This window comes from Scyliorhinus torazame, chromosome 9 (assembly GCF_047496885.1).
Source record: "Scyliorhinus torazame isolate Kashiwa2021f chromosome 9, sScyTor2.1, whole genome shotgun sequence".
Taxonomy (NCBI): domain Eukaryota; kingdom Metazoa; phylum Chordata; class Chondrichthyes; order Carcharhiniformes; family Scyliorhinidae; genus Scyliorhinus; species Scyliorhinus torazame.
Genome location: NC_092715.1, coordinates 132210479 through 132351232, shown reverse-complemented (window position 1 = coordinate 132351232; position 140754 = coordinate 132210479). Strand labels below are relative to the sequence as shown.

Here is a 140754-nt window from a genome sequence, read left to right as displayed (position 1 = left end):
CCGGCGTCGGGCCCCCCGAAACGTCGCAAATTCTCCGGCAGGGAATGGGCGAGTAGCGGCGTGACGCTATTCGTGATGGCGTCACCAACCATGGATATGCGTGCAGGCATTGACGCCGCGCGGTGTCACTTCACAAAAGACAGCACAAAAGACAGCCTGGAGACTCGGTAAAATGGCCCCCCGCGCACAGCGCCAAGTGAGACCCCCCACTGCCTGTCCCCTTTTCCCATTCCCCATCCCCCTTCCCCCATAGCCCCCTTCCCCCACATCCCCCCTTCCCCCACATCCCCCCTTCCCCATAACCCCCCTTCCCCATATCCCCCCTTCCCCATATCCCCCTTCCCCCACATCCCCCCTTCCCCATAACCCCCCTTCCCCCATATCCCCCCATCCCCATATCCCCCCTTCACCCATATCCCCCTTCCCCATGTCCCCCTTTCCCCCATATCCCTCCTACCCCCATATCCTCCTTCCCCCATATCCCCTTTCCCCCTTCTCCTCCTCCCCCATATACCCCAGATCCACGTTCCCCCATATCCCCTTCCCCATATCACCCCTTCCCCATATCACCCCTTCCCCCATATCTCCCCTTCACCCATATCCCCCCTTCCCCATATCCCCCTTCACCCATATCTCCCTTCCCCCATGTCCCCCTCCCCCATATCCCCATCCCCCATATCCCCCATCCCCCATACCCCCCTTCCCCCACATCCCCCCTTCCCCATAACCCCCCTTCCCCCATATCCCCCCATCCCCATATCCCCCTTCACCCATATCCCCCTTCCCCATGTCCCCCTTTCCCCCATATCCCTCCTACCCCCATATCCTCCTTCCCCCATATCCCCTTTTCCCCTTCTCCTCCTCCCCCATATACCCCAGATCCACGTTCCCCCATATCCCCTTCCCCATATCACCCCTTCCCCCATATCTCCCCTTCACCCATATCCCCCCTTCCCCATATCCCCCTTCACCCATATCTCCCTTCCCCCATGTCCCCCTCCCCCATATCCCCATCCCCCATATCCCCCATCCCCCATATCCCCCTTCCCCATATCCCCCTTCCCCATATCCCCTTTTCCCCATATCCCCCCTTCCTCCATATCCCCCATATCCCTGTTCCCCCATATCTCCCATCCCCATATCATCCCTTCACCCATATCCCCCTTCACCCATATCCCCCCTTCCCCATATCCCCCTTCCCCATATCCACCTTCCCACATATCCCCCTTTCCCCATATCCCCCTTCCTCCATATCCCTCTTCCCCCATATCCACCTTCCCCCATATCCCCCTTCCCCATATCCCCTCTTCACCCATATCTCCCTCCCCATGTCCCCCTTCCCCCATATCCCCATCCCCCATATCCCCCATATCCCCCCTTCCCCATATCCCCCCTTCCCCCATATCCCCCCTTCCCCATATCCCCCCTTCCTCATATCCCCCTTCCCCCATATCCCCCGTCCACCATACCCCCTTCCCCCATATCCCGCTTCCCCATATCCCCCCTTCCCCATATCCCCCTTCCCCATTTCTCCCCTTCCTCCATATCCCTGTTCCCCCATACCCCCCATCCCCATATCCCTCTTCCCCCATATGCCCCCATCCCCCATATCCCCCCTTCCCCATATCTCCCCTTCCCCCATATCCCCACTTCAACCATATCCCCCTTCCCCATATCCCCTTCCCCATATCCCTTCATCCCCCATATCCCACTTTCCCCATATCCCCCTTCCCCCATATCCCCCTTCCCCCATATCCCCCTTTCCCCATATCCCCACTTCCCCCATAGCCCCCTTCCCCCATATCCCCCTTCCGCCATATATCCCTTCCCCCATATGGGGGAGGGGGATATGGGGAACGGGGGATAATGAGGAAGGGTGCATATGTGGGAATGGGGATATGGGGGGAGGGGGGTATGGGGGAGGGGAGATATGGGGGCGGGGGTGCCAGACCCGGCCCACCAGGCATATGGCGCCCCCAGGACGTTCCAGGGCGGCCACTGATGTGTTCGGCTGACTGGTTCGATGTGGACTGCACTTGATACAGGGAAGCTAGAAGCAGACATCTAACACTGGAGAAAATCCAACACTGTTTTATTCAACGAGAGAACTGATATACATATTCAGCTGTGGGTCGACACTATACTGAACTGACTGGAGACCTTGTACTAGCCTGACCAGACTTACTAGCTACCGCATGGTGTTTGCACTGTGCTAGCTCGTGGACTCTGACTGTCTCAGTGGCTGGGTCCAGAGACAGCGGGAAACCTAGTGCCCTCTGGCTTTATAGTGGTGGTGTCCTGTCTGGTGATTGGCTGCACTGTGCTGTGTGCTTACTGGTCATCCTGTGCGTCAATCACTGCCTGTCTGCACTTCATTATATACATGCGTGAAGTTTGACAGCCACTGCGCCATGGAAGTGAATGAGAGCTTTGAACGGTACGTTTTCGGCATCTGTGGAGAGAGAAACGGAGGTCTCTGTCATGTTCCTCACAGGGTTGAATATTAGGGTGGTTGGGGCCGGGTGGGGGGTTGGTGCTAGTCGTCTCAGGCTTAATGCACTAAGGTGGTTTCCTGGCTAACTTGTACAAACTGTACAAAGCTGCATTATGGTGTTGCTGCCATCAAACCATTGCTAGACATTGATGGATGACAACTGTTAATAACGTATGTTCTGCGGGGAGCTAAAAGAACATGTTTTCAGTCAATTAAGCTTTGGACAACAGGGAAGGTGATCACTTCTGCAAACACCTGAATTCTCTCCTGTGGAATGTTGAGGTCAGGGAATGTGATGCGCCACATAAACACAGAGAACATGGTTTAATGCAGCTGTGAACATGCAGATAGTGATTTGCCGATAATGCCGCCTGCAGCAAACTGACAGCAAGAAAGTTAAATATACTGATGACTTCTTGAAAAGTATTGACACCTCATGGGAAGCATATAGTGAGTCCTATTGCAGCAAGCTGCAGCAGCCTTCCTCACAATGCACAGCCTGCTTCTATGGTTGCATGTGGTTGTAGCTTCCATCCCTCCATAGAGGCCACAGGGTGTGTACCATTTGATCCCCATGACCTCCAATGGATATGAACTGCCACGGGAATGGGGAAGGGCTTCCCCATAACAAGAGGAGCCCTCACAGCATAATAAACCAGACCTTGGTGCAGGTTGGGGAGGGAGGCCTTTCGGGAGAGGAGATTTGTGTATTGTAATAAAAGAGTATCATTTGGCATCCTACTTGTCATTCATGGCTATTCTCTCAGCGTGCTTACTGTACATGTTCCCAGCGCATCGCTAGAAGCAACCCTGGGAGAACAATGAAGAGTCATTAATGGTTAACACAGCTCTAGGGTCCCAGGTTCGATTCCTGGCTTGGTCACTGACTGGAGACCTTGTACTAGCCTGACCAGGCTTATTAGCTACCGCATGGTGTTTGCACTGTGCTAGCTCGTGGACTCTGACTGTCTCAGTGGCTGGGTCCCGAGACAGCGGGAAACCTAGTGCCCTCTGGCTTTATAGTGGTGGTTTCCTGTCTGGTGATTGGCTGCACTGTGCTGTGTGCTTACTGGTCACCCTGTGCGTCAATCACTGCCTGTCTGCACTTCATTATATACATGCGTGGATATTATGACAGTAATATTTTTCCTTGGAAATGTCATTAACTTCAACACTATTCTGTGATTAATGATATATGAGGCACACACAGCACATGTTTACATCTGTTTCTGTAGCTAATTTTTCCTGGAAGAGGTTGCTAATCTGAAGCCAGGAACTATAGTTTGAGGGGTGCCAATGCACATCTAACATCGCTGACCAGGAGACTCTCCTGCTCTTACTAGTTGCTATCGGCATCGAGTAAAGGGTTAACTCTAATGAATGCTACTGAACACCTGCATCAGGAGCTATGCCACAGCGATTGCACTCACTGGAAGAAATAGGGCTAAGAAGCACCTTACAAAACAACTCTAGCTATATTGTGATCTTCTTCAACTTTTAATTAGTATGTAAATAAATGTTTTAAATCAATGAGACTATTGTCTCTTGTGGTGATATGCCAATGGGCTATATCATAGATGAAGGGTGAGCGACCTCCAACCAGCAGGTGGCAGTGCAGACACACCATGCGGTCTTAAGACCAAGGTCATATGACAAGTGACTCCCATATAAGGAGAGACACATCCGGCCATCTCGAGAAGAAGTTTGAGAGGCTAGTAAGACATATAAGTGAATGGTCTGTGATAGGTGCAGATTCCAAATGATTAATAAGCAGACTCCATGATAACGTGCTCTGTTACAGATTGCTACCTTACCACACGAGACTCAGTAAAATATCCTGGTTTGGACAAGTTGAAGTATTTGGTGGATTCCTTCATAAAGTATTAAGGACCAAACACAACATCTCTATCAAGATCTCTTCTCGAGTAAGAAGCTGATGAATCCCAAGATAAAACCACGATAACAGATGGTGGCAGCAGTGACTACACCCACATGGAAACAATAGAAAATAGCAGGTAAAGCCTCAAGTGAAGTCCATCAACAGTGCAGCTCAGCGGGTAAAGGTCTTTGAGCCTCACCCAGCAACCACACGAGAGACAACAAAATAACAAGGGCAACCCAGAAGCTAGCAAGGCAAGCAGAGTAGGAAAAGACAACCTTCAATCAGGGTGAGAAATGGCTATGACTTTGTCCCTACCAGAACCATTTAAAAATATTGAGGGGCCCACAAAGGCTCAGCAATGGCAAAATTGGAGATGTTTTACCCAGAACCACAATGCCTCAGGTCTTGCAAGTAAAGAGAACAAAGTTCTTCAGCTGTGTCACCTCTGCCATCTACAGGCAGGAGCAGAAAGAATCACTTCTGCCCTTCTCCTTCCAATGAGTTTGGATGCCTTGGCATGGGTTTGTTTGACCATAAAGGGATAATGTTTCTTATAGTGGTAGACTATTATTTCCATTGTACAGTGGTGCAAAGGTTATGGGGCCTCACGTCTGAAAACGTTACTACCTCCTTGAAGAAATGGTCTCTGCAAATGTCAATCTCCGATAATAAATCACAATTCGCCAAAAGATGCTTTCAATCCTTTGCAAAGTCCGATAGATTTATACATGTCACAAGCTCCCCAAAATACCCACAGAAGAATGGTACCCAATTCAATTTTTCCACTTAAGGGTGTTCAATTCACCTACCTTGCACATCTTTGGGTTGTGGGGCGAAACCCACACAAACACGGGGAGAATGTGCAAACTCCACACGGTCAGTGACCCAGGGCTGGGATCAAACCTGGGATCTCGGCGCCGTGAGACTGCAGTGCTGCCACTGCGCCACCGTGCTGCCCTCCACAGAAGAATGATGACTTTGAATTTGCTTTACTTAGCTATTGTTCAACGGCATTACATAATGAGTTTACCCCATGCAAGTTTCTGACAGGCTGCAAGCTAAACATCGAACATACTTTCCTGCCCCATACCTTACTATCAAATGTCACTGTGAAAGACTATCTTCATACTAGGAAGAAGGAAGAAGCTTACCGAGTGCTGAGGCTCATTCGTTCAACCAGAGGCTTAGATCTTCCAATTCTTAGAAGGGATAGAGGGTACTGATCAAAACACAGTCAGGCATCATTCAAAGGAGCAGACCTGCCCTAATCTCAATAGACTGAAAGCTATTAGCAGCATGGGCAGAGAGTATCATAGAATCATAGAATTTACAGTGCAGAAGGAGGCCATTTGGCCTATCAAGTCTGCACTGGCCCTTGAAAAGAGCACCCCACCTAAGCCCACACCTCCACCCTGTCCCTGTAACCCAGTAACCCCACCTAACCTTTTGGACACAAAGGGGCAATTTACTATGGCAAATCCACCTAACCTGCACATCTTTGGAGTGTGGGAGGAACGTGGAGCACCCGGAGGAAACCCACGCAGACACGGGGAGGAAGTGCAAACTCCACAGACAGTCACCCGAGCCTGGAATTGAACCCGGGTCCCTAGAGCTGTGAGACAGCAGTGCTAACCACTGTGCCACCATGCCGTCTACCTTGAACCTTAAGACTGTGTCACATCTACTGAGCGACAAATGAGATAAACCCGGAGTGATAACACCACCAAACTGACTTCAGAGCATTTACCTCAGAATGAGCTCTGCATCTGTTCAGGAAAAATTATGCAACCGCTAAACAAACGTTTCCTTTCAGAGAAAAGGCTTTGTGGGGAGGTGGAGGGGATTGTGTGTATAATAGTATGGGGATAAAGACTCGGAGGGGTGGAGGGGGAGAGGAAGAGGGGTGGTGGGGGGAAGATGAAGAGTAAAGGATTAACTCTAATAGTAGCTACTGAGCATGTACATAAGAAACTATGTCACAGTGATGTCATTCACTAAAGGAAGAGGACTGTCAGCGAGCCACCATCCACGGCAGGATAATAATGATTACTCAATGTGAGGAAAGCGCCTCAGTTTCTGCTGAAGTCTGACTCCGGTTGTTTGCTGAATGCGCACTCATACCTATTCTTTAGTACCCGGTCTAGGTGTGCCCCAGGATGCACATCAGAGGTGTAGGCAGCCGGCTGCTATCCATGCCCTGTGGCCTTTAATGCCCTTGACTGATGTCATCTGGAGGGCCTAGAGCCGGGGTCCCCAACCGACTTACTCGTGTTACTGGTGTTGCCGTGCCACCCTGTTCTGTCCGCTGCCCTTGAGATGCGCCAGTGTCAGGATGGGGGGTTTCAGAAAAGCTGGAGAACACCATTGTCTCCTTGCTGTCAGGCCCCAGGTTCGCCTCTAGCGCTTCCTCCTCCCAGACCATACCCGTATGTCCATGGGACAGAGGGACAGCTGGAGTGAGCTCCAGAAGCCTCTGAGGCATCTGGCTTTGCCAGTCCTGGAGGTTCCCCATTGTCTGCACCATGGTGCCCATGCCCTCAGCACAACTACGGATGGCCTGGCCTCATCAGATGGAGATCCTGTGAGAGAATGGCCATATGAGTGGGAAAGTTCATTGTGTTTGACATGAACAACTTACTGGAGATAGATCATCTAGGTGAAGGGGCAGTGGACCTTCACCTCTGTGGTGCAGCCCAACCTCAGTGACTGCTCTCTCCTCAGTCAACCCTGCGATCTCCAGGGTCTGTTTTTAGAGGGGGTGAGGACTCGAACCTCGCAGATTCCTCCCCACATCTTAGCTCTTTCCCATTTATTATAGGATATCTTCTCCTGCGGGAACAAAGAAAGGGTGTGTGAGCCACACACTTGATAAGTCAGAGAGGTTTATAGCAGGTGGCATGTGTGGGCATTGCACCTAGACATGAAGGGATTGCGCTGGTGGTTCTGAGGATCAAGCACGAAGATCGGATGTGAACAGAGTGTGAGGTATCAGGCAGTTGATTTGTGGGAGGATGGAGATTTGGGAATTTGAGGGGTGACAGGTGGAACTGATGTCGGGACAGAGGTGGTAACTTACCCTTGCAGCTCATTGGAGGTCATTGGTTTTCTTCTGACATTGGACGACATTGGTGGACATGCTGCCATCACTGACAGCTGCTGCCACTGCCTCTCAGGCGGCATTGCTTACCCTGCTGCTGATCCTCTGACCCCCTCAGGGGAACAAGGTGCCCCGTTTTTCATCCACAGTGTTGAGAAGCCTCGTTATTCCCACAACGAGGAGCAGATTTGTGCTGCCATGCGTCTTTCTTCATCTTTTATTGTCACAAGTCTGAAGTTACTGTGAAAAGCCCCTAATCGCCACATTCCGCCGCCTGTTCGGGGAGGCTGGTATGGGAATTGAACCCGCGCTGCTGGTCTTGTTCTGCATTACAAACCAGCTGTCTAGCCCACTGAACTAAACCAGCCCTTGTGTTTTGACTGCCAGTAAGTTATGAGGGAGCGCTTAAAAGCAGCTCCCCCTTGTTAGCGGCAAGATGCTGAGGATGAATCAGACGGCAAGGGAACCAGTAATGTCAAGAAACTTGTGGGTGCTCAATTTTGGGACTAAGTGCCATTGAATATGGGCTGTGATCTCAGCACCGCTGTGTCGTGAAACACCCTGCCAAATGCGTCCAAAACTGCCCCAGAGCCACTGGCTTAGAGACAGGGACACTACCCACTGCGCCACAAGTCCACCCCTATTAAAATTTACCTTACTGCTAATTTGTGACATCAGATGTAAATCATTGCGGGAAATATTCTGCTGCTTTGATATCCTCTTTTGCAACAATGTCCAAATCAACTTTTGTTCAGTGAAGGTGTTTTGAAGTTCTTTCTCTGGTTGTATTTTAACTTTGCATATTTTGTGTACATTGTTATCTGGATGGTGACAGACAGCTGGTGCTTGAAAATGTGCAATTATACAGGTTGGCTGATTACATATGCTTGTGGAATTGAAGCAGTGATTCCTCACCAAACCTTTGATATTTATGATCTCACTAATATTTTAATACTTGTAAATGTAATGAATTATGTGATTAAATGTAAACAATTCAAATATTTTGATTTATCCAGACATGAATAATAATTTCTCATTTTCATAAGACCTTCATTGCAGATAACTCGTCATACAGGGTACATTGTTTTTCTGAATGAGAGCCCTATTTAAATCATATTCATAGTTTTCAGTTGTAAAGTTGTCACAATTGAATGCTGCAAAACCATTGCACTTTATAAGTTCTATCGAGGATTTTACTTTGTAACATATAGCCAGGAATAAAACAAGCTCACTTTTTTCCATCAAAGAGATTCTGACTAAAGTTAATTTAAATATGGTGATCAATTTCTAAAAGAAGCAACCTCCAAGAAAACGAATCACAGAAATTTTCTTAAGTGGCTCATTATTTTCCTAAATTAAATCGAGTAATTCTACATGAGTTTTATCAGGGAACAATGTGATTTACTTTGGGCGCGATCATACGGCCTCGTTGTAGCCAACTCAGTGATGCAACAAGGCCGTTAAATCTCACAAGAGGTCTCTCGCACGATTACGATGCTTGGGATGCCTCGCGAGATCTAATGACATCTTGCGAGACATCCCGATCTGCATCTCGCCCTCACTTGGCGGGATCCAGATTTGCATATTTAAGTGAACAGTTACCTTCACTTAAATATGTCTGTGCTGGAGTATCCCAAGGCCCGGGATCGAATTCCCATGCCCGGGTGACCTGGCTCTGGTGCCATTTAGGACTGGTTACCACAAATGTGGATCAGGCGTAAAGGAGCTTGGGGGGCTCCCAGGAGATCAAGTGGTCTGGTTCTGTGCAGGGTGGTACGCTGGCACCCCTGATGTCATCTTGGCACTGTCAAGCTGGCACCTCTGGCATGGCCCAGTCACTGAGGACCATCGCTGAGGGCGTTGACACCATGGTGCAGGCAATGTGGAGCCTCCAGAAATGCAGTGCCAAATGACACAGAGGCCTCTTGAGTTCACTCCAGCTGCCTCCCTGTCCCATGAAGACCCGCAGGGCCCTAGGGCAGAACAGTGTGGTAAGGTGATGTCAGTGCCACTGGTAAGTTGGCTGGGGCCCCCCGGTTCCAGACATTCAAGAGGATTTCCACCAAGGTCATCAAAGACTTCAGGGCATGGAAAGCAGCAGGCTGCCTCCACTTCTGCTGTGCACCCTGGGGACATACCTAGACACAGCATTACACCATGGAAGATCAAGAGAGTGAGGAGCACTGAGTGGGTACTGGGGCGGGGAGGGGGTGCAGGGGGTGGTCATCATCTGTAGCTAGGGGAAATGGAAATCTGTCACAATGAAATGTTCATTATTAAAACATGTCACAATTCATACATGTGAAGCATCTGCCATGTTAAAATCTTCACAGCAAGCTTGCCTGCACCCACACCCCCTGTTCCCCCCATTCACCCTGTTACCACCCCCCACCCCCAGGCACAGTGATCCGAGATCAAAAGCCCCCACTGCAGGCTCCATTATGAGGATGGGTGTGAGCGTGCTGTCAGCAGAAACTGTCAGACTTAATCAGATCCTGAGGAGCACCAGAGCTTTCCTCATAATGAATGATCATCACTCTGCTGCCTTGTACAGTGACCTGCTGACAGTGCCAATGCAAGCCCTTTACCCGTGGAGGGAGAAACAGGGTGGTGGAAGAGGAGGCGGTGTGATGGGGGAGTGGGGGGGTATGTTGAGCTGACAAACGCAGCCTGATCTCAGGGGAATTTGAAGACAATGAGGGCCTCCCTTGTCCTCCAGGTATGTTGGACCCTTACCGCCGCTGCCTGTCTTCCATCCTCTAACTCCTCCTCAGGGTCGTTCTCCAGTCTATCCTGGTCCTCCTCCTCAGACGAGGCCACATGTCTCTCTTCCTCCCCATCCACGTCCACTGTGCTAGATTGTGGAGGCACAGCAGACCACAACAAAGTGGAGACCCTCTAAGGGGTGTACTGAAGATCCCCAGCAGAGCGCTCCAGGCACTGGAACTGCATTTACAGCAGCCCAATGCACCACTCAATGACAGCAGGGGTGGAAACATGGGCCTCATTGTATCGGGTCTCCACCTCAGTCTCAGGCGTCCGCTCTGGTGCCATCAGCCATGTCCTCAGCAGGTATCCCTCATCCCCCACAAGTCAACCTGTTATCCTGGGGTAGTCCTCGGAGATACCAGGGATCGCTAAGTGCTGCAGGATGTAGCTGTCATGCACACTCCCAAGGTAGCAGGCAGTGGTTGTACACAACCTGAACAATCAGAGAGGGGAATCCCTTCCTGTTAATACAGGGTACACCCGAGTGTCCCGGTGCTCACAAAGTAACATGCATGCCATCAATGCCTCCCTGGACCTGAGATATCCGGGCGATGGCGGCGAATCTTGCAGCTTGGGCATCTTGGTGGGCCTGACCCAGATCGAAGTTGATATAGTCGGTTGCCTGGGCATTTCTTTTTTGTTCATGGGACATGGGCATAGCTGGCTGGGCCAACATTTATTGCCTATCCCTAATTGCCCTTGAGGTTCTGGAGTCACATTTAGGCCAGATCAGGTAAGGATGGCAGATTTCCTTCCCTAAAGGACATTAGTGAACCAGATGCGTTTTTAAAACAATTGGCTATGGTTTCATGGTCATCATTAGACTTTTATTTCAGATTTTTGTTGAATTAAAATTTCACCCGGGTCATAGAATCATAGAATTTACAGTGCAGAAGGAGGCCATTCGGCCCATCGGGTCTTCACCGGCTCTTGGAAAGAGCACCCCACCCAAGGTCCACACCTCCACCCTATTCCCATAACCCAGTAACCCCACCCAACACTAAAGGCAATTTTGGACACTATGGACAATTTAGCATGGCCAATCCACCTAACCCGCACATCTTTGGACTGTGGGAGGAAACCGGAGAACCCGGAGGAAACCCACGCACACACGGGGAGAACGTGCAGACTCCACACAGACAGTGACCCAAGCCGGGAATCGAACCTGGGACTCTGGAGCTGTGAAGCAATTGTGCTATCCACAATGCTACCGTGCTGCCCGTCCCCAGAGCATTACCTTGGATTTCTGGTTTACAGTCCAGTGACAATACCACTACGCTGCTGCCTCCTCTTAAAGTACATCTATCACCTCCTGGATGCAGCTGAGGGCTGAAGATTACAAAATGCCACCTTCACGGTCACTGGGAGTGGGTGTCCTCCTCCACGGGGTGCCATATCTGCGAGTACAGGTGCCACACTATCTCTTTGTTGAGACACAGTCTTTTGCGGCATACACTGTCCATTCACTCATTGAAGGGTCAATGCCTCCTGTACGTGGTCGCACACAATCATGTCACTGGACTTCTCTTCGAGACCCTCCTCAGCCTGGTGTCAGTCCCAGTCCCAGGAGGAACTACTCTGCAGCTCAGCTCATACCTGGACCAGCTTTTAATGTCCAGCGTTAACTATCCCGCTAATGGGCCTCTGCACCTCAGCGTGGGAGCTCGTACTCCATGAGGCTCATGGAAGATTAATCAGGTCATCCCCGTGGGGCTCGTGGGGGTTATAACACTGCTAGTCGTAGTTTATGGCCCCTTAATAGGAACTACACAGCAGGGGAAAGTATGCATCAAGAAATGATGGGGGTTTGCAAGAAATGTATAGAAATAGATGTGTATGATTTTATTCTTCACATTGATTGGACATATCAAATTGACAAAAGCAACCTTGTTCTCATGTTTTGCTTTCAGACAGCATTGACCTTCTGCTATTAACACCTTCTCTGGATCGATGTTTTGTCTCTTTATTACTATTTATTACTATCAATACCACTGCCTTTGCCTTTGTTCCATGATATTTTTTGATGTCATTTCATCTCCCCACCCTCTAACATATATCTGGCCTTCTCTTTTACTCCATCTGTTCTGCTAAACTTTTCAACAGCGTAAAACCCATCTCATCCATACCTCTCTTCAGTTCCGAAGAAGCGTCATATTGGACTTGAAATGTTAACCCTGTTTTTCTCTCCACAGATGCTGCCAGACTGGCTGCATTTTTCCAGCACTTTGTTTTTAGTTCAGGTCAACTGCATCTGCAATATTTTGCTTTTAATTAGGAAGTCAAATGGCATATTGGCCTTTATTGAAAGGGGGGGGGGGGGAGGGTGGAGTGTAACAGTAGGGTTGCCTTGCAATAACTGTACAGGCCATTGGTGAAATCACACTAACGGGGAGAGGATTTTATGGAGCTGGTAAAATCAGGATACGTGTTGGATGGGTGTTCTAATTAGGTGGGAGCTGAACTACCGAATCATAGAATTTACAGTGCAGAAGGAGGCCATTCGGCCCATCATGTCTGCACTGGCTCTTGGAAAGAGCGCCCTACTCAAGCCCATGCCTCCACCCTATCCCCGCAACCCTGTAACCCCACCTAACCTTTTTGGACACTAAGGGCAATTTAGCATGGCCAATCCACCTAACCTCCACATCTTTGGACTGTGGGAGGAAACAGGAGCTCCCGGAGGGAACACACGCAGACATGGGGAGAATGTGTAGACTCCACACAGACAGTGACCCAAGCCAGGAATTGAACCTGGCACCTGGAGCTGTGAAGCAACTGTGCTAACCACTATGTTACCGTGCTGCCCACTGAAACTGTGCTTTCCAAACTGGATTTGACTTTGAAGATTAACTCAGCAGCGTGTTTGCAGTGGGGCCGGACCTCACATTATTTTGTGCCAGTTGCCATGAATACTCACTATATTGAAACCGTTTGTAATTACATCCTGCCTTCATGATTAAATCATCAGCGCTCAAGAATCCCATGACACCCAACTCATGTTCATTTAAAGGTGACATGCAACATCAGCTTAATGCAACTGTTCCTGAGGTCAGTGGTTTTCCTTGTTGAATTCTGCAACACAAGGGAGAGGAGCAGGAGAATGGCAGCTTGTATGGAGGCTCGGGATCGGCAAGGGTGAATGGGATGTTGAAGGTGGGATGTGTTGAGTCGCGTTGGGGGCATGGAATAGTGAAAGAGGGATTCAAAGGATGACAGAGGGTGGGGTTCAAGGAATGGGAAAGTGAAGAGACAATGGCTTTGCACCTTGTGTGTGGTGGGAACAATATAACAAAATGAAGGGCCTAAAGGCCCCAGTCCTGTTCACATGTGGGTCCATACCAGGGCTTTAAGCGCATCTACAATATTTCAATTATCCCCGCTGAGAATGATTTCGGACAATGTCCTTTAGAATGCACTGAAGGGAGGATCAGCTGAGCCTTCAAGTCCAGCCATGTCCCACAGGCTGACGAGTACAACGCCAAACACTAACATGAACATTCAATAAAAAGTGAACAAAACATAGAAATTAGGAGCAGGAATAGGCTATTCAGCCCTTTGAGCCTGTTCTCCCATTCAATATGATCATTTCTGATCCTTGATCTCAGTGTCATATTCCCACTTTCTCCCCATACCCCTTGATCAGTGGCACGGTAGCACAGTGGTTAGCACTGTGGCATCACAGCTGCAGGGTCCCAGGTTCAATTGCCTGCTTGGGTCACTGTCTGTGTGGCGTCTGCACATTCTCCCCATATCTGCATGGGTTTCCTCCAGATGCTCCGGTTTCCTCCCACAAAGCCCTGAAAGATGTGTTGTTAGGTGAATTGGACATTCTGAATACTTCCTCAGTGTACCCAAACAGGCGCTAGAATGTGGCGACTGAGGGCTTTTCACAGTAATTTCATTGCAGTGTTAATTCCAGCTTATTTATGACAATAAAGATTATGATATTATTACGCCATTAAAATATTTTTAAAAGTCCATCTCTTTCTTAAATGCATTCAGTGACTTGGCTTCAACAGCTTTCTGTGGTAGAGAATTCCATAGGTTCACTACCCTTTGAGCGAAGAGGTTTTCCCTAATCACAGTCCTAAATGGTCTACACCATATATTGAGACTGTGCCCGTGGTTCTAAATTCCCGAAGCAGGGAAAACATTCTTCCTGAATGTAGTCTATTCAGCCCTGTTAGAATTTTATATATTTCAATCAGATCTCCTCTCATCCTTCCAAACTCTAGTGAATACAGGTCCAGTCGAACAAATCTGATTTGAAAAAACAAAACATTATTGTTTCCACAAGAAAAGAAATGCCCCAACTCCCTGTGACCACCAGTTTGTGTCAACCATGAGACGTGCCAATACATTTAGCTCTCTGACTAAGCTAATCTCAACAAATAACAATGATACCGACATGAATAAAGCAAGATCAATGTAATGTGAAATATTTACAAGGGAGATTTTAGCTTGAAAAGCATCCATCCCACATTTGTGGTCTCAAAAGTCTGATGTTAATGGTAATTGAGTTGGGCAAGAAAATAGTGCCTGGGGAATAGGTTCTTATTCAGTCTGTACCTGCTGTCCTGTCACTTGCTGGCATGTTTCACCGCTGAGAGATTTCCTCTTGTGATTGTACATGTCTGTCATCCATGTCTCTGGCATTTTAAATTGTAATTGTAATTCCATGTGAGCAAAAAGAAAGAGAACAGAAGTGGCACCCACTTCATATTCCGCTGTGAGGAACGGTTCGCCGTTCCACCCCTAGCGTATGGTGTACTGTTTGGCCAGCTTACTTAGGAAGGGGCATCATTCCATTAGATGCCGTTCAGGGAACGTTCATTAGGCTGATTTCTGGGGTAAGGGGTTTTCCTTCTGAGGCAAGCACGAGCATGTTGTGCCTATAGTCATTGGAGTTTAGAAGAATGAGAGGTGATCTTATTGGAACACATAAGATTTGGAAGGTGATTGAGGAATTTAGAGGAAATTTCCCCTCATAGAGAAATCTGGAATGCGGGTGCATAGTTTAAAAATAAGGAGTCTCCCAATTAAGAAGGCGATGAGGAGGAACTTGCTCTCTCAGAGAATCATTGGTACTTGGGAGTTCTCTTCAACTGAGAGCAGCAGAGGTTGGGTCATTGATTACATTCAAGGAATTAGAAAGATTTGTATTTGATAAGGGAGTCAAAGATTATGGATGCTGGCAGGAAAATATAGTTAAGGCCACTATCATAAGAGCCATGATGTTACTGAAAGGAAAAGCAGCTATTTCTTGTGTAGCATTAGTAAACGCAGGATGGGGAAATCACAATGTATAAACCCACATTCTATTACTTGGCGACGAAGCAGGTCATTACTGGAATGGACTGTGTGCTTTGTCAGAAAATTAGACCAGTTTTGCAGAATTTTTTCAGAACGGTGTATTACGGAGTAATCATTTCATCAGCAATTATAATGGAGAGGAGACAGCTGTGCCCTCCATCGGTCCTCATTGTATTCGTAATCCCCTTTACTGACAGATTTTATTCACCTGCTGATCAAACATCAGTGAGCTTGTTTTCAATTATTTTCCTTCCATCTCCTGAGGAAAAATCTTACATTCTCTTCCCATACTTTAAATAAGATGAAGAACCATTCTTCAGAGAAACCATAGAGTCAAACCAACATATTATTGTGTGGCTCCAGCAGGTTCACCAACAGTGTTGTTTTAGTTGCACACATCAACAAGGCATAAGACTATGAACAAACAAATCCTGAATCTCCTAGGTAATATCTTATCAGAATATTCTCAAAGTGATTTTAACTGATGAGCGATTCTTTGAAACTAACAGTTTCCATGTTTGCAAAAATTGTGAAACTGAATATTTGATTATAAAACTGGTACACTGTACACCATGACCCTCTTGTGAAACACTTAAGCTCATTTTCAAGAGCTCTGCACCACAGACCTTATTCCTAAAAATTCTGCTTCATTACTTCATGTTGCCTTCACTGGCACAGGTCTGGATTTATGCCAAAATGGAAATACCCAAAATGTCTAAGTCCCACTCCCAAACACAGCAATTCAAGGAGAGTGTGGTTGTCCCTGAGGTCAGGCATGTGCAATTCAAAGAGGCAGCTTGACATTTAAACTATTGGCTGCCTCCATTAAGTGAGATTTTATAAGCCCAGGAATGTGAATTCAAGAGAGTGTGGATTAGTACAGGTAAGTCGAGGTCTGAACTTGGTAGATTCACTTGGATAGAGTGGAGAGGTAGGTACCCTTTTAGATAGGAACCTGGGACATATTTGGATAGTAGGAGAGATAGGTACCCTTTTAGATAGGGACCTGGGACATTTTTGGATAGGTCGGAGAGGTAAGGTACCCTTTGAGATAGGGACCTGGGACATATTTGGGAGAGGGCAGACTCCTTTTGGGATTGTTAAAAGTGAACATAATTATGCATTAACTCATTGGAATTATTAAGCTTTCTAATAACTGTCGAGCTGTCAAGAAACTGTTAAAGAGCTGTCCAGCTGTCAAGAAACTGTTAAAGAGCTGTCCAGCTGTCAAAGCTGTCCAGGAAGTATAAAACCTGTCAAAGCTGTCCAAGAAGTGTCAAAGATGCCAAGGAATTGTTCTTGCTGGTTCTGCATTACGTGATGTGTAGTGACGTCAGTAGACTGTTTACGCGAGCTTTGAGCAGATCACATTCTTGATTGTATGAGCAGCATCTTTAATAAACCTTTCATTGTGTTTTACACGATGCCAGTGGGCACCTCCATAATAATAATCATAATTATTGTCACAAGTCGGCTTACATTAACACTGCAATGAAGTTACTGAAACCCCCTACTTGCCACATTCCGGTACCTGTTCGGGTACACTGAGGGAGAATTCAGAATGTCCAAATTACCTAACAGCATGCCTTTCGGGACTTGTGGGAGGAAACCGGAGCACCTGGAGGAAACCCATGCAAACATGGGAAGAACATGCAGACTCCGCACAGACAGTGACTCAAGCCGGGAAACGAACCTGGGACCCTGATGCTGTGAAGCAACAGTGATAACCACTGTGCCACCGAGCCATCCCTAACGTTTCTCATCTGAGTCAGCATATGGGGGTGTGAGAGGCCATTGGGGGGGGGGGGGGGGGGCGGTGTCAGAGCATGGATTGGCATAAGCTGGCATGGATGGGACAAAGGGAATTTGTGAGAGGGCGAGGAATGGAAGGATTTTTTGCTTTATTATTATTTATTTATTGAAAAACCTCAACTTGTTTTTCAGCCCATTCACAATCCACACATTGACTGAAAATTCAATCTTTAAAGGTTGTGTTCGAGCTGGGAAATTCCCAACTCTGTGAACCCGACCCAGGGTTGGAAATCTGGGACAGAATGTATGGCCAAAGTTTTGTTACATGTCATGGACTGAATCTTCCAAACTCTCATAGGTTTCATGACAATCTAACCTTTTGTGCAATATTTGCTTCCATCTATCTCTTCAATATGAAACTACTTTTAGAAGTAGTGGACATGGTGGCGCAGTGGTTTAGCCCTGCTGCCTCATGGCGCTGAGGTCCCAGGTTCGATCCGGCTCTGGGTCACTGTCTGTGTGGAGTTTGCATATTCTCCCCGTGATTGCGTGGGTTTCGCCCCCACAACCCAAAGATGCGCAGGCTAAGTGGATTGGCCACACTAAATTGCCCCTTAATTGGAAACAATGTACTCTAAATTTATTTTTAAAAAGTAGTGGATACAGCTCCAGTGAAGTTAGCATTGTTTACTATGTTCTCAGGCACCCAGACAGATTAACACCAAAAGGCTCCCAAAATTATCTTCATTCTAATGTCAACTTACAATGCACAACATCTGTCCACAAGACAGCTACAGGCCCGTTACTTTTGTACAATCTTCTGGTGTATGGAGGTCGTCTACCGCACAGATGCATCGGAACTATGCAGGAGTCCCGATGCATGAACAGACATGCTGAAAGTACGGCAAGTTCGAAATTCTGCTCCTGTGTTTGTCAAGTCCGTTGCTGCTAGCACTGCGCCGAAGTAGCTGAATGTGAAATCTTGGGCCTGCTGTCCCCGATGTCAGGTAAGTTTGTCTGCTCCTAGATTTGCACTTTTCTTTTCCATCCAGAATCATAGAGCAGAGGCAGGATCCATGGGAAAGTATTTTTTCCATGGGTTAATTTTTTGTTACAGCATTTATAAATATGTTTGAAATGCACATAAAGTGAAACAAAAATATATAATTTTTAAACTTTGGTCGCTAACTCATATGATTGTCCACCTAAGAAACTCCATGTTACTGGTTATGAGTTCTGTGGGTCCTTGTGTGGCTAATGAACCCAATCATTGAGCCGCATCTTCGATCGCACACTTGGCAGGTGTTTCTGGAAGGTGTGATCAGTCCTTGGACTCTAGGTAGCAGGTATTCCTTTTCAGGCTCCTTTTCCAGACCTCCTCTTGCCATTGAGTGTCCTTGAAGAGTTGTGTCCCTTCAGTCAGGATGTTCCTCCAAATAGGATTAATCTGAACAAGGGTCTCCCAGGCATTGATGTCTACGTTGTATTTCTTGAGGTAGGTCTCCAGGGAGTTTCCGAAGCTTTCCTTTGCCCTCCTCTTGTTCCTTCCTCGAACTGGGCAAATAAGATTTGCTTTGGCAGTTGCGACTGACATTCTAAGCACATAGCCGGCCCAGCGGATTTGGTTTTAGGTAATCATGGCCTCAATGCTGGTGCTCTTAGCTCCTTCAAGGACGCTGATGTTAGGACACCTGTCCTCCCAGCTGATGTGGAGTTAAAGTACATTTGTATTTTGCAATGGATTTTAATCTGTGTTTTTTAAGTGTCTCCTTGATATAATGTTGATCCTTACAAGCCTCAGTGATTACTTCAAATGCTTTAACAAAGTTCAATGCCTTAGTTGAAGTGTGTAAGTTGCCTGTCAGGTAATGTGAACTATCTCTCTGACAGGGATTGCAGAATCCAGTTCAGATTAAAAATATGTAGTCAGGCTACATCTCTGCCTAGTGAGGAAACAAATCTATTACCTACTAAGTGCATTAAGTGCGTTACAATCACCCATGCATGTGATTTCACTGCACTTACCTCTCTTTGATGTAAATTTGCATGACATGGAACACACATTTGCATTGCGCTTTATGGCCACAAAGGGATCGTAAAACTGGTGCAATTCAGCTCCGGTGGGAGAACATCGGGCGGGATTCTCTGTCGGCTGACGACGAAATCGGGAAACGCGATTGGGCGGAGAATAGCCTCCGACGGCAAAATTGTGGTAGGTGCCAGTTTGACGCCACGCGATTCTCTGGCACCCCGAAAATGGTGTAAATGAGCCGTGTGCGGCATTTAAACACCATTGGCATATCATTAACGGGCCTAACCCTGTATTCTCCGGGGCCTCCGCGATTCACTGCCTCCAATCTAGCGCGGATCACTTGTGGTTTCAAAAATCGTGAACCTGGTAAGAGAGAGAGAGGAGGCAGGACACAGCGAGGAGTGACTTGAGCTGCTGGCCTGGACACTGACCATGCTGTCTGGGGTGGGGGGGCTTCTTCCAGGGCTGGGGGAGGAGGAGAACAGGACGATGGGCTGGGGTGAAGCCCCCACGGGACTGAGGCCGTGCCCAGCCACGACCGCCATACGGCCATCTTGCTGAGCACCCACTGACCACCCACCCTGGTCCCTGGTTCTAAACAGTGACACCGGCCATATGGGTGCGCCCACCACCGCACCCCACCACCCCTGCCACATCGCCCCCCTCCCATACCCAACCGGCCGCCACTCACAGGCGAAATACCCAGGGGCACACTCACGGCAGCCCCCAGTGAGGGCAGTGCCAGCCAACGGTACCCCAGGCATCAGGGACGGACCAGGGGCCCTCACGGTTCTGGCCACCGACGAGGAAGGGGTGAGGGGGTGGGGACATGTGGGACTGGAGACCGCAGTGCCAACCAGGGCCACCGTGTAGCCCATGGAACCTGGATGGGCACAGGAGTACGCACCATGCTATAATGTTGGCCTTTCACCCCTAGCAGACAATGGCGTTTGGAGTTCGACCAGCAATGGTGGCTGCCCTGGTGGTTTTTGAAGCTCTGCGGGAAGCCGTGCGGCTGTATGATTGGGAGCCGCTCGAAGACGAGGTGGAAGCTGCAGCAGTGGAGCAGGCAACAGCAGAGTGGGAAGCCGCTGAGAGTGCAGCAGCTGAGCGGGCAGCAGCTGAGCGGGCTGCAGAGGGGCAGGTGGCAGCTGCCCAACAGGCCGAGGAGGAAGAGGTACCAAGGAGGAGCCATAGGAGGCCTTGTGTGTACTTGCAGCGCCTCTCATTCGAGGACATGCCGGACCAGGCATGCCATTGGAGACTCTGGATGAGCAGAGAGACAGTGCGACACATCTGCCATACGATGGCACACCTGGCACCGTGGGGGTATGGGGGAGGACACCCGCTCCCGGTGACCATCAAGGTCACCCTGAACCTCTACGCCATGGGATCCATCCAGTCGGCGAGTGGGGACCTGTTCAGGATCTCACGGACCTCGGTGCACAGGAGCATCTGCACCATCACGGAGGTCCTATAGGCCCAGGTGGATCAATACATCCATTTCGATGTGCATTGAGCCCACCAGGATGCTCGGGCAGCAGGGTTCGTCACCATCGCAGGATGCCCCATGTCCAGGGGCGAACGACGGGATGTATTTTGCCCTACAGGCACCTCTGGATAGCAGGCCGCTCTACACCAACCGGAAGGGGTACCACTTACTGAACATCCAGCTGGTCTGTGAGCATCAGCTGCACATCGTATACCTCTGCACCCGATGCCCGGGCAGCATGCACGATCCTGGCACACTTGGCAATCCCTGACAAGTTCGAGGCACACCACCCCCCCCCGGCTGAGGGGTTGGCTCCTGGCTGTCAGGGGTTACCCACTGCGGCCGTGGCTGATGACAACTATCCGGAGGCCACAGACCGATGCGGAGACCCACTACAACGACGCCTGTACAGCGACCAGCAGTGTGATCGAGTGGTGCTTCGGCATCCAGAAGATGCGGTTCAGGTGCCTGGACCACTCTGGAGGGCCCTCCAGTATGAGGCTGAGATGGCTGCACGCATCATGGCGGCCTGCTGCATCCTCTACAACATTGCACAGCAGAAAATAATTCTCAAAATTTTTAACTACCAGTTCAAAGTTTTTATTTTCAGCATCATTCTCAAAATGGAATGTGTTATATATTTCTATGGTCTGTTGCCCAGCCATTAGTAATAATAAGGCAGTTTTTCGCTCATCTCTGGCAGTTTCTAGATTAGAGGACGAGAGATAGAGTTGAAGCTCAAGTTTTAACATGCGCCAGTTAACATTACGATTACCATTGATCCAGAGTCGTCGTGAAGCGTGAGCTTTCGCCATCCGTCCTGGATTCATCGATGTTCCACAGTCACAGGTTGGTGCTTTGAAATTCGAATTGCGTCTCTAATTATTCTTATGAGATCCTCACTAAACTAACTAGTTATCTACAGTAGATACACCTGGTACCATTTATATTTCAACACCTGGTAGCATGTTATATTACCTTTGGTGGTAATATGTTATTGTTCTTTGCCTTTTGATCCACAATGGTCTGTTGAGTTGATGACAAAGAAACCACCAATCTTTAGATTGAATCAAAACTAATTTATTGGACAATGATTAATTAAATAAAGTTCGCACACACTACTGAGCTATAACTAATAATAAAGTAAGGTTGAATCTGTCCAGCAGTCATCTATAATCTAGTAATTACAAATGATGTCCTTGTGTTAACTCTCTCTATAATCTAAACTACTCGTGCTATGATCAATTTGTCTCCTCTGCTAACTCTCCACTAACTACCCAGCATTCCCTGATTTATATGCAGATTTATATGGTGGTATCCTCTCCTGTTTTAATTGCATTGAGATGTAATAATTAACCCTTCACTAACTTATCTATCTACATATCATTACAGGGTGCTCTTGCTGTACCGGATGAGCTGTGTGGTGCCCACCATTAAGTGTCCCAGGAGCCTCTTCATGAATGTGCCCAACTGAGATGAGAGTCTCTGGGATGGTGGAGGATGTTGGAGACAGCTGTGACAGAAAGTCTGTGCCCTCCTCCCACCCAAGCTCCGGTGACCTCCCTTTCCTCTGGGCCACCAGCCACGTTCAGGGCCCTCTGCTTGGACACATTGAGGGGCCGCAGTCTGGTGGTCCCCCTCCGGTCTTCTCCCGCTCCCGCGATTGTGCGCGGCCTTCTCCTGAGGGTGGGGATGGGGGGTGGAAATAAATACAACAGAACCTTTAGACGATCCGATGCATGCAACCCAGAGGTTGGGTAGATGGTGGCCTCAGTGGCCCGGACACCCGGCCATGGTGGCTGGCATGGGTGCTAGTATGTGGGGCAGGGGATCGGCTGTCACCGGGGGGGGGGTTAGTGCCAGGCACATGGAACAGCCAACTCACCCTGGCCGCCCTGAGGAGGTCATGTAGTTTCTTCCCACACTAGATGCTAGTCCGGAAAACATTGCCCAGGGCGCTGACTGCCTCTGCCATTTCCGCCCAGGCACGGCGAATGGTGGCGCCTGGCGGCCTTACTCCCATGTCGGGGTATAGCATCATCTGCCTCTCCTCTACCGTGTCCAGGAGGGTCCCCAGCTCAGCGTACCTGAACCGTGGTGCTGCTCTCCTTCCAGCCATCCTTTTGGCGGGGACGGTGAGTGTGGGGGGGAAGGACCGTTTAAGTGCGACTGTGGCGTCTCAGCCTCATGAGTGCCAATCACAGACCCGACGAATCTGGCACCGTTTTTCGTGGAATGATTGTGTTCCAAGTGGTGCTGGTGCGAGCCCATTAAAAGTTGCTGAGTCGGTGCAGGTGTTGCACCGATTTTTCTGTCGTAAAACTCCACACGTGCTCCGCTGGCGTCAACACTTAGCCTGAGAAACGGAGAATCCAGCCCAACATCTCCCAAACGGAGAATCCTCCCCAGAGTCTTTCAGTGAATCCTATCAGTCTTGACTAGTTTGTGTAATGTGCCAGTTGTGAATCCTCAAGAAAAAAAAGGGGAAACAGAAAGATCGTCACAATTTTTTGAGCGCAGTTAGGTGGACACTTTTCTCCCTCAGTATCGGTTAATGTTAATGCTTCCCACCAATACACGTAATCGGCCATTTTTAAAATTAACCCACCAGGCACAAGGTACCAGACCCAGCTGAAATGCGCTTTGAATGAAATTCCCACATTTACCACCCATAGAACCCTGAGAAAATTGGTCTTTAAGCTTCTATGGAAGAATATCCAGCTCTTTGATTCTTCAATTTTTGTAGTTGGTGGACACACCGCCCTGTTCGGGGCATACCAGCAGGGGCTGGTTTAGCACAGTGGGCTAAGACAGCTGGCTTGTAATGCAGGACAAGACCAGCAGCACAGGTTCCATTCCCGTTCCAGCCTCCCCGAACAGGCGTCGGAATGTGGCGACAAGGGGCTTTTCACAGTCACTTCATTGAAGCCTACTTGTGACCAATAAGTAATTATTGAATATTATTATTACATAATCGTTGGTTGGGTCAGTATCCTAGAAGTAGCTATCTCCTATCATTGTAGGAGCATTATTACCACAAGAAATTCAGCCATGCAAGAAGGATTACCACCATCATATCAGGGCATCTTTGGATGGACAATAAATGTAGACTTGCTTGCATTGGAAGATCCTAAAAACAAAGCTACATTGCCATTTTGTTCAGAATGCAAGTTTACTTTTCTTTGTTTTTCACCTTCCACATGATTTGTTTCCTGTTCTTAAGTCTAAAAATAATCTGTGGTAAACACTTCTTATTCATTTTCTGTGTTGATATACCATGCTCCATTGATATTCATGTTAGGATTAGATATTGCACTCATCACACCCAAAACCTATAAATAGTGCCTCTTGTTTCCATTTAACAGCTCCAATGAACAATTATGTATATTAGCAGTGCAAGCCAGTGCAAGTGCCCATTCACATGTGAGTTATCCAGCTCGAGTGATTCTTCTCCCCTGTGTTTCTCTTTACCATTTAGTAAGTGGAACTAATGGTATAATCATAAATATGTTATGTGAATTCTTGCAAGCCCACTTAATTATAATCTTTATTTGTGTCACAAGTAGGCTTGCATTAACACTATAATGAAGTTACTGTGAAAATCTCCGAGTTACCGTACTTCAGCGCATGTTCGGGAGAGTCCAGAATGTCCAAATCACATCTTTCAGGACTTGTGGGAGGAAACCGGAGCACCCGGAGGAAACCCACGCAGGCACAGGGAAAATGTGCAGACTCCACACAGGCAGTGACCCAAGCCAGGATTGAACCTGGGACCCTGGCACTGCGAAGCAACAGTGCTAACCACTGTGCTACCGTGCCACCCTACTTGTCTGAGTGGATTTGTAGGAGGTTAAGTGTTCTCCAAATAGGTCTGCTCAGAGCCAGCTGTTTGCAGTGAAACAGCTCCCAAACTGGAGCACAGATGTGCTGCGGCTCTGGTGCGGCTTCAGGCCATCCACTCGTCTCTCTCTTGCTATCAACTTAAAGATTTCATTTTGCTAACTGTAAGGTTTGATTCTTCTAATTTGCTTCCCTTCTTTCTTGAAGCCAGTGACTCAATCTAGGGAGTTGTGCAGTGGGCAATGCCAACCCGGCCGACTGAATGTCCTCTACTCAACCAAGAGACTGCTTTCTATGAGTCATCAGATTAACTGACCTTGAAAGACAAAAAAAACCTCCGATTTATATAATGCCTTTCATGATCACAGCACATCCCAACGCTCTTTACTGCCGATGAAGGTCTTTTGAAGTGTAGTCACTCTTATAATAAAGGAAATGAGGGAACCGATCTGTCTACAGCAAACCCCCACATCAGTAATGTAATATTGCCCAGATAATCTATTTTAGTGACGTTGATTCAGGCATATAAATTGGCCAGGGTTAACTTCCCTGCTGTTCTTCCAAATAATGTCATGGGATTTTTGCATCCGCTTGAGTGGGTTGACAAGGTTTCATATTACTATCGCAAGCCTCATCCAAAAAAACAGCACCTCTGACAGTGCAACACTCCCTTAGTACTGCACTGGACTGTTAGCCAAAACATTTGTGCTTCAGTCTCTGGAGTGAGACTTAGTACAAATACCTCCAACTAAACCACAGTTATTACAGTTTACTGTTGATCACAACTGAATGTATTTATTGCCTCATCCAACATCATGGGTGACTGTCAGGCAGTCCAGGAGAAGCAGGCAATTAGGGCAGGAGTCCCCTGAGTCTATCTTGCTTGCTAATCTATTTTCCATTTTAAATACTTTTGAGGGCAATGGTTCCTCAGTGGAGTGCAGCTAGAACCAAATCTGTGGCATCAAGGGTGGTTCAGCTGCACAGGTTGGGATGAAGAAGAAGAAGAATGGAAGAGCAATGTTGATAGGTGATTCCATAGTTAGGGGATTAGACAGAAGTTTTTGTGGCTGTAAACATGACTCCAGGATGGTGTGTTACCTCCCTGGCGCCAGTGTGCTGCCAATCGCCACCAGAGTCACCAATAATGTTGCCAATTAATAATGATGCTCTTTAGAGTCGCCAGGTATCAAATGATACCGCCACAAAGCTTGACTGGCTATCGACCACACAACCAGTTAGTCAGTTCAAGTTCAAAGATGGTTTATTTACCCACAAGGATTACTTCGACATGCAACACAAAGCACTACAAGTTAAACTACACCTAACAACAACAATAACCTATACTTAACTTCAGGGCAACCGGCTCTATGCAGATGGACAAGGCCTTTGGCTGGATCTTGCATGACTGGGTGGAAGAAGTGCCTCTGTTTCTGCTGGGCTCATCCGTCTGGTAGCGATCGTTGGTCTTGAACTTGTCTGTCTGGTCGTTATGCTGCACTTGGGTTGGCATAGGCCAGATCCAAGAGAGCCCAAGCACATGGCTGTGACTCTTCTTATCCCTCTGGGATTTTGCACTCTTTGGGGCAGTCCTTAACTTGGACCCAATAATTCGACAGGCTTCGATCACTGCCTTTGATTTTGGCCAATAAAGAGGCGGATGCCTTGATGGCTGGGCATGTCCTTAGTGGTCATTGACCTTGGCTGTTTGGGCTCCCTGAGTAAAGGGAGTGGCGCTGATTAGTCTGTATCTGTATCGGTTACCTGAGTACAGTTCTTTTGTTCTGGGGAAATGGGCCATTAGAATGCAAACGAGCGGGGTTTCCGATTGCGTCTAGCTATCTGGGTTGCAAGTACACACACAAGCTCTGGGTCTGTCTGAGTCCTGGGTTGGCCATAATTCCCATGGTCCTTTGCAGGTGGTCATCTGAGATGGCTACATCCCGTCCTCTTGATCCTGAACGTGAAGCGTGGTGGATCACACTGTTGATCCCTTACCCATCTCTGGTGTGCCGGTTACCCTTGGTCAAGGACAGGTTCTACACTACTCTGTCCTATGTTTTTGGAGCATTTACCTAACATTTATATTAACCCATCATACATTCATAATTTCTAACAGGTCACTATAAAACATTTCACTGTTCCGCACAATTGAATATCTAACTAACACTATCTAAGCTACTCTCATGTTGCTGACAAATATCAAAAAGAACTTATGTACAATACAAGATTTCAAAACAGCAGCATCACATTCCTACCGAATCCATCAAAGTTAGAGAGGTATACGGTTTTTATTTTTATCAGCGATCACAGTGTTTGTTGAGTTGGCTGAATTCCAAAGAAGGGGGCTCGGAGTGTATGTATCGGGGAGTGGGAGGCTCCTTTTCACCATTTTGCGGAGTCTAAGTGTCTCGATGACATTTCAGATTATTGCAATTACCAGAAGGTCCTCTACTGTGTATGAAAGGGGGTACCATTTGGCAATGTTTTCGCACCAAGTGGGGGTTTCAGTGTCTATCTCTATGTGTGGTGTCCGGGCTAGGGGTGTCATGTTGTGTGGTGGTGTTCGGGGCTGGTATGGTGTGTGGTACAGAGGCTGGTAACGTGCGCAGTTGTAGGAGTCCAGCGATGATCACAATGTAGGTCATCAGTCCTCTCTTCATCTTGCCTTCTGTCTTCCGTTTTCCGTATGTTCCTTGGGGTGCAAGCATAATATCTGTTATTATCGTTGGTTAATATCTTGTTTATTTGTCTTTCTCTCCTTAACCTCAAGTACCCATTAGAATCGCCACCATGTGTGACTCCCTCATTTTGAGAAACAAGACATTGCCCCAAAAAAATTTCTTTGTAAGTGCAGAGATTCTCACAGCTGGTGGTCGATGCGGGGAGTGGGCAGACAATTTCTCCGTCCAGTCTTTCCTTTACTGCAACCAATGATGGCTGATGCTCATCTTACTAGCCGAATTTTAAGGCGGGTACTTTTATAGAGTTTTGTCATCCCACGGTCCAGAGGCAGTTCGCGTGTAGCAGCATATGTGGCAACCAAGTGTGTCAAACGTGTAAATAGCAGGTGGGGAATGACCAGAGGGTCACGGAAGGTAAAGGGATGAGTGTACAGACTATGACAAAGGGCATTATTTAAACCACAATAAAAGAGCAGCAAAGGGAAAACTAAGACCTGCCAAAGACAGTGAAAAGTGTAAAGAACCATTCCAGAGTACTCGAAGTGACGGGAACCTGAGGTGCATGTGGGCCGCGGCAGGGCAAGAATGGGTGGAATCCCCGGGTAGGGCAGTGATCAGTGCCCTTGCTCCACTACCCGAGCTTAACTGACCGGATGCATTTGGGGTCCTCAGGCAGGGCGGGGATTAGTGCCGTTATTCCGTACCTGGGTGCCCTAAATGAGCGGAAAGAATTTGTAACACATGTGAGATCCAACAATTGTTCCTTTAACGGCCATTGGTCAGTAAATGGCGTCGGAAGAGTAACTATGACTGTATCAAGAAATTGGGCGTGTGGCTGCCATTAATTAAAACCATGTAACAAGAAGAAAGAAAGAAGGAAAGTAAAAAGGCAGGCAGGCTCCATGAGAAAGTAGGACACCGTAATTCTTATGCGGCGTCTTTTTCTCATCATCTGGACACCTCAGGGTTCTGTATCAAAAAGCATTGTAAAAGGATTACCCATAACCAGAGTCAGAATCTGTATCATCACCATCTCCCTGTTGCCAGACTCGTGTCTGCCGTTGTTGTGCCATGGCCGCGTGGGCCGTCGTAGAATCCGAATCGTCATGTCTAACCAGTCTACAAGAGTTGTCGCGGTGCCAAAAAGGGGTTCGTTTGTCATGAGGCGTAGGGGCGGTGGCAGTGAAGGGCAAGTTACTGTTGTCGGGCGGTGGCGGTGGCTGTGGCTGTGGCTGTGGAAGGGGGTATAGGGGGCCAAACATGTCTTGGTCGTGGTACCGGGAGCTGGAGTGACTGGGGCCGGGTAGGTTGTACCAGTGGTCAGTGATCGTGGTCAATTCGGGGAGGCTGGCGCTGTCATTGGAGTCAAGCTCAGGGTGGAAGGTCGTACCTTTGGGCGGAGACAAGGTTGGGTCTGTGGGCGTGGACGTGCTGTCAGGGCTGGGGGAGGGTTGGACTAGGTTGTCGATGGGCGGGGTGGAATCGACTGCTATTGCCAGGGAGATGTGGTGGGAGTTTTATTGGGTTGGAAATCGGACAGACTAAGTAAGGTGCTTCTTTACGACATCAATCTTATTTGGTGAGCATCAGACAAATAGCAATTAGTCGTAGTCGGACTTCACAAAAAGTCTCAGTGGTTTCAAAGACGGAAAAAGAGGAACTGCGAAGTTTAATTGGGCAACTGAATTGGACAGGTAGACAGACTAGACCGGATGTTAGTTTTGATGTCCTAGAGTTGAGTACAAAAATGAATGATCCTAAACTGGAAGACATAATAAGAGCTAACAAAATGTTGGCCAAACTAAAAATGCAGAGTGTGTATTGAGGTTCCCGTTTTTAGGTGATCTTAGGCACTTGAAACTTGTTTATAGTGATGCAACCTATGCCAATTTATGTTGTGGGGTTTTGAGCGCAGGAGGTTCTATAATTTTTCTTTTGGGGGCAAAACCCCTTGTGTGGGAAATAAGGAAGGTGGTTAAAAGCACACTGGCCGCTGAGACATTAGGCCTTGGAGAGACAGTGGATATGGCCTTTTATGTATCCCAGATATTAACAGACATTTTTGGATTAAGGGATTTGGGTAAAATACCCATTGATTGTCACATTGACATTAAATCCCTGTGGGAAAATGTGCACTCCACAAAAAGTGTAAATGAGAAAAGAGTGAGGATTGACATCACCAGTTTAAAACGGATGCTGGACAAAGGGGAGATATCAAAAATTAAATGGGTCGACAGTAGCTATCAGTTATCCAATTGTTTTACTAGATGAGGGGCTAGTTCAAACACACTTTTGGACATGATTAAAATAGGGTGTTTCTGAATGTTTTTTGTTCTTCAAGAAATTAATTTTTTAAAAAGGGGAAATTGTGTGTTTTGTGTTTCTTGTATTTTCTGGGAAAACCAATATTCATCAATTTTTATTTTCCTCCAAGCAAGGGAGACTGTTAGGAATGGGTTAACAGACCTTCCAATTAAATGCTAATTTGATGTCAATTATCCAATAGAAGCCACTGATATATAAAGGGGTTGCAGGTGGCACTATTTGTTGATGGGGATTTGTGTTTTAAGTTGGATCAAAGAAATAAAGGTGCTTTGTGGAGAAGCAGAACGATTGCCTCCTTTGCTCGACAGCAACCCAGAAGCTTGAACATGTTGACCAGGGTCCCTGCCGTGGCTGGCGGTGTATGGGCAGGGCGCGGTGGATGGCAGGGGATAGGGTGTGGGGATAGGGTGGGGGGATGAGGGGTGCAATGGGGAATGGTGACAGCTCAAATTGTACAAGCATCGCTAGTCTTTCAAAAAGATGATGGACAGCGTGTGCCACAGGAGGCTGCTCCTCAACAAGGGCAGAGTGTGGCATCTGCGCCATGACCTTACGGACTTGGCACCACGTGGAGGAGGAGGATACCTGCTCCTGGTGGCCGTTATTGTCACCCTGAACTTTTACACCTCAGGGTCATTCCAGGGCTCGAGTGGGGACATGTGAGGCAACTCACAAGCTACAGCCCACAAGTGCACCCGAGATGCCCTTTTATCCGGGCAGCAAACTATACAAACCTTGATCTGGACCAAGCCCAACAAGATGCCCTGGCAGCAGGATTCTCTGCCATCGTAGGGATGCCCCAGGTCCGGGGCTAATAGATGGCAAACATGTCGCCTTGCACTCACCTGGTGTGTGACCACCACATGGAAGATCATGCACGTGTGTGCATCCTGCCCAGAGGTAGTTGGACACCCCGTGCATCTTTGAGGACCACCCCAGGATGATCGATTGGCTCTTGGGGGATAAGTGGTACCCGCTGTTGATCTGGCTATTGACTCCAGTGTGTGAGCCAGTGACCGATGCAGAGACCCAATTTAAGAAGGCCCATGTGGCCACTGGGGCTGTCATTGAGCAGTGTTTCGGACTGTTCAAAATGCAGTTCCGATGCCTCGTCCACTCTGGTGGTGCATGGCAATACACCCCCCAGAGGATCACCCTCTTTGTGGTGGTCTGCTGTGCCATCCAGAACCTGAGAAGCAGCAGGGCAACCTGCTGGAGGTGGATGGGGAGGAACATGTGGCCACCTCTGAGAAGGACGACAAGGAGGCATCAGACCAGGATAGGCTGGGAGACGAGCCCAAGGAGGACCTGCAGGATCAGCCAGAGGATAGAGGACAGGCGGCAGCACTGACCAATCTCGACCCCCGCGAGACTCCTTCCATGCCCCCCACCCCTTACGTGCCATGGGACTCGCCCCACTAACCCCCATCTTCCAATCCCTCAACTTGCTCCCCCACCCCTCCCAAATCCCCCAAGTACACCCCTGAACCCCTACAGGACTCCTGGCTCCCAGACTATTCCCATCCCAACCCGAGTACAATTCAACTCCATGGACATCCCTGGGATCTCTTGACACTTGATGAACCCACTGACAACTCCCCCGAAAGTCCACAAGCTTCTTGACCATCCACTGGATTCCCTGACGACATAAACAACATCCAAATTCCCTCCGCACCACTCGACTACACCCCTAGCTGGATCTGCACTCGCCCAACGCCAGAAAAGACTTTACTCACTGGCTAGCATGTTTTGAGGCCTACATCAACGCGGCGGACCCCGCGCCAATGGAGGCCCAGAAGATAAATGTCCTGTACTCCAGACTGAGCTCCAGCGTGTTCCCGTTGATCCAAGACGCCACGAATTACACAAAAGCAATGGAACTCCTTAAGGAACACTACGCGCAGAAGGAGAACATGCTCTTTGCCAGGCATGTACTCGCCACCCGCTCGCAACTACCTGGTGAGTCCATCGAAGACTTCTGGCGGGCCCTAATGCCACTCATCCGGGACTGTGACTGTCAGGCCATTACGGCCACCGAACACGCGAATCTCCTCATGCGTGATGCCTTTGTGACGGGGATTGCGTCGGACCGCATCCGAGAACGATTACTGGAAGGGGCCACACTCGAACTGGCGGAGACGAAAACCTTGGCGCTCTCCATGATGGTCGCATCCCGTAACGTGCAATCGTACCTCTCCAGCCGCGCTGCCCACCCTTCTACTCCGTCCTCCCCCTCCTGGACCCCGCTGACGATCTCCTCAGCCGGGGCCCTGCCTTCCCAATATGCCTGCGCCGCACACCGATCTGCGAAACCCCGGGGTTCCCCGCTGCTACTTCTGCGGTCAGCAGAAGCACCCCCGTTTGTAAAGCCTGCAGTAAAAAGGGCCACTTCACGGTTGTGTGCCAGGCCTGTGCAATCGCTGTGATCGTGCCCGCTATCGCCCCTGCTATTGCCCCCTCCCCCACGCCAGACGCTAAATGGGAGCCGCCATCTTCTCCTCCCAGGTCCACGTGCCACCAATGGGCGCCGTCATCTTGTCCCTCTTCGGTCACGTGCACCCCATGGGTGCCGCCACCTTGTCCCGACCCCGCAATGTGCGCACCGTGGGCGCCGCCATCTTGTCTCCCACAGGGTCTCCGGACATCACAACATCAGAACCGCACACGCTCGCCACCCGAAGCATCCGACGGCTACCCGCAGCTCGCTTCGATGACGCTGGACCAGTCTCGCCCGCACAACCTTGCAAGCCCGTTGCCACTAGGAGCAGACGGTACAGCACCCAGGACAAGACCTTCATCAGGTCCGAAGTCCAGCGGCTGCTTAAGGAGGGTATTATCGAGGCCAGCAACAGCCCCTGGAGAACCCAAGTGGTAGTGGTTAAAACTGGGGAGAAACACAGGTTGGTCGTGGACTACAGTCAGACCATCAATCGGTACACGCAGCTCGACGCGTACCCCCTCCCACACATATCTGATATGGTCAATCAGATTGCGCAGTACCGGGTCTTCTCAACAATGGACCTGAAATCCGCCTACCACCAGCTCCCCATCCGGAAGTCGGACCGGCCATACACGGCCTTCGAGGCGGACGGTCACCTCTACCACTTCCTTAGGGTCCCTTTCAGCGTCATAAATGGGGTCTCGGTCTTCCAAATAGAGATGGACCGAATGGTCGACCAGTACGGTTTGCGGGCCACCTTTCCGTACTTAGATAATGTCACCAACTGCGGCCATGACCAGCAGGACCACGATGCCAACCTCGATAAATTCCTCCGCAATGCTACTCTTCTCTACCTGCCCTATAACAAAGTGAAGTGTGTGTTCAGCACAACCCGGTTAGCCATTCTCGGCTATATAGTCCAAAACGGACTTCTCGGGCCTGTCCCTGACCCCTTGCACCCCCTCATGGAACTTCCACTCCCCCACTGCCCCAAGGCCCTCAAACGCTGCCTGGGGTTCTTTTCCTTCTATGCCCAGTGGGTCCCAAACTATGCGGACAAGGCCCGCCCACTCATTCAGTCCACCCAATTTCCCCTCGCGGCCGAGGCACAACATGCTTTTGCCCATATCAGAGCAGACATCGCCAAGGCCGGGATGCGCGCAGTGGACGAATCACTGCCTTTCCAAGTAGAAAGCGACTCTTCAGACGTTGCCCTTGCCGCCACTCTAAACGAGGCAGGCAGACCTGTGGCATTCTTTTCCCGCACCCTTCACGCCTCTGATATCCGACACTCATCCGTCGAGAAGGAGGTCCAAGCTATCGTTGAAGCTGTGCGGCATTGGAGGCATTACCTGGCCGGTAAGAGATTCACTCACCTTATGGACCAACGGTCGGTAGCCTTCATGTTCAAGAACACACCGGGGCAAGATCAAAAATGATAAAATCTTGCGGTGGAGAATCGAGCTCCCCACCTATAATTGCGAGATTTTGTATCGCCCCGGTAAACTCAAAGAGCCCCAGACGCCCTCTCCCGAGGTACATGTGCCAGCGCACAAGTGGACCAACTCCGGGCCCTACACGACAGCCTTTGTCACCCGGGGGTCACTCGATTGTACCATCTGGTCAAAGCTCGCAATCTGCCCTACTCCATCGAGGAAGTAAGGACAGTCACCAGAGACTGCCAGGTCTGTGCGGAGTGCAAGCCGCACTTCTACCAGCCAGACCGTGCGCGCCTAGTGAAGGCTTCCCGCCCCTTTGAACGCCTCAGCGTGGATTTCAAAGTGCCCCTCGCCTCCACCGACCATAACATGTACATTCTCAGTGTAGTCGACGTGTATTCCAGATTCCCCTTCGCCATCCCATGCCCCTATATGACGTCTGCCACCGTCATCAAGGCCCCCAGCACCATCTTCGCTCTCTTCGGTTTCCCCAGCTACATCCACAGTGACAGGGGATCCTCATTCATGAGCGATGAGCTGCGTCAGTTCCTGCTCAGCAGGGGTATAGCCTCCTGCAGGATGACCAGCTACAACCCCAGGGGAAACGGGCAAGTAGAATGGGAGAATTGGATGGTTTGGAGGGCCGTCCAGCTGGCCCTACGGTCCAGGAACCTCCCAGCCTCTCGCTGGCAGGAGGTCCTCCCTGACACTCTACACTCCATCCGGTCACTATTGTGCACTGCCACTAATAACACACCCCATGAACGTGTTTTTACCTTACCCAGGAAGTCCACATCCGGAGTGTCGCTCCCGACTTGGCTCACAGCTCCAGGACTAGTCCTTCTCCGTAGGCACGTCCCTACCCATGGGCCCCCCCCTTCCACCGCGCCGCCAATATTGACCCCACCAGACCACCCCCCTCTCCCCTTTTCCGCACAAGAGGACAAAGAGGACTTCGGCACTCTCCCGGAGTTTCCCGATGACTGGCCAGCATCAGCAGTGCCACCACCGCCATCGGTTCCACCTCCACCACCGCCAGCACGAAGCACCAAAGCACCGGACCGGCTGAACTTTTGACGGTCTCCGGACCGTCAACATGGACTTTTCTTTTCCTACACTGTACATAATTGCACTAATTGTATATAGTTTTACTTCACCCCCGCCGGACTCATTTTTAACAGGGGGTGAATGTGGTGAACCACTGTAATAGGAGATGTAAGGTAGGACCTGCACTACAGGTTCGCCGGTAGCTCCTGCCGGCTGGCTCTGCCCATGGAGAACTGTATAAATATGTATGACCTCCAGTGCCCTGCCATTTCGACAGCTGTAGCAGGAGGCCACGCATCTGACTGTAATAAAGCCACAGTTGTACCCAACTTTAGTCTTTGTGCAATTGATCGTGCATCAACCACCTCACTTGACAATGCATTCCAGGCCACCACCACCTTCTGTGTAAAAAAAATTTCCCCCGCTCATCTCCACCGAACCCTTCCTCCCTCACCTTGAACTTGTGCCCCCTTGTAATTGTCATTTCCGCCCTGGGAAAAAGCCTCCAACTGTTCATCCCCTATCTGTACCCCTAATAATTTTATAAACTTGTATCAGGTCATCCCTCCACCTCTGTCTCTCTCTCTCTGGAGAACAATCTCAGTTTGTTCAATCTCTCCTCCATAGCCAATACCCTCCGTACCAGGCAACATCCTGGTAAAACTTTTCTGTACACTCTCCAAAGCCTCCACGTCCTTCTAGTTACCTGACCCACAACTTTTAATAGATTATGGCATGGGAGCACACGGCCCACTCTTCAGATGTGGTACGGCAGACATGGAAAAGTATTTCTTTAAAGCAAAACAATCTTTATTCTATGAACTCAAGTTAACCTTTTTAAAACATACAGTGAACATCTTATCATAGAATCATAGAATTTACAGTGCAGAAGGAGGCCATTCGGCCCATCGAGTCTGCACCGGCTCTTGGAAAGAGCACCCTACCCAAGGTCCACACCTCCACCCTATCTCCATAACGCAGTAACCCCACCCTACACTAAGGGCAATTTTGGACACTAAGGGCAATTTAGCATGGCCAATCCACCTAACCCGCACATCTTTGGACTGTGGGAGGAAACCGGAGCACCCGGAAGAAACCCACGCACACACGGGGAGGATGTGCAGACTCCGCATAGACAGTGACCCAAGCCGGAATCGAACCTGGGACCCTGGAGCTGTGAAGCATTTGTGCTATCCACAATGCTACCGTGCTGCCCGTCTTAGCAACCATTAATTCAAATGCAACCCCCAAAGAATACAACATTAAGCAACCCTTAATACATTCCCAAACAACATTCAGAAGACAAAAGACCCTTTTAACACACAGATCACGTTTAAATTCACTATTGAGAGCAGTTACCATTTTGAAAATCCCAAATGAACATTCATAAGCTTGCAGAGATTCATACACATCCTGCTGTGATTTCAGCTTCTCCAAAATTAAAATGAAACCATACCCACCCTGCAGCAAAAAGCCTAAAGTGAAAGTAAAAAGCTGACAGACAGCCCAGCTCCACCCACTCTCTGACATCACTGCAGTAGTAAACACCCATTTCTTAAAGGTACTCTCACTACAGATATTTATATACATACCCATTTGAACATCCATTTCTTAAAGGTACTCTCACATGACACCACCTCAAAAAATTAAATTAAATTAGTGAGACATGACCTCCCTCGTACAAAACCATGCTGTCTCTCACTAATAAGACCATTCACTTCCAAATGTGCATAGATCCTATCTCTGAGAATCTTCTCCAACAATTTCACTATCACTGACGCCAAGCACATGATCTTTAATTACCCGGATTATCCTTGCAACCTTTCTTAAATAATGGTACAACATTGGCTATCCTCCAAGCCTCTGGGATCTCACCTGTGGCCAATGATGACACAAAGATTTCTGTCAGAGGCCCAGTGATTTCATCTCTTGACTCCCTCAGTAGGCTGGGATATATGCCATCTGGTCATGGGGATATATCTAGCTTAATGCTTTTTAACACACCTAACACTTCCTCCCTCGTAATAACGAGCTGTTCTAAAGTGTTTACACATCCCTCTGAGACACCACGGGCGGGATTCTCCCCTAACAGGCGGGGCGGGCCATACCAGCACCGAGGAGTGGCGTGAACCACTCCTACGGCGGGCCGCCCGGAAGTTGTGGAATCCTCCACACCTTCAGGGGCTAGGCCGGCGCTGAAGGGCTTGGCGGCGCGCCAACCGTCGCCGAAGGGCCTCCCCCGGCCAGCGCGGGTTGGCGCATGCACGGGAGCGCCAGCATGTGCGGGCGTCATCCCAGCGCATGTGCAGGGGGTTCTTCTCCGCGCCGGCCATGGCAGACCGTTACACCGGCCAGCGCGGAGGGAAAGAGTGCCCCCATGGCATAGGCCTGCCTGCGGATCAGTAGGCCCCAATCGCGGGACAGGCCACCGTGCCCCCCCCAACCCTCCCCCCCCCCCCCCACAGGCCAGATCCACCCATGCCGCCCAGAGGACTCTGCAGGCCGCCAACAGAGCCAGGGCCCGCCGGTACGGACCTGGTGTATTTTACGCCGGCGGGATCCGCCAAAAACGGGAGGGCACTCGGCCCATCGCGGGGTGGAGGATCGCCGGGGGGGCCGCTACCAATGGCCCCCGAACGACACGCCGCAATTCCTGCCCTCGCTGAAAAACCGGCAATGGAGAATCCGGCAGCTGGCGGCGGGGCGGGATTCACGCTGCCCCCCGGCGATTCACCGGCCTGGCGTGAGAGTCAGAGAACCCCCCCCACCAATCAACATGTCCCTCTCCTTTGTGAATACCGATGCAAAATACTCATTAAGAACCTCACCTACTTCCTCTGGTTCTACACATAATTTCCCTCCTTTGGCCTTGTGTGGGCCAACTCTTTCTCTAGCTACCCTCGTATTCCTAATATACGTATAAAATGCCTTGGGATTCTCCTTAATCATAGAATCATAGAATTTACAGTGCAGAAGGAGGCCATTCAGCCCATCGAGTCTGCACCGGCTCTTTGAAAGAGCACCCTACCCAAGACCACACCTCCACCCTATCCCCATAACCCAGTAACCCCACCCAACACTAAGGGCAATTCTGGACACTAAGGGCAATTTAACATGGCCAATCCACCTAACGTGCACATCTTTGGACTGTGGGAGGAAACCGGAGCACCCGGAGGAAACCCACGCACGCACGGGGAGGATGTGCAGACTCCGCACAGACAGAGACCCAAGCCGGGAATCGAACCTGGGACCCTGGAGCTGTGAAGCAATTGAGTTAACCACCATGCTACCGTGCTGCCCACAAATGAAAGTGGGGAATGTGGGCATCGATCCTGTCTGCCAATGACATTTTGTGACCCCCTTTTTGCCCCCCTAACTCCCTGCTTGAGTTCTTTTCTACTTCCCTTGTATTTCTCAAGTGCTGCATCTGTTTTTAGTTGCTTGTACCTCACGTATGCATCTTTTTTCTTTTTGACACTATTCTCAATTTTCCTGGTCATCCATGGTTCGCGAATCCTGTCTTTCCTGTCCTTCCTTTTTAACGGCACATGCCTGTCTTGCACTCCCATCAACTGTTCCTTAAAAGACTCCCACATGCCAAATGTGGATTTACACTCAAATAGCCTCTCCCAAACAACAGCCTCCAAATCCTGCCTAATCTGGTTGTAGTTCTCCCAATTGCCTTCCCCCAATTTAGCACCTTGACCCTTGGACAACATTCATCCTTTTCCATGAGTATCCGAAAGCTTACGGAATTGTGTTCACTGTTCGCCACATGTTCTCCCACTGCAACTTTGATAACCTGGCCCGACTCATTCCCTAGTACTAGGCCCCTCTCCAGTCAGACTCCAATATAGACCCCTCTCCAGTCGGACTATCCACATATTGTTCCAAAAAACCTTCTTGGACACACTTAACAAATTCCTTACCATCCAGACCCCTAACCCGAAGGGATTTCCAGACAATATGAGGAAAATTAAAGTCTCCCACTACAACAACCCTATTATTTCTACATCTATCCAGAATCTGCTTACATATCTGCTCTTCAACTTCCTGTGGGCTGTTGGGAGGTCTGTAGTACACCCCCATCGTAGTGACTGCCCCCTTCCTGTTTCTGTGTTTAACGACAGTGTCTCGTTACTTGATTTTTCCATGGTGTCCTCCCTCTGTATAGCTGTAATTTTTTCCCTAACCTGTATTGCAACTCCCCCACCTCTTTTACCTTCCTCGCTGTCTCGCCTAAAACACCTATATCCGAGAATATTTAGCTGCCTGTCCTGTCCCTTTTTTAACCAAGCCTCCGTTACAACCACATCCAAGTTCCGACCGTGAATCAATGCTTTAAGTTAATATGTCTTACCTGTTATACTCCGTGCATTGAAGCAGATACACTCCAGACCTCCAGGCCCACTGAGTTCGACCTCCCCCAACCGACCCTTCCTCTTAGCCAGCCTGACCCTGGTACCATGCTCATCCCCAGTCTCTACGCTTACTGTCCTGATTCCCACCTCCCTGCCAAATTAGTTTAAACCCACCCGAACCATACTAATAAACCTCCCAGCCAGGATATTAATGCCCCTCTAGTTCAGGTGTAACCTGTCCTTCTTGTACAGGCCCCACCTGCCCTGGGAGATATCCCAGTGATTAAAAAAACTGAAACCCTTCCTCCTGCACCAGTTCTTTAGCCATGTGTTCCACTGCGCTATATCCCTTTTGCTAGCCTTGTTAGCATATGGAACAGGGAGTAATCCTGAGATTACTACCCTCAAGGTCCTGCTTTTTAATCTTCTACCGAGCTCCCTAAATTGCTGTTGCAGGACCTCGCTACTCTTTCTACCTATGTCATTCGTTCCAATGTGGACAATGACCTCTGTCTAATTTTCCCTCCCGCTTTAGGATGCTTTTGTACCCACTCAGAGACATCCATGACCCTGGCATCAGGGAGGTAAATTACCATCCTGGAGTCCTTTATGTGCCTATCTGTGCCCCTGACTATTGAATCTCCTACTACTATTGCTTTTCTACACTTTTCTACACGTCTGTGCAGTCGGGCTGGTCGTGGTGCCTTCGCTCTGGCCACTGCTGCTGCTCTCCTCTGATGGACCTTCCCCCTCATGAGTATCCAAAATGGCATACTTGTTAGATAGGGTTACAGCCATAGGGGACCCCTGCACTGTCTGCCTACCCTGTCTGGTGGTCACCCATCTACCTTCCTGTACTTTGGGTGTGACCACATCTCTGAAGCTATTATCTATCACAATTTCAGCTAATTGTGTGCTCCTCAACAAACCCGTCAGACCTAAGACTGCCCTTCATTCTCCCAACTACACATCCACCCTCTAACTGTACGCTCCACATCTGGCTACACTCCCACCCCACTCGACTATTTCTCAACCTCTCCGATTATCCTTCCCATACCAATCCCTGACCACACTCCCACTCTATTCCCCCCCCCAAACTGCCTTCCCCAATCTCAAATATATTCCTGCAAAGTGCGTATCCCCCCCACTCCCTGACTGTTCTCCCCACCACTGACAATCGCTCAACCTCCCCGACTGCCCTCCTCACAAATCAAATCAACTACAATCTTTGCAGCCCCCCCCCCCCCCCCCCCGACTGCACTCATCATTCTCCCAACCACACCATCATTTAAGTGAAGACTGGTTGTGTTTCTGTTAACAGGAGCTCCTTCTATGAATTTCCATGGACAGAAAACCTTTACTTGAGGCAACCTCATCAGTAACAACAAAAAGCTGAGAGTAACACGGGACCAGTGGTGACATTTCCCACATCAACGCAGTTAAACAAAGGCAAAATTGTTGTTCAAGTTGCCTGACTTCAATCAGACTTCAGGTACTTTTCTGTTTTTGAGTATTATGTAGTGTTGGAAATCTGTACATTCTATGGAGACTATTTTCTTGTCAAAGAAATTGATTATTTAGAAATTCATTGATGAGATAAAAGATCCCAACTAATTAAACTGCAAAGCCAGATGGGGGATGGTGGTCAATCTGTGCCTTGATGTTTGCAGCAAAAAGGTGTGTCTGCTGGCACCACACATTGAAAATTGGGAATACATTGCACATGACTTTGGATCATTAAATTTAATGGTCAGTGAATCATCCGCAGTAAATGCATCGATTTCCAACAGGTCCTATGTCTGGCGAAACCCCCCTGAAGTAGCAATTAAATCATAAAATGAACCCTTATGATTTCAGAACATAATTGTTTTTTTGGGGTTAAAAGAAACCTATGAAAGGTACTTTTTGGAATTTGCTGGCATGGCGCCCCAGACACACATTGGGCACGTCAATGAACTCCCAACATGTATGTGAGCCTAAGTAATGGTAGCTTTAAAAGTCAACTTGATATAAACTGGTACACCCTGCAGTTAATCTTGTGGCTTTGATTATCCTTGCTCCAAAAACATGAATAATTGCATGGTCATAGTGATAGTTAATGATCATTATCACTTTAGAGATTGTCCAGCCAGCCTCATTATTGAAGAACATTTAACTGATTGTGCAGATGACAAATGCCTTCAACTAAAATAAAGATCAAACCCATGTTCAAATGTATTCAGTGACATGGCTGAACATTTTCTTCAAGGCTACAGTGATATAGGCAATGGTTGGTATTCTGATTATTTTGAGGTGATGCACATTCTACATTCTTAAAAATATATGGCTCGCTCCATAGCCCAGCGAACAGTATCAGTACAGTTGGTTATTTTCAATAGGTTAATGCTTTTGCTCAGATAGTGAAATAGGTGGAGCAATGTCAAGTGAGCACCTCAGGCACTTGTCCACCAATACTGCCATAGAAACATTTAGCCTATAATTTTATAGATGGTTTCAGCTGACTTAAGGGGTAAGAGAGAGCGAGAGTTTCCCAGCCGTACCCAAGGTTCCTTATGAGGGGTGGAAGCACGACCCACTCCAAACGAGGTCAGCAATGTAGGAGGGTAACTTGTTGGCGCAGGTTCTATCAGGAAGTAAGCGTGCTATCAGAATTGGGACACATCTACTCTTCTGAATCTAATCTGTGGCCAGCACTGATGAAAAAAGAAATTTTATAGGCATATTTTGGTTCTCTTTGTAATAGGGTATCATGAGGCAGATGGGTTCTGGAGGTATATCCCTATGTGGCTTTTCTATATAATAGGGTATAGAACATAGAACATAGAACAATACAGCGCAGTACAGGCCCTTCGGCCCACGATGTTGCACCGAAACAAAAGCCATCTAACCTACACTATGCCATTATCATCCATATGTTTATCCAATAAACTTTTAAATGCCCTCAATGTTGGCGAGTTCACTACTGTAGCAGGTAGGGCATTCCACGGCCTCACTACTCTTTGCGTAAAGAACCTACCTCTGACCTCTGTCCTATATCTATTACCCCTCAGTTTAAAGTTATGTCCCCTCGTGCCAGCCATATCCATCCGTGGGAGAAGGCTCTCACTGTCCACCCTATCCAACCCCCTGATCATTTTGTATGCCTCTATTAAGTCTCCTCTTAACCTTCTTCTCTCCAACGAAAACAACCTCAAGTCCATCAGCCTTTCCTCATAAGATTTTCCCTCCATACCAGGCAACATCCTGGTAAATCTCCTCTGCACCCGCTCCAAAGCCTCCACGTCCTTCCTATAATGCGGTGACCAGAACTGTACGCAATACTCCAAATGCGGCCGTACCAGAGTTCTGTACAGCTGCAACATGACCTCCCGACTCCGGAACTCAATCCCTCTACCAATAAAGGCCAACACTCCATAGGCCTTCTTCACAACCCTATCAACCTGGGTGGCAACTTTCAGGGATCTATGTACATGGACACCTAGATCCCTCTGCTCATCCACACTTTCAAGAACTTTACCATTAGCCAAATATTCCGCATTCCTGTTATTCCTTCCAAAGTGAATCACCTCACACTTCTCTACATTAAACTCCATTTTCCACCTCTCAGCCCAGCTCTGCAGCTTATCTATATCCCTCTGTAACCTGCTACATCCTTCCACACTATCGACAACACCACCGACTTTAGTATCGTCTGCAAATTTACTCACCCACCCTTCTGCGCCTTCCTCTAGGTCATTGATAAAAATGACAAACAGCAACGGCCCCAGAACAGATCCTTGTGGTACTCCACTTGTGACTGTACTCCATTCTGAACATTTCCCATCAACCACCACCCTCTGTCTTCTTTCAGCTAGCCAATTTCTGATCCACATCTCTAAATCACCCTCAATCCCCAGCCTCCGTATTTTTTGCAATAGCCTACCGTGGCGAACCTTATCAAACGCTTTGCTGAAATCCATATACACCACATCAACTGCCCTACCCTCGTCTACCTGTTCAGTCACCTTCTCAAAGAACTCAATAAGGTTTGTGAGGCATGACCTACCCTTCACAAAGCCATGCTGACTATCCCTGATCATATTATTCCTATCTAGATGATTATAAATCTTGTCTCTTATAATCCCCTCCAAGACTTTACCCACTACAGACGTGAGGCTCACCGGTCTATAGTTGCCGGGGTTGTCTCTGCTCCCCTTTTTGAACAAAGGGACCACATTTGCTGTCCTCCAGTCCTCTGGCACTATTCCTGTAGCCAATGATGACATAAAAATCAAAGCCAAAGGTCCAGCAATCTCTTCCCTGGCCTCCCAGAGAATCCTAGGATAAATCCCATCAGGTCCCGGGGACTTATCTATTTTCAGCCTGTCCAGAATTGCCAACACCTCTTCCCTACGTACCTCAATGCCATCTATTCTATTGGCCTGGGGCTCAGCATTCTCCTCCACAACATTATCTTTTTCCTGAGTGAATACTGACGAAAAATATTCATTTAGTATCTCGCCTATCTCTTCAGACTCCACACACAATTTCCCATCCCTGTCCTTGACTGGTCCTACTCTTTCCCTAGTCATTCGCTTATTCCTGACATACCTATAGAAAGCTTTTGGGTTTTCCTTGATCCTTCCTGCCAAATACTTCTCATGTCCCCTCCTTGCTCGTCTTAGCTCTCTCTTTAGATCCTTCCTCGCTACCTTGTAACTATCCATCGCCCCAACCGAAACTTCACACTTCATCTTCACATAGGCCTCCTTCTTCCTCTTAACAAGAGATTCCACTTCCTTGGTAAACCACGGTTCCCTCGCTCGACGCCTTCCTCCCTGTCTGACCGGTACATACTTATCAAGAACACGCAGTAGCTGATCCTTGAACAAGCCCCACTTATCCAGTGTGCCCAACACTTGCAGCCTACTTCTCCACCTTATCCCCCCCAAGTCACGTCTAATGGCATCATAATTGCCCTTCCCCCAGCTATAACTCTTGCCCTGCGGTGTATACTTATCCCTTTCCATCATTAACGTAAACGTCACCGAATTGTGGTCACTGTCCCCAAAGTGCTCTCCTACCTCCAAATCCAACACCTGGCCTGGTTCATTACCCAAAACCAAATCCAACGTGGCCTCGCCTCTTGTTGGCCTGTCAACATATTGTTTCAGGAAACCCTCCTGCACACACTGTACAAAAAACGACCCATCTATTGTACTCGAACTATATCTTTTCCAGTCAATATTTGGAAAGTTAAAGTCTCCTATAATAACTACCCTGTTACTTTCGCTCATATCCAGAATCATCTTCGCCATCCTTTCCTCTACATCCCTAGAACTATTAGGAGGCCTATAAAAAACTCCCAACAGGGTGACCTCTCCTTTCCTGTTTCTAACTTCAGCCCATACTACCTCGGAAGAAGAGTCCCCATCTAGCATCCTCTCCGCCACCGTAATACTGCTCTTGACTAGCAGTGCCACACCTCCCCCTCTTTTGCCTCCTTCTCTGAGCTTACTAAAACACCTAAACCCCGGAACCTGCAACACCCATTCCTGTCCCTGCTCTATCCATGTCTCCGAAATGGCCACAACATCGAAGTCCCAGGTACCAACCCATGATGCCAGTTCCCCTACCTTGTTTCGTATACTCCTGGCATTGAAGTAGACACACTTCAAACCACCTACCTGAACACTGGCCCCCTCCTGCGACGTCAAATCTGTGCTCCTGACCTCTATACTCTCATTCTCCCTTACCCTAAAACTACAATCCAGGTTCCCATGCCCCTGCTGCATTAGTTTAAACCCCCCCAAAGAGCACTAACAAATCTCCCCCCCAGGATATTTGTGCCCCTCAGGTTCAGATGTGGACCATCCTGTCTGTAGAGGTCCCACCTTCCCCAGAAAGAGCCCCAGTTATCCAGAAATCTGAATCCCTCCCGCCTGCACCATCCCTGTAGCCACGTGTTTAAATGCTCTCTCTAACTATTCCTCATCTCACTATCACGTGGCACGGGCAACAACCCAGAGATAACAACTCTGTTTGTTCTAGTTCTGAGCTTCCATCCTAGCTCCCTGAAAGCCTGCCTGACATCCTTGTCCCCTTTCCTACGTATGTCGTTAGTGCCAATGTGGACCACGACTTGGGGCTGCTCCCCCTCCCCCCTAAGGACCCGGAAAACACGATCCGAGACATCACGTACCCTTGCACCTGGGAGGCAACATACCAAACGTGAGTCTCTCACGCTCCCACAAAATCTCCTATCTGTGCCCCTGACTATAGAGTCCCCAATTACTAATGCTCTGCTCCTCTCCCCCCTTCCCTTCTGAGCAACAGGGACAGACTCCGTGCCAGAGGCCCGTACCCCATGGCTTACCCCTGGTAAGTTGTCCCCCCCACAAGTATCCAAAGCAGTATACTTGTTTCTCAGGGGAACGGCCGCAGGGGATCCCTGCACTGACTGCTTTTTCCCAGTCCCTCTTACAGTTACCCACCTATCTCCAATCTTTGGTGTAACTAATTCCCTGAAGCTGCTATCTATGACCCCTTCTGCCTCCCGAATGATCCGAAGTTCTTCCAACTCCAGCTCCAGTTCCCTAACTCGGTCTTGGAGGAGCTGGAGATGGCAGCACTTCCTGCAGGTAAAATCAGCAGGGACACTAACTGCATCCCTCACCTCAAACATCCTGCAGGAGGAACATTGCACTCCCTTCCCTGCCATTCCTCTAACTTTCTACCAAGATCTGGCTAACAACTAAATTAAATTTTTTATTAAAAATTAATAATAATATAATAAAATAAAATAAAATATGGTACTTACCTCAGACCAATGGGTTTTATTATTAGGTTAGAGGAGGAGGGCGGGTGGGAGACACTACACGTGTAGTGCCTCGGGTTTCCTCTCCACCAGAATTTATTGGTGAGGGTCTTCCCAGACGTCCGCGGGTCGACTTCCTGTTCCCGCCTAAAAAACTAATTTAAAAAAAGAAAAATTCTCAGCTCCTGCTGAAATTGACTAACCAGCCAGCTCCACTCCCGCCGAAATCGACTGGCCTGCCCCTGCAAAGACAAGTGCTTTTAAAGGACAGACTTACCTCCCAGCAACCACTTCCGCAATGCTCCCGCTGAAACTGACTCACCAGCTGTTCTCACGCCGAAATCGACTGGCCTGCCCCTGCAAAGACAAGTGCTTTTAAAGGTTGACTTACCTCCCAGCAGCCACTTCCGCAATGCTCCCGCTGAAACTGACTCACCAGCTGTTCTCACGCCGAAATCGACTGGCCTGCCCCTGCAAAGACAAGTGCTTTTAAAGGACAGACTTACCTCCCAGCAACCACTTCCGCAATGCTCCCGCTGAAACTGACTCACCAGCTGTTCTCACGCCGAAATCGACTGGCCTGCCCCTGCAAAGACAAGTGCTTTTAAAGGTTGACTTACCTCCCAGCAGCCACTTCCGCAATGCTCCCGCTGAAACTGACTCACCAGCTGTTCTCACGCCAAAATCGACTGGCCTGCCCCTGCAAAGACAAGTGCTTTTAAAGGACAGACTTACCTCCCAGCAACCACTTCCGCAATGCTCCCGCTGAAACTGACTCACCAGCTGTTCTCACGCCGAAATCGACTGGCCTGCCCCTGCAAAGACAAGTGCTTTTAAAGGTTGACTTAACTCCCAGCAGCCACTTCCGCAATGCTCCCGCTGAAACTGACTCACCAGCTGTTCTCACGCCAAAATCGACTGGCCTGCCCCTGCAAAGACAAGTGCTTTTAAAGGACAGACTTACCTCCCAGCAACCACTTCCGCAATGCTCCCGCTGAAACTGACTCACCAGCTGTTCTCACGCCGAAATCGACTGGCCTGCCCCTGCAAAGACAAGTGCTTTTAAAGGTTGACTTACCTCCCAGCCAGGTATCATGAGGCTATGTGGCTTGTGTTGACTCATTTTATTTTTACTCGCCTTTAAATGTATGCATGTGAGGTCAATGCCAGAAGTGTCCATTTTGGGGGCTTTGTCCTGCTCCCTGGAACCATGGGCGGTATTTTCCGCTTGCCGACACCGAAAACGCAAAATGCGATTTGGCGGAGAATAACCTCTGATGTCAAAATAGGGGTAGACGCTGGTTTGATTCCAAATTGGGATGTTCCAGCATCCAGCAAATGGCGTAAATGCATTGCTCGCTGCGCGGCGTTAAAGTACAGTAGGCCAGTAGGCATATCATTAGCGAGCCTGACACCCTGTTCTCCAGGGCCTCCGAGATTCACCGCCGCCGATGGGCCGAGTTCCCGATGGCATGTTTCCCTTGTGGTTTCAAAAGTCGTGAACCTGGCATCGTGGCTGCTGAGGGAGACAGAGAGGAGGTAGGAAATGGAGTGGAATGACTGTGGGCTGCCGACCCCGACACTGGCCGTGCTGGCTGGGGTGGGGTGACCCCTGCCATGGCTGGGGGAGAGGGGGAAGCAGGTCGAGCAGCCAGAGTGCCCCGCCATAGGACTGGGGCGATGCCCAGGCAGCGACCGACATTACGGTGGCCATCTTGCTGTGGACCCACTGACCACCCACCCCAGCCCCTGGTTCTACACAGTCACACCAGCCGTATGGGTGCATCCACCCCGCATGCCTACCCCCCGCCACAGCGCATCCCCTCTCCCCAGCCCCAGACACCCCGCCCAACTGGCTGCCCACCCACTGGGGGACCACCCAGGGCACACCTCAGTGAGGGCAGTGCCAGCCAACGGTACCCCTGGCATCAGGACAGGCACTTATACAAGGGACCCCCACAGTGCTGGACACCGTCAGGGCAGGGGTGTGGGGTTGGGGGAGGGACATCCGGGGGCAGAGCCTGCAATGCCAACTGGGGCCACCTTGTAGCCCATGGAACCTGGTTGAGTATGGGAGTATGCACCATGCTAGCAGGTTGGCCCTTCACCCATGCAGAGTGTGGTACTTGGCATTCAACCAGCAAAGGTGACTGCCCTAGTGATGGACGCAGCCCGCGAGATGCCCTGAGGCCACGCGAGCGGGAGCCACTCTGAGAGGAGGGAGAAGCAGTAGCAGAGTGGTCAGCAGAGGACAAGGCTGCAGAGGGGCAGGTGGCGGACGCACAGGCTGGAGGGCTGGCCGAGCAACAGGCCAAGGAAGAGGAGGTGCCAAGGAGGTGCCGCATGAGGCCCATGTGTACTGGCACCGCCTGTCATGCGAAGACCTACCGGACTAGACAGGCCTTCAGAGACTCTGGCTGAGCAGGGAGACAGTGCGGCACACCTGCCAAATGATGGCACACCTGGCCATTGGGAGTATGGGTGATGGTTACGCCGAACGTCTACGTGATGGGGTCCTTCCAATCGCCGAGTGGGGACCTGTCCGGGATTTCCCAAGCCTCAGCGCACGGGTGCATCCGCGCCGTCACGGAGACCCTATATGCCCAGGCGGAGCAGTACATCCACTTCCGTGTGGACCGAGTCCACCAGGATGTCCAGGCAGTGGGGTTGCCGCCAACACTGGGATGTCCCGGGTCCAGGGTGTGATCGACGGGATGTCTGTCGCCCCATGGGCACCTGCAGATAACAGGCCGCTCTGCACAAACTGAAAGGGGTACCACTCAATGAATGTCCAGCTGGTCTGTGACCATCAGCTGCTCTTCGTACACCTCTGAGCCCGATACCTGGACAGTGTGCACAACGCATACATCCTGGCGCACTCGCCGATTCCTGACATGTTCGAGGGGTACCCCCCCCCCCCCCCCCCCACAACCCCCGGCTGAGGGGTTGGCTCCTGGGCGACAGGGGATACCCACTTCGGCACCTATTAGGAGGTCACAGACCGACACGGAGACCCGCCACAACAATGCCCAAAAAGCGACCAGGTGTGTGATTGAGCTGTGCTTCGGCCTCTGGAAGGTGCACTTCAGGTGCCTGGAACGCTGTGGAGGGGCCCTCTAGTCCGAGATTGAGAGGGTGTCCCGCAACGTGGCGGCCTGCTGCATCCGCCATAACATCGCGCAGGAGAGGGGAGATGTGCTGGAGGAGAAGGTAGAGGAGGAAGGACAGGCCTCATCCAATGAGGAGGATGTGTGGGAGGGGGATAATGAGCAGGACATGGGGCCCAGGAAGGCAGGGGAGGCCGCATGACGTGTGCGCCAGGGCCAATGCGCACGGGAGGCTTTGATAGCCTCCAGGTTCACCGACGAGGAGGGAGCAGGTGGAGGTGGGGGGTGCTGGCCAGGGGCACACCACCACATCCCAAACCTGTCGTGTTGGGTGTTCTGATGGACAAATGATCCAACACGGCTGTAGATGGTACAACTCTGTTTTATTGTCTAAACAACGGTAACAACTAACTACTGGCTTGGGTACGTGCTTCACCAGCTAACCTGTGGACCCACTATCTTAGTGAGGCACTCAGCACATGGTGTATGTCTGTGAGCTTTGTGTATTTGTACTCTGAGCTATTTCCTGGTAGAATGAGCGGGAACTGTGGTGTTCCCTGTTTTATAGTGCGTGTGCTCTCACTGGTGATTGGCTGGGATGTTATGCGTGTGCTGGTTGGTCCAACTGCCTGTCCATCAGTGTGTGTGTGATTGCACCATGATATGCTGATGTGGATATCATGACATCCCCCCCTTTCACAAAGGATATGTGCCTACATGATAATAAATAGAAATATGTACTGAGTGCATGTGAGTATGTGCGTGCAATATTTACAACATGTACATGAGGCTAAACTATACACAGAGGAAGGTGTCAGGTGCAACAGAACAACGAGGTTGTACCAATAACAGAACAAATGCAATCAACAAACGACGAGAGAAAACTTCTGGAACAATGAACGACAAGAAAAGAAACTCGTTAACAGTACTGTAAAACAATTCAGTGAGTCCAATGTGCTAACAGGCTCATAAGTCAAGTCTCTCAGGTGGGCGACGAATTCGGGTTGACCGCCTCAAGGGTGGGTCAGGATCCACCGGCTGAGGAATGGGCCTGGCCACGGGTGAGAGAGGAAGAGGCAGAGTGGCAGGAAGCTGAACAAAGTCGACATCAGTGATAACAGGAGGTCATGGCACCGGTGCATGATCTCGTAGCGAGCGCGGAACCAGATGAAGGGCCAGCCGATTACGGCGGCGAATAGAGCCATCAGGCATACGAACCAGGAATGAGCGGGGAGCCACGAGGCGGAGAACCTCGGTGGCTGCCGACCAGCCACCCTCCGGTAGGTGTATACGGACGTTGTCTACAGATGCCAGGGCAGGAAGATCAGTCGCCCGAGCGTCATGTGCCACCTTCTGCTGAGCACGCTGTTGTTGCATCCTTCGCAATACTGGAGCATGGTCGAGGTAAGGAACATGAATGGACGGCACAGTAGTCCTGAGGGTGCGACCCATCAGCAGCTGGGCTGGCGAGAGGCCGGTGGACAGTGGGGCCGAGCGATAGGCCAGCAGGGCTAAACAGAAGTCAGATCCGGCATCAGCAGCCTTGCAGAGGAGCCGCTTCACAATGTGGACACCCTTTTCCGCCGTGCCATTCGACTGAGGATGCAAGGGACTGGACGTCACGCGTGTGAAGTTGTATGACGTGGCAAAGGAAGACCATTCTTGACTCGCAAAGAAAGGCCCGTTGTCAGACATGACGGTGAGCGGAATTCCATGGCGAGCAAAGGTTTCTTTGCATGCCCGGATGACATCTGATGACGTTGTGTCGTGCAGGCGCATGACCTCCGGATAACTTGAGAAGTAGTCAATAAGAATAATGTAGTCCCTGCCGAGCGCATGAAAGAGGTCCACGCCCACCTTCGCCCAGGGGGACGTGACCAACTCATGGGGCTGAAGGGTCTCAGGGGGTTGCGCCGGCTGAAACCTTTGGCAGGTGGGGCAGTTGAGCACCATGTTGGCGATGTCGTCGCTGATGCTCGGCCAGTACACAGCCTCTCGGGCCCTCCGCCTGCACTTTTCAACCCCGAGATGGCCTTCGTGCAATTGTTCGAGGACAAGCCTATGCATGCTGTGTGGGATCACAATCCGGTCCAACTTTAGGAGGACACCATCAATGACGGCCAAGTCGTCCCGGAAATTGTAAAATTGTGGGCACTGCCCCTGGAGCCACCCTTCCGTCATGTGGCGCATCACACGTTGTAGAAGGCGGTCAGCCGCAGTCTCATGGCGAATGTGGGCCAGGCGTGCATCAATGGCCGGCAGATTGGCCGATGTGAAAGCTACTTGTGCGTCGACCTGACAAACGAACCCCTCCGAGTCGGGCGGTTTGTTGACTGCCCTGGACAGAGCATCTGCGATGATGAGATCCTTCCCGGGGGTGTAGACAAGTTCGAAGTCATACCTCTGGAGCTTGAGCAGAATGCGATGGAAGCGAGGGGTCATGTCGTTGAGGTCCTTCTGAATGATGCCGACCAGGTGGCGATGGTCGGTCTCCACAGTGAACTGCGGAAGACCATATACATAGTCATGAAACTTGTCGATGCCAGTCAACAGGCCTAAGCACTCCTTCTCAATCTGCGCATAGCGCTGTTCTGTGGGGGTCATGGCCCGCGACGCATAGGCGACCGGGGCCCATGATGCGGTGTCGTCCCGTTGCAGGAGTACCGCCCAATGCCGGAATGGCTGGCGTCAGTTGAGATCTTTGTTTCCCGTGTGGTATCGAAAAACGCCAGTACCGGGGCAGTGGTGAGCTTGACCTTGAGCTCCTCCCATTCACTCTGGTCTGCGGGCAGCCACTGGAATTCCATTGTCTTTTTGACCAGGTGGCGAAGAGCAGTCGTGTGCGAAGCAAGGTTAGGAATGAACCTCCCCAGGAAGTTGACCATCCCGAGAAAGCGCAGCACTGCCTTCTTGTCTGACGGTTGCTGCATGGCTGCGATGGCTGCCACTTTGGCGGCATCCGGCCGCACACCCGATCGGGAGATGTGGTCCCCCAAAAACTTTAGCTCAGTCTGGCCAAAAGAGCACTTGGCTCGGTTAAGGCGCAGGCCTTGATCCCGTATCCGTGCAAAGACACGCTGGAGACGACTGATGTGCTCCTTTGGTGTGGTGGGCCAGATGATAACATCGTCTACGTAGATGTGTACCCCTTCGATGCCCTCCATCATCTGTTCCATGATGCGATGGAACACTTCGGGGTCGGAATGATGCCGAATGGCATCCTATGGTAGCAGTATCTGCCAAATGGAGTGTTGAAAGTGCACAGCTTCCTGCTGGACTGATCCAATTGAATCTGCCAAAAACCCTTTGAGGCATCAAGCTTGGTGAATATTTTTGCCCGAGCCATTTCGCTCGTGATTTCTTCTCATTTGGGTATGGGGTAGTGTTCCCTCATAATATTGTGATTCAAATCTTTTGGGTCGATGCAGATCCGGAGCTCGCCGGAGGGCTTCTTGACGCACACCATGGAGCTGACCCATGGCGTTGGCTCCATGACCCGGGAAAGCACTCCTTGGTCCTGCAGGTCCGGCAGCTGCTGCTTGAGGCCGTCCTTGAGTGGTGCTGGGACCCTACGAGGTGCACGAATGATCGGAGTGGCGTCCGGTTTGAGCCGTATTTTGTACGTGTAGGGCATATGCCCATGCCCTCGAAAACCTCCTGGTTGTGCGCGAGGAGTGAGTGGAGCTGTGCCCTAACGTCTGCATCTGGGAAATCGTACGTGCCTTCTGGAGACAGAGTGTGTACCTGCCGAACGAGGTGGAGGACCTTGCACGCCTGTGCGCCTAACAGAGTCCTTCGAGGATCCTACGATTTCAAATGATAATGTGGCTTTGTGTGAGTTGTGTGTAACATCGAGCTGGCAGGCCCCCGTGGCCGGGATGACGTTTCTGTTGTAGTCAACCAGCTGACAGTGGGATGGCAGAATCGGTGGTTTAACCTTCAAGGTCTGTAAGGCTGACCATGCGAGGAATTGGCGGAGGCACCAGTGTCCAGGCGAAATGTGATCTGGGATCGGTTGACCGTTAGGGTGGCACACCACTCATCGCCCGGATCAATGCTGTGCACTGGCAGCGGCTGGTGGTTCCGACTTGGGGACATCCGGTTCTTGTGGATTACCGCAACGCGAAAGGGCTCCCTGTCTTCCGTATCGCTGGTCTGCATACTGTCTGGATATGACTCAGTGTAGGGGGGCTGAATCGCCCAAACGTCCCGGCGAGGCTGGCGGGAGTTGGCAGGTTGAGCTGCTCGACAGCAGGCAGCATAGTGGCCCATCCTGCCACAGCGAAGGCATTGTCGCGCTTTGGCCGGACATTGCCGCTTTAAGTGGGCGGAGCCACAGTTGCCGCACGTCGTGATGTCATAGCGTTTGTTGCGTTCGTTGCGCCACCCCGTGTGCGCGGTGTGGTCCTGCGTAGAGTGCGCCTGCGTGTCACGTCTCTCTGCGTCAACGTCCCCTCTTTTGCCGCGTACAAGCGCGGGAGGCCTCGGAAAGCGTGCAAAATGGCCGCTCTCATCCGGGCCGCGGGCCGGGAGGAACTCGATCAACTGGACCCTCTCCGCCTCGTAGGTCCCGTGCCGTGCCGTTTCAGCCGCCTGGATCTGGGAGTACCGGCTGGTCGTGTTCTCATGGAGGACGCAGGTCTCGATGGCAGTCGCTAGAGTGAGGTGCTTTATTTTAAGGAGCTGCTGGCGTAGGGTGTCCGAGATGACCCCAAAAACTATCTGATCCCGTATCATAGAGCCGGAGGTGGCCTCATAGCCGCAGGACTGTGCGAGGTGTGTCAAATAAGATTGGAAAGGCTCATCCTTACCCTACAGGTGCTGCTGGAATAGGTACCTCTCGAAGCTCTCATTGACTTCCACGCTGAAGTGTTCCTCGAACTTCAGAAGCACCGTCTTATATTTTGTTTTGTCCTCGCCTTCCGCAAAGGCCAGGGAGTTATAGATGTGGACGGCGTGTTGCCCCACCGTGGAGAGGAGGAGGGCGATCTTCCTGGTGTCCGATGCATTCTCCCTGTTTGTGGCTTCTAGGAAGAGCTGTGCGCTGTGTGTGATTGCTGATGTGGATATCATGACAAAACCCTCACGTCCCACACCGCCAAACCGCCGCGCGCACAGCCCTCTGTTATACATACCTGTGGCGCTACGATCTGGGGGTCCTGGGTTGGCAGTAACAGTGGGTCTGGTCCATAGGTTGGAGGATGATGACAACCCGCTCTGCGATGAGCTGTGGTGCTCCACATCGTATGACAACATCTCATGCCCACGGTAGCAGGGTGATCCCTGCATGCGAGCTGGCCAGTCCATCAGAGTACCACCAAATCCCTGGGGGGGGTCGGGGTGGGGGGGGAGGCGCCTGGGGACAGTCGGGGCCTGGGCAGGGGTGAGGGGGTGGTAGGGAGCATGATCCTCCCCCAGGGCCTGCACTGGTTCCCTGCCCCCTGCCACCCGCTCTCCCCCCACACACACCCATCAGACCGAGCACTGAGGCAGCTTTTAACGGTGTTTATTGTGAAGGAATACATACATTCAGTGCCCTAGCCCCTGTAACTAAAGTGGACCCTGCAGCATGTCAACCTAACTGGTGTCTAACTTTGTGGCCTTATGGGCCCCAGGCGGTACATAGAATTTACAGTGCAGAAGGAGGCCATTCGGCCCATCGAGTCAAGCAGGTACAGCAGGAGTGGAGGCAGCCAGCTGTGACTCCTGCCCTGCGACAAGTGTCCCCATTGGCGTGCGTCTCCTGGGGTGATGCCGGCCGTTGCCTTGGTGTCCCAGGTGATGTGGTGCCGCCCTGTTCAGCCTGCTGCCCACCAGATGCACCACGGACAGGAGGGGGTGGGGGGGGGTGGGGGAGGGGGGGGGGGAGGTGGGGTGGCGGGAGAGCTGAGTTGCTTCCGGCTCATCCCCTGTGCGAGTCACCAGCACGGGCCCCGCCACCTCCTCCTCCCCCAGGCTACTCCATGAGATGGAGCCATCCCCTGTGGCCCCTCGCCACCTGGCTCTGCCAGTCCTGAAGGCTCAATGTGGTCTCGACAGGGTCTGTACGTTCGCGACCATGGAGAACAGGGAGTAGACCATGTCCGTCTGGGACTGCACCACATCACGCTGCGACTGTGGGTCTGTGCCACATGAGCCAGTGACTGGGCCACCTCCCTCTGTCAGCGCCTGGGCAATGCCTCCTACGTTCCTAACCATGGTCTTCTGTGACTGGGCCATGCTAAGGAGCGCCGCTGCAATGTTCAGGTGGTTCTGATACATGGCTGCCTGTGAGAGGGTAGCCCTGTCCTGGGCCTTGGCTACCGCCTGCACAGAATTTCCTTGGGTACACTGATCCATAGCCAAAACCGTCGCCCCAAATGCCACCGTGCGGTGTTGGCCTGGGTGGAACGCATGGCCAGCACCACACCCTGCTCCTGCACGTGGAGGGACACGGAGCAGCCAACTCACCCTGGCCACCTTGAGAAGGTCGTGCAGTTTCTTCCGGCAATGATTGCGAGACCGGACAACGTTGCCCATGGCATTGACCACCTCTGCCACGTGCACCCAAGCACAGTGAACGGCTGCGCCTGGTAGGCTTCCTCTCGGGCCGGGTTATAGGTGTCGTGTTATTCACCCTGGGGTAACACGGACTGCAACAGGAAGCAGATGAACGGTAAAGCATACACCAAACATAGGCGTTGGTTCAATATGATTTAGTGAACTTCTGAAACAATGCACACAGCTGGCTGTAGGTTGACACTCTACTACTCTAAATGTACTAACTCTAGCTTACTAGACCAGGCTAGCTCTGACCCACGTGTAGAAGGTGCTGACTGATATAGACACCCTGACTGTCACGACAGTTGTCACCAGTGGAAAGAGGCGGAGTGCTGATGCCTCGTGTATTTTATAGTTGGAAGCCCCCCTCTGGTGTTCTGTTTGGTGATTGGTTGTGTTCTGTCCTGTATGTTCATTGGCTAACCTGGCTGTCTGCCACTGTTTTTACCTCATGATGTGCATGGGTGCATATTATGACATCCCCTTTTTAAAACAAACTTGTTTGTTGCTCAGAGCATATACGACATATTTACAGATATAACTATTTACAGCAAATGGCGAGTGAATGCATATGTACATGTAAGGTGTCTAGCGTGCAGATACAATATGTACAAAGGAAATATTTATAAGTGCAATCTCTAGGGCTGGCATTGGATCCTTGTCGACCGCCTGAGAGGTAGAGGTGGGGACGACGGCGCCTTGACAGGCAGGATTGCAGCCAGATTGGTGGCCTCGTGAAGCGTGATGTCCGGAAAAGGCATAACGACAGCTGGGAACGTGAGATCCGGTGGTGGGTAGGCAAGTTTGCGTAGTGCCCTTCTGTTGCGCCTGACAATGGATACATCAGCCATGTGAACCACAAACGACTTGGAAGCAGCCTGTCGAACAACAACAGCTGGAGCTGACCAGCCTCCACCAGGCAACTTGACACGAACAGCATCTTCTGGAGAGAGCACAGGCAAATCAGTAGCATGAGCATCGTATGTCAGCTTTTTCCGGTTTCTGAGTTGCTGCACCTTTTACAGCACTGGGAGGTGATCCAGGTCAGGTTAATGAATGGCCGGAACAGTCGTCCGCAGGTCACGATTCATAAGGAGTTGTGCCGGAGACATACCGGTGGACAGAGGTGTTGCCCTGTACGCCAGGAGCGCAAGGTTAAAGTCAGAAGCTGAGTCCGCAGCCTTGCAGAACAGTTGCTTCACGATATGGATCCCTTTTTTGACCTTCCCGTTAGATTGCGGGTAATGTGGGCGCGAGGTAATGTGCTTGAACTGGTATAGCTTCGCGAAGTTGGACCTCTCTTGGTGGTAGAAGCAGGGACCGTTGTCGCTCATGACCGTGAGCGGAATACCATGCCTGGCAAATGCCTCCTTGCAGATCTTGATGACAGTCCTTGATGTGAGGTCGGACAGTTTCACCACTTCGGGGTAACTCAAGAAGTAGTCAATTATAAGCACGTAGTCACGCCCATTGGTGTGAAAAAGGTCGATTCCCACCTTAGACCACGGAGAGGTCACGATCACAAATTACAATTACAAATTACAAAGACTGAAGGAGCAAGAAGTCTCCACAGTGGCTTAGTGGCTGGTCTTCAACGTCAGATGAGCTTCGCATCAGTGCGTATTGGACTTTATGATTATGTCAAACAATGGTACGCTAAAGAACCTGACACCATTACCATTGGTGGGCGTTTGCTTGCTGGATGTACAACAGAAGCTCTGGCAGTCACTTTGGCTCAACCAACAGATGTGGTAAAAGTAAGATTTCAAGCACAATCAAACCTAACTGGTGTGAGTAAGCGATACAGTGGGACTATAGACGCCTACATGAAAATAGCTAAGGAGGAAGGGCTTCGAGGATTGTGGAAAGGTACTTTGCCAAATATTGTTCGCAATTCTATCGTCAACTGTTCAGAGCTGGTGACTTATGATCTGATCAAGGATGCACTGTTAAGGCAAAATATGACTGACAACCTTCCATGTCACTTCTGTGCTGCATTTCGTGCTGGATTCTGCACAACCATTGTAGCTTCACTTGTCGATGTGGTGAAGACGAGATACATGAACTCTCCTCCCGGCCTGTACAGGAATGCCTTGAACTGTTCCTTCCTCCTGCTGACGAAGGAAGGTTTCACCGCTTTCTACAAAGGGTTTATGCCCTCCTTCCTGCGCCTGGGGTCCTGGAATGTGGTAATGTTTGTCACTTATGAACAGTTGAAACGTGCCTTGATGCTGGTCAAGAAGTCCCGGGAATCTTCCTAATGGTCCATTTGTTTAAATAATAGTTTAACCATTTATCAACTAATCCAAAGGGCATGGATTTCTTAAACATTCTGTTCTAAAGAGTGATTTATTATGTGTGCATAGTCGCTGGTCGAATTGTAACACACCAAATCTTGTTACTGTCTTTATTCCTTCAATTAAGATAGTTTTTTGTGAATATATTTTTATAAGCTGAATAAAGATAATTTTTAGTTTTGTCTATTTTGGAATGCAGAAGCAAACAAATTTCCTTCACACCTCTTAATTCTCCTCCGTTATATTGGAAATAACAAAATTCAGTTTGAGGGAGGGGGCATCTGTACCTGTTTGCACTTAAATGGATGAGGTTTGATACAAGGCCCATGTTGCTCAGCAGGGGTTTGTCCACATTTGAAATGTGCATTAATTCTTTCTCTGGTCTTAGCTTGTTCTGTGCCGATGTTTTCAGAAAATAAAATTCTAACTCTGATCTTTAATTTAGCCACTTCCCCATGTTCCAGTTGTCCATATGGAGGGAGATTGATAAGAATGTAAAAAAAAAAATAGGGGCAGCACGGTAGCCTTGTGGATAGCACAATTGCTTCACAGCGCCAGGGTCCCAGGTTCGATTCTGGCTTGGGTCACTGTCTGTGCGGAGTCTGCACATCCTCCCCGTGTGTGCGTGGGTTTCCTCTGGGTGCTCCGGTTTCCTCCCACAGTCCAAAGATGTGCGGGTTAGGTGGATTGGCCATGATAAATTGCCCTTAGTGTCCAAAATTGCCCTTAGTGTTGGGTGGGGTTACTGGGTTATGGGGATAGGGTGGCGGTGTTGACCTTGGGTAGGGTGCTCTTTCCAAGAGCCGGTGCAGACTCGATGGGCTGAATGGCCTCCTTCTGCACTGTAAATTCTATGATCTCGTGTTGCTGGAGTGTTTCTTTGGGCTGAGCAGGCTGGAAACACTGGCAAGTCGCACAATTGAGGACCATGTTGGATATGTCCTTGTTGACGCGAGGCAAACAGACAGCCTGCCTGGCCCTGCGCCTGCATTTCTCGATACCGAGGTATCCCTCGTGGATCTGTTTGAGCACTAAGCTCTGGAGGCTGCGAGGAATAACGATACGATCCAGCTTGAGGAGGATCCCCTTGACAACTGTTAGGTCATCCTTGACATTAAAGAACTGGGGCATTGCCCTTTCTGCCAACCATTTGCACGGTGATGTATGACCCGCTGCAGAAGAGGGTGCTTGGCAGTCTCTTCTCAAATGCTGATGACTCGTTTGTCTGTTGCCGGGAGGTTGCTGGCACACAGTTGCACCTGTGCCTTAATTTGGCGGATGATGTTGACCTGTTCACAGGGCGAGGTGATGGAGCATGACAGGGCATCCGCAATGATTAGCTCCTTGCCCGGTGTGTAAACCAATTCGAAATCATACCTGCGGAGTCGAAGGAGAATGAACTGAAACCTGGGCGTCATGTCATTCAAGTCCTTGTGAATGATATGGACTAGGGGTCTGTGGTCAGTCTCTACTGTGAAGGTTGGTAGACCGTAGACGTAGTCATGGAACTTTACAATACCGGTGAGGAGGCCCAGGCACTCTTTCTCTATCTGAGCATACCTCTGCTCAGTGGGAGTAATGGCCCTGGACGCATAGGCCACTGGAGCCCAGGACGAGGAGTCATCCTTCTGGAGGAGCACCGCACCAATGGCTGGCGTCCGTGGAGATTTTTGTCTCCCGCTCTTGGTCAAAAAACGCTAGTACCGGAGCCACTCTGCTTGATGTGTGGGTAGCCACTGAAAGGCAGTGGACTTCTTCACCAGATGCCTGAGAGTCGTGGTGTGTGATGTGAGGTTGGGAATGAACTTTCCCAAGAAGTTAACCATACCCAGGAAGCGGAGTACTGCCTTCTTGTCTTCCGGGGTCTTCATGGTGTTGATGGCCTTGACTTTGTCCGAGTCTGGTTGCACGCCCTGCTGGGATATTTGATCACCCAAAAATTTGATTGATGACATGCCAAAGGAGCATTTGGCCTTGTTCAACTTGAGGCCGTTGGCATGTACGCGTCTAAAGACTTGTTGGAGACGAGATATGTGTTCCTCTGTGGTCGTGGACCATATAATGACATCATTAACATAAACCCACACACCCGCAATGCCCTCCAGCATCTAGTCCATGATTCTGTGAAAGATTTCAGAGGCTGAAACAATACCAAACGGCATGTGGTTGTAACAGTACCTTCCGAAAGGTGTATTAAACCTGCAGAGCTTCCTGCTGGACTCGACCAGTTGTATCTGCCAGAAGCCTCGCGTTGCATCTAGCTTCATGAAGAATTTGGCATGTGCCATCTCACTGGTTAGCTCCTCCCGCTTCGGGATCGGGTAGTGTTCCCGCATTATGTTTCGGTTAAGATCCTTGGGATCTATACATATGCGCAGTTCTCCAGAGGGCTTCTTCACATAGACCATCGAGCTGACCCAGTCAGTCGGTTCCGACACTTTAGAGATTATGCCCTGGTCTTGGAGCTCTTGCAGCTGCGCCTTTAAACGTCCTTCAGAGGAGCCGGCACCCGGCGTGGTGCATGGATCACAGGCGTGGCATCAGGCCTGAGTAAGATTTTGTCGCGATACGGCAGCGTGCCCATCCCACTGAACACATCCGGGTATTGTGACAGGATTTCATCAATGTCAGCCTGAAGATTCATATTGGCAGAGGACATGGCATGGACTTGCTGTACGAGATTGAGTAGCTTGCATGCATGGGCACCAAGCAGGGAAGCCTTGTCAGGCTTGACCATTTCGAATCGCAGTGTGGCTTTGATGGCCTTGTTGGAGACATGCAGGTGACAAGACCCTAACGCAATAATGGCATTGCCATTATAATCAAGCAGCTGGCAGGCCGACGGAAGAATTTTTGGTTGCCTTTGGATGCGAGCAAGATCTGCTTGAGATACGAGATTGGCTGAAGCACCAGTGTCCAGCCTGAACCGGATGCTGCATTGGTTAACGTGTACGACAGCACGCCATTCGTCCGCAGAATCCACGTTGAGGATGGATAGGCATGTTGCTGAATTTGAGGAGGCCTTGTCATACATGGTAATGATGCCCACACAATATGGGGACTCCATGCAGTCGTCCTCTGGATCCGTGGTGTTACCAGGTTCCGAATCCAGCAGCCCTTGCTGCTCACTTCAAATGCGTTTGCGTTGGAGCTGGGATCGCTGGCCCATGATCGGTGGTGCAGATCTGCACAAGGTTGCATAATGTCCAGGCTTCCCACAATTTAAACATCGCCTGCCTCTTGCAGGGCATTGCCGCTTTAAGTGGCGGTGCCGCAGTTTGGGCACGTCATGACATTGACGTCATAACGCTCCGTGCGTCGTCGCACATGCGCAGTGCAGTCAGCCGCTAGTCGCACCTGCGCAGTGTGGTCTTCGGCCGCTTCATTGTCCCGTCCGTGGTGCGCATGCGTGGGACCCCGGGAAAAGCGCGCGAAATGGCCGCCTTCATCGATGCTAAGGCGCGGCATTCGGGCGATGGCCTGTACTCTCTCTGCCTCATGGGATGCAAGTTGGTCCTGTTCTGCCGATTTAAGGCGGGAGTAGCAACTTTTCACCTGTTCAGGCACTTTACACGTCTCGATGGCTACTGGCAGGGTCATGTTTTTTATTTGTAGGAGCTGCTCCCGCAGGGTGTCGGAGTAGACCACAAACACAATCTGATCCCTGATGAGGGAATCAGCGGTGTCACCGTAGTTGCAGGATTGCTCTAATATGCGGAGATGAGTTAGAAAGGATTGGAAAGGCTCATCCTTACCCTGAAGGTGTTGCTGGAAGACATAGCGCTCAAAGCTCTCATTCGTTTCGACTTAAAAGTGACTGTCGAATTTGGCTAACACGGTCTGGAACTTGGTCTTGTCCTCGCCGTCGGCAAAAGTGAGCGAATTGAAGATTTGGATGGTCTTGTCCCCTGCAGTCGATAGAAGCAGCGCAATGTTTCTGGCATTGGACGCATCCTTGAGGCCCGAGGCCTCTATGTAGAGACTGAATTTCTGCTTGAAGACCCGCCAGTTGGCGCCGAGATTTCCGGAGATCCGGAGCTCTGGAGGGGCCCGGATCTTCTCCATGCCGCTGGAAGGCACTTGCTGGTTGTCACTGAATTATTCAAGGTAAATTGCTTAGATGAAGTAGACTCCTGCTATCATGTCGTGTTATTCACCCTGGGGGTAACACGGACTGCAACAGGAAGCAGATGAACGGTAAAGCATACACCAAATATAGGCGTTGGTTCAATATGATTTAGTGAACTTCTGTAACAATGCACACAGCTGGCTGTGGGTTGACACTCTATTACTCTAAGTGTACTAACTCTAGCTTACTAGACCAGGCTAGCTCTGATCTACGTGTAGAAGGTGCTGACTGATATATACACCCTGTCTGTCACTACAGTTGTCGCCAGTGGAAAGAGGCGGAGTGCTGATGCCTGATGTGTTTTATAGTTGGAAGCCCCTCTCTGGTGTTCTGTCTGGTGATTTGTTGTGTTCTGTCCTGTATGTTGATTGGCTAACCTAGGTGTCTGTCACTGCCTGTGTTTACCTCATGATGTGCATGGGTGCATATTATGACAATAGGGTCATCCGTCTCTCCTCCACGGCATCCAGGAGGGTGTCCAGCTCAGCACCCCTGGACCAATGCGCTGCTCTCCATCCAGGCATCTTGTTGGTTGGGACGGTGTGTGTGGGGGGGAAGGACCATTTAAATGCAGTTGCCGCATGTGAGCCTCATGAGTGCCAATCACGGACCTGGTGAATCCGGCACCATTTTCCATGGAATTGTTTGTGTTCCACGTGGCGCTGGTGGTAGCTGAATTGGTGTAGTTGTTGCGCCAATTTCTCTGTCGTAAAACGCCAATGTTCCGACGCCGGTGTCAACAGTTGGGCAGAGAAATGGAGAATCCAGCCCCCTCTCTCCAATTCTAGTAAGAGGTGCATTTTATGTTTGTTTAATAAACAAAAAATAAACAAACAAAGGTATGGGGCGAAAGTTTCAAAGGAAACTAAACTAACAAAACCAAATACCATTTTCGGGGTGATCATGTACCCCAGTCCCTGCGACACCCCTTCCAGGTCCACCTGGCCATGAACATAGCCACAGTAGAGTGGCAAACAGTCAGGTTGCATGGGCCCCTCCACTGCCCGCTGCCTGGGTCTACTTATAACCAGCGTAATTGGCCACGTTAGGTGCAAAGCTCCTGTGGCTATTAATTCCTGAAGCAAGCCTTGTACCTGGAGCACCGGATCTAGAGGCATGGTCGGAACCCACTATACTACTACATTGTATGCATTATGAGAAATCATGAGCAAGAATTGCCGTTGCAATTCTCAGGCTAATGGATGTCCGTTGTTGGTTTGTACCACAATTTCTTTGTGCCTTCCTTTACTTTCAACAACCACTTACCAGTTTTGTAGATACCTGCCCTTGTTACAATATTAGTCAGCCACAATTATAGCATTATGTGTTGTAGAAAACAAGCAATTTAGAGATAGAAACATTCAATGGAGTACCCTGGTGTGCGATTATTAACTTATTATCAAAGTAATTTCTCTGTCGGTTCATCACAGAGTGCTTGAAATTGAGCAAGGATATAAGTACACCCATAATGAATATAAAACCAGGGATAAACAAATTAGCAGTTTTAAATTGGTGCGACACATTGCATTAGCAACATTTCTGGCTCAATAAGCTATGTCAATCTCAACAGCTGTAACCATTAGCATCTACTATTTAGTCCCAGTGTCTCCTGCGGCCTTTTAATGGATTTTTGCTCTTCTGGACAGCTAAGAAGAAAATAAAGGGACAAAAACAGTCAATGAAATAAGGAAAAAGTAGTCTACATGGTTTATCAATCAATAATAATCTGGAAACACTAATATCACTAACTTTTTCAAAGGCTCACTGTGGCAATGTGATCCGGGCCACTGAAGCATTTTGAGCAGGGCAGGACAACACCTGCTTTGTTCATCTCAGATTCACTTTACGGAGGGCTTTTTATACTTGCTAGATCCCTAACGTAACATAGGAGAGGGGCCCTGTGCCTGTTTCAGGTGACCTGTGAAGCTGCTTACACTGATAGGACAGGGCTTTTTTCCCCCCTTTTTAAAAAAACTCAGAGTACTGTTGTGGGCCAGGGTTTAGAGAGCCCCAAAGTATATCATGGAGTTCACCTGACCCACAACTTTTAATAGATCGTGGTTATGGGGAGCACATGGCCCTACTCTGCAGGTGTGATGCAACAGAAATCTACAGTACTTTTAAATTAAAACAATGTTTTACTTATGAAACCAGTTAACACTTTATAAACCCACAGTAAACATCTCAACAACTATCAACACCAATAAATCCCCCAAAGAATACAGCACTCTCTAAGTAATTCTTAATCTTTCCTTGCAACATCCAGAAGACAAAAAGAACCCTTTTTACAGAAATACATCAGGTTTAACTTCACTACTGAGAACAGTTACCACTATGAAATCACCAAATGTACATTCATAAGCTTGCAGAGATTCATACACATCTTGCTGTGACTGCAGCATCTCCAAAACTAAAACAAAACTAAACACACCCTGTAGCTGCGAGCCCAAAGTGAAAGTAAAAGCAGACAGACAGCCCAGCTCCACCCACACTCTGACATCACTGATAAACACCCATTTCTTAAAGGTACTCTCACATGTCAAGTACCCAATTTTGTTTCCAATTAAGGGGCAATTTAGCGTGGCCAATCCACCTACCCTGCACATCTTTGGATTGTGGGGGTGAAACCCATGCAGACACGGGGAGAATGTGCAAATTCCACACAGACAGTGACCCAGGGCCGTGATCAAACCTGGGTCCTCAGCGCCAGGGGGAGCAGTGTTAACCATTGTGCCACCATGACAGAGCTTTTAACAGGTGCTGATGGGGTATGTGATATGGTGCCTAAAGCTAATCTTTTTAGCTTCCATTTCCAGCTGAAAAATGGAAAAAACAATGGCCAATGGAGTTTTTGAGCCTTGTGTAACTCTCCTCAGCAAAGCATCTATCCAGAGGGATTAGCTTTTTCTAACAGTCTCAGAGCAGTAACTAGTCAGAGCTAGTGCAGACAAGCTAAGCTGTTTTAGTACAGCTATAGCCACTGGTATACCTGCCAATGTTGGAAATTGCCTCGGTATGTCCTGTACATAGGAAACAGGACAAATACAGCCCTGCCAATTACTGGCCCATCAGTCTACCCTTGATCACCAGTAAATTGATAGAAGGGGACATCATCAGTGCTCTCAAGCAGCATTTGCTTAGTAACAACCTGTTCACTGATGGTCAGCTTGTGTTCCATCAGGGTCACTCAACTCCTTGTCTCATTGCAGCCTTGGTTCAAACATGGGCAAAGGAGCTGAACTCCAGAGGTGAGGTGAGAGTGACTGCCCTTGACATCAAGGCAGCATTTGACCAAGTATGGCATCAAGGAGCCTTTGCTGAACTGGAGTCAATGGGAATCAGGGGGAAACTCTCCGCTGCTTCGAGTCATTCCTCTCACAAAGGAAGATGGTTGTGGTGCTTGGAGGTCAGTCATCTCAGCTCCTAGTGTCCGACATCATTTTCAGTTGCTTCATCAATGACCTTCCTTCTGTCATCAGGTCATAAGTGCGTGTCATGATATCCATATTAACATAGCATGGTGCAATCACATACACACACACACTGATGGACAGGTAGACGGACCAATCAACACACACGCAACATCACAGCCAATCACCATTGAGAGCACATGCACTATAAAACAGGTAACACCACAGTTCCCGCTCAGACCACCAGGAGATAGCTCAGAGCACAGAGCTCACAGCGTGTCACTCAGACATACACCATGTGCTGAGTGCCTCTCTAAGTTAGTGCTAGGGCTGGGTCCACAGGTTAACTGGTGAAGTACGAACCACAGCCAGAAGTTAACAGTTGTTATTGTACAGAATAATAAAACAGAGTTGTACCATCTACAACCGTGTTGGTTCGTTTGTATATCGGAACACCCAACACGACATAGTACCAGGATTGGAAACTCGCCAGCAACTGTGAGACCTACCTGCACCTCTTCAGAGATCCGCCATCCTGCGCCATGGACACCATCAGCCCGCCGCAGCCACTCCGAATCGCTGGAAATCTAGGCGTCAACTGGAAGCTGTTTAAACAGCGCTTCTAGCTCTTCCGAGAAGCCACAGACAGGGAGAATGCATCGAACACCAGGACGATCGCCCTCCTCTTCTCCACGGTGGGGCAACACGCCATCCACATCTACAACTCCCTGGCATTCGCGCAAGGCGAGGACAAGACAAAGTACAAGACGGTCCTTCTAAAACTTGAGCAACACTTCAGCGTCGAAGTGAATGAGAGCTTCGAGAGGTACCTCTTCCAGCAGCGCCTGCAGGGTAAGGATGAGCATTTTCAATCTTTTTTGACACACCTCCATATCCTCGCGCAGTCCTGCGGCTATGAGGCCACCTCCGATTCCATGATTCGGGATCAGATAGTTTTTGGGGTCACCTCGGACACCCTACGCCAGGAGCTCCTCAAAATAAAGAGCCTCCCCTAGCCACCGCCATCGAAACCTGCGTCCTCCACGAAAACGCGACCAGCTGGTACTCCCAATTCCAGGTGGCCGAATCGGCACGGCAGGGGTCCTACGAGGCCGAGTGGGTCCAGTCGATAGAGTTCCCCCTGGCCCGCGGCCCGGATGAGGACGGCCATTTTGCACTCTTTCCGAGGCCTCCCGCGCTTGTACGCGCCAAAAGAGGGGACGTCGACGCAGAGGGATGTGACACGCAGGTGCGCTCTACGCAGGACCGAACTGCGCATGCACGGTGGTGCAATGAACGCCATGACGTCATGACGTGCGGCAACTGTGGATCCGCACGCTTAAAGCGTCAATGTCAAGCCAAAACTCGACAATGCCTCCGCTGTGGCAAGGTGGGCCACTACGCTGCCTGCTGTCGAGCAGCTCAACCTGCCAACGCTCTGCAATTCCGCCAGCCTCGCAGGGACGTGCGGGCCATTCAGCCTCCATACACTGAGTCATAGCCTGACGACGTACAGACCGGTGATACTGACGACCGGGAAGCCTTCCGTGTTGCGGTAATAGACAGAAATCGGATGTCCCCAAGTAGGACCCACCAGCCGATGCACAGCATTAATCCGGGCGATGAATGATGTGCCACCCTAACGGTCAACCGATCACCATCACATTCCGCTTAGAAACTGGTGCCTCCGTCAATCTCATTGCATGGTCAGCCTTCTACACCTTGAAGGTCAAACCACCGATTCGGCCATCCCGCTGATAGTTGGTCGATTACAATGGTAATGTTATCCCGGCCATGGGGTCCTGCCAGCTCGAGGTTGCACACAATTCATACACAGCCACACTGTCTTTTGAGATAGTTGGATCCTCAAAGGACTCTCTGCTAGGCGCACAGGTGTGCAAGATCCTCCACCTCGTTCAGCGGTTACACACTCTGTCTCCAGAAGGCACGTCCGATTTCCCGGATGCAGACTACGAAAGACCTGAACAATAACATCATGAGGGAACACTACCCCATACCCATACGGGAAGAGATCACGAGCGAAATGGCTCCGGCTAAAATTTTTACCAAGCTTCATGCCTCAAAGGGCTTTTGGCAGATTCAGCTGGATTAGTCCAGCAGGAAGCTGTGCACTTTCAACACTCCCTTTGGCAGATTCTGCTACAATAGAATGCCGTTTGGCATCATCTCGGCATCCGAGGTGTTTAATCGAATCATGGAACAGATGATGGAGGGCATCGAAGGGGTGTGCGTCTATGTTGACGACGTCATCATCTGGTCCACCACACCACAGGAGCACATCAGTCGTGTCCAGCGCGTCTTTGCTCGGATACGAGAGCACGGACTGCGCCTCAACCGAGCCAAGTGTTCTTTTGGCCAAACTGAGCTAAAGTTTCTGGGGGACCACATATCCCGGTCAGGGGTGCGTCCGGATGCCGACAATGCGACAGCTATCGCAGCCATGCCGCAGCCGGCAGACAAGAAGGCAGTGCTACGCTTTCTCGGGATGGTCAACCTCCTGGGGAAGTTCATTCCCAACCTTGCCACGCACACAACGGCTCTTCGCCACCTGGTGAAGAAGACTACGGCGTTCCAATGGCTGCCCGCACACCAGAAGGATTGGGAGGAGCTCAAAATCAAGCTCACCACTGCCCCAGTATTGGCGTTCTTCGACACTGATCGAGACACAAAGATCTCGACTGATACCAGCCAGTCCGGCATTGGGGCGGTATTCCTGCAACGGGACGACACTGCATCATGGGCCCTGGTCGCCTCACGGGCCATGACCCCCACAGAACAGCGCTATGCGCAGATTGAGAAGGAGTGCCTGGGTTTGTTAACCGGCATAGATAAATTCCACGACAATGTGTATGGTCTTCCTCAGTTCACCGTGGAAACCGACCATCGCCCCTTGGTCAGCATCATACAAAAGGACCTCAATGAGATGACCCCTCGCCTCCAGCGCATTCTGCTCAAGCTCCGGAGGTACGACTTCCAACGTGTCTACACCCCGGGAAAGGAACTCATCTTCGCTGATGCCCTGTCCAGAGCAGTGTGCACACCGCCCGAATCGGGGGGGGGTCGTCTGTCAGGTCGACGCACATGTAGCCTTCACATCGGCTAATCTGCCAGCTACTGATGCAAGTCTGGCCCACATTCGCCGTGAGACTGTGGCTGACCCCCTTCTACAACATGTGATGCGCCACATGACGGAAGGGTAGCTCAAGGGCCAGTGCCCACAATTCTACAATGTCCGGGATGACTTGGCCGTCATTGATGGTGTCCTCCTAAAGTTGGACCGGATTGTGATCCCACACAGCATAGATCATAGATCATAGAAGTTACAGTGCAGAAGGAGGCCATTCGGCCCATCGAGTCTGCACCGGCTCTTGGAAAGAGCACCCCACCCAAGGTCAACAACTCCACCCTATCCCCATAACCCAGTAACCCCACCCAACACTAAGGGCAATTTTGGACACTAAGGGCAATTTATCATGGCCAATCCACCTAACCGGCACATCTGTGGACTGTGGGAGGAAACCGGAGCACCTGGGGGAAACCCACGCACACACGGGGAGGATGTGCAGACTCCGCACAGACAGTGATCCAAGCCGGAATCGAACCTGGGAACCTGGAACTGTGAAACAATTGTGCTATCCACATTGCTACCGTATAGGCTTGTCCTCGAACAATTGCACGAAGGCCATCTCGGGGTTGAAAAGTGCAGGCGGAGGGCCCGAGAGGCTGTGTGTTGGCCGGGCATCAGCGACGACATCGCCAACATGGTGCTCAACTGCCCCACCTGCCAAAGGTTTCAGCCGGCGCAACCCCCTGAGACGTTTCAGCCCCATGAGTTGGTAACGTCCCCCTGGGCAAAGGTGGGTGTGGACCTTTTTCATGCGCTCGGCAGGGACTACGTCATCATAATAGACAATTTTTCCAATTATACGGAGGTCATACGCCTGCACGACTTGACATCATCAGCCGTAATCAGAGCATGTAAAGAAACCTTCGCTTGCCATGGCATTCCGCTTACCGTTATGTCGGACAATGGGCCCTGTTTTGCGAGCCAAGGATGGTCTTCATATGGCTTCACACACGTGACGCCCAACCCTCTGCATCCCCATCAAATGGCAGGGCGGAAAAGGGCGTCCATATCGTGAAGCGGCTCCTCTGCAAGGCTGCTGATGCCGAATCTGACTTCTGTTTAGCCCTGCTGGCCTATCGCTCAGCCCCACTGTCCACAGGCCTCTCACCAGCCCAGCTGTTGATGGGTCGCACCCTCAGGACCACTGTGCCATCCATTCATGTTCCTAAACCCGACCATGCTCCAGTATTGCGAAGGATGCAACAACAGCTGCTCAGCAGAAGGTGGCACATGACACTCGGGCAACTGATCTTCCTGCCCTGGCGCCTGGAGACAACATCCGCAACACCTACCAGAGGGTGGCTGGTCGGCAACTGCCGAGGTTCTCCACCGCGTGGCTCCCCGCTCGTTCCGGTTCGCATGCCTGATGGTTCCATTCGCCGGCGTAATCGGCGGGCCCTTCGGCTGCTTCCGCGTTCGCTACGTGATCATGCACTGGTGCCATGCCCTCCTGATGTCGACTTCGTGGAGCTTCCTGCCACTCTGTCTATTCCTCTATCGCCCGTGGCCAGGCCCATTCCTCAGCCGATGGATCCTGACCCATCCTTGAGGCGGTGAACCCGAATTCGTCGCCCACCTACTAGGCTGGACTTATGAGCCTGTTTGCACATTGGACTCACTGAATTGTTGTGCAACAATGTTAACGTGTTTCTCTTTTTGTCGTTCCAGGAGTTCTCTTTCGATATTTGATGATTGCACTTGTTTTGTTTGTGGTACAACCTCGTTGCTATGTTGCGCCTGACACCTTCCTATGTATATAGTTTAGCCTCATGTACATGTTGTAAATATTGCACACACATACTCAGCCGCACTCAGTACACACCAATATTTATTACCATGTAGGCACATATTCTTGTGAAAAGGGGGATGTCATGATATCCATATTAACATATCATGGTGCAATCACACACACACTGATGGACAGGTAGACGGACCAATCAACACACACGCAGCATCGCAGCCAATCACCAGTGAGAGCACACGCACTATAAAACAGGGAACACCACAGTTCCCGCTCAGACCACCAGGAGATAGCTCAGAGCACAGAGCTCACAGTGTGCCACTCAGACATACACCATGTGCTGAGTGCCTCACTAAGATAGTGCTAGGGCTGGGTCCACAGGTTAACTGGTGAAGTACGAACCACAGCCAGAAGTTAACAGTAGTTATTGTACAGAATAATAAAACAGAGTTGTACCATCCACAACCTCGTTGGTTCGTTTGTATAGTGGAACACCCAACACGACAGTGGGGATGAAAATTGCAGTGTTCAGAATCATTTGTGGCTCCTCAGACACTGAAGCAGTCTTATGTATAAATGCACAAGCCCTGGACAATATCCAGGCTGGGGCTGATAAGTGACAAGTAACATTCCCGCCACACAAGTGCCAGGCAATTAACATCTCCAACAAGGGAGGTCTCTAACCATCACCCCATGACAGTCAATGACATTACCATCACAGAATCCCCCACCATCAAAATCCTGGGGATTACCAATGACCAAAAATTGAACGAGACTAGCCATATAAATACTGTGGCTATCAGAGCAGATCAAAAAGTAGGAATCCTGCAGTGAGTAACTCACCTCCTGACACCCCAAAGCCTAACCACAATCTACAAGGCACAAGTCAGGATTATGATGAATACTCTCCACTTCCCGAGATGAGTTCAGCTCCAACAACGACTTCAAGAAGTTTGACACAATCCAGCACAAAGCAGCCCACTTGATTGCTAACCCTTCCACAAACATTGAAACCCTCCACCGCCTACAAACATTGGCAGCCGTGGTGTTCCATCTACAAGACGCATTGAAGGTGCTCACCAAGGTTCCTTAGGTAGCATCTTCCAAACCCATGACCATCACCATCTGGAAGTACAAGGTCAACAGATACCTGTGAGTGTCCCCTCCAAGTTACTCACCATCCTGACTTGGAAATATATTGACTGTCACTGGGTCAAAGTCCTGAAATTCTCTCACTAACAGCACAGTGGGTGTATCTACACCTCGAGGTCTGCAGCAGTTCAAGGAGGAAGATTACCATCTCAAGAGCAAGTAGGGATGGCCAATAAATGCTGATTTAGCCAGCGATGCCCACATCCTGTAAATTAATTTTTTGAAAGACTTAATAATTCCAGTTAATGCCGGGCAATTTGGGAACAAGTCCTGTGGCGGGGCTGGAATGGGGAGTGTTTCCTGCTGTGGAGGCGGATGGGAAACCATGGCATACATTTCATTCCTGATCTCTTAATTATGCATTGGGAGTTTAGCACCATATTTCATGGTGGGACAGGCTTGACATATATGGGTGTCGTATTTACTGACGCACTGCTGAGGAAAAAAGATGGATCTACTGAAGAAAGCAGATGGATTTCTACATGCTGAGGCTGGAGAATGCACTTCCTCGATGTCAATGAAGCAGGAGCATTCACATGATTGGTATTTCCCCCATCCACTGCCGTGGTGCTCCAGAACCCAGGGTCACTGGCGCTCTCCATCCCAAACTCCGGAGGCAGCCCCAGGCCTTCTTCAGGCAAGCCTGACTTCTGCACACCGTGTTATCCCAGACGTGTTCTGGACCGGCGTATTTTCCTGCTGGTGGAGGCATTGGAGAATTGGGCACAGGTCTTGCAGGTTCAGTGAAAAAGATACCGTTGCAGTCTGAAAGTTACAGAACTGAAATGTTAACTCTGTTTCTCTCTCCACATTTGCTGCCATACCTGTTGTGTATTTCCAACACATTCTGTTTTTAAATCTATTGCAGCATTCTTAGCTGCCTCTTCAGAAGTTATTTTTGCTCTCAGAAGTACTTCCTACTGTTTTGATACTTCGTGATCTAGACGGTTCCCATTTTTAAGGTTGTTCTACAGATTGCAGGAAACCTAATTTAACACGCTGCTGATAATGGACTCTTTTCATTTGGATGTGGTCTCAACTTTATGCATGTAATCCGTCTCCATTGCCTCCATATCATATCGGTGCTCCTTGATCACAACTCTTTTCACAGAATCCTAGAATTTACAGTGCCATTGAGTCAGCACTGCCCCTTGGAAAGAGCACCCTACTTAAGCCCACCCTATCCCCATAACCCCACCTCACCTTTTGGAGGCTAAGAGGAAATTTAACATGGCCAATCCACCTGACCTACACATCTTTGGACTGCGGGATGAAAACGGAGCACCCGGAGGAAACACACGGGGACAAAGTGCAAACTCCACATAGACAGTCGCCCGAGGTCAGAATTGAACCTGGGACCCTGTGAGGCAGCAGTGCTAACCACTGTGCCATCGTGCCACCCTGAGATCTTGATTCTGTAATTCTTCAGCTCAGGGTAGCACTCCAGCTCCTCATTTTCAATAGCACTTATTGTTTCACCACAGTGATTTGGTTGTGTCTGTACAAGCCCTTATGCAGGTTAGATGTCCACGAGAAGATTATTCAGAAAGTGACAGGAGTTGAGGCTGCTGACTTCCCAGTGAACATGCCTGGATGGTCAAGTTTAACAGTGAAGAAAGTGAAAGTTCAAATCAATTTAAGTGATTTTTAAGACGTACATCTGGGAGGGCATCAACAGTACACGTTGAAGGGTGGAAAATCACTGATAGCAACTTTCCGATTTCTATGTTTACCTGCCCATTTGTAGATGCCAAAAGTCACTGCCAGTTTCAGAGTATAGATAGAAAATGCTCAGAGCAATTTCATCTTTAAAGACCAGGCCATTAAAACCTCAGCGACATGAGGAGGGCTAAGGCTGAGTGCTATGTAACAAGTGGCTCAGTTGCTGCGTTCGAGAAGTCGCAAGTCAAAATTGCAAAGGCACTTGGGAGTCTCTTCACCATTCTCCATATACCATCGTTTATTTGTTTGGTAAGCCTGCCATTGGACCCAAAGGCTTTTACCCCCAAGGTGAACAAGAACAATAATGCTGTGGAACACCATCACTTTCAAGTTACCCTCAAAGCCATACATCATCCTGTGCTATATCGGGGGGCACCAACCTACTTGGTACTCAGCCATGGCAGGAGTCCCCCAAGGGGACCACAGAACTGGAACAGAAGACCTATGGCCACGTTTTCAAGGGTAACTAGGAATGTGCAATAAATGTCCGGCCTTGTCAGCACCTCTCATAGAGAACGTTTTTTAAAAAAACACCATAATAATTATATTAAATACTCTGAAATGTACAGTTTGGATACAGCAGAGTAAATTACGATCAAATGGTTCGCCAAAATAATTGAACATAAAACCAATTCCATTCAGCAATTTGTTTTAACTTTTTTTAAATCTTGAAGCTGCTAAAATGTTTTGTAATAAAAGAAAATGAACAAAAGCTTAGAGCTTGTATTTATTGCTTGAGATTTAATAATGGTTTTTGGATATGATCTTGAGCTTATTTTCGGATATTTCTTCACAATAATTAGTTACATTTAGTTTCATCTCAATAGTATGTTCGCTTGCCTGCGAAGTGTGATATTGCTCAATACTCAAAACATAAAGTGCTGTACGATATGTTGAATAATGCAGTATCTTTTTAGTTGAATGGATTTCAGGGGCGAAATTCTCTGGAAACGGCGCGATGTCCGCCGACTGGCGCCCAAAACGGCGCAAATCAGACGGGCATCGCGCCGCCCCAAAGGTGCGGAATACTCTGCATCTTTTGGGGCTGAGCTCCAACCTTGAGGGGCTAGGTCGGCGCCGGACGAATTTCCGCCCCGCCAGCTGGCGGAAAAGGCCTTTGGTGCCCCGCCAGCTGGCGCGGAAATGACATCTCCGGGCGGCGTATGCGCGGAAGCGTCAGCAGCCGCTGACGGCATTCCCGCGCATGCGCATTGGAGGGAGTCTCTTCTGCCTCCGCCATGGTGGAGACCGTGGCGGAGGCGGAAGGGAAAGAGTGCCCCCACGGCACAGGCCCGCCCGCGGATCGGTGGGCCCCGATTGCAGGCCAGGCCACCGTGGGGGCACCACCCGGGGCCAGATCACCCTGCGCCCCCCCCAGGACCTCGGAGCCCTCCCGCGCCGCCTTGTCCCGCCGGTAAGGTAGGTGGTTTCATTTACGCCGGCGGGACAGGCATTTTAGCGGCGGGACTTCGGCCCATCCGGGCCGGAGAATCGAGCGGGGGGGCCGGCCAACCAGCGCGCCGCGATTCCCGCCCCCACCGAATATCCGGTGCCGGAGACTTCGGCAACCGGCTGGGGCGGGATTCACGCCAGCCCCCGGCGATTCTCCGACCCGGCGGGGGGGTCGGAGAATCTCGCCCCAGGTTGCAATTGAGCAGCTTGCTTTGTAATAGTTTCACTCAATGTGCTAAACTGGAACCCAGAATAAGAAAATTACGATTCGTACTGACTTCGGCCCTCCATTCTTCCTGAAAGCGTTCAAAAACCATACTTGACATCAGCTGATCACTGCTGCTTAGCAGTGTATTTAATCACCTTTCCTTTTATTAAAACAAGATGACGTCCCACTCTATGGCATTTGCATCTTCATGTGGACACTTGCATGATTGCAACGTACCACTGAATAAAATTAATGTTATTCATATTTTTACTGAGGAGACTCCATGGGCTAGATTCTCCGATTTGAAGACTAAGTGCTGACACCAGCGTGGAAAGAGTGGCGTTTTACGCCAGAATAAACAACGCAAAAGCTGCACTGATCCTCCATCTGGTGGGGGGCTAGCAGGCACGCTGCATAAAGCCCTTTACCTGCGGATACAGCCGGAGAATTGCCGGGTCCGTGGCGGCGCATGCGCACGCCGTCAGCCTGCATTGACCGTGCCGTGCCCCATGGCGCCGGCCGTGCATGGACACAGCCTGCCAAAACTGCCCTCCCTATGATCAGCCTCTTAACCCCCGGAGCATACCCCCAGTGCCCCTGCCCCCGCCAATGTCCCCCCTGTGGATCGGCATCCATCGACTGTGGCAACGCCGGACACAGTCCGCAGCCGCCATGCCGGGTTCCCGAAAATAAAAAGGACAAGTGTTCCACGCCACCAGGAACTCGGCCCATCGGGGACGGAGCATCGGGGAGGACCTCGGGTGATGTCCTGAGGCTGCCCCAACGGCGTGCGGCGTAGTACACCATTTTTGAGGGGGCGGAGCATCGCAAAAGCGCCGCCACCCCCGGGTTCAGCGCAAATGGGGATTCTCCGACCGATCGGCGAACGCGATTTCGCCGTCGCCGACCGGAGAATCCCGTCCCATATTTGCAAACCAGCAAATTTCTATTTCTTGCACTTAATTCGCAGCCAAGTTTGATAACATTGCCAATGGCTCATAATTAATGGTGGTTTGGAGCAGGCTAGTCTGATTAATATTCCTGGCCTTTCGTTTTCCTCTTACAAATCTCAGCATGAGAGCTGAAGAGACAAATGGATACCCACTAGAGTATGTTTGAGGCTTAAAAAATGTGTAGAACAAATAATAAAGAATAAAGAAAAGTAGAGCACAGGAACAGATCCTTCGGCCCTCCAAGCCTGCGTGGACCATGCTGCCCGACTAAACTACAATCTTCTACCCTTCCGGGGTCCGTATCCCTCTATTCCCATCCTGTTCATGTATTTGTCAAGATGCCCCTTAAATGTCACTATCGTCCTACCTTCCACCACCTCCTCCGGCAGCGAGTTCCAGGCACCCACTACCCTCTGTGTAAAAAACTTGCCTCGTACATCTCCTCTAAACCTTGCCCCTCACTCCTGTCATGATATACACCAGTATATCATGGTGCAGATACACACACACTGATGGACACACAGCAAGACCAATCAGCACACACAACACCGCAGCCAATCACCAGTTAGAGCACACTCACTATAAAGACAGGGTGCATCAGAGTTCCTGCTCATTCGGGTCCAAGCAATCGAGCAACTCCAGGGCCTCAGCCTGGATGAGGGCAGCCATTTTGCGCGCTTTTCGCGGACTCCCGCGCTTGTGCGAACCGAATGAGGGGATGTCGACGTCGGTGAACGTACTGCGCAGGCGCGCACCACGTACGGCAGCACCGCGCATGCGCAGTGGCGCAGCGAACATACTGACGCTACAATGTGCGGCAACTGTGGCTCCACCCACTTAAAACGGCAATGCCCTGCCAAATCCCGACAATGCCTGAGATGTGGCAAACTTGGACACTATGCTGCTTTATGCAGATCAGCTTGTGCCCGATATTAAGACCGAGGACCCGAAGACACCTTTTCGAATCGGTATCGTTACAAAAAACAGGGTGTCCCCGAAGCAAAGAATCCAGCCTCTATCGGTATACAGCATCGATCCGGACGATGAGTGGTGTGCCACCCTTACGGTCAACCGGTCCCAAATACGATTCCACCTGGACACTGGTGCCTCCACCAATCTCATTGACCTTCAAAGCCTTTGTGTCAAACCAGACATCCTCCCATCAGCCTGCCAGCTATTAGATTATAATGGCAATGCCATTGCTGCCAACGGCTCGTGTCAGCACGAAGCAACGCACAAGTCACGCAAAGCCATCCTTCCTTTTGAAATCGTGGGCTCCTCGAATGCCTCCCTGCTTGGCGTGCCGGCATGCAAGCTGTTGAACCTAGTTCAGAGAGATCACTCCATCTCTTCTGCTGACGCGTCTGCCTTTCAGGACACCGACTTCAGGGCGCAGCTCGACGCCATTATCAACCAGTACCACAAAGACTTCGAGGGCATGGGCACGCTCCCGTACACCTACAAAATTGAATTAAAACCGAATGCCACACCTGTGGTGCACGCACCTCGCAGGGTCCCAGAACCCTTTAAGGACCGCCTCAAGCAGCAGCTGCAGGACCTCCAGAACCAAGGAGTGATTTCCAAAGTCACAGAACCGACCGACTGGGTCAGTTCTATGGTATGTGTAAAAAAGCCTTCCGGCGAATTGAGAATTTGCATTGATCCCAAGGATCTAAATCACAATATCATGAGGGAGCATTATCCAATTCCCAAGTGCGAAGAGCTCACATGTGAGATGGCTCGCGCCAAGCTCGTCACCAAACTCGACGCCTCAAAAGGAGTCTGGCAAATCCAGCTCGATAAATCCAGCAGGAAACTTTGCACATTTAATACCCCCTTTGGCAGATATTGTTATAACAGGATGCCGTTCGGGATCATATCTGCATCAGAAATGATCCATTAGATTATGAAACAAATTATGGAAGGCATTGAAGGTGTTCGCGTCTATGTCGATGACATAATCATTTGGTCCAACACCCCGCAGGAGCATGTTAGTCGCCTCCAGCGTGTATTCAGACGTATACATGAGCATGGCCTCCACCTCAACAGGGCCAAATGCTCTTTTGGTCAGATGGAACTCAAGTTCCTCGGGGACCACATCTCCCAATTTGGTGTGCAGCCGGCTGCGGACAAGGTAGCTGCCATCACAGCTATGAAAACACCAGAGGACAAGAAGGCGGTCCTCCGATTTCTGGGCATGGTCAATTTTTTAGGGAAATTTATCCCTAACCTCGCCTCTCATACCACGGCTCTCAGGAACCTGGTCAGGAAGACGACAGACTTCCAATGGCTCACTGCCCCCGAGCGCGAATGGAGAGAACTCAAGGCAAAACTGACCACGGCCCCGGTCTTAGCTTTCTTTGATCCAGCAAAGGAGACCAAAATTTAGACCGATGCCAGTCAATCCGGCATTGGGGCAGTGCGCCTTCAACGTGATGAGGCCTCATCATGGGCCCCCGTTGCAAATGCGTCACATGCGATGACCCTCACGGAGCAGCGCTACGCGCAGATAGAAAAGGAGTGCCTGGGCCTTCTGACCGGTGTGGTTAAGTTTCACGATTATGTGTACAGACTTCCTCAATTCACCGTCGAGACCGACCATCGCCCACTGGTCAATATAATACAGAAAGACTTGAACGACATGACACCTCGCCTCCAACGTATTCTTCTCAAGCTCCGGCGATATGACTTCCAGCTGGTATACACCCCAGGCAAGGACCTCATCATTGCTGATGCTCTCTCCAGGGCAGTCAACACTCTATGTGACCCAGCAGGATTTGTCTGCCAGGTTGACGCCCATGTGGCATTCGCGGCCTCCAATCTACCTGCCACGGATGAACGCCTCGATAATTCGCCACGAGACAGCGGCTGACCCCTTGCTACAGCGTGTCATGCGCCACCTAATGGACAGGTGGCTCAAGGGCCAATACCCTCAGTTCTATAATATCAGAGATGAGCTGGCGGTAGTAGACGGGGTTCTTCTAAAACTGGACCGCATTGTCATCCCGCATAGCATGCGCCAACTTGTCCTGGAACAACTACACGAGGGCCACCTTGGCATGGAAAAGTGCCGCCGACAGGCCCGAGAGGCAGTGTACTGGTCCGGCATTAATGAGGACATAGCCAACACAGTGCTCAACTGCCCCACTTGTCAGCGCTTCCAGCCAGCCCAACCACGTGAGACCCTGCAACCCCATGAGTTGGTTACGTCACAATGGACCAAGGTGGGCATCGACCTTTTCCACGCGCTGGGTAGAGACTATGTCCTGATCGTGGACTACTTTTCGAATTACCCGGAGGTGATACGGTTGCACGACATCACTCGTCTGCTGTCATTCGTGCATGTAAAGAAACATTTGCACGACACGGCATCCCGCTCACGGTTATGTCGGACAATGGCCCCTGCTTCGCCAGCCAGGAATGGTCCAACTTTGCCAGGCGGTACAATTTTGCCCATGTGTCATCCAGTCCCCTGTACCCCCAATCCTGCGGCAAAGCGGAGAAGGGAGTACATATAGTCAAACGGCTCCTATGCAAGGCTGCCGATGCTGGGTCCGATTTCTACCTTGCCCTGCTGGCCTATCACACCGCCCCGCTGTCCACTGGCCTGTCGCCAGCCCAGTTACTCATGCTTCGTACCCTGAGGACGACGGTGCCGTCCATTCATGTCCCAGACCTCGACCACGCTCCGGTCCTTCGCCGATTGCAGATGTCTCGTGCACAGCACAAGGCGGCTCATGACTACCGTGCAGCTGATCTCCCTGCTCTGGCTCCAGATGACAACGTCCGCGTCCATCTTCAGGATGGGGGCTGGTCTGCGACTGCTGTTGTCCTTCGGCAGGTGGCCCCCCGCTCGTTCCTGGTTCGTCTACCAGATGACTCTATTCTGCGCCACAATCAACGCACCCTTTGTCTCGTTCCATGCTCGCCACATGATCCTCCAGTATCGCCTCGCCCTCCTGCTGACCCTGCCATGGACTATGCAGAGCTCCCTGCCACTCTGCCTCCCCCTGACTCTGACGCAGTCCAGCCCGCTCCTCAACCGGCGGCTCTCGACCCACCCTTGAGGCGGTCAACCACAATTCGTCGCCCACCTCAGAGACTTAATTTATGAACTTTGCGGACTTATAGACTCTCTGAATTGTTTTGTTGCTTTGTTTGATCGTTTCCCTGGTTTGTATATAGTGTTGACCTCGTTATTCTTGTTGCATACTGCTTCTCTGCACCAGGCATCTTCCCACGTAAATAGTTTAGTTCTCATGTACGTAGTCCTGTAAATATGTCTTTGCACCCCACACGTAGTTAGGAACATTCTCACCATACATTATTTATTGCCACACACATACATTCTTTTATAAAAGGGGGACTATCATGATATACACCAGTATATCATGGTGCAGATACACACACACACAGCAAGACCAATCAACACACACAACACCGCAGCCAATCACTAGTTAGAGCACACTCACTACAAAGACAGGGGGCATCAGAGTTCCCGCTCATTCGGGATGCAGCCTCCTACAAGGACAGAGATTACAGCTTACAGCACAGGTCCTCACCATGTGTTGAGTGCATAGACTGGTTAGGACAGGCATCGGTCTTTAGTTTAATCTAACATCGTGTTAACCCACAGTGAAAGTATGTTCAACAGTTTCTAACTCAATAAAATAGTGTTGCACTATTTTAAATGTTGGTGACCTGTATGTGTTCCACGGATCCAGAGCACCCAACAGATCAGCACCTTAAACCTATGCCCCCTAGTAATTGACCCCTCTACCCTGGGAAAAAGTCTCTGACTATCCACCCTGTCTATGCCCCTCATAATTTTTTAGACCTCTATCAGGTCGCCCCTCAACCTCCTTCGTTCCAGTGAGAACAAACCAAGTTTATTCAACCTCTCCTCATAGCTAATGACCTCCATACCAGGCAACATCCTGGTAAATCTCTTCTGCATCCTCTCTAAAGCCTCCACATCCTTCTGGTAGTGTGGCGACCAGAATTGAACACTATACTCCACTGTGGCCTAACTAAGGTAATGTTATACGACAGCATTCAGGTGAGATCAATTTAACCTGGTCTGAAGACATGAATATAAGCTGTTGTAAAATATAATTTTTATTATCAATTTTGCCCCTTGATTCACTTGTTGCTCCACAAGCAATATGCACCATTAAATACCTTTCATGTAACCCTTGTGAGCATCACACCTGAGGTAATCCTGTCTGCCACACATATGTACCATCACTAGCAGTTCTCGAAAGTGATCAGGAACATAATCCTTGGCTGTCTACGATGAACGAATTTGCAATGTTTCTCACCTGCAGAGCACAAGAGCGATGTTTACATTTGAACTCTTGGAGGAGCATGTTTGAGTGGCCTATTTTAACATTCATCACAATTTTCTTTCCCGCTTGATTCTAAACAGTTAAGCTCACTGAATATTTATTTTTATGAAAACTGAACACCCATTACTCTTTGTACCATGGGCTGGATTCACCGCTTCCCGACGCAGAATTCTAGGCGTACGCCGCGCCGAGTATCCACCGCCTCAGGCCATTGCCTGAGGTCTGCCCCGCGATGCTCCATTGCCGACTGACCTAATTCCCGATGGCGTGGCTTACGTCTGCTCACACCGTCCGGGATCCTCGAGTGGCCACTGCGGACTCAGTCCGGGGCCGCCACAGTCGGTGGAGGGCCGATTGGCGGGCGGGGGGAGCTTCATTCGGGGCTGGGGGCACTACTTTGGCGGTCCAGGTCCGCGGGCTGAGTCCGTCATGGAGCACAGGGTGGCCTCTGCAGGACGCTGCCGTGCGCATGCGTGACCTCTGAACCGGAAGTGCTGGGGGCCATATCGGCAGCTAGAGCTGCAAGCTCTGCAATGCTCCCCCAGCAAAACAGGGGATCTGTGGCCTTTTGACACCAGTTTTCCTGGCGTAAAAGAGCAGTTTTCACAACGGCGTCAGCACTAAATCTCAAAATCGGAGAATCCAGCCCCATATATTAGAAGCAGGTGTGGTGTTCTTTGTGATTTTATTATCAGGATGGATGTCATAATTTTAACAAAGACCACAGAAGCTAAGTTCAATAACACAGATAACATGTATTGCACTACTTATTAAAGCTCAACCACTTACTCCTACAGCAAGCAATAATCTAGTAATCTACAATCTGCACTCTACTAACACTATATCTATAACTGTACTCTGCACTCTCTAGACCTCTCCCACAATCCTGAGAGTCAGTGCTTTATTTAGTTCTGCATCTAGCTCCATTTAATGGTCAATTATGATATTACATTAACCCTTTATAATCTGGACATTCTACATAATATCACAGTAGGTACATGGATATTATTTTGTCTGGATGCTGGAAATCTGAAATAAAAACAAAACGTACTGAAAAGGCTCAGCAGATCTGCCAGTATCTGTGGAGAGAGAAATAGAGTTAATGAGTGGTATGTTCCATTCTCTGCAAAGTTTACTGGCTGAGGCGAAAAAACCAGCCGACAGCTCGCAGGCTGCACAGCTAGATTTTCTCTCCTGTTAATCCAGCATTCTGTGCAGAAAACGTCTGCAGGCATGACCCAGGCTGTGACACTGGCTGGTGGGGGGGAAGCCGGCAGCCTGGAATCCTGAGATCAGGAGCCCTTTAAAAAGGGTGCCCTGATCTCCAATATAAAACACAGGAACTACCATGCTCCCCGCACATACAAAGACCCCTCCTCTCCATGGACACTGAGGACCACCCCCCTCCATGTGCAAAATGCCACCCCCCCCCACCCCCCCCACTGGAGTTCCCCAGAAGGCCCCCTCCCCCAACACAACCCTGGCACTGCTTCCTAGGGGATATTGCCAGGGACCATGTTAGGTGCATTGCCATAGGGCGGTGTCGCAATGCCTGGCTCTCTCCCAATGGAGGGGATGGGGGGCAGCCTACTTACCTGTGCACCCCAGTGGGTTCCCTTTGCCTTGTTCCTATTTTTTTAAAGCAGTTGTATATTTTGACGGTGTGATATTATGTCAGTGAGGGGGGAGTTCCAAATGTGGGGGATGATATGGCGAGGAAACTTGCTGATAATATTAAAATTTACTGAAATGAAGAACTCGGCCTTTCAGGGGGAACCTTGTCACATCACTGGGGTGGTGGTTGGGGAGAATTGGAAAACGAGACCCCACCAGTGAGATTCTCATTTTCCGAGCCTGGCGAGATTTTGCGTCCATGTCACTGTTTGCACTCGTGGCGGACATGGGCACAAAACTATGGCAAATGTTTGAAGTCCAGTCTGACTCTTCTTCTGAAATTACATCAATACTGATGATACAGAGATGCCGTGTTTTAATGTCCTACAGTCAGACTTTCATGAGCTAGTGTGTAAATTTAAAACTAGGAACTCAGAAGCTGTATGGATTTTAAAAATTCATTCACGAGTTCTGGCTGGGCCAGCATTTATTGCCCATGCCTACTTTCCCTTGAGAAGTCAGTGATGAGCCGTTTTCTTGAACCGCTGCAATCTGTGCGGCGTTGAACATCTACAGAGTTGTTAGCAAGGCAGCTCCAGGAATCTGAACTAGCGACAATGAAGGGCTGGCGATATATTTCCAAGTGAGGATGCTGTGTAGCTTGGAGCGGTACCTCCAGGTGGTGATGTTTCCATGTGTCTGCGCTCCTTGTCTTTCTAGATTGTAGCAGTGATGGGGGCGATTCTCCGAGACCCGCGCAGGGCCGGAGAATCGGAGCAACCGCGCCACGACGCCCAAACGCCAGCGCGCGATTCCCCGAGGTGCGGAGAATTGGCGCCATTTGCGCCGGCGCATTTGGCGCGGTGTTGGCCGCTAGAATCGGCGGGGCCGCCCATTCTCCGGATCGGAAGGGCCGAGCAGCCGCGCCGACACGACAGAGTCCCGTCGGCGCCGTTCACCCCTGGTCGCTGCCAGTGGGAACTCTGCGGGAACGCTCGGAAGGGCGGCATGTGGGGGGGGGGGAGGGGGCGGCCTGTGGGGGGAGGGCCCTTCACCGGGGGGGGCCTCCGAAGGGGCGGGCCGGCCTCTTCTCTGTCGGCGGGCCTCCTTTCCTCTGCCGGCAATTTTATAGACCTGCACCATTGTTGTGCGGGGCGGCCTGGGGGAGGACGGCCACTGCGCATGTGCTAGTTGGCGCCTGCCCAACTGCGCATGCACGGGAGCCAAGACGCCGTGTCTTTTACGTGGCGCCGAGTCTCCGATGCCGCGCCGAGGCCCCGCCCCCGCAAATCGCACCACGCCCCTGCCAGCCCCAAGGAGGCCCCAGAATAGGGGTCTGGGAACGGGTGCCGACGCCGGAGTAAAACATTCCAGTTTTTATTCCGGCGTCGGGGCTTAGACTCCCGTTGAGAAAAACCCGCCCCATGAGTTTGTAAGGTTCAGTATCTGAGGAGTCATGAATGGTTCTGAACATTGTACAATCATCAGCGAACATCCCCACTTCTGACCTTATGACAGAAGGAAGTTGAAGCAGCTGAAGATTATTGGGACACTACCCTGAGGAACACCTGTAGTGATGTTCCGGGACTGAGGTGACTGATCTCAACACGACGACCATCTTCTTTTGTGCCAGATATGACTCCAACCAGCAGAGTGTTTTCTCCCTGATTTCCATTGACTCCAGTTTTACTAGGGCTCCTTGATGCAAAACGCAGTCAAATGTGGCCTTGATGTCAAGGGCTTCTGGAGTTTAGGTCTTGAGGCGTGGGACCATTTCCAGGGCAGGAGGTATTTGTTAACCCAGGACAGGCTATACCTCAACAGGGCTGGGACCAATGACGTCATATTCACATTCACTAGTGTAGTTGGGGATAGTGTAGTGTAGTTCGGGATAGTTGGGGATAGTGTATGTCATAATATACACCAGTATATTATGGTGCAGATACACACACACACACTGATGGACATGCAGTGGGACCAATCAGCATACACAACACCGCAGCCAATCGCCAGTGAGAGCACACGCACTATAAAGACAGGGGACAGGAGAGTTCCCGCTCATTCCAGTAGCAGCCAGCTCGGAGCACAGAGCTCACAGCCTGCAACACAGACATTCACCATGTGCTGAGTGCATCACCTGGTTAGGACTAGGCAAGGGTCAACAGTTAAAGCTGATATTGCATTTACCCACAGTTCAAGTATGTTAATATAGTTAATCTTATAATAAAATAGAGTTGCACCACTTCCAATGTTGGTGACCTGTTTGTGATCCAGAACACCCAACACATCAGTGTAGTGTAGTTGGGGATAGGGATAGTTGGGGAGAGTGTATCTTAAATTATCACGCGTATAAGCGTCAGCATATAGAAGTTGAAAAGTGGAATAAGGAATAAATGCTTTCATTCATGGGATGTGGACACCACTAAGAATGGGAGTGATAAATGTTTTCACTCAGAGTGGTGAACCTGTGAAATTCTCGACGACAGAAAGCTGTGGAAACCAAGTCACTGATTATATATTTAAGAAGCACATTTCTACACTCTAAAGACATAAACGGGTATGGGGAGAGTGCGGGAGTATGGCGTGGAGATAGAAGATCAGGCATGAATGACCATATTGAAGGTCATTCCCGAAGGTGAGCATGCCCGAAGGGCTGAATTACTTACGCATGCTTTTATTTTCTATGCCATTTCATAGGGCATTTAAGAGTCAACCATATTGCTGTGGATCTGGAGTTACATGTAGGCCACACCAAGTGAGGACAGCAGATTTCCTTCCGTAAAGGACATTAGTGAACAAGTAGGGCTTTTATGAAAATCGACAGGGGCTGGTTTAGCACACTGGGCTAAATCGCTGGCTTTGAAAGCAGACCAAGGCAGGCCAGCAGCACGGTACAATTCCCATATCAGCCTCCCCGAATAGGCGCCGGAATGTGGCGACTAGGGGCTTTTCACAGTACCTTCATTTGAAGCCTACTTGTGACAATAAGCGATTTTCATTTCATTTTCATTTTCAATGGTCATCATTAAACTTTTAATTTCAGATGTTTTTTTATTGGATTCAAATTCAACACGTGCTGTGGTGGAATTCATACCCCAGTCCCCAGTGCAAATTTGACAGGAACAAACTAAGAAGGGATGTGAGGAATACAAATACAGGTTTATAATGCAAGTATCTGATGAACAATGTTAGTTAGCTACAAGAACAAAGTACTGCATGGGATTAAAATGTGGTGGCACAACAAAAATGTGGCTTATAAATGATGTGGACTATGTGCTTAATATTCAATGTTCAGAGAAGAAGCGAAGGATAAAAGGGAGGCGGAGTGGCATTACTGATGAGTGGAGACAATGCAGCGTTGGTTAGAGAGATTTTTCTAGAAGGAGCAGAGATGGAATCCATTTGGTTCGAGTTGAGAAGCAGGAAAGGTATGATCATGCCACTGGGGGTAAACTGGGGCTTCCAAAAAAAGAAACAGGGGAACAAATTTTCAAAAGTTCAGGTAAATCGGAAGTATACGTAAGAAATATATTGTGGGGATATCTAGGATGTGGGGGAAGCTCTCTTCAAGTTGAAGCTCCCTAAAGGTGAAATACTGATTTGGCTCAAACTTAAACTCCAGAGTGAAGCTCATTGGCTGTTCAAGCTCTGAACATTTAACATTCACATCTCGTAGATGCTTTAATACACATTCATCATGCTCCTGCACCATTCCACTGAATATGCACACATTCTTGAAGACTGTTAACCAGAAGTCTGGAATTCCTTTTGGCTCGTCCATCTTTTCATCTGATTTGTCAATATGCGCCTGCTCTTTTGCTTGTTTCTTATTGAATAACTGCGCCAGCATATCTCGTTGACAGTCTCAGTAAACGTCTGGCAACTCACTGTCTGGAACTACAGCTGCTCAACTAAGTTGAGGGCCTCACAAGCAACTACTCCTATGATGGACTTGCTTTTCGTGTCCACAATGGAAAATGGTAATATGTGAGTGTGGTAGTATGTATTGGGGGTCATGTGGGACTGGAAGCCCTAATGTCATTGGCTGACAGATCCCGGGTCCTGGTTGGCCGTTGACCTCTAGCTCCGCCCTGAAGGCGGAGTATAAGAAGCCAGAGTCTTCCCCCGCAGGCCAGTTTACTATCGAGCTGCGGGGGAACAGACATGCTTAATAAAGCCTCATCGACTTCACTCTATTCGTCTCACGGAGTCTTTGTGTGCTACAATTTATTAAGCGTGCCTAAAAAGGACTATGGAGCTCAGGATCATTCCGGAATGCCCGAGGATCAGCCCACACGCAGTGAACGCAGCAGCAGCCTTCAAGCACTGGCAGACTTGCTTCGAGGCCTACCTCAGAACGACCACCGGCCGGGTCACAGAAGACCAAAAACTGCAGGTCCTGCACTCGAGGGTGAGCACAGAGATTTTCTCCCTCATCGAAGACTAGGAGGATTTCCAGACGGCGTTCGCAGCACTGAAAAGTCTGTATGTCCGCCCAGTTAACCAAATCTACGCTTGCTACCAGCTCGCGACGAGACGGCAAGCTCCCGGAGAATCGATGGACGAATTCTACGCTGCGCTGCTGATTTTGGGACGAGCCTGCAGCTGCCCGTCGGTGAACGCAAACGAACACACGAACATGTTAATGCGCGATGCTTTTGTGGCAGGTATGCAATCCTCCCAAATCCGCCAAAGACTTCTAGAAAAAGAGTCGCTAGGACTCTCAGAGGCACGGGCCCTAGCAGCCTCCCTAGACGTGGCCGCGCGTAATACCCGCGCCTACGGCCCCGACCGCGCGGCAACCCATTGGGCCCCGTACGTACCCGTCGCGGCAAACCCCCTACCCCCCCCCCGGACACCCCACAGGCTTGCGCGGTCCAAACGCCGAGTCGCACCGGGGGCGCCCGCTGTTATTTCTGCGGCCAGGCGAAACACCCCCGACAGCGCTGCCCGGCCCGCGCAGCTATCTGCAAAAGCTGCGGGAAAAAGGGCCATTATGCGGTTGTGTGCCGGTCCCGCGAGGTCGCCGCTGTCCCGGGAGCACAGGGAGCCCTGCAAGCAGTTTACGCGCCCCAACTCCCCCAGCACGCCATGTTCGACCCGCAGGCGCAGCCGCTCTGGGTCCCGACCACCGCGGTCCCGGGAGAACTGGGAGCTCTGCATGCCGCTTACGCTCCCCAACCCCCCTCCCCGCAGCCCATGTATGACCCGCCGCCGGCGCTACCGCTTTGGGTCCCGGCCAACACTCTACACGGAGAGGAGGGAGTTTTGCGCGTCCCTAACGCCACCCTAACCCCCACCCCGCGCCCCACGCCTGACCCGCCGGCGCCACCTACTTGGGCCCCGACCACCGCTGTCCCCGGTGAGGGAGCTCCGCGCGGTCCTAGCGCTCGCGGTCCTAGCGCTCGCGGTCCTAGCGCTCCCCAGCCCCCCCAGCACACCATGTGCGACCCGCAGACGCCGCCATTTTGGGTCCCGGCCACCACGAGGGGAGGAGGGGCACCGATGTGCGACCCGCAGACGCCGCCATTTTGGGTCCCGGCCACCACGAGGGGAGGAGGGGCGCCGCCATCTTGGACCGCCCCAGACCTGTACGACGCGTGGGGGCGGCCATTTTGTCCACCCCCGCCGCCATCTTGTGACCCCCAGCCACGTGCGATGTATGGGGGCGGCCATTTTGTCCATCCCCGACGCCATCTTGGACGGCAACAACGGACCCCACTCCACTACTACAACCACGTCTCGCTTCAATTACGCTCGATCAAGCTCGGCCCCGGACATTCCAGACGACGACGACAACGGTGCTAATAAACGGCCACGAGACGCCATGCCTAGTCGACTCCGGGAGCACGGAGAGCTTTATACACCCCGACACGGTAAGACGCTGTTCCTTGACCACCTATCCCAGCGCACAAAATATTTCCCTAGCTGCAGGATCCCACTACGTACAGATCCAGGGATTCTGCATAGTTACCCTAACGGTGCAGGGGAGGGAGTTCAAAAACTACAAACTAAACGTCCTTCCCCAACTCTGTGCCCCCACCTTTCTGGGATTAGATTTCCAATGCAATCTACAGAGCCTTACGTTCAAATTCGGCTGCCCAATACCCCCACTCACTATCTGCGGCCTCGCAACCCTCAAGGTGCAACCCCCGTCCTTGTTTGCGAACCTCACCCCGGATTGCAAACCCGTCGCCACTAGGAGCAGACGGTACAGCGCCCAGGACCGGACCTTCATTCGGTCCGAAGTCCAGCGGCTACTAAAGGAGGGCATAATCCAGGCCAGCAATAGTCCCTGGAGAGCGCAGGTGGTAGTAATGAAGACAGGGGAGAAACAAAGGATGGTCATTGACTATAGCCAGACCATCAACAGGTACACACAACTAGACGCGTACCCTCTCCCCCGCATATCCGACATGGTCAACCGGATTGCCCAATATAAAGTCTTCTCCACCGTGGACCTCAAGTCCGCCTACCATCAGCTCCCCATCCGCCCAAGTGACCGCAAGTACAGCCTTCGAGGCAGACGGGCGATTATACCATTTCCTACGGGTTCCTTTTGGCGTCACAAACGGGGTCTCGGTCTTCCAACGGGAGATGAACCGAATGGTTGATCAACATGGGTTGCGGGCCACGTTCCCGTATCTCGACAATGTAACCATCTGCGGCCACGATCAGCAGGACCACGACGCCAACCTCCAAAAATTCCTCCAGACCGCCAAAGCCTTGAACCTCACGTACAACGAGGACAAGTGCGTTTTTAGCACCGATCGGCTAGCCATTCTGGGCTACGTAGTGCGCAATGGGATAATAGGCCCCGACCCCGAACGTATGCGCGCACTCATGGAATTTCCCCTCCCGCACTGCCCAAAAGCCCTGAAACGCTGCTTGGGGTTCTTTTCATACTACGCCCAGTGGGTCCCCCAGTACGCAGACAAGGCCCGCCCCCTAATACAGACCACGACCTTCCCTCTGTCGACAGAGGCTTGCCAGGCCTTCAGCCGCATCAAAGCGGATATCGCAAAGGCCACGATGCGTGCCATCGACGAGTCCCTCCCCTTCCAGGTCGAGAGCGACGCATCCGACGTAGCTCTCGCGGCCACCCTTAACCAAGCGGGCAGACCCGTGGCCTTTTTCTCCCGGACCCTCCATGCCTCAGAAATCCGCCACTCTTCAGTAGAAAAGGAAGCCCAAGCCATAGTGGAAGCTGTGCGACATTGGAGGCATTACCTGGCCGGCAGGAGATTCACTCTCCTCACGGACCAACGGTCGGTAGCCTTCATGTTCGATAATGCACAGCGGGGCAAAATCAAAAACGACAAGATCTTAAGGTGGAGGATCAAGCTCTCCACCTTCAACTATGAGATTTTGTATCGTCCCGGAAAGCTGAACGAGCCGTCCGATGCCCTATCCCGCGGCACATGTGCCAACGCACAAATTAACCGCCTCCAAACCCTCCACGAGGACCTCTGCCACCCGGGGGTCACTCGGTTTTACCACTTCATCAAGTCCCGCAATCTCCCATACTCTTTAGAGGAGGTCCGTACAGTCACAAGGGACTGCCACATCTGCGCGGAATGCAAGCCGCATTTTTTCAGGCCAGATGGAGCGCACCTGATTAAGGCTTCCCGCCCCTTTGAACGCCTCAGTCTCGATTTCAAAGGGCCCCTCCCCTCCACCGACCGCAACGCATATTTTCTTAATGTGGTGGACGAATACTCCCGCTTCCCTTTTGCCATTCCCTGTTCTGACATGACCGCGGCCACAGTCATTAAAGCCCTGAACAGCATCTTCACACTGTTCGGTTACCCCGCTTACGTCCACAGCGACAGGGGGTCCTCTTTCATGAGTGACGAGCTGCGCCAGTTCCTGCTCAGCAAGGGCATAGCCTCAAGCAGGACGACCAGCTACAACCCCCGGGGGAACGGGCAAGTAGAGAGGGAGAACGGCACGGTCTGGAAGGCCGTCCTACTGGCCCTACGGTCCAGGGACCTCCCAGTTTCACGGTGGCAGGAGGTCCTCCCGGACGCTCTCCACTCCATCCGGTCATTATTATGTACGAGCACTAATCAAACGCCTCATGAGCGTCTCCTTGTTTTCCCTAGGAGGTCCTCCTCTGGAACGTCGCTGCCGACCTGGCTGGCGGCCCCAGGACCCATCCTGCTCCGAAAGCATGTGCGGGCACATAAGGCGGACCCGTTGGTTGAAAGGGTTCACCTCCTCCACGCGAACCCCCAGTACGCCTACGTGGAGTACCCCGATGGCCGACAGGACACGGTCTCCCTGCGGGATCTGGCGCCCGCTGGCAACACGCACACCCCCCCGACACCATCAACCGAACCCCCCTCCTTCCTGCCACCACCGCACCCCGCGACCGCCCCCTTCCCAGGAGGATCGGTTCCCCTCCCCTCAGCACCGACCAAGAATAAAGCCCAAGCTGAAACCGTAAGGCTCCTGGAGGCGACAACACCGGTACAAGCACCACCACCACCGGGGCCGAGGCGATCGACACGGACGACCAGACCACCCGACCGACTCGTGGCGTCGATCTAAAACTAAATATGGACTTTTCACAAGAACATTTTGCTTTTCTTCCCCTACCCTCTGTAAATAGTTGCAACAGGACAAAATTGTACAATACTGTATTGCCTTGTGAATGTTTTTTTTCCTCCCAGGACCAGCCCTGTAAACCCTTACCACCATACGAAGCGTCACCCCGCCGGGTTCATTTTTGACAAGGGGTGAATGTGGTAGTATGTATTGGGGGTCATGTGGGACTGGAAGCCCTAATGTCATTGGCTGACAGATCCCGGGTCCTGGTTGGCCGTTGACCTCTAGCTCCGCCCTGAAGGCGGAGTATAAGAAGCCGGAGTCTTCCCCCGCAGGCCAGTTTACTATTGAGCTGCGGGGGAACAGACACGCTTAATAAAGCCTCATCGACTTCACTCTATTCGTCTCACGGAGTCTTTGTGCGCTACAGTGAGTTCTATCGTGCACCCACAGTTCGAGTTCACATACACCCAGTGTCTCAATCTTCTTCCCATCGTCGAGTATCAGCAGTCTCGGTTGATCGACAACGCTTGGTTTAACCTGCAGCCCGTGCAAATCGGACAGATTGAGGAGGTTGGCCCTCGTTCCCATGTCGAGGTTGCATTTTATCAATGTGTCGTTCATCAACACCAGAGTTGTCCACCTGCTTTCGATGTCATCAGGTTTGTCATTATTATTGTGATGACTGGTCAGTAAGACTTCTTTACTCATCGTGTCCTTGGTTGAAATGAGATCAATGAAGAACTGTTCCTCTGAGGACATCTTACCAACTGTGTTGACTGAACTTATTTGGTTCACTGTAGGATACTAAAATCATTGTTTCGCAAAATGATTTGTGCAGCCACACTTGGAACATATTTTTCCATATGCTGGACAATGCCTTGGCCCATGTTATTGCCATATTGCTGGCATAAAATGGCAGAACTGGGCGGCCGCTAACAATGGCTGCCCGCACTCAGACCACGTTTTTTTATTTAACTGCGTCACAGTGCTAATGGCGCTGGCGTCTTCTTCCATGTTGGCGTCAAAATGTTTCAAGTTGAGTGTACTGATCTGTTGTACAGCCAGCTCACTTGCATAGCACATCTTAATATGGTTTTATGATTGAAGCTCTTATTTTTGGGTATGCGTATTAAATGTGCAACGTTCACATGCTTAGTTTTATTTCAGACAGCACTTCTGATCGAAGCACTTTATCACCTCATTGTAGCTCCTCTTCGCCTCTTCGCTGTTGCAGATGAAGGTATTGTATAGTTCTGTTGCTTGAGGACCTGCTACTATAAGCAGCAATGCAATAAGCCTCTTGTCAGGCTGTGCCCTTATAGCACACCAATTTGTTTCTACTTTACCCGAGACTTGAAGCTGGTGGGGTGCCTTTAAACCTTCCATCTCCAACTTCATCGTCGTTTACTGCGTCGAATTGCAGATGGCCGTACTTCACCAGGTCGGTGGAAGAACTTTCTCTTTTCGTTCTTCAACCTATTTTGCCTCGTCTTTTATGTTGTTACCTTTACATGTTCTGGACACCTGGTGCCATGTTGTGTTCTGTGGTCTTACCATTGCAATGATGCACAGAACATTTAGTTGTTTAACTAGAAAGATGATTTGTTGATGAAACGTGGAAAGATAACAAGCAGATTACTAGACAGACAAAGTTACTAAATGAGTTCAGTAAACTCTCCTGGCGAATGTTTCACATCACGTGACTGATGTCTGACACCACCAGCGGGTTGGAGGTCGCATCACTAACTATGTACAAAACTATTCACAGGCATATCATCACACCCCATACCCCCCCCCCCCTCCCTTAGTGATGCTGGTCCCTGAATGTTATATTTCTTTGTTGCCGTAAAGAGAAAGAATATGGAGGTGCCCACACTCAGGATTCTTGTAAAACATGATGGGAGGTTTATTAAGGGTGTTGCTCACACAATCAAGATGGTGATCTGCTCAAAGCCTGTGCAAGCACTCTATCGAAGTCACTACACCATGTGATGCAGAATCAGCAAGAATGTATTCGCAGATACATGACATTCAATAAGGCACTGAATGGATTTTCACCCACCAGGAGCCCAGAATAAAACACAATAGAGTTTGCTTGTCATGCACCCTGAATGGTGAGCCCTCCAACCACCACCTTGTTAGTACTCGCAACAGCTGGATTAGCATTAATTGCCCACTTAAGAGCTTCATTTGGCAAGAGAGTGGGACAGTCATGCATGGTACTTCGCATCACATACTTAATCGGGGTGAAGGTGGGAAGGGTGGGCAGGTCCTCACCCGCCACCTTCCTGCTTGGTTAAATGCCACACCTCCACCGCAATCTCCGCTTCCTTGCTAGCCTCCCTGTGCCATTCCCCCTTACCCTATGTCACCAAACCCACCACAGTGGAGGGAAGAAAATGATGCCCAATGACACAGTTCTAAAGAGTATATAGGGGTGGAGGAACCTTGGGGGTTTATATGCATCAGTCTTTAAAGTGGCAGAAGAGAGCAGTTAGCCAAGTATATGGGATATGGAGCTTCATAAATAAAGGCATTGAGTGCAAAAGCAGGGAGATTAAGCTGAGCCTTTATAAAGCTCTGGTTAGGACACAACGAGAGCACTGCCTCTAGTTCTGGCCACCAATTTAAATTGAGCCCAGCGACTCTGACATTAAAGAATACAAGTGCTGTCACGGTGTAATTTACTGCTTACTCAAGTTCTGTGATGTTTTTAGTCCATTATGACCAATAAAATTTGAGTATTAAACTTTATAAAACAAAATTCAGATATGTCCCTTCAGAAGTTGGTTTACGTTGAACTACTTTATCCCTTTACAGCAATGGGACTAAATTCCAAGGAAACACTTAGGAACCAGACTAGAATTGAGAAGAAATGGTAAATGTGTCAATGTTGTTGAGTTTTGCTTGGATTGCCTTGGTTAGAAATGTTGCAGAATTTCTCCTGAAGAAGTTAAATGATCAGGTAAATTTCACACTGTCTGTAAAATTGGTGGCTTCATAGTTAAAACTACCTCCTTTCACTTCATACTAAAAACACAAGTGTTGGAAATACATAGCAAATCTCTGCATATCAGAAAATAGAAAAATAGGTTAACTTTTTAATGGTGATCTTTCATCAAAACTCACCTGCCATGATTGAAGTACCTTTATTTTTTACAAATGTCACAAACATATTCTGTACCTGTAAAAACCTTCAAGGCTCTTTTTCCTAACTTAGTGTTTCCTTGGAATTTAGTCCAATTGCTGCAAAGGGATAAAATGGCTCAACTAAACCAATTTCTGAAGGGACATATCTGGGTTTTGTTTTATAAAGTTTAATATCCAAACCCGATGAAGAAAATTAATAGAATTGTGGTAAATTGTGTAATTCAGATGTTGTCATAAATGAAAGTGCGATGTTCGCTCTGGTTAATGTAAACCTGTATCTAGTTAAAAATATTTTCTTAGCGTTTACATTTTCTTAAATTTATGGAGATTTACAGCAGTTTGTATTCTATTCTCAATGTTGTTGCAGTTGGAATGAGGTGGATCTATTATGTTCCCAGGTAGTATGGCGATATTAAAAAAGCAGATTAATTATACCTCAGTGCCTGAAACAGACACTTGGATGTACTTTTGTTACCCACAGCAGCATTTTAACCAGCAGAATACATTGTGCAATACATGTTTCTATCCTGAAAACAAGCAGGGCCACATAAGGAAATATACGCATGTGCAATAAAATGTCCAAAGATGGAATATCCATCTTTGTGAAAAGCTGCAGAGAATTCTCAATGTTCTTCCTGCCCTGTTGTAAGGCATGGATAGCATCTTAACTCTTCCTGCTCTGTCCATAGGCTTTACGAACCACATGCATGGCACTGGCATTACCAAAGTCAAATAACTAACCTCCAATCACTCCTTCAGCCCTGAAATCACACTCGCTGTTTGCGATGCATTACAATTAAATCTGCTCTTACATTTCATGACCTTATTGTGGAACATAGAACATAGAACATAGAAAATACAGCACAGAACAGGCCCTTCGGCCCACGATGTTGTGCCGAACCTTTGTCCTAGATTAATCATAGATTATCATTGAATCTACAGTGCAGAAGGAGGCCATTCGGCCCCCTGAGTCTGCACCAGCTCTTGGAAAGAGCACCCTACCCAAACTCAACACCTCCACCCAACACCAAGGGCAATTTGGACATTAAGGGCAATTTATCATTGGCCAATTCACCTAACCCGCACATCTTTGGACTGTGGGAGGAAACCGGAGCACCCGGAGGAAACCCACGCAGACACGGGGAGGACGTGCAGACTCCGCACAGACAATGACCCAAGCCGAAATCGAACCTGGGACCATGGATCTGTGAAGCAATTGTGCTATCCACAATGCTACCGTGCTGCCCTTAAGAACAAATAAATCTACACTATATAATTTTCCCGTAATCCATGTACCTATCCAACAGCTGCTTGAAGGTCACTAATGTTTCCGACTCAACTACTTCCACAGGCAGTGCATTCCATGCCCCCACTACTCTCTGGGTAAAGAACCTACCTCTGATATCCCTCCTATATCTTCCACCTTTCACCTTAAATTTATGTCCCCTTGTAATGGTGTGTTCCACCTGGGGAAAAAGTCTCTGACTGTCTACTCTATCTATTCCCCTGATCATCTTATAAACCTCTATCAAGTCGCCCCTCATCCTTCTCCGCTCTAATGAGAAAAGGCCTAGCACCCTCAACCTTTCCTCGTAAGACCTACTCTCCATTCCAGGCAACATCCTGGTAAATCTTCTTTGCACCTTTTCCAGGTGGAGTAGGCAGGAAAGTGGAGTTGAGGATTATCTTATCATATCAGATCTCATTGAATGGTAGGGTAGACTTGATGGGCTGAATGGCCTACTTCTGCTCCTCCGTCTTATGGTAATTACTAAGCAGTTTATGGTGATCTGTATTCATTGACTTCTTAGTAAAGCTCCTATTTGGTTGGGCGCTAACGAGGTCCTGAATTAACAAGGTCCTGAATGTCAGCATATCTTCTGACTTATTGCGAGCAGCAGCAGTAAAATTTGTGAGATACAACAAGAATGAACACTGAAAAAAGGATAAAGGTTTGAGTGAAAATTTTCAATGGAAATCAAATATGAAGCTATTATTAACAAGACTTACCAGGTACTGGAATACTGCTCACATACATTGGACTACATTTTTCTCAAAGATGGATTTAAATCTAATAATGCACTAGAACCACTTATTCATCTACCAATATTATGTCAGTATAAATAAGTCCAATCTTCCTCAATGTCCCTTTGCTATAAATTAACGGTGGCTCCAGGCACTAGTAATTCTCAATGCAGGCAGCCACCCTGAGATGAAGTGGAGAACTAAGTGTTGCTGGATCAGTTGAAATGATCAAGACAGCCATTCTGATTATTTGCAACCTCATTTACTGGAACATTTGAGGCTGCAGATTTCCGCAATTGGAATGTTGCTCTTTGTCATACAAGGAAAGATCCAACTTTCTAGCTCCAAGAGAAGGAAAACATATCATAGCCTAATCAACATTCCTGGCAGATAAGCTTGGCTGTGAAATCCAGATGTTGCAAACTCTCACACGGCTGTTCAGTACTGGACGAAGTTCACTGTCCTTTCCACAAGATTTTTCCAGGAGATGGGTGGTGGCACAGTGGTTAGCACTATTACCTCACAGCACCAGGGGCCCGGGTTCAATTCCAGCCTCGGGTGACTGTCTGTGTGAAGTTAGCACTTTCTCCCCAAGTTTGCGTCAATTTCCCTCAAGTGCTCCTGTTTCTGCTGACGTCCAAAGATGTGCAGGTTAGGTGGATTGGCCATGCTAAATTACTCCTTCGTATCAAAAAGGTAAGGTGGGGTTTCTGGTTATGGGGATAGGGTGGTAGGCCTAGGTAGGGTGCATTTTCCAAGGGCCGGTCAGACCCAATGAGCTGAATGGCCTCTTCAGCACTGTAGAGATTCTATGATTCTATGATTCTATAATTCTGTGATTCTATGATTCTGTGATTCTATGATTCTATAATTCTGTGATTCTATGATTCTATGATTCTGTGATTCTATGATTCTGTGATTCTATTTACAGCAATAGGAAGCAGTCAGAAAACTAGAAAATGCCTGAAATACACAGCAGATCATGAAAGCTCAGGACCAGAAATGTTACCTGTTTGACTCTTCACAGCTGCTTCCAGACCAGCTGAGTATTTCCAGAATTTTCTGTTTTTATTTCAGATTTCCAGCGTCTACAGTGTTTTACTTAAGGAAGAAGTCATAGCTTGTAACTGTTGTGAAATTATGTGCATATACCTTTGAACAACTATTAGGATCCAGTCCAACCAACTGTCCTGGCTTGCGACAATTCACACCTCTTTAACCTGGGGTTACCCCTATCTCTGGATCTGTAAAGACTTAATTACCTGCAAATGCTCGCATTCAAAGCATTGTCTGGCATCTTTGACTTTGTCTATATATATGTCTTGGGAACAGACCTCTTCATTCACCTGAGGAAGGAGCAGTGCTCCTAAAGCTAGTGTTTGAAACAAACCTGTTGGACTTTAACCTGGTGTTGTAAGAATTCTTACTGTGCTTACCCCAGTCCAATGCTGGCATCTCCACATCATGTAAGGAGCAGAACTGAGATTAGATGTACTACACTTAGCTCCCAGTGAAAATTATCTGTATGTTGTCTTATCTTCGAATAGAGAACCCACATTGTTGTTTCACAAATTCTTGTGTATGTTTGGTAGGTTTACATCGAACAGAAGAAGAATATGACATGGTAGCGGGGGAGGGGAGGCAGCATGGCTTTTGAAGATTTGACCACGCAAAATACAAGCTTCAACCCCTTCACATCCAGCAGGATCGAGCTGATATGAAATGAAAAAGCACAAGCCTCTCAGTGTGTAAAGCTTCTGTAACTCTATAGGGGTCTACAAACATTGTATCTTCATTCTGAGATCAAAACTTACTGCAAGTAGTGCGAATCCAATCCCAGTAAAATTATTAAAAGCTATGAGAGTTTAAATCGTAAGGTTAACAGTAGAGTCTGAAGGGTCTGATTTCAAACAGAACTCACAGACAGGAGAGAGTCCATTATTGCTGGTCTGGGGAAAGTGAATACTGCAGGCTGGACTGAAAAGCAAAGTTCACCCACCAACAGTTTAAAAAGTTCTGAAAAAGCTTTTTTCATTGTTTCACTTATCCTTTGAAGCAGATATCTCCATTTCATGCCAAAATTACAGTTTTGTTGGTGGAAAAATCAAAAAGAGCTTAACAACTTCATAATTTCAATCAAGCAATAACCTATCGCAAGCTAAGGCAGTAACCATTGAAGGTATTGCAAATCAGAACTAGATTAATTCAAAAAGAGTTGAAGCAAATTTTCATAACTGTAAACAGTTCCGGATAGCATTAAAAGTCCTGAGAAAAAGCGAAAAAATTACAAAATCTACAACATTCAGTTGGCGTCTCCTATCGGAATTTACTTTATTCCTATATACACATCAAGATGTATTTTCTGGGCCTCTATATTTCTGAACTAGATAAACAATCCATCAAAATTAAAATTGCCATAGATAATGAAGGCCTCCATGACTGAACATATCAGGTCTGTCAGACAACTATCTTAAAAAATCAGGTAAATATGGTCAACAGTTGAAGATCAATTATGAATGGAACTTAACTTCAGAGTACACCATCGGGAATTCATGTCTTTTGGGCAACAACCAACAGAGACCATTGATTAATTCAGAAGTAGATGATGACAAAAGGGGCATGATTGTGACTTCAGAGCAGTAGAACTAGTCAACAGAATAATCGAGCTCATGATAGCATCTATCCCAATGAAAGTTATTCAAAAAGGCATCTTGTCCTACCCAAAGGTGGGATGCACTATTACAATGCATATAACCCATCCTGGATATGTGTAATTTGTCCACTATTGGCACAATAATCAATGCAGGAAAATCTATCAAGCAGTACAGGTGGTGCACGCTCATATATGGACCCAGAAAATACCTAGCTTTTAACGCTGTAATAAAGACTTGTGTCAAAAGAGGACATTGGAAGTGCCAATGCAGAAAGCAAAGGAAAGAACAAATTGTTCAATGTCATGAGAAGCCATCATCAGAGGCCAGACAGATACAACATTCTTATGATACAACATTCTAAGATCACATATCAAGCAGCATAAAAAATCCACAAAATATCTTGACAAGCTACATGGTCAGATGATGTGGATGACCAGACCATAGAGGCACAAAATGAGCTGACACTTAGCACGATAAACATCAAAAAATGTATTGGAACAGTGGTACTGTCATGAAAGTGTCCCTTTAAGAAAGGTTTTTGTCTTATCACAGGACTTCAGTGATGTCATTGTGTGGGTGGAGCTGGGCTGTGGCTTTGTGTTGTTTTAGTTTCACTTTCATTTTGACTGCTGTGGACTACAGACAGAAAAAATAAGTGTTTTGGTCTGTCTCTCTCTGTTTTCATTTTAAAGATATGTTATAGCTACCATTGATTATAGCTACCTGCTTTGGTAACTTAAAAGATATAAGGCGGGATTTGACAATCATGGGGCTATGTCCCCACGCCAGTGTGAAAAGCGGCGCAAACCACTCCGGCGTCAATGGTCCCCGATAATGGGGAATGCTCCCTTTCCTAGGGGGCTAGGTCGGCGCCGAAGTGGTCCCCGCAGCTCCAGCCGGCACGGAATGGCTGGCGCGGGTTCATGCATGCGCGGAACGGCCGGCGTGATTCCCCGCATGCGTGCTACGGCCGACGTGATGCCGTGCATGCGTGCTACGGCCGGTGTGATTCCGCACATGCGCGGGGCGTCCCTTCTATGCACCGGCCCACGGGCAATATGGCATAGCCCGACAGGGGCCCGGTGCGGAGGAACATAGGCCCCCACAGAACCAGCCCGCCTGCCGATTGGTAGATCGCGGGCCAAGCCGCCATGGGGCCCCCCCCGGGGTCGGATCCCCACCCCCCCCCTCCAGGATGGCCCCGCAGACACACCTTCCAGGTCCAGGTTATCTTTGAAGAGATAACAAATAGGTTAGACCAAGGAGAGCCAATGGATGTTATCTATCTTGACTTCCAAAAGGCCTTTGATAAGGTGCCTCACGGGAGGCTGCTGAGTAAAATAAGGGCCCATGGTATTCGAGGCAAGGTACTAACATGGATTGACGATTGGCTGTCAGGCAGAAGGCAGAGAGTTGGGATAAAAGGTTCTTTTTCGGAATGGCAACCGGTGACGAGTGGTGTCCCGCAGGGTTCAGTGTTGGGGCCACAGCTGTTCTCTTTATATATTAACGATCTAGATGACGGGACTGGGGGCATTCTGGCTAAGTTTGCCGACGATACAAAGATAGGTGGAGGGGCAGGTAGTATGGAGGAGGTGGGGAGGCTGCAGAAAGATTTAGACAGTTTAGGAGAGTGGTCCAAGAAATGGCTGATGAAATTCAACGTGGGCAAGCGCGAGGTCTTGCACTTTGGAAAAAAGAATAGAGGCATGGACTATTTTCTAAACGGTGACAAAATTCATAATGCTGAAGTGCAAAGAGACTTGGGAGTCCTAGTCCAGGATTCTCTTAAGGCAAACTTGCAGGTTGAGTCCGTAATTAAGAAAGCAAATGCAATGTTGTCATTCATCTCAAGAGGCTTGGAATATAAAAGCAGGGATGTACTTCTGAAGCTTTATAAAGCATTAGTTAGGCCCCATTTAGAATACTGTGAGCAATTTTGGGCCCCACACCTCAGGAAGGACATACTGGCACTGGAGCGGGTCCAGCGGAGATTCACACGGATGATCCCAGGAATGGTAGGCCTAACATATGATGACCGTCTGAGGATCCTGGGATTATATTCATTGGAGTTTAGGAGGTTGAGGGGAGATCTAATAGAAACCTACAAGATAATGAATGGCTTAGATAGGGTGGATGTAGGGAAGTTGTTTCCATTAGCAGGGGAGACTAGGACCCGGGGGCACAGCCTTAGAATAAAAGGGAGTCACTTTAGAACAGAGATGAGGAGAAATTTCTTCAGCCAGAGAGTGGTGGGTCTGTGGAATTCATTGCCACAGAGGGCGGTGGAGGCCGGGACGTTGAGTGTCTTTAAGACAGAAGTTGATAAATTCTTGATTTCTCGAGGAATTAAGGGCTATGGAGAGAGAGCGGGTAAATGGAGTTGAAATCAGCCATGATTGAATGGCGGAGTGGACTCGATGGGCCGAATGGCCTTACATCCGCTCCTATGTCTTATGGTCTTATGGTCTACAACTAACAGGCCTATACTTAACTTCGGACTGGCCCACCAGGTCAGGGGAACAAAAGGCCTTTCGTTCGGGTCCTGAGTCTGCGGGATTCGAAGTTGGTACGGATTGGTAGCTAGGAACACCTATCTCGTAGCGAGCATTGAATTAAGACTTACTTCGTTCGGCGGTCACTGCACCGGTCACGGTCAATGTTGGTTCGTGTTGCTGGGTGACCCGGGCAGGACGAAGAGGTGAAGAGAGCGATTTGAACTTGGAGCTTCACTCTTATAGTCCCCAGGGGCTTCCCGCCTTTCGGGGCGGACCCTGTACCTGGTCCCAAGTGATTGGACTCTGTCCCAATCGCTTGGTTCGATTTCGCCAATACTGGAGCGGTTCCCTGATCGATGGGCGGTCTTGAGGTGCTCGTTCACCTCCTTTGTGTTGGCTCCTGCTGGCGCCGACGAGTCTAGCTTTGCTTTGTGTCCCAACTGTTACTTATTGTTCCCGGGGATTGCTCATCAGTATGTAGATGGCTGCTACATTGTTATGCTGATGGTCACTGGTATCGACGTTGTCTGGCCTTTGCAGATGTAAATACACAGCAAACCTGCACCTGCTGGTTTCTGTCTTGTTGGCTGACTTTACCATCAGCCTTTGGCGTTCGCCATTTTAAATCGGGAGCTGGCCAATTTAGGTGGCTGCAGGATCCACTAAACAAGTGTTGTTATAAAAACTCATCATGCTCATCCCACAAATTTTATATTGTGGACACCACAGATACATTGCTTGCAGGTCTACCAGCACTGACCATGGCATTGTCAATACAATGATGAGGATAGGGAGACCACAAAGAGCATCTTCAGAAACTCTGTGCTTATGCTGGGAATAGAACTCCTAACAATGCATTGCAGATCATGAACCAACAGGATACATGACACTGAACCTGAATACATATACCCGTTGCAAACTTCATGCTGTGGAACCAATACAGAACTATGATTTGACAGAGAAGTGGGGTCAAACCTCCCAGTCATCACTCATCAATATTCCGGGGAATATGTGATTCATTACTTAAAAAACAGGGGAAGACGTAATGAATTGCCCAACCCGAATGTTGGAGACAAATTTCAAGTACAACACTCAATTTATGGCAGGAATCCTCAGCATGTGCCCACAACCAAGATTGTATAAAAGTATAAACACCCAATGACATAACAGTGAAATGAAACAGATTCCTAATCAGAACAATAACACAACCAGAAATACTGAGTAATCCTTTTGAGGATAAGACACAATCTAAGGCATAATACAAGCAAAGCACCTGCAACCAGCATTCTGAAAATATACAGCTGCCTCGAATAAAGATCACGGTAACAAAGTTTGCACGGAAAGGCAAAAACGTAGATACATTTCAGAGACTTGTAAATTTATTGCTGTGTGTTAATGTGCATTCAGACACAATGGACAGGATTCTCCAGTCTCCCAGCCATGTTTTTCTTGGCCGCATGCAGTTTGCTAGCCGCAGCATTCTATCCTCCCGTTGCTAATCAATGGGATTTCCCATTGAAACACTCCATGCCGCTGTGAAACCCACTGGCGAGAGTGCCAGTGGGAAAAGTGAATCCCATCGACCGGAGATTTCGGCCCAATGTTATTTCCTTTTGCTTTCATGTAAATAATTTGATTGCTTAAAGGTAAACCTTTAGGTTAGATAAAGGAGATGTTACGATACAATGTGCAGATACTTTTAAGAGAGCATATCTGAAAGTACTGTTAATTATTACACACCTTGACAGGATGTGATGTATTCATTCCATGACTTGTAGGCAATCGACAAGCAGCAGGGTAGAGATTAGATTTCCTCGCTTCCACGGAACATTGTCTGTATACATAGCCTTATTTGTAAATAAAAACCCACATTGTTGTTTCACCCACTGTGTGTGATTGGTACGTTTATGTCGAACAGAAGGATAATGTGATAGTAACGGTGCAATAGTGAATGTTTCCCAGCTGCAGTCCTCAATGTGCTAAATCTTCCAGCAACTTACCACCTACATTCCAGAGGTACCACAATACTTTGTATCTTTCTTACTCTTGAAGGTGTTCTTTTCTCTCAAAGCTGAATGTGGAGGGAAGCCGCCAAAATTCTTTAGAGTGCCTTTCAAAAATGGATTGTCTTCTATACGCTGGCTTGAGGAGTGCCATCACACGTTACACCTTTTTCTTAAAGAGGAAATGGTTTGCAGCCAAAGAAGGAAATGTTTGTGACATTATCATAAATGTAAGAACTGCAAGGGTTAATGAAATGTCTAGATCAGCCACTAGAGGGAGCTAGAGTTGCAAGTATATAAGTCATTGATGTTAAGCCTTGTGGGGAGAGAAGTGAAGGAGATAGGTAGAGTACAGACTGAAGGAAAGATAGTGTGGGTGAGAGCAGATCATAGTTTATAATAGTGTAGAGGTGAGTTTAGATTATATGTTAACTATCAACTGTGTGTTATGTAGGAGTAAGTGTCAAATCCAATTAAGTACTGTTAATAAATGTATTGCTTTGTTCAGTTAAAGCTATTTTGTGGGCTTTGTGAATACTACGCCAACCATCCTGAATTTAGCAACACATAGAACACCACAGTGTTTTCTCTATTTCCCATGGACTCTAGTTGCAAATCATCAGCCAATTATCTCAGAACTGGCTACTGGAGGGAAAGTATGAGGAAATAATTTAATGAGTACACAATTACAGGCATCAAGAGGAGATATGGAACAAGAAGGTTGTCAGATTTATTTTTAGTGAGTTTCCTGTCACTGATGGGATCTATGTGGAGTGATCTAATCCAAAGTGGGAGAATGTATACATGAAGAAGTTGATTCGCTGGGAGCTAAAATTCAATTGCCCCTATTCTCAATTTCTGTGGATATAACTGAGAGGCTTGCAATGTCTCTTCAGTGGGCCATTAAGAGCCACATTTGTGTGGGGCTGCAATCTAGTAGGCTAGGTCAACAGGCAGCTTCTTGCACGAAAGGACACTAATGAACCAGCTAGGTTTTTCCCGACAATCTGACAGCTCCATTGTCACTTCTGCTGAAGCCAGGGTAGTAGATTAATGTTGGTAGTTCCAGACGAGAGCTACATGTCATCAGGTAACTGAATTAGGTTAATTGCCCAAGGGGGACAGAGCTAGTAGGACTCATTTAGCAGAGAGTTTGGATCTTCTTACTTGTAAGCTGTGTCTGTGACTGGCAGTCAGCACAATTCAGTTATTGTTTTATGAAGAAGTGTCTTTCACAGCATTGTTGAAAGACCAGTGATCCGGCTTAGATTTGTAAATAGTGACGGATGAATACCAACAGTCAAAGTTGAGAGGCCTCATTGGCACATGTTCAATTTGGTATTTCTGTGGTTCAGTCCTGTTCCTGCCCCCTATTCTTCTCAAAGCAGATGAACAGGGAAGGTTCAAAGAGGGATTATATTCATGTACCAAGTATAATCTGCAAGATTAATTTTTAATAATGTTTTCAACGAATTTAGGGAGAAACAACATGGAGAGGCACTATAATCGAAATCATAGAATGGAATCTCTGCAGTGCAGAAAGAGGGCATTCGGCCCATCAAGTCTGCCCCTGGAAAGAGCACCCTACTTAAGCCTACGCCTCTACTCCATCCTCACAGCGCAGCAACACTACCTAAACCTTTGTACACTAAGGGCAATTTAGCATGGCCAATCCACCTGACCTGCACATCTTTGGATTGTGGGAGGAAACCGGAGCAGTCGGAGGAAACCCACGCAGACATGGGGAGAAAGTGCAGACTCCACATAGACAGTTACCCGAGGCCGGAATTGAATCTGGGCCTCTGGAGCTGTGAGGCAACAGTGCTAACCACTGTGCCACCATGCTGCTCATTTTTTTTTCTTTTTTTAAATTCCAGATATTTTTTAAAATTTGAATTCAACCACCTGTTGGTATTCGAACTCAGATCCCCAGATCATTATCCTGGGTCTCTGGTTTACTAGTCCACTGGTACAAAATTGAAGGATGTGCAAGAGTAGATGGATCTGGGGGTACATATTTACACATATTTGAAGGTGACAGGTCAAGTTCAGAAGGCAGTTAAGAAAGTCTTTGGGATATTCGGCTTTATAAATAGAGGAGTTGAATACGAAAACAAGAAAGTCAGGTTAACCATTCACAAATCATTGGCTTGGCCTTACGTGGAGTATTGTGTATAATTCAGTGCACCACAGGAAGGATGCAAAAGGCTTGGAGAATGTAGAGATGACACCAGGTATGAAAAACCCATTAATTTGGAGAGGCTGGAGGAGCAGGGATTGTTCTCTTTACAGCGTAGAATGTTATGGGAAGAGGTAATAAAAGCATTCAAAATTATGAAGAATTTTAGAACAAGTAGGAAATAAATGCTTCCTCCAGCAACGTGTTGGTGACCAGAGGCCATGGGCAGGATTCTCCGCCGGCTTGATCCTCCGTTATGCCGGGGCCCGGGGGTGTCCCGACAGCGTGGGGCTGCCCCACAATGGGAAACCCCATTGACCGGCTGGCGTAACGGAGAATCCCGCCGGCCAGTCGGGACAGAAATGTGGCACTGCGGGGCGGAGAATCCCACCCCATAGATTTCAAATAATTGGCAAAAGAACAAAATGGTAAATATGAGAAATTATTTCACACAGATGGACTTGTCAGGACCTGAAACACATTAGACTAGATTCACTGTCGGAGACTCCCGGAATGCGTTCCCCAACGGGACGGAGAATCGAGCATTGGGGCAAAATCTGGATCAGCGCCCTTCGCCATCCTGCACATGATGCGCCGACAGTCCACTGGTGCCGTGAACGGGATCCACACTGCACGGCAGTGGGAGCATGTAAATAAATGCAAATGATTCGTAATGACCCATTTGCATCTATTTAGCAGGCCTGGCACCATATGCCTGGGCCTCCCAAGATTCTCCGGTCCACATAAGAACATACGAACTAGGGGCAGGAGTAGACCATCTGGCCCCTCGAGCCTGCTCTGCCATTCAATGAGATCATGGCTGATCTTTTGTGGACTCAGCTCCACTTTCCAGCCCGAACACCATAACCGTTTATTAGTTCATTCTTTAATAAACTATCTATCTTCATCTTGAAAACATTTAATAAGGAGCCTCAACTGCTTTACTGGGCAGGGACTTCCATAGGTTCACAACCCTTTGGGTGAAGAAGTTCCTCCTATGCTCAGTCCTAAATCTACTTCCTCTTATTTTAAGGCTATGCCCCCCTAGTTCTGCCTTACAACCTCCCCACATCTATCCTATCTATTCTTTCATCATTTTATATGTTTCTATAAGATCCCGCTGCATCCTTCTCAATTCCAACGAGTACAGTCCCAGTCTACTCAACCTCTCCTCATAATCCAACCCGCTGAACTCTGGGATTAACCTAGTGAATCTCCTCTGCACACCCTCCAGTGCTAGTACACCCTTTTTCAGGTAAGGAGACCAAAACTAAGCACAATACTCCAGATGTGGCCTCACAAACATCTTATACAGTTGCAGCATAACCGCCCTAGTCTTAAACCCCATTCTCTTGCAATGAAGGACAAAACTCCATTTGTCTTCTTAATCACCTGTTGCACCTATAAACCAACATATTGCGACTCATGCACTAGGACATCCAGGTCCCTCTGCACAGCAGCAAGTTTTAATATTTTATCATTTAAATAATAATTCCTTTTGCTGTTATTCCTACCAAAATGGATAATCCCACATTTGTCAACATTGTATTCCATCTGACAGACCCTAGCCCATTCACTCAAACTATCCAAATCCCTCTGCAGACATTCTGCATATTGTCACAGTTACACTTAGATTGCTCCAAGTGTCTTGAAACTTGAGTTACAGTGCACCTCTCGCCCATAACAAGCATGTTGTCTTTTTCTGAGAGAAATGGGTCCCTTCAAAAAACCTCACCCATCCATTGTTTTTTGCAATCAATGACAAAAGAAGGCCCACTCCAGTGAGGGGCACAGGAAAATTAGCACATTTCATTTGGGGTATAAATTCAGTGAAAAATATCACTGCCCCACTTTTCTTGATGCTTCGCCCTGCGACTGCCTATTTTCAGTTGATCAAAAAAGCTCTCTGCCATTCAATCGTAAGCTGACTCCAACTATGCTTGGAACTGACCGGCAAGACTAAATGTAGAATATTATGTGCAACTTGGTGTCTTTTACTCATTGTTAGATTGATAATTATTCAGAGAGCAATGTAAAGGTTAATTTCTAATGCAAAATTTTAAAAACTGAACCACAAAACAGGAGTTATTTTCCTGGTAGCAGTGGAGAGATGTGATCCACAGCTTTATACATTGGGAAACATGAATCATTCACTTAAATCTTGAAAACTGTTGCTGTACAAAAATTGACAAGATTCATTGTTACAAGTTTTATTACCAGTCAAAGTAAACAGAGCAGTTACACTTCATGGCAACTGTGATGCTTCCAATGGAAATCAAAATGAAAGAGTAAGTGTTTTTGCCTAAGATTCTTTTCAGGGCATCAGTGGGATATTGCCAACATTTTAAACAGCGCTGTTTCACACTACATAAAATAGGTGATTGATACTAACATAGGAATAAGAGTGAGCCATTTAGCTTCTTCAGCCTGTTCTCTACTTCAATAGATCATGGCTGATTTCTATCCCAAATCCATTTTAAAATATTAATTGAACTAATATCTACACATTTTTGTGGAAAATAGAATTCAATACTTTCAAAAAACTCTGTATGAAGAAGAATTTCCAAACCTCTTTCCAGAATAGCCTGTCTTCCATTTTAAGGCTATTGTCACTTATCTTAAGCGCTCCACCAGTGGAAAATGTTTCATTATTTCTACCCTCTCAATTACACTTGAAATCTTAAAAAGAAATTCAATCTAATCAAACTTCCTAAATTACAGGGAATATAGGCCTTGTTAATGTAACCGCTCCCCACCATTGGAGCCTTGGTAACGTTTAACTGTACATAGTACTCAAGATATGGGCTCAGATTCTCAGTTCCTGAGTCTAAGTGCTCCCACCAGCAGAGAATTGGGACTGTGTCTTGCCGGGGCCAGGAACATCGCCAAGGTGGGATTCTAATGTTTGACTACGCAAAAATATGCATAGAGTCGAATATGCCAATTTCTCCGCAGTTACTGGGGTCCGGCTGCCATTTTGAATGGGCACCCTATTCCCAGCATCCAGGCCCCCTTCCTCCCACATTTTTCAATGATATGGTCGATAGTCCTTGTCATGATATCCATATTAACATATCATGGTGCAATCACACACACACACTGATGGACAAGTCGACGGACCAACCAACACACACGCAACATCACAGCCAATCACCAGTGAGAGCACACGCATTATAAAACAGGGAACACCACAGTTCCCGCTCATTCCACCAGGTGATAGCTCAGAGCACAGAGCTCACAGCGCGCCACTCAGACATACACCATGTGCTGAGTGCCTTTCTAAAATAGTGCTAGGGCTGGGTCCACAGGTTAACTGGTGAAGTACGAACCACAGCCAGAAGTTAACAGTTGTTATACAAAATAATAAAACAGAGTTGTACCATCTGCAACCGTGTTGGTTTGTTTGTTTATCGGAACACCCAACACGACATGATACCAGGATTGGAAACTGCTCAGCAAATTTGAGACCTACCTGCACATCTTCAGCGATCCGCCATCCTGCGCCATGGACACCATCAGCCCGCCGCAGCCGCTCCAAATCACTGGAAATCTCGGCGTCAACTGGAAGCTGTTTAAACAGCGCTTCCAGCTCTTCCTACAAACCACAGACAGGGAGAATGCATCGGACACCAGGAAGATCGCCCTCCTCCTCTCCATGGCAGGGCAACATGCCATCCACATCTACAACTTTCTGGAATTCGCGTAAGGCGAGGAGAAGATGAAGTACAAGACGGTCCTTCTAAAACTTGAGCAACACTTCATCGTCAAAGTGAATGAGAGCTTCGAGAGGTACCTCTTCCAGCAGCGCCTGCAGGGTAAGGATGAGCCTTTTCAATCTTTTTTGACACACCTCCATATCTTCGCGCAGTCCTGCGGCTATGAGGCCACCTCCGATTCCATGATTCGGGCCCAGATAGTTTTTGGGGTCACCTCGGGCACCCTACGCCAGCAGCTCCTCAAAATAAAGAGCTTCACCCTAGCCACCGCCATTGAAACCTGCGTCTTCCACGAAAACGCGACCAGCCGGTACTCCCAATTCCAGGCGGCCGAATCGGCATGGCAGGGATCCTACGAGGCCGAGTGGGTGCAGTCGATCGAGTTCCTCCCGGCCCACGGCCCGGACGAGGGTGGCCATCTTGAGCGCTTTCCGAGGCCTCCCCCGCTTGTACGTGCCAAAAGAGACGTTGACGCAGAGTGACGTGATGCGCAGGCGCACTCTACGCAGAACCGAACTGCGCATGCGCGGTGGCACAACGAACGCCATGACGTCACGACGTGCAGCAACTGTGGATCCGCACACTTAAAGTGGCAATGTTTAGGGGCTGTTTAGGGGCTGTTTAGCACAGGGCTAAATCGCTGGCTTTGAAAGCAGACCAGGGCAGGCCAGCAGCACGGTTCGATTCCTGTAACAGCCTCCCTGAACAGGCGCCGGAATGTGGCGACCAGGGGCTTTTCACAGTAACTTCATTTGAAGCTTACTTGTGACAATAAGCGATTTTCATTTTTCATTTCAATGTCCAGCCAAAACTCGACAATGCCTCCGCTGTGGCAAGATGGGCCACTACGCTGCCTGCTGTCGAGCAGCTCAACCTGCCAACGCTCTGCAATTCCGTCAGCCTCGCAGGGACGTGCGGACCATTCAGCCTCCATACACCGAGTCATACCCTGACGACGTCCAGACCGGTGATACCGACGATCGGGAAGCCTTCCGCGTTGCGGTAATAGACAGAAATCGGATGTCCCCAAGTAGGACCGACCAGCCGATGCCAGTGCACAGCATTAAACCGGGCGATGAATGGTGTGCCACCCTAACGGTCAACCGATCACCAATCACATTCCGTTTATACACTGGTGCCTCCGCCAATCTCATTGCATGGTCAACCTTCTACACCTTGAAGGTCAAACCACCGATTCGGCCATCCCGCTGTCAGTTGGTCGATTACAACGGTAATGTTATCCCGGCCATGGGGTCTTGCCAGCTCGAGGTTGCACACAATTCATACACAGCCACACTGTCTTTTGAGCTAGTTGGATCCTCGAAGGACTCCCTGCTAGGCGCACATGCGTGCAAGATTCTCTACCTCGTTCAGCGGGTACACACTCTGTCTCCAGAAGGCACGTCCGATTTCCCGGATGCAGACTTTAGGGTACAGCTCCACTCGCTCCTCGCCCACAACCAGGAGGGTTTCAAGGGCATGGGCACACTGCCCTACACTTACAGAATACGGCTCAAACCGGACACCACCCCGGTAATTCACGCACCTCGTAGAGTCCCAGCACCACTCAAGGACCACCTCAAGCAGCAGCTGCAGGATCCCCAGGACCAAGGAGCCATGGGTCAGCTCCATGGTGTGCGTAAAAAAGCCCTCTGGCGAACTCCGGATCTGCATCGACCTGAAAGACCTGAACAATAACATCATGAGGGAACACTACACCATACCCAAACGGGAGGAGATCACGAGCAAAATGGCCCGGGCTAAATTTTTTACTAAGCTTGATGCCTCAAAGGGCTTTTGGCAGATTCAGCTGGATTAGTCCAGCAGGAAGCTGTGCACTTTCAACACTCCCTTTGGCAGCTACTGCTACAATAGGATGCCGTTTGGCACCATCTCGGCATCCGAGGTGTTTAATCGAGTCATGGAACAGATGATGGAGGGCATCGAAGGGGTGCGCGTCTATGTTGACGATGTCATAATCTGGTCCACCACACCACAGGAGCACATCAGTCATCTCCAGCGCGTCTTTGCTCGGATACGAGAACACGGCCTGCGCCTCAACCGAGCCAAGTGTTCTTTTGGCCAAACTGAGCTAAAGTTTCTGGGCGACCACATATCCCGGTCAGGAGCCACATATGTCCGGATGCAGACAAAGTGACAGCTATTGCAGGCATGCCGCAGCCGGCAGACAAGAAGGCAGTGCTACGCTTTCTCAGGATGGTCAACTTCCTGGGGAAGTTTATTCCCAACCTTGCCTCCCACACAGCGGCTCTTCGCCACCTGGTGAAGAAGACTACGGAGTTCCAGTGGCTGCTCGCACACCAAAAGGAATGGGAGGAGCTCAAGATCAAACTCACCACCGCCACGGTATTGGCGTTCTTCGACACTACTCGAGATATCAGGATCTCGACTGATGCCAGCCAGTCCGGCATTGGGGCGGTACTCCTGCAACGGGACAACACTGCATCATGGGCCCCGGTCGCCTATGCCTCGCGGGCCATGACCCCCACAGCACAGCACTATGCTTAGATTGGGAAGGAGTGCCTGGGTTTGTTAACTGGTATAGATAAATTCCACGACAATGTGTATGGTCTTCCTCAGTTCACCGTGGAAACCGACCATTGCCCCCTGGTTGGCCTCATACAAAAGAACCTCAATGAGATGACCCCTCGCCTCCAGCGCATTCTGCTCACGCTTCGGAGGTATGACTTCCAATTGGTCTACACCCCAGGAAAGGACCTCATCATCGCGGATGCCCTGTCCAGAGCAGCGAGCACACCGCCCGAATTGGGGGGGTTCATCTGTCAGGTCGACGCACATGTAGCCTTCACATCGGCCAATCTGCCACCTACTGATGCAAGTCTGGCCCGTATTCGACAGGAGACTGCGGCTGACCCCCTTCTACAACATGTGATGCGCCACATGACGGAAGGGTGGCTCAAGGGGCAGTGCCCACAATTCTACAATGTCCGGGACGACTTGGCCATCATTGATGGTGTCCTCCTAAAGTTGGACCGGATTGTGATCCCACCGAGCATGCACAGGCTTGTCCTCGAACAATTGCACGAAGGCCATCTCGGAGTTGAAAAGTGCAGGCGGAGGCCCCGAGAAGATGTGTACTGGCCGGGCATCAGCGACGACATCGCCAACATGGTGCTCAACTGCCCCACCTGCCAAAGGTTTCAGCCGGCGTAACCCCCTGAGACGCTTCAGCCCCATGAGTTGGTAACGTCCCACTGGGCAAAGGTGGGTGTGGACCTTTTTCATGCGCTCAGCAGGGACTACGTCATCATAATTGACTATTTTTCCAATTATCCGGAGGTCATACGCCTGCACGACTTGACATCTTCAGCTGTAATCAGAGCATGTAAAGAAACCCTCGCTCGTCATGGAATTCCGCTTACCGTCATGTCGGACAATTGGCCCTGTTTTGCGAGCCAAGAAGGTCTTCTTTTGCCACTTCATACGGCTTCACACATGTGACGTCCAGCCCTCTGCTTCCCCATCAAATGGCAAGGCGGAAAAGGGCGTCCATATCGTAAGCGGCTCCTCTGCAAGGCTGCTGATGCCGGATCTGACTTCTGTTTAGCCCTGCTGGCCTATCGCTCGGCCCCACTGTCCACAGGCCTCTCACCAGCCCAGCTGTTGATGGGTCGCGCCCTCAGGACCACTGTGCCGTCCATTCATGTTCCTAAACCCGACCATGCTCCAGTACTGCAAAGGATGCGACAGCAGCGTGCTCAGCAGAAGGTGGCACATGACACTCGGGCAACTGATCTTCCTGTCCTGGCGCCTGGAGACAACGTCCGCATACACCTACCAGAGGGTGGCTGGTCGGCAACTGCCGAAGTTCTCCGCCGCGTGGCTCCCCGCTCATTCCTGGTTTGCATGCCTGATGGCTCCATTCGCTGGCGTAATCGGCGGGCCCTTCGGCTGCTTCCGCGCTCGCTACTTAATCATGCACCGGTGCCACGCCCTCCTGTTATCCCTGATGTCGACCTCGTGGAGCTTTCTGCCACTATGCCTATTCCTCTATCGCCCGTGGCCAGGCCCCATTCCTCAGCCAGTGGATCCTGACCCACCCTTGAGGCGGTCAACCCGAGTTCGTCGCCCACCTACTAGGCTGGACTTATGAGCCTGTTTGCACATTGGTCTCACTGAATTGTTGTGCAACAATGTTAACGTGTTTCTCTTTTTGTCGTTCCAGGAGTTCTCTTTCGATATTTGACGATTGCACTTGTTTTGTTTATAGTACAACCTCGTTGCTATGTTGCACCTGACACCTTCCTATGTATATAGTTTAGCCTCATGTACATGTTGTAAATATTGCACATGCATATTCAGCCGCACTCAGTACACAACAATATTTATTACCATGTAGGCACATATTCTTGTGAATAGAGGGATGTCATGATATCCATATTAACATATCATGGTGCAAACACACACACACACACTGATGAACAGGTAGTTGGACCAATCAACACACAGGCAACATCACAGCCAATCACCAGTGAGAGCACACGCACTATAAAATAGGGAACACCACAGTTCCTGCTCATTTCACCAGGAGATAGCTCAGAGCACAGAGCTCACAGCGTGCCACTCAGACATACACCATGTGCTGAGTGCCTCTCTAAGATAGTGTGAGGACTGGGTCCACAGGTTAACTGGTGAAGTATGAACCACAGCCAGAAGTTAACAGTTGTTATTATACAGAATCATAAAACAGAGTTGTACCATCTACAACCGTGTTGGTTCGTTTGTTTATCGGAACACCCAACGCGACAGTCCTAGGATTCTCTGGGAAGCTAGGGACGAGATTGCAGAGCCTTTGGCTTTGATCTTTAAGTCATCTTTGTCTGCAGAAATAGTGCCAGAAGACTGGAGGATAGCAAATGTTGTCCCCTTGTTCAAGAAGGGGAGTAGAGACAGCCCTGGTAATTATAGACCAGTGAGCCTTACTTCTGTTGTGGGCAAAATCTTGGAAAGATTTATAAGAGATAGGAAGTACAATCAACTGGAAAGGAATAATTTGATTAGAGATAGTCAACACGGTTTTGTGAAGGGAGGTCATGCCTCACAAACCTTCTTGAGTTCTTTGAGAAGGTGACCAAACAGGTGGATGAGGGTAAAGCAGTTGATGTGGTGTATATAGATTTCAGTAAAGCATTTGATAAGATTCCCCACGGTAGGCTACTGCAGAAAATACGGAGGCATGGGATTCAGGGTGATTTAGCAGTTTGGATCAGAAATTGGCTAGCTGGAAGAAGACAAAGGGTGGTGGTTGATGGGAAATGTTCAGACTAGAGTCCAGTTACTAGTGGTGTACCACAAGGATCTGTTTTGGGGCCACTGCTGTTTGTCATTTTTATAAATGACCTGGAGGAGGGCGTAGAAGGATGGGTGAGTAAATTTGCAGATGACACTAAAGTCGGTGGAGTTGTGGACAGTGCGGAAGGATGTGACAAGTTACAGAGGGACATAGATAAGCTGCAGCATTGGGCTGGTAGGTGGCAAATGGAGTTTAATGCAGAAAAGTGTGAGGTGATTCATTTTGGAAGGAATAACAGGAAGACAGAGTACTGGGCTAATGGTAAGATTCTTGGCAGTGTGGATGAGCAGAGAGATCTCGGTGTCCATGTACATAGATCCCTGAAAGTTGTCACCCAGGTTGAGAGGGTTGTTCAGAAGGCTTACGGTGTGTTAGCTTTTATTGTAAGAAGTCTTACAACACCAGGTTAAAGTCCAACAGGTTTGTTTCGATATCACTAGCTTTCGGAGCGCTGCTCCTTCCTCATTCACCTGAGGAAGGAGCAGCGCTCCGAAAGCTAGTGATATCGAAACAAACCTGTTGGACTTTAACCTGGTGTTGTAAGACTTCTTACTGTGCTCACCCCTGACTGTGCTGGCATCTCCACATCTTAGTTTTTATTGGGAGACTGATTGAGTTTCGGAGCCATGAGGTCATGTTGCAGCTGTACAAAACTCTGGTACGGCCGCATTTGGAGTATTGCGTGCAATTCTGGTCGCCGCATTATAGGAAGGATGTGGGAAGGGTGCAGAGGAGATTTACCAGGATGTTGCCTGGTGTGGAGGGAAGATCTTATGAGGAAAGGCTGAGGGACTTGAGGCAGTTTTCATTAGAGAGAAGAAGGTTAAGAGGTGACTTAATTGAGGCATACAAGATGATCAGAGGATTGGATAGGGTGGACAGTGAGAGCCTTGTTCCTTGGATGGTGATGTCTAGCACGAGGGGACATAGCTTTAAATTGAGGGGAGATAGATATAGGACAGATATCAGAGGTAGGTTCTTTACTCAGAGAGTAGTAAGGGCGTGGAATGCACTGCCTGCAACAGTAGTGGACTCGCCAACACTAAGGGCATTCAAATGGTCATTGGATAGACATATGGATGATAAGGGAATAGTGTAAATGGGCTTTAGAGTGGTTTCACAGGTCGGCGCCACATCGAGGGCCGAAGGGCCTATACTGCGCTGTAATGTTCTATGTTCTATAGTTTGCTCTCACTCGCAGTCACTATTGTAACCTGCCAAAATACAATTGGCTGGGGACAATTAGTTATCACATGGCTCTTGAATGACATGAAATGAAAATCACTTATTGTCACAAGTAGGCTTCAATTGAAGATACTGTGAAAACCCCTAGTCACCACATTCCGGCGCCTGTTCGGGGAGGCTGATACGGGAATTGAACCATGCTGCTGGCCTGCCTTGGTCTGCTTTCAAAGCCAGCGTTTTAGCCCTGTGCTAAACAGCCCCTGCTTGTGGTGTATGAGTTCCCCCAATGAGGGGGCGCAGGACAATCACTAATAGTTGCAGCTATATAAATAGAGCTGGCCAGTGTGGTACCAGCTAGAGAAGGAAGCAGTGGTGAATTACTGCTGCTGTGTACATATCATTGTAAATAATGTTAATTTCTGTTTGACTCTACAAACCCGTTGATGTGTTATGTACTCTGGGATAACACAGGCTGCAACTGGATGCAGCTTTAACCTAAAGATACTCCAGACCTTGAAGTTAGTTCAATCTGATTGATTGAACCAGTAGCACAGTTCTCTATGAGTTTGACTCTCTGCTAACCTAAGTGTGATTACTCTGTCTGACTGAACCAGACTAGCTCTTAGCCACGTGCTGGAGGTGTGATACTGTACATACACCCTGACTCACTCTGTCGATGTTCATCAGTGAAAAGAGGCAGAGTGTGAGTGCCTCGTGCCTTTTATAGTGAGATACCACCCCTGAGTGCCCTGCCTGCTCATTGGTCATGTCCTGTTCTCTGTGTTCATTAGCTGCCTGTCTGTGCCTGTCTGTATATCATTATCTGCATGTCTGCACATCATGACATCTCCCCTTTTTTCATGTTTTGTTGGCACATAGGAACATACTTACATGTGGTGGCATATATTAACATATTTACAAGCGGTGGCATATGTGAACGTATTTACATGTGAAGACAGCTGTCTAATGTGAGAAAACAGAACATAGCAAACAAAACAAATGCTCATAAGTCCAGTCTCTGGGGCATGCGTCTGATCCTTGTTGACCGCCAGAGAGGTGGTGGTGGGGACGACGGCGCCTTGGCAGGCGGGATCGAAGCCTGACTGGTGGCCTCGTAGTTCGAGGTATCAGGAGGTGGCAAAACAACGGACAGAAACGGAGAAGAAAGCGGTTGCGGGCAGGCAGCTTTGCGCAGTGCCAGTCTGTTTCGTCGCACAACAGAACCATCAGCCAGACCCACAACATACGAGCGGGACGCAGCTTGTCGAACAACGATGTCATGATATGCGGACACATACATAATGATATGGAGACAAGCAGCTAATGGACACAGAACAGGACATGACCAATAAGCAGGCAGGACACTCAGGGGTGCGATCTGACTATAAAAGGCACAAGGCACTCACAGTCCGCCTCTTTCCACTGATGAACATCTAGAGAGTCAGTCAAGGGTGTTGTTACAATCTCACACCTCCACCACGTGGCTAAAAGCTAGTCTGGTTCAGTCAGACAGAGTAACCACACTTAAGTTAGCAGAGAGTCGAACTCATAGAGAACTGTGCTAACTGTGCTATTAGTTCAATAAACCAGATTGAACAAACTTCAAGGTGTGGAATATCTTTCTGATCTAAGCTGCATCTAGTTGCAGCCAGTGTTAGACCAGTGTACCTAACACGACATGATGCCAGGAGACTACTATTTGAAGGTGGCTTACCTTAGTCCATTCTGTGATGACCAGCAAATGTATCCCGGCACCGTGAAGAAGATTCAAGCTCCTCACCAGCTCAGGACCTCCGGCAATCTCAGTGCCAACTGCGGACATTCAAGCAAAGGTTTCTGCTGTACATTGAAGACCTCGAGGGTGCGTCTGGTGCAAGAAAGATCGTGCATCTCCTCTCAACAGCGGGTGATCAAGCCATCAAACTCTTCAACTCATTTAACTTCACCGAAGATCAGGACAAGACAAAGTTTCAGACCATCCTGGACAAGTTCGATACTCATTGTGAAGTGGACACCAATGAAATCTTCAAGCGCTACATATTCAAACAACGTCTTCAAGGTAACGATGAAGCTTTCAATGGCTTCTTAACTAGCCTCCGCCTGCTCGCGCTGTCCTGCACCTTTGTGATATTGCTGACTCCATGATCAGAGACCAAATCGTGTTTGGAGTTCACTCTGATTCTCTGAGAGAACAGCTCTTAAAAATCAAGCACATGACCCTGCCAGTCGCGATTGAAGCATGTACAGTGCATGAGCACGCAAAAAATCGGTATTCCCAATACAAATCGGCTGAAAATGAGAAACTTGCCTCGCACTTTTAGGTTAGAACATTACAGCGCAGTACAGGCTCTTCGGCCCTCGATGTTGCGCCGACCTGTGAAACCACTCTAAAGCCCATCTGCACTATTACCTTATCATCCATATGTCTATCCTATGACCATTTGAATGCCCTTAGTGTTGGCGAGTCCACTACTGTTGCAGGCAGGGCATTCCACGCCCTTACTACTCTCTGAGTAAAGAACCTACCTCTGACATCTGTCTTATATCTATCTCCCCTCAATTTAAAGCTATGTTCCCTCGTGCGAGAAATCGCCATCTGAGGAAAAAGGCTCTCACTGTCCGCCCTATCCAATCCTCTGATCATCTTGTATGCCTCAATTAAGTCACCTCTTAACCTTCTCTCTAACGAAAACAGCCTCAAATCCTTCAGCCTTTCCTCATAAGATCTTCCCTCCATAGCAGGCAACATCCTGGTAAATCTCCTCTGCACCCTTTCCAATTCTTCCACATCCTTCCTATAATGCGGCGACCAGAATTGCACGCAATACTCCAAATGCTGCCGCACCAGAGTTTTATACAGCTGCAACATGACCTCATGGCTCCAAAACTCAATCCCTCTACCAATAAAAGTTAACACACCGTAAGCCTTCTTAACAACCCTCTCAACCTGGGTGGCAACTTTCAGGGATCTATGTACATGGACACCGAGATCTCTCTGCTCATCCACACTGCCAAGAATCTTACCATTAGCGCAGTACTCTGTCTTCCTGTTATTCCTTCCAAAATGAATCACCTCACACTTTTCTGCATTAAACTCCATTTGCCACCTCTCAGCCCATCGCTGCAGCTTATCTATGTCCCTCTGTAACTTGTAACATCCTTCCGCACTGTCCACAACTCCACCGACTTTAGTGTCATCTGCAAATTTACTCACCCATCCTTCTACGCCCTCCTCCAGGTCATTTATAAAAATGACAAAACAGCAGTGGCCCCAAAACAGATCCTTGTGGTACACCACTAGTAACTGGACTCCAGTCTGAACATTTTCCATCAACCACCACTCTTTGTCTTCTTCCAGCTAGCCAATTTCTGATCCAAACTGCTAAATCACCCTGAATCCCATGCCTCCTTATTTTCTGTAGTAGCCTACCATGGGGAACCTTATCATACGCTTTACTGAAATCCATATACACCACATCAACTGCTTTACCCTCATCCACCTGTTTGGTCACCTTCTCAAAGAACCTGGGTTGTCTCTAATCCCCTTCTTGAACAAGGGGACAACATTTGCTATCCTCCAGTCTTCTGGCACTATTCCTGTAGACAAAGATAACTTAAAGATCAAAGCCAAAGGGTCAGCAATCTTCTCCCGAGCTTCCCAGAGAATCCGAGGATAAATCCCATCCAGCCCAGGGGACTTATCTATTTTCACACTTTCCAGAATTGCTAACACCTCCTCCTTATGAACCTCAAGCTCTTCTAGCCTAGTAGCCTGAATCTCAGTATTCTCCTCGACAACATTGTCTTTTTCCTGTGTGAAGACTGACGAAAAATATTCATTTAGCACCTCTCTTATCTCCTCGGACTCCACGCACAACTTCCCACTACTGTCCTTGACTGGCCCTACTCTTACCCTAGTCATTCGTTTATTCCTGATATATCTATAGAAAGCTTTAGGGTTATCCTTGATCCTACCTGCCAAAGACTTCTCATGTCCCCTCCTGGCTCTTCTTAGCTCTCTCTTTAGGTCCTTCCTAGCTAACTTGTAACTCCTGAGTGCGCTAACTGAACCTTCATGTCTCTTTACATAAGCCTCCTTCTTCCTCTTGACAAGTGTTTTGACTGCTTTAGTAAACCACGGTTCCCTTGCTCAACCACTTCCTCCCTCCCTGACAGGGACATACTTATCAAGGACACGCAGTCGCTGTTCCTTGAACAAGCTCCACATTTCCATTTATCTTCTCTTATCTTCTCTTACTTTCTCTTGCAGGCTTGAACATCCTCCGAGGCCCGTGGAGACCTTTTGACCCGACCCGACCTGACCTCTGCGACCTGGAAGAAGATTGGGCCCAAATCGGAAGTGAAGCCCCGACCTCGATTTGGAGCCGACCCGGACCTCGGAGCTCCCAACCCGGCCTAACTACCGACGCCAGCCCACGGATCGCCTTGCCCAGTCTCCGGAGCTCCCAACCCGACCCCCAATGGCAAGACCCGGCCCAACGTGACCCCCAGAGACCCGCCCAGCGACCTGACCCGGAGAAGCACGCCCAACAACCCAACTTACCTGGTGATGGAAGAAAGAAAAATCCACGTGGAGGCTTGACCGGGCCTACTTCAAGATCCGACCCCAGGAGCGCCCAGGGAAGGAACAGACCACGGAATTCACCAATCTGCCTCAGGAAGCCCCTGCCCACGACCCAGGACCCCCGAAACGGCGGAGACCGCGCACGAGGACCCGAACGCGCTGCAAGGTATTCCCGCACCTGCAGAACGCTCATCCGGACCGTAAACATGTCCCCCTAGCAATCCCTCTACTTCAACCAGCGCCAGATGCGACCCCAGATAGGTAAACAACGCCCTGTTCCCCGCCAGTGCCCTGGACCCCACCAGACTCGACCATCTACCTTCCGACTGACATCTGCCATCGGATCCCAGGATCATCCAGCAGCAGCCGCCGACCGAGGAAGTGAGGGAAACGCGTCGGTCTGCAGGTTAGACTGAAGCAACGCGGTTTCCAGATCCCTCTCCCCAGCGTTCTCCTGGCAAACGTCCAAGCGATCAAAAACAAGCTGGAATAACTTAACGACAGACTTACCTCTCAGAGGGAAGTAAGAGACTGCTGTGTGCTCTGTTTCACAGAGACATGGCTCACCCCTGCCTCACTGGACTGTGCCATACAACCTGAAGGCTTCTCAATTCACTGGGCGGACCGCATCGTGTCATCAGGCAAAGCGAAGGGTGGAGGGGTTTGCCTCCTCATCAACTTCTCCTGGTGCTTGGATGTGGCGACTCTGGCGACCTACTGCTCCCCAGACCTGGAATACCTGACCGTGAAGTGCCACCCATATTAACTTCCATGTGAGTTCACTTCAGCCATTATCACAGCGGTCTACATCCCACCCCAGGCAGTAGTGAGGAAGGCGCTGGACGAACTATACCCAGTAATAAACAACTATGAAACAGAACACCCGGAGACCTTGTTCATCGTGGCCGGAGACTTCAACAAGGCCAACCTCAAGAGTGTACTGCCAAAATTCCAACAGCACATCTCCTGTCCCACCAGGGGTGACAACACTCTTGACCATTGCTACTCAAAAATCAAGGGCGCCTACCGTTCCATCCCCCGACCGCACTTTGGGAAATCAGACCATAAGACGGTGCTCCTTCTCCCAGCATACAAGCAGAAACTCAAGTGGGAGAATCCAGCTAAGAAGGTTGTGCAGTGCTGGTCCGAGGAGACAGAAGAGCTCTTACTTGAATGCTTAGAGACAGTGGACTGGTCCATATTTAAGAACTCAGCGATCAACTTAAATGAGTATGCCATCACCGTCACAGATATCATCAGCAAATGTGTGGACGACTGCGTGCCAAAGAAAGCAGTACTTGCGTTCTCCAACCGGAAACCATGGCTCAATCGCGAGATTGACTCCCTACTGAAGGACAGATCTGAGGCGTTCAAGGCAGACGACCCTGACCTATACAAGAAATCCAGGTAAGACCGCCGCAAAGCCATCCGGAATGCCAAGAGAGAATATCAAAACAAGCTAGAGTCACAGACAGACTCTCGGCGGTTGTGGCAAGGACTAAACAACATAACGGGCTACAAAGCGAAGCCGAACAGTATCGCTGGCAGCAGCGCACCCCTCCCCGATGAACTCAATGCATTCGATGCTCGGTTCAAGCAGGTAACCAACAATCTGCTGGCGAGTGCCCCAGCAGCCCATAATTCACCCATACCCACCATCACAGATTCCGAAGTCAGATTGGCCTTCCGGAAAGTGAACCCTCGGAAGGCGACGGGCCCAGACGGGATCCCTGGTCGTGCACTCAGAGCCTGCGCGGACCAGCTGGCAGAGGTATTCACGGACATCTTTAACCTGTCCCTACTCCACTCCGAGGTCCCCACCTGCTTCAAGAAGACCACCATCATACCGGTACCAAAGAAGAACCAGGCAATGTGCCTCAACGACTACCGACCAGTGGCCCTGACTTCAGTCGTAATGAAGTGCTTCGAGAGGTTGATCATGAAGCGCATCACCTCCATACTCCCAGAACGCCTTGATCCACTACAATTCGCATACTGCTGCAACCGGTCCACATCAGACACCATTTCCCTGGCCCTACACTCAGACCTAGAGCATCTTGAAAACAAGGACTCCTACATTAGACTCCTATTTATTGACTACAGCTCCGCCTTCAACACCATAATCCCGGCCAAGCTCATATCAAAGCTCCAAAACCTAGGACTTGGCTCCCCACTCTGCAACTGGATCCTCAATTTTCTGACCAACAGATCCCAATCAGTAAGAATGAACAACAACACCTCCTCCACAATAGTCCTCAACACCGGCGCCCCACAAGGCTGCGTACTTAGCCCCCTACTCTACTCCCTGTACACACACGACTGTGTGGTAAAACTTGGTTCTAACTCCATCTACAAGTTTGCTGACGATACGACCATAGTGGGCCGGATCTCGACTAACGATGAGTCCGAATACAGGAGGGAGATAGAGAACCTCGTGGAGTGGTGTCGCGACAACAATCTATCCCTCAATGCCAGCAAAACTAAAGAGCTGGTCATTGACTTCAGGAAGCAAAGTACAGTACACACCCCTGTCAGCATCAACGGGGCCGAGGTGGAGATGGTTAGCAGTTTCAAATTCCTAGGGGTGCACATCTCCAAAAACCTGTCCTGGTCCACCCACGTCGACGCGACCACCAAGAAAGCACAACAGCGCCTATCCTTCCTCAGGAAACTAAGGAAATTCGACATGTCCACATTAACCCTTACCAACTTTTACAGATGCACCATCGAAAGCATCCTATCTGGCTGCATCACAGCCTGGTATGGCAACTGCTCGGCCCAGGGCCGCAAGAAACTTCAGAGAGTCGTGAACACCGCCCAGTCCATCACAAGAACCTGCCTCCCACCCATTGACTCCATCTACACCTCCCGCTGCCTGGGGAAAGCGGGCAGCATAATCAAAGATCCCTCCCACCCGGCTTACTCACTCTTCCAACTTCCTCCATCGGGCAGGAGATACAGAAGTCTGAGAACACGCACGAACAGACTCAAAAACAGCTTCTTCCCCACTGTCACCAGACTCCTAAATGACCCTCTTATGGACTGATTTCATTGGCACTACACCCTGTATGCTTCATCCGATGTCAGTGCTTATGTAGTTACATTGTATATGTTGTGTTGCCCTATTATGTATTTTCTTTTATTCCCTTTTCTTCTCGTGTACTTAATGATCTGTTGAGCTGCTTGCAGAAAATACATTTCACTGTACCTCGGTACACGTGACAAAAAGCAAATCCAATCCAATCCAATCCAATCCACGAGGCAGTGAGTGTGCAGGCCATCTCCCTGATGCAGCGCCTCAGCATTGAAGACAGCGGCCATCTCGCACGCTTTTTCCGGAGCCCCACACATGCGCGATGCGAACGGGATAACGAAGCGGGCGACACCCACACTGCGCAGCTGCAGACATTTACCGACCGCACTGCGCATGTGCGACAATGTACACCGCATCACGACGCCGACTTCATGACGTGCCCGAACTGTGGCAACGCCCACTTAAAGGGACACTGCCCTGCAAGAGGCAGGCGATATTTAAACTGCAGGAAGCCTGGATACTATGCAGCCTTGTGCAGGTCTGCACCACCAGTCAGAGGCCAGCGCACCCAATTCCAACGATGGTGCGTCCAGAATATGCAACGACGGTTACAGGATTCTGATCCTGGCAGTACAACAGATCCAGCGTATGAGTGCCTGGAGTCCGCCTACCGAGTGGGCATCATTACCACACGTGAACATGCCACACCTAACTCATCTCGCATTCAGTTCATCCTCGCTGTGGATTTGGAGGACGAATGGCGAGCGGTGATGCAGGTCAACCGCTGCTCCATCCAGTTCAAGCTGGACACAGGTGCTTCTGCCAACCCCCTCTCACAGGCAGACGTCAAAAGCATCAAGAAGCCCCCAAGGTCCTTCCAGCAGCCTGCCAGCTCCTGGAATATAACGGTAATGCCATCACGGCACATGGGTCCTGCCATCTACTCGTCTCCAACTGGAGTACCCATGCACGGCTAAGGTTTGAAATTGTCAAGCCGGACAGGGCATCCCTACTGGGCGCGCATGCCTGCAAAAAGCTAAACCTGGTGCAGCGGGTTTATTCAACAACATCCTCCAACGTGGATCTTCAAGCTGGCATTGACAACATCCTCGCTCAGTATCGAGTTGTGTTTGACGGGATGGGCACTTTGCCATATCGGTACAAGATCCTACTGTAACCTGATGCCAAGCCAGTGGTCCACGCACCACGCCGGGTCCTGGCTCCGCTGAAGGAGCGCCTGAAGGAACAGCTCAAGGAGCTGCAGCAGCAGGGGATCATTTCCAGGATAACCGAACCGACTGACTGGGTCAGCTCGATGGTGGTGGTTAGGAAACCCTCTGGAGACCTGTGCATCTGCATTGATCCCAAGGATCTCAAGCAGAATATAATGCATGAACACTACCCCATCCCGAAGCGGGAGGAACTCACCAGTGAGGTGGCACATGCCCGGTATTTCACCAAGTTAGATGTGTCACATGGATTCTGGCAAATCCAGCTGGATGAGTCCAGCAGAAGGCTCTGCACCTTCAACACACCGTTTGGCAGGTACTGCTATAACCGTATACCATTCGGCATCGTCTCGGCATCGGAGATATTTAATCGCATCATGGAGCAGATGATGGAGGGCATTGAAGGGGTTCGTGTGTACATGAACGACTTCATCATATGGTCCACGACCCCTGAGGAGCATGTTCCCGTTTCCAGCAGGTATCCCGCCGTGTCCACGCCAATGGCCTGAAGCTGAATAGGGCCAAATGTTGCTTTGGCATGTCGACACTCAAGTTCCTAGGAGACCAGATCTCTCAGCAGGGCGTGTGCCCCGACACAGACAAGGTCAAGGTCATCGCAGCCATGAAGGCCCTGGAAGACAAGAAGGCGGTATTGCGCTTCCTGGGCACGGGTAATTTTATCATAGAATTTACAGTGCAGAAGGAGGCCATTCGGCCCATCGAATCTGCACCGGCTCTTGGAAAGAGCACCCTACCCAAGGTCAACACCTCCACCCTATCCCCATAACCCAGTAACCCCACACAACACTAAGGGCAATTTTGGACACTAAGGGCAATTTATCATGGCCAATCCACCTAACCTGCACATCTTTGGACTGTGGGAGGAAACCGGAGCACCCGGAGGAAGCCCATGCACACACGGGGAGGATGTGCAGACTCCGCAAAGACAGTGACCCAAGCCGGAATCGAACCTGGGACCCTGGCGCTGTGAAGCAATTGTGCTATCCACAATGCTACCGTTTCTGGGCAAGTTCATCCCAAACATGGCCTCACACACCACGGCCCTACGAAACCTAGTGAAGAAGTCCACTGCCTTTGAGTGGAAGGCGGCCCATCAGACAGAGTGGTTGAAGCTGAAAGCCAAGCTCACCACTGCACCCATCTTGGCACTTTTCGACCCAGACAGGGAAACAAAAATCTCGACACAGATGCGAGCCAGGATGGCATCGGTGCGGTCCTGCTGCAACGCGATGACACCACATCCTGGGCACCGGTTGCCTACGCAATGGCCCGTGCTTCAGCAGCCATGAATGGTTTCTGTTTGCCCAGTCGTATCAGTTCAAACACGTCACTTCCAGACCACCGAACAAAGGTATGCGCAAATCGAATATTTCGCAAAGGAATTCACAGACGAGACGGATCACAGGCCCCTGGTACACATTATCCACAAGGACCTTAATGACATGACGCCTCGGTTGCAGCGCATCCTCCTCAAACTCAGAAAGTACGACTTTGACCTGGTCTACACGCCTGGCAAGGAGCTCATCATTGCCGATACACTGTCCCGCTCCATCACTGTGCCTAGTGAACCACTGAACGTCATCCGGCAAATTGAGTCACAGGTTGAGTCACAGGTGCAGCTGTGTGCTAGCACCCTCCCGGCATCTGATGAGAAGGTGATTCGTATCCGTGAGGAGACAGCAAAAGACCCCCTCTTGCAGAGTGTTATGCAACACCCAGCCAATAGCTGGAAAAAAGGGAAGTGCCCTCAATTTTTCAATGTAAAGGAGGGCCTGACAGTGGTTGATGGTATCCTCCTCAAACTGGACCGGATTGTAATTCCACACAGTCTCCAGAGCTTGGTGCTCCGTCAAATCTGTGCCAGCCACCTGGGTGTGGAAAAGTCCAGACGCAGAGCCAGGCAGGCTGCCTACTGGCCCGGGAACAGCCAGGGCATGGCGAACATGGTCCTTAACTGTGCGACTGGTCAACGCTTCCAGCCAGTGCAGAGTAAGGAGACACTTCAACAGCATGAAATCGAAACCTCTCCGTGGTCCAAGGTTGGCATCGTCCTCTTTTATGCAAATGGTCGTGATTACGTGTTAATCATTGATTATTTTTCCAATTACCCTGAAGTCATGAAGCTCTCAGACCAGACATCTCGGACCGTCATCAAGTCCTGTAAGGAGACGTTCTCCAGGCATGGTCTCCCACTCACTGTCATGAGTGACAATGGCCCGCACTTCAGCAGCCATGAATGGTTTCTGTTTGCCCAGTCGTATGAGTTCAAACACGTCACTTCCAGCCCACACTATCCGCAGTCAAACGGAAAAGTTGAGAAAGGGGTGCACATAGTGAAACAGCTCATCTGCAAGGCCGTGGATTCTGCGTCTGACATTCACCTCGCGCTGCTTGCGTACAGGGCGACCCCACAGTTCACTGGCATGTCGCTGGCTCAACTCCTGATGAACAGGGACCTGTGAACGACACTTCCAGCCATACACATGCCCAAGCTGGATCACCTCCCGGTGCTGCAGAAGGTGCAGCAACTCCAAGACCGGCAAAAACAGGTCTATGATGCTCATGCCACCGATTTGCTCGTGTTATCCCCGTCAGACACTGTTCGGGTCAAGATCCCTGATGGAGGCTGGTCAGCTCCGGCTGTCATTGTTTGACAGGCTGCCCCCCGCTCGTATGTTGTGCGTCTGGCTGATGGTTCTATTGTGCGACGAAACAGACGGGCACTGCGCAAAGTTGCTGCCCGCAACCACATTCTTCTCCGTTTCCTTCTGTTGTTTTGCCACCTCCTGATACCTCGACTCACGAGGCCACCAGTCAGGCTTCAATCCCGCCCATCATGGCGATGTCATCCCCACCGCCACCTCTCCGGCGGTCGACCAGGATCAGACGCAAGCCACAGAGACTGGACTTATGAACATTTGTTCTGTTTGCTTTGTTGTGTTCTCGCATTGGACAGCTGTTTTCACATGTACATATGTTCACATCCACTGCATGTATATATGTTAATATTGGCCTATTCCTCTAAATACGTTCACATATGTCATCCAAACATTAAAAAAAAGGGGAGATGACATGATTTGCGGACACACACATAATGATACACAGACAAGCAGCTAATGGACACAGAGAACAGGACATGACCAATAAGCAGGCAGGACACTCAGGGGTGGGATGTGACTATTAAAGACACGAGGCACTCACACTCCTCCTCTTTCCACTGATGAACATCCAGAGAGTCAGTCAAGGGTGTTGTTACAATCTCACACCTCCACCACGTGGCTAAGAGTCTGGTTCAGTCAGACAGAGTAACCACACTTAAGTTAGCAGAGAATCAAACTCATAGAGAACTGTGCTAACTGTGCTATTAGTTCAATAAACCTGATTGAACTAACTTCAAGGTCTGGAGTATCTTTCTGATCTAAGCTGCATCCAGTTTCAGCCAGTGTTAGACCAGTGTACCTAATACAACAAACGACAGCTGGAGCAGACCAGCCACCATCCGGTATCTTGACCCTGACAGTGTCTGCCGGGGATAACACGGGAAAATTGATGGCTTGAGCATCATAGCCCTGCTTTTGCTGGTTTCGGAGCTGCAGCACCTTCTGTAGCACTGGGAGGTGATCCAGGTTGGGCAAGTGTATGGCTGGAAGTGTCGTCCGCAGCTCCCTGTTCATCAGGAGTTGAGTCGGCGACACGCCAGTGGACAGTGGGGTCGCCCTGTACGCAAGCAGCGCGAGGTAGATGTCAGAAGCAGAATCCACGGCCTTGCAAATGAGCTGTTTCACAATGTGCACCCCTTTTTCAACCTTCCCATTGGACTGTGGATAGTGTGGGCTGGAAGTGACATGTTTGAAATGGTATGACTTGGCAAACAGACCACTCGTGGTTGTTGAAGCACGGGCCATTGTCACTCATGACAGTGAGTGGGATACCATGCCTGGAGAATGTCTCGTTACAGGCCCTGATGACAGTCCAAGATGTGAGGTCTGAGAGCTTCACGACTTCAGGGTAATTGGAGAAATAGTCAATAATCAACACGTAGTCACGACCATTCGCACAAAAGAGGTCGAGGTCAACCTTGGACCACGGGGAGGTCTCAATTTCATGCTGCTGGAGCGTCTCCTTGCTCTGCGCTGGCTGGAAGCGTTGACAGGTCGCACAGTTGAGGACCATGTTCGAGATGTCCTGGCTAATACCGGGCCAGTAGACAGCCTGCCTGGCTCTGCGCCTGCACTTCTCGACGCCCAGGTGTCCCTCATGGATTTGGAGGAGCACCAAACTCTGGAGACTGAGTGGAATGACATTCCGGTCCAGCTTGAGGAGGATACCATCAATCACCGTCAGGTTGTCCTTGACATTGTAAAATTGTGGGCACTGCCCTTTCTGCCAGCCATAGGCGAGGTGGTGCATGACACGCTGCAAGAAGGGGTCTTTGGCTGTTACCTCGCGGATACGAACCACCTTCTCATCAGATGCCGGGAGGGTGCTAGCACACAGCTGCATCTGTGATTCAATCTGCTGGATGATTTCCAGCGGTTCACTAGGACATGTGATGGAGCGGGACAATGCATCAGCGATGATGAGCTTCTTGCCAGGCGTGTACACTAAGACAAAGTCATACCTTCTGTGTTTGAGGAGGATGCGCTGCAACCGAGGCGTCATGTCGTTCAGGTCCTTGTGGATAATGTGGACCAGAGGCCTATGATCCTTCTCGACAGTGAATGTCGGCAGGCCGTAGACATAGTCGTGAAACGTGAGAATGCCAGTGAGAAGACCCAGACATTCCTTCTCTATTTGCGCATACCTTGTTTCGGTAGGCGTCATGGCCCTCGATGCGTAGGCTACCGGTGCCCAGGATGACGTGTCATCGCATTGAAGCAGCACCGCACCGATGCCATCCTGGCTCGCATCTGTCGAGATCTTCGTCTCCCTGTCTGGGTCAAAAAATGCCAAGATGGGTGCAGTGGTGTGCCTGATGTGCTGCCTTCCACTCAAAGGCAGTGGACTTTTTCACCAGGTTTCGTAGGGCCGTGGTGTGTGAGGCCAGATTTGGAATGAACTTGCCCAGAAAATTGACCATGCCCAGGAAGTGCAACACTGCCTTCTTGTCTTCAGGGACCTTCATGGCTTTGATGGCCTTGACCTTGTCTGTGTCCGGGCGCACGCCCAGCTGAGAGATCTGGTCACCGGGTGTCGACATGCCAAGGCAACACTTGGACCTGTTCAGCTTGAGGCCATTGGTATGGACACAGCGGAATACCTGCTGGAGACAGGAAACATGCTCTTCAGGGGTCGTGGACCATATGATGATGTCGTCCACATACACACGAACCCCTTGAATGCCCTCCATCATCTGCTCCATGATGCGATGGAAGATCTCCGATGCCGAGACGATGCCAAACGGCATGTGATTATAGCAGTATCTGCCAAATGGTGTGTTGAAGGTGCAGAGCCTTCTGCTGGACTCATCCAGCTGGATTTGTCAAAATCCATGTGACACATCTAACTTGGTGAATAAACTTGGTGCCATCTCACTGGTGAGTCCCTCCCACTTTGGATAGGGTAGTGTTCACGCATTATATTCTTATTGAGATCCTTGGGATCAATGCAGATGCGCAGGTCTCCCGAAGGCTTTCTAACACATACCATCGAGCTGACCCAGTCAGTCGGTTCTGTAACTTTGGACATGATGCCCTGTTGCTGAAGATCCTTGAGCTGTGCCTTCAGGTGCTCCCTCAGCGGAGCCAGGACCCGGCGTGGTGCGTGGACCACTTGCTTGGCATCAGGTCGTAGCAGAATCATGTATCAATATGGCAGCGTGCCCATCCCATCAAACACATCCGGGTACTGAGCGAGGATGTCGTCAATGCCGGTCTGAAGATCCACATTGGGGGATGTAAACCCACTGCACGAGGTTCAGCTGCTGCAGGCCTGCGCGCCAAGTAGGCTTGACAATTTCAAAACGTAACCGTGCATGGGTGCTCCGGTTGGAGACGAGTAGATGGCAGGATCCCAGTGCCCTGATGGCATTTCCGTTATAGTCCAAGAGCCTGCAGGTTGCTAGAAGGACCTTAGGGTGTTTCTTGATGAGTTTGAAATCTGCCTGTTAGAGGAGGTTGGCAGAAGCACCTGTGTCCAGCTTAAACTGGATGGAGCAGTGGTTGACCTACATCACCGCACGCCATTCGTCCGCAGAATCCACAGCGAGGATGGATTGAAATTGTGATGAGTTGGATGTGGCATATTCACATATGGTAATGATGCCCACACAGGAGGCCAGACATTCTTCCTCTGGACCCGTTGTGCTGCCAGGATCAGAATCCTGTAATCGTTGTTACACACTCTGAACGCGCCATCGGCGGAATTGGGAGCGCTGGCCCCGGACTGGTGGTGCAGACCTCCACACGGCTGCATAGTGTCCAGGCTTCCCGCAGTTTAAACATCGCCTGCCTCTTACAGGGCAGTGTTTCTTTAAGTGGGCGTTGCCGCAGTTCGAGCACGTCATGACATTGACGTCCTGATGCTCCGCGCGTCCTCGCACATGCGCAGTGCGGGCGTTGGCCACTTCGTTATCCCGTTCGCATCGCGCATGCGTGGGGCCCGGGAAAAGGGCGCGAAAGGGCTGCTTTCATCAAGGCTGAGGCGCTGCATCTGGGAGATGGCCTGCACACTCTCTGCCTCGTGGGAGGCAAGTTTCTCATTTTCAGCTGATTTGTACTGGGCATAGCGATTTTTGGCGTGCTTGTGCACTGTGCATGTTTCAATTGCGACTGGCAGGGTCATATGCTTGATTTTCAGTAGCTGCTCTCTCAGAGGATCAGAGCGAACTCCGAAAACGATTTGGTCTCTGATCATGGAGTCAGCAATATCACCAAAGTTGCAGGACAGTGCTAGCAGGCGGAGATTGTTAAGATGGAGTTGAAAGATTCATCTTTACCTTGTAGACGCTGTTTGAATATGTAGCGCTCGAAGATTTCATTGGTGTCCACGTCACAGTGACTGTCAAACTTGTCCAGGATGGTCTGAAACTTTGTCTTGTCCTGGCCTTCGGTGAAGTGAAAAGAGTTGAAGAGTTCGATAGCTTGATCACTCGCTGTTGAGAGGAGAAGCGCAATCTTCCTTGCATCAGACGCACCCACGAGGTCGGAAGCTTCGGTGTACAGCAGAAACTTTTGCTTGAATGTCCGCCAGTTAGCACTGAGGTTGCCGGAGGTCCTGAGCTGGTGAGGAGCCTAAATCTACTCCATTCGATGGTCGTCACGGAACGGACTGAGGTAAACCACCTAGATTAAGCAGTCTCCTGGGAGCATGCTGTGTTATGTACTCTGGGATAACACTGGCTGCAACTGGATACAGCTTTAACCTAAAGATACTCCAGACCTTGAAGTTCGTTCAATCTGATTTATTGAACCAGTAGCACAGTTAGCACAGTTCTTTATGAGTTTGACTCTCTGCTAACCTAAGTGTGGTTACTCTGTCTGACTGAACCAGACTAGCTCTTCGTCACGTGCTGGAGGTGTGATACTGTACATACACCCTGACTCACTCTGTACATGTTCATCAATGGAAAGAGGAGGAGTGTGAGTGCCTCGTGCCATTTATAGCGAGATCCCACCCCTGAGTGTCCTGCCTGCTCATTGGTCATGTCCTGTTCTCTGTGTTCATTAGCTGCCTGTCTGTGCCTGTCTGTATATCATTATCTGCATGTCTGCATATCATGATACTCGTGCTGGATTCTTCGTGGCCCTCACAAAACTGGCAACGAAGATGGGATCATGTTGTGGGGGATGGGCATGGTTACCCTAGATAAAGGGCAGGAGTTGACACTAAAGGACCTCCACAATACTCTCCGGGCATGACAAAAATTAAAATGTTGGCACAAAGTTATGTCTGGTGGCCAGTCCTCAACGTCGACATTGAGAAGGTGGTCCACACTCATCAGTTTGCCAAGAGCATCAGAAGCTTCCGCCGGCCACACCCCTGAATCACTGGGAATGGCCAGGGCGGCCTTGGGCACGCTTACATGCAGGTTTTGTTGGCCCTTTTCAAGGATCCATGTTCCTCTTATTGATTGATGCCCATTCGAAGTAGCTCTAGGTACATAGGATGGCGGGAACAACATCCTGCGTGGGGCAGGATGGTGGGCATAGGGAAGATGCATTTATTTAACACGCATGGCCTCCCCAATCTGCTGGTCACTCACTGACAATGGCACTCCTTTCACAAATGCAGATTTTGCGGGGTTCATGAAGATGACTGGTATATGCCATAATTCGCATTGCTCCGTACTGCCCAGCTTTCAATGGGTTGGTGGAGCAGACGTTAAAATGGAGTCTCAAGAAAGTCTGTCGGGTCAATAGACAATAGACTGGTTTGTTTTTAGTTTTATTATAGGACTACTCCTATGCGGTGACTAAGTGGTTCCCGCAGAACTCCTAATTAGTCGCAGACTTCGTACCGCCTCGGCATGGTTTTCCTGGACATTGGTGCAAAAGTACACCAAAATCAGGAATGGCAGGGGCGTTTCACCTCTCGACACTGGCTGGCCCAGCAATTTGCAGCCAGCGAACTAATGTGTGTTCGAAATTTTGCTGCCGATGCTCAGTGGGTCCCCAGCGTTATCCTTCGACAAATGGTGCAAGCCCAGGGTCATTTTCAACGCAAGTATTTAGACCATGTTCAGTCCAGAAGGTCGCCTCTTCCACAGATTCCTCTTCCCCAGAGATTATTTATCCTGCCGCAGCAGCTACTGGATTCAGATATAGTGGATGCTCCTCCTCGAGATCTCCCTCTGGCACCACGCTCATGACCTGCTCGGGTCGCTACAGAATCCCACGGATATAGGGACGCCAAGATGACGGAGGTTCTCAGCTCCGAGATGGACATGCAGGCTGCTTGGAGAACACTTACCCAAAGATCAGAGGCTGAATGCTCTTGACTGCTGAAGTGTTCCCCGACTGGAAGGGAACATAGGACTGTCAGCAGACGAGAGGGTGTGCCAGTGTGTGAAGGAGTCCATCCAGAACTATCTGGAAATAAACGACATGGAGGAAGTCTCAGCAGCAATGGTTTGGGAAGCGGGACTGAAAGCAGTGCTCCAAAAGCTAGTGATTTGAAACAAACCTGTTGGACTTTAACCTGGTGTTGTAAGACTTCTTACTGTGTTCACCCCCCGTCCAACGCCGGCATCTCAACATTATGTCTACGGGAAAGGCGGTGGAACAGCTGAGGAAGGCGAGGGGGGCGTTATATGAGTATGGAGAGAAGGCCAGCAGAATGCTTGCACACCAGCTAAGGAAAAGGAGGCGGCCAGGGAGATAGGTAGAGTGAAAAACGGAGCTGGAAACATGGTCTTGGACCCCGTAGTGTGAACGGGGAGTTTTACAGCCGGCTATATGAGTCGGAACCCCCAGCTGGGGTGGAAGGGATAAGGCAGTTTCTAGAAGGGCTGGAGTTTCCGAGGGTGGAGAAAGGGTTGGTGGATGGGCTGGGGATTGAAGAAGTAGCAGAGGGGCTAGAGACCATGCAGTCGGGTAAGGCCCCGGGAACGGACGGCTACCCAGTGGAATTTTACAAGACGTTCTCTGAGATGCTGGGCCCAATGCTGGTGAGGACATTTAATGAGGCAAGGAAGCGGGGGGTTCTTCCCCCGACAATGTCATAGGCCTCAATCTCACTGATCCTGAAGCGGGAGAAGGACCCTGAGCTATGCGGGTCATACAGGCCAATCTCCCTATTGAATGTTGATGCCATACTGTTGGCTAAAATCTTGGCCTCAAGAATAGAGGATTGTGTCCCAAAGGTGATAAGGGAGGACCAGACGGGGTTTGTTAAGGTCAGGCAACTAACGGCTAACGTTAGAAGGCTCCTAAATGTGATCATGATGCCCCCTTAGGGGAAGGAGGTGGAAGTAGTGGTCGCGATGGATGCAGAAAAGGCCTTAGACTGGGTGGAATGGAACTATTTGTGGGAGGTGTTGGGCAGTTTGGGTTTGGGCGGGGCATTATTGATTGGATCCGGTTGTTGTACCGGTTGTTGCGCGGTTTAGGTCGTTGACCATCTTTCGGCACTGAAAGCCTGTCCTCCTCGTCACACTGCCCGAGCTGACAGCCTCTGCCATTTCATCCAGGTCACGCTGACTGCCCTGCGACTCACCCTCCGGGATCAGGACAACCCTCCTGACCTCAACTGCCTCTAAGGGCCTCCCAAGTCTGTGTCTCTGTGGTAGTATGTATTGGGGGTCATGTGGGACTGGAAGCCCTAATGTCATTGGCTGACAGATCCCGGGTCCTGGTTGGCCGTTGACCTCATACTCCGCCCTGAAGGCGAAGTATAAGAAGCCGGTGCCTTCCCCCGCAGGCCAGTTTACTATCGGGCTGCTGGGGAACAGACACGCTTAATAAAGCCTCATCGACTTCACTCTTTTCGTCTCATGGAGTCTTTGTGCGCTACAATTTATTAAGCGTGCCTAAAAAGGACTATGGAGCTCAGGATCATTCCAGAATGCCTGAGAATCAGCCCCCACGCAGTGAATGCGGCAGCAGCCTTCAAACACTGGCAGACTTGCTTCGAGGCCTACCTCAGACCGACCACTGGCCGGGTCTCAGACGAACAAAAACTGCAGGTCCTGCACTCGAGGGTGAGCACGGAGATTTTCACCCTCATTGAAGACACTGACGATTTCCAGACGGCGTTCGCAGCACTGAAAAGTCTCTATGTCCGCCCAGTTAACCAAATCTACGCTCGCTACCAGCTCGCGACGAGACGGCAAGCTCCCGAAGAATCGATGGACGAGTTCTACGCCGCGCTACCCGCGCCTACGGCCCCGACCGCGCGGCAGGCCATTGGGCCCCGTACGTACCCGTCGCGGCAAAACCCCCCCCCGGACACCCCACAGGCTTGCGCGGCCCAAACGCCGAGTCGCACCGGGGGCGCCCGCTGTTATTTCTGCGGCCAGGCGAACCACCCCCGACAACGCTGTCCGGCCCGCGCAGCCATCTGCAATAGCTGCGGGAAAAAGGGCCACTATGCGGTGGTGTGCCGATCCCGCGAGGTCGCCGCCGTCCCGGGGCCAGAGGGAGCCCTACAGGCAATCTATGCCTCCCAACCCCCCCAGCACACCATGTGCGACCGGCAGGCGCAGCCGCTCTGGGTCCCGACCACCGTGGCCCCGGGAGAACTGGGAGCCCTGCACGCCGCCCACGCTCCCCAACCCCCGTCCCCGCAGTCCATGTATGACCCGCCGCCGGCGCTCCCGATTTGGGTGCCGGCCAACACTCTCCACGGAGAGGAATGGGTCTTTCGCATCCCGAACGCCACCCTCACCTCCTCCACGCAAACCCCCAGTACGCCTACGTGGAGTACCCCGACGGCCGACAGGACACGGTCTCCCTGCGGGATCTGGCGCCCGCCGGCACCACGCACACCCCCCCGACACCATCAACCCAACCGCCCCCCTTCCTGCCACCGCCGCACCCCGCGACCGCCCCCTTCCCAGGAGGATCAGTCCCCCTCCCCTTTGCACCGACAGCTGAAACCGTGCGGCTCCCAGAGGCGACAACGCTGGTACAAGCACCACCACCACCGCGGGGGCCGAGGCGATCGACACGGATGACCAGACCGCCCGACCGACTCGTGGCGTCGATGTAAAACAAAGATGGACTGTTCAATGAACATTTTGTTTTTCCTATACCCTCTGTAAATAGTTGTAACAGGACGATACGGTCCAATACTGTACTACCATGTAACTGTTCTATCCTCCCAGGACCAGCCCTGTAAACCCTTACCACCATACGAAGCATCACCCCGCCGGGTTCATTTTTGACAAGGGATGAATGTGGTAGTATGTATTGGGGGTCATGTGGGACTGGAAGCCCTAATGTCATTGGCTGACAGATCCCGGGTCCTGGTTGGCCGTTGACCTCATACTCCGCCCTGAAGGCGAAGTATAAGAAGCCGGTGCCTTCCCCCGCAGGCCAGTTTACTATCGGGCTGCTGGGGAACAGACGCGCTTAATAAAGCCTCATCGACTTCACTCTTTTCGTCTCATGGAGTCTTTGTGCGCTACAGTCTCCAAATCTTGGGGCTGGCCGTCTTGGCGCAATGGCTGCGAGCTCTGTGGCAATGGCTGTGTGAGAAGAGTTTAAGTGCTTCTCTACTTTGTTAACGGGGAAGGGGGGGCCGCTGGCGAGCACAGTCCCGGAGAATCTGCTGACGAGCTATGATTTGCAATGTGAAGCCCCTGGGGCCTCCTTAAGTGGACCAATTGAGGCTGAATTGCGATGACGGCCTCGCCAGGTCGAGCGGCGGGATGCTTGCGGCAGTTCCTGCTTGCTACCTGATGCACTATCAATTACGACGAGGCGAGAGTAGAGAGTAATCGAGGCTTTATTAAGCAGAGATGTGTTGCCTGCTACAGCTGCTGCTGAAATGGCTGCAGCTCGGTGAGCACACATATTTATACTCTACCGGGCAGAGCCAGCAGGCAGGGATCTACCCCCGTACCTGTCGTACAGGAGCCGTACCGTATTACTTCTCATATACGTCATATTTACAAACAGTGGTGACGACCATATTCACCCCCTGTTAAAAAAGAGTCCAGCGGGGGTGGTGGATAAACTATTTGCATGTATGTGAGCATTTTTAAAGTGTAGAGCTTGGGGGAAAGTTCACAAATTTAGCCAGTCGGGTGCCTTGATCCTCCGTTGTGAGAGCCGCAGTCCCGGTGGCGATGCAGGCACCGGCTTGGTCGCCGGTGACTCCGGGGGCATGTAGTCTTCATCTTCAACCCCGGGTGGAACCAATGGGAGGCCGGATCGTCCTGGAGCGCGGGCTGTGGTGTGGTGCGCTGGGGTGAGGAAGGGTGGTGCCGGGGAAGTTTGGGGGGGGCGGGGGACGACCCAGCTGGTGCCAGGTCCCTGAGGGAGACTGTGTCTTGGCTGCTGTCGGGGTAGGCGTACTGCGGGTTCGCATGTAGCAGCTGTACCCTCTCAACCAACGGGTCCGCCTTGTGGAGCCGCACGTGCTTGCGGAGGAGAACAGGTCCTGGAGCTGCCAGCCACGTTGGGAGCGAAGCCCCGGAGGTGGACGTCCTAGGGAAGGCAAGGAGGCGTTCATGGGGGGTTGTATTAGTCGCAATGCAAAGTAGCGATCGGATGGAGTGGAGGGCGTCGGGGAGGACCTCCTGCCAGCGGAAGACCGGGACACTTTTAGACCGTAGGGCCAGCAGGGCAGCCTTCCAGACCGTCCCGTTCTCCCTCTACACCTGCCCGTTTCCCCGGGGGTTGTAGCTGGTCGTCCTGCTCGAGGCAATGCCCTTGCTGAGCAGGAATTGACGCAGCTCATCACTCATAAAGGAGGATCCCCGATCGCTGTGGAAGTAAGCGGGGAAACTGAACAGAGGGAAGATTCTATTGAGGGCTTTGATGACTGTGGCAGACGTCATATCGGGGCCTGGAATGGCGAAGGGGAATCTGGAGTATTCGTCGACCACGTTAAGGAAGTACTTGTTTCGGTCAGAGGATGGGAGGGGCCCTTTGAAGTCCATGCTGAGGTGTTCAAAGGGACGGAAGGCCTTCACCAGGTGCGCTCGGTCTGGCCGGTAGAAGTGCGGTTTGCACTCCGCGCAGACCTGGCAGTCTTTGGTGACCGCCCTGACTTCCGCAATGGAGTAGGGCAGGTTGCGGGCCTTTATGAAGTGAAAGAACTAGGTGACGCCTGGGTGACAGAGACCGTCGTGTAGGGCCCGGAGTCGTTCCACTCGTGCGCTGGCACATGTACCTTGGGATAGGGCATCGGGGGGCTCGTTGAGCTTACCGGCGCGATACAAAATCTCATATTTGGAGGTGGAGAGCTCGATTCTCCACCTCAAGATTTAATCATTTTTGATCTTGCCCCGCTGTGTGTTATAGAACATGAAGGCAACCGACCGTTGGTCAGTGAGGAGAGTGAATCTCCTGCCGGCCAGGTAATGCATCCAATGCTGCACAGCTTCAACGATGGCTTGGGCCTCCTTTTCGACGGAGGAGTGCCGAATTTCAGAGGCATGGAGGGTGCGGGAAAAGAATGCCACGGGTCTGCCTGCCTGGTTGAGGGTGGCGGCTAGGGCGACGTCTGATGCATCGCTCTCGACTTGAAAGGGGAGGGTCTCTTCGACCGCGTGCTTCGCGGCCTTGACGATGTCGGCCTTGATACGGTTGAAGGCCTGGTGAGCCTTGGCCGTCAGGGGGAAAACTGTGGAGTGAATGAGTGGACGGGCCTTGTCCGCATAGTTAGAGACCCACAGGGCATAGTATGAGAAGAATCCCAGGCATCGATTGAGGGCCTTGGGGCAGTTGGGGAGGGGGAGTTCCATGAGGGGGCGCATGCAATCGGTGTTGGGCCCTAGAACTCCGTTCTGGACCACATAGCCGAGGATGGCTAATCGGTTTGTGCTGAGCACACACTTCTCCTTGTTATACGTTAGGTTCAGGAGTTTGGCGGTGTGCAGAAATTTGGAAAGGTTAGCGTCGTGGTCCTGCTGGTCGTGGCCGCAGATGGTGACGTTATCGAGGTACGGGAAGGTGGCCCGCAGTCCGTACCGGTCAACCATTTGGTACATCTCCCGTTGGAAGACCGAGACCCCATTAGTGACGCCGAAGGGAACCCTAAGGAAGTGGTAAAGGCGGCCATCTGTTTCGAATGCAGTGTATTGGCGGTCCGCCTTGCGGATGGGGAGCTGGTGGTAGGCAGATTTCAGGTCCACTGTAGAGAAAACCCGGTACTGTGCAATCTGATTGACCATATCAGATATGTGTGGGAGGGGGTACGCGTCGAGCTGCGTGTACCGATTGATGGTCTGACTGTAGTCAATGACCATCCTGTGTTTCTCCCCAGTCTTTACAACTACCACTTGGGCTCTCCAGGGGCTGTTGCTGGCCTCAATAATGCCTTCCCGCAATAGCCGCTGGGCCTCCGACCTGATGGAGCACACGGCTTACTCTACAGGTATGGTACAGCAGAAAATGGACCAGTGGTTTTCAAAACAAAACAATGTTTATTCTATGAATTCAAGTTAACCTTTCTAAAACAAACAGTGAACATCTTAGCAACCAGTAAATCAAATACACCCCCCAAAGAATACAACACTAAGTAACCTGTATGCTGTCCTTTTAACATCCAAAAGACTTAACAAACCTCCAAACAGGAGCACATCAGGGTTTATATTCAAGACTGAAAACATCTATATTTTTTCTGTATACACCAAACGATCCATAGATAGTTTTTGGATGGCAGACATCAACAGCAGTGCAGCTCACTTTTAACTTCAGATTCAGCTCACTGAAAGACACAGACACACCCAAGCTTTCTCAAACTGAAAGTAAAAAGCAGAAGTGGAGCTCAGCTCCACCCACACTCTGACATCACTCCAGTAACAAGAGCAGCTCCATTTCTTAAAGGTACATTTGTTAAACACCCATTTCTTAAAGGGTACTCTCACATGACAGTATAAAAAGCCTTGGGATTTTCCTCAATCCTGTTTGTCAATGGCTTTTTGTGACCCCTTTTAGCCCTTCTGACTCCTTGTTTAAGTTCCTTCCTACTTTCCTTATATTCCTCACGGGCTTTGTCTGGACCTAGCCTTCTCGCCCATAGAAATGTTTCCTTTTCTTATGGACTAGGCTCACAATATCCCTCGTTATTCAAGGTTCCTGAAACTTATCGTTCTTCCTCACAGGGACATGCCAATCCTGGATTCCTGCCTGAGGAGTGTTTCCTGGCAAGACGGAAGTATTGATGTCCCTGGTCAGGCGTCCTGTTGAGAGAGCTCTCGCTTCTTTAGGTGGTTCACTTGCTTGTGTAGGGTCTTCCCTTGGGCTTGACCTTCTGTGAGATGGGCCCTGTTTTCTCTACTTGGACCCCTGGGAGCCAGAGTGCCATCTCCAACATTGCGTGCGTAGATCGTGGCTCCCGGTTGGAAATTCTGCCCTGGCGTCCTAGTGTCATGATGCCGCCTCTACACATC

General features: G+C 49.9%; 1 protein-coding gene across 1 annotated transcript; it reads left to right on the top strand.

The window, feature by feature from the left end:
• Window positions 1-20306: 20306 nt before the first annotated feature.
• Window positions 20307-57694, top strand: LOC140430121 (dicarboxylate carrier UCP2-like). The gene is made up of 3 exons (XM_072517634.1): window positions 20307-20419; window positions 54252-54275; window positions 56942-57694. Exons 1-3 carry the CDS (start codon window positions 20307-20309, stop codon window positions 57669-57671), a joined length of 867 nt encoding a protein of 288 aa, XP_072373735.1. The 3' UTR covers window positions 57672-57694.
• Window positions 57695-140754: the final 83060 nt, after the last annotated feature.

Bases quoted from the DNA above. Each gene is read 5' to 3' on its own strand.
- LOC140430121 (XM_072517634.1), top strand. From the start codon at position 20,307: ATGGTGGCTGCCCTGGTGGTTTTTGAAGCTCTGCGGGAAGCCGTGCGG. The intron at 20,420-54,251 runs GTGGGAAGCCGC...GGGCCTGGGCAG, and splicing joins GTGGAGCAGGCAACAGCAGA to GGGTGAGGGGGTGGTAGGGA. The intron at 54,276-56,941 runs GATCCTCCCCCA...TCACAAATTACA, and splicing joins GAGGGGGTGGTAGGGAGCAT to ATTACAAATTACAAAGACTG.